This window comes from Triturus cristatus, chromosome 5_1 (assembly GCF_964204655.1).
Source record: "Triturus cristatus chromosome 5_1, aTriCri1.1, whole genome shotgun sequence".
Lineage (NCBI taxonomy): Eukaryota > Metazoa > Chordata > Amphibia > Caudata > Salamandridae > Triturus > Triturus cristatus.
Genome location: NC_140587.1, coordinates 828,892,574 through 829,036,752, shown reverse-complemented (window position 1 = coordinate 829,036,752; position 144,179 = coordinate 828,892,574).

Sequence of the window (144,179 nt, the reverse complement as noted above, 5' to 3'; positions counted from 1 at the left end):
ACTATGAAGTCATAAGTATGCACACGTAGAAAAGTTCTAAAAATACATTTTGATCATTCATTAATTGAAGCTTCACTTCATATTTTTTGTCGATACCCTCTTTCAGGAATGTAATAATTGTTATCAGCGGCCAACTTGCTCACATGAAAATGTCTTTATTCATGAACCAGCAAATGTAACAGAAGAGGGCAATTTTATATTCAGATGGGAGCGAACGTAATCAAATTATTGTAACATCCCTGTTTTTCCATATATACGGACTCCAAAGGCTACAAAATAAGTTGGGAATTTAATTAACATTCTGTAGGTTAAGTGCCATACATTGACCTGTATTTGACGAAAGGGCAAGGAACTCAGCAAATTAGGAACTTTCAAGACCAGCTCAGTGATTTCTAATTTAATTAATCCTTATGTCAGATACAATATTGATCATACTTGGGAGCAAATAAATAGATAGATCCTTACCTTTAAGAAAATGAATAACATCACGCAAATATTCTTGCTCACACTGAACATTTTACAAATGTGTTTCATCATATCCTTGTCAAATATGTTGGACCCAGGTCAAAATGGCGCAATTGTGTATTTATTGGCGCAAATGTATGTTTATATGGTTTTTGTATTGTATTATTGATATTTGTATGTAATCATTCTTTATATTGTACCATTGTCAGCTTTTGTATGTTTTTCGTGGATTGTATTGCTTCGTCTACCCTAGTTTGAATTATAGCTAGTGATGTATGAATATTTATTTACAAAAAAATGATTTATTCAAAAGAAAGAAATTGATCTACAAATATATATATTTTTATAAATAAAACAAAAGCAGATAATAATTGACTGTTCTTTTTCTGTGGTTTTTGAGGGGTTATCTTGTCACAGGGGTTGTTTTCTCTCTGTATTTTGAATCCCAGGTCAAAATGACACAGACAAAAATATCACTAACGGTTTATAAGCAACACTTTCAAAGACTATAAAAGTATGTTTAAGGACAATTAGCTTGATGGTAAAAAAAATACTAATTATCATGATATTACAGGCAAATAACACTTATTTACTTAGTTTATCAGCCTTTGAGCTACAGTGCTTTACTTGTAAAACAATATGTGCCAGAGTCCTTCTTAGAAAGCCACTACAGCCTCCATCAACCACACCCTGCCAGAGCTGCCAATGGCAGTACCAAGATAACACCCAACCATTGCACTCCTAACTGTGTGACAATTCAGGCTATGTCAAGCCACACAGAGCTATAATCATGGCATAAGAGGCTGGAATTATTCCTTTTCAGTGTATACTGACTTAGAAAACATGGTTGTTGTGCACATCTCAAAATTAAAAAGACAGTGACGCCGTGTGGTGGACTGTCATTAGAGCCGTTGCTGACAATTAAGTGCTGGTGCCGAGCACCAGAAACCACTGGCACAAATTAAGCATTGGCTACAGCAAATGAAATGAGTTAGCAGGAACACACTTCATTTACTCAGTTTAGAAAAAGCTTGCGAGGAACTCAATGATGAGCTGCCCAGAGTAGCATGACCAGTTTCTTTCATTGAATTAATATCTCAAGCCATAGACATAAACAACTGCATCCAGAGTGTCATTAAGAAGAACTGCCCACTGCCAGGTCAGTTTCTCAACAGGTGTTTAAAGCTCCTTCACAAAAACCGAAGAAGAGGCCATGTAATTCGGTAAAGCTAGAGATCGTTTCTTAAAAGGACAGAACAATTAAACAAGGTCTCTGCTTACAACATAACAAGAAAGGGAATCTAATTGGAAGTTGCCTCCGGTGTCTAAAAAAAATGGGAAAGAACATCACTCATCCATTAAAAAGAGGAAGAGACTAACCCTCTGCAAACTACCTGATTTTATACCACCTTTATTCTACTGAAGGTCTTATTTTATCAAAGAGACGAGTTCCTACAAGTAAAAGTCCTCATTCATTTAGGAGCTTCTGGTGCACACATGGATGACAACTGGTCACATCAACATCATGGACCTTTCCAAACAAAACTCTGTCACCACATACTGGAAGCTTTAGAGGAAAAACACTTTCATCTGGTCCTCTTGCAAATGAAACAGTATCTTTTCATCACCATAACTTTTGAACTCCTAGCCTTTGATATCAATGCGGTTTATCATTATCTCATATACATTGGAAGTTTATGGTTAGAGTTAATATGTCAAATATAAATGGGGTAGCTACAACTATGTTTCCTGGATCAGAGCACTAGTTTCAGCATTGTAGAAGCTTATTTGGCCGAGTATACTTTGCCCGAAGAAATGCTTGCTCATGTAGGCAACATTCTAACCAAGTATCATGATTTTTATCATCTTCTCTAAATACATTTGTGACTGTATCACTTCCACTCAGGAGATATGATTGCCATATTGATTTCATTGCAGATGTGGTTGTCCATTTTTGACCAATTTGCTGCTTAATTAAATTGGAAACGAAAACATCTGATTTTGACCCTGGCTTGATAGCACAGGTATCTTACTTTGATTTGTAAGAAAGAGCGAAATGTATAGACAGTATGTCAGTCAGTCAGTATAGAATTTATTAGAGTTTCCTAAAAAGAAATCATACAAGTAAACATACAGATAATCCAGAAACAAAAATCAAAAAATGTTACAATTAAAAATACAACCACAAAAATATAAAGCAACATGTGATATAAATGAACCTAATCAGTTCATTCTCATTACACCTGATAAAACCAAGATAAGAAGAAGGACACTTTAGGTGTTGATAAAAGGTGTAAAAACAGTAACGCCGGTCTCACCTGGCGAAAAATTCATAGTTAACAGAAGAGACCGTATATATTTGTGTCGTAAAGTGCTTAGCCTAGGACAAATCATAACATTATGCAAGCTGTAGGGGATAGAAACACTGTCACAGGCATATACTGGAATAACTGATTCTTTTCTGCAGGTGCTATTAGAGAGCATCAGGTGGTGTTTTCGGTTTAGCCTAAAGTGGGTCAACAGCTAACGATGGTGACTGGATATATCCAGGCTCAAGTATAGTTCCATCTCACTCACTGATTTGACCAGAATAAAATGATGCATTAAACACTTGGTCCAAGCGAGGGTCTCTTGCTCCCCTGCCACCCTGGAGGTAAAGGCCCGCTTGACCCAGGTAATGTCAGCTTTATTAATGCGGCTAGGATCCTAAAATAGCTCGAGTCTCCCTAATTTTCTCAAGTTACTCAGGATGTATCAGGGTCAAGGGATATGTAGCATATTGTCCAGGCCTATATAGTCATGCAAAATTAGTTTATTGACAATCAGCTCGTCCTTCAACCAGACTGAGAACCTTAATAAGAGGGTGTGAAGACGAATAAGGTTTGATATGTGACCCATGCCCAACTTTTCATGTGCAATCTTGGATGGTGCACTTTATGGGATGTTTATAAGGCATCTAAAGAACTGGTTTTCCACCACCTGCATGGATGAAATGGGCGCTTATCCCCAAATTTTACTGCCAAAACAGGCTCTGGGAATTTTATTTGGCTTTAAAAATATCTAACATCTCCTTTATATGATGCACTCAAAGATTGGGAAGAGGCTGTTGATCTTTAAGAATGAATCAGTAAGAAGAAACTTTTTCATTTGATGCCTCATTGAGCAACAGTAGCGGTCCGTGGAGGGAGTTCGGTGAGGCAGTGAGGTGGGGCAGGGTGGGGAAATGTAAACACCGGAATATGGATGAACGGAGGTAAGTACACAGTTAAAAAAATAAAACGAATTTCGTTGCGCGCGCTGCATCGCATGAGCAATAACTATTTGCATGGACTTGATTACGTCAAAAGTGGTGCAGCTCTGATCTAGCTTTTTTATCTCCTTTATAGGTTTATGCCCCAACTGTCATGAGAAGTCACCAGTGCTGTAAATGACCCTTTCAAAGGTCATTATATTATTATTTACTAGTGTTTGCCAATCAGGATGAGAATCAAGTAGAACGCCCAAGTAAGACAAATTGTCTACCTTACTAATGTGTTTGCCCTCTACCACAAAATTACATGGTTTGGCGCTTTTGGGTCCCAACACCATTACATGATATTTCCTATAATTAGTCGTAAGATCAAGACTGTCAATAAAACTAATTAAAAGGTCTAAAAGTCCCTGCAAACCCCTCGCTGTACACGTAACTAAGACAGCATCTTCAGCATAAAAAAAGGGCGGGCGTCAGTTGTACACAAACACTAGCGCCTGTTCAATTAATACAGATTCTACACAATTGGAATAAAGAATGAAGAGAAAGGTGGCCAGGATATCATCCTGACAAACCTTCCTCTTCAAACTAAAGTTCTGTGTTCACTCCCCATTAGAACTATACCTCACCAAGGCCATAAGGCAGTCATGCAAATCTTACAAGAAAGTGACAAGTGCAGGTTCAACCCCCAAGGACCCCAGCATGGCCCAGGGCTTAGCTCTGTTCACCCTATCAAATGCAGAGCTGATTTCCATGAAGGCCAAAGTAATTGAGCCCTCCTTTTGCCTTGATACATTTTGTAATTAGCAGATGTAAATTAAGGTTTTGCTCAATAGTACCCCGGCCTAGTATAAACCCATATTGTATATCATACAGAATGTTGTGGTCATTTTTTTCCCATGTAGTGAGGTGATCCAAGAGCACTCAGATTATGATTTTTACCTCTGAGTCCACCAGTGAAATAGGTCTATTACAGGCTGGGTCCTTTCTCTTACCCTTTTTAAACAAATACTGGCACAATTACAGAGTGGCAACATGAAGGTGGAAGAGATCCACAGGCGGCAGTATTTAGGTGCTGAGTCCCTAGGGGTGGCCTTAGGTCAACATGAGACTTGTACTGTTCTCCAGGGACCCCATCAGGTCCAGGAGCCTTTCTTGAAGGGAGAGACAAGATAGTTTTTCTAATCTCCTCCCACTGAAAGGTGATCCTCAAAATCTCTTGAGTACAGTAATTAGTTGGATCCGTGCCCTCATAATCGTAAACAGCCACAAAATGATCAATCTGTGCCTGAGCCATGATAGTTAATGCCTGAGCTGGCAGCCTCTCAAAGCTAAACCTTGGATGGTTCACTACCCTTCAGAAGGCTGAAATATCCTTTGATTGACTAGCCTCTAATAGGTTCTCCCATGCCTCATTTTTAAAATTAAATTTTCGTTCTTTGTGTGCCACTTTGCATGTGACCCTTGACATCCTCACCACTTCCTGATTATTGGGGTTTCATTTTCAGGATTGTAGCAATTTTAATGGGCCCAGGACCATTCTTAGCAAACCATTTGCAATGAGGTGGAGAAGGTCCTCATCAGGGAAGACTTAATGAACCAACAAATACTGGAAAAGGTTGCCAACATACTGGTATCAGTAGCTTTTTAAAAAAAAAAAGAAATTCCAAAAAAACGTTATTGACAAATTCAGCATAATCAAAATACACTGTTGCAGAATCGAAATACACTTTTTCATCAGATCAGAGCATCGTACACAGCAGGTTGTTTGCGGAAAATCATATACATAGTGAAAATACAATCAGACAAAAGCCTTATTCTGTACAAAGCGGCTATGGCACCATAAGCAACACATGGCTAAAGGAGGTGGTGACACCAATGTAGGAATAGGAGCAGGCTTGGTCAGAGGGGGAGACGGGGACATGGAGGGGGGCAGTTACTGACCAGCGCCGGTGGCCGCCGCGGGCGAAGTGCCGGCAGGGAGCGGGGGAGAGGCAGCACGGCTCAGATGCAGTCGGGAATTAATGTATGTCACTAGGGGGCCCCATATGTCAATTGGGCGGGATCTCGCTGGCAGTAGGTCCCAGAATTCCAATAACAAGGTCTGGCATCTCAAAGTATCTTCAAGCCAGTGAGCGAACTTGGGTGCCGGTCTACGACCCCAGCACATGGCCACCCTGCGCCTAGCAAGGACAAGCAGCATTGGTATCAGTCGGCGTGAGGAATCCGGGCAAAACTTGACAAAGCCCAGCAGGCACAACGGCGGGTCAGGTTGAACCTGTGCAGAGGTAATCTCAGAGATGGCGGCACAAACCGCCAGCCAGAAATCCGACACCTTAGGGCACAAGCACGCAAGATGAGTAAAATCGCATGCAACTATCGTTAGGTATGAGTCCCAGTTTATAGAGCTGAACAGGGTTACGGTATAGCCTACGCAGATATTTGAAATGTATGAGACGAAGCCGATAGTTGGGAGAAAGTTTCTTCATCTGGTTGCAGCAATAAAGCCAGTCAGCTTGAGCAATATCCATGCCCAAGTCTTCGCCCATGCTGCGCATGCGCGGTCAGTGGAGATGGAGGTGGACAACAGCATGAGGGCGTATAGTTTAGTAAGCAACTTGCGGGGAGTGGGGGATGTATATATAAAGTCAAGAGTGGGAATCGAAGGAGGAGGTTGGGGTAACGTTGAATGCAACTCCTTACAGATAGCTCACAGCTGATAAAAGAGCAATGTGTCCATCGGACCAGAAGAGGCAGGAAGGGAATAAAACGTTTTTCCGGGGTATAGATCCGTAAATGTCATCAGCCCCAAGCGGATGGCGTGTTTAGCCATGCCGGTTTGTTGAAGAGGAGGGAAAGCAGTATGACATACAATCGGCATGGCGTTAGCCGATAAAGCTGGAGCATTGGAGAGACAGCGAAGTCCAGGCCCAGCTCAGGGTGTCGACCGTGTCTACCTCAGCACATGGGCGGCTCGCCGGGGCAAACAGGGCAGTGGTCAACGGCTTCAACCGCTTCATGCGGCTGATGAGGAGAGGGATGAATCCAGAAATGTAAAAAACTGGCCTGGGTACTTGAGGCATAAAGCTTGAAATTAGGAGCGCTCATACCGCCAACCGACATGGGGAGAGTGAGGATGTCATATGCAATCCTGGGCTGTTTGTCAGACCAAACCAGAGACATGATCAAGGAACGAATTTTACTAATAGAAATGGGCAGTGAGAAGAATAGGGATATTCAAAAAGAGATAAAGGAATTTCGGGAGGACCACCATCTTGGCGATGGCAATGCGGCCAGCCAGGGACAATGGGAGTTGGTTCCAATCTTGAATTCTAGACTCTTGCCAATCCACAGCACGCCCAAAGTTGGCTCTCCAGAGGTCATCCAAGTCCCTGCTCAGCCAAATACCTAGGTAACGGGTGGGACCAGAGGCCAAAAAAAAGGGAAAATCCGGCGTGAAGGGCTTGGTGGCATCAGTAAGAGGGAACAGCAATGACTTTCTCCAGTTCACCTGTATGCCGGAATGTCCACCAAATCGTATTGTCTCTCGCACAAGAGGGCTGAGGTTGTCTTGGGGGTGGCATACATACAATGTAATGTCGTCGGCATACATAGAGACCAGGAGGGAGCGGCCCGAAAAGCCGATACCCTTCTGAGTGTGGTGTTGCCGGAGTCTGGCCGCGAGAGGCTCCATCGCAATGGCGAAGAGCATAGGGGATAGCGGACAACCTTGCCGAGTGCCGTGCTCAATCAAAATGGGATCTGTTACCTGACCATTGATTCGAAGACGTCCGGAGGGGCGAGGGTAGAGGAGAGATATCTTATGGGTGAAAATGTTACTAAAACCAAGGCGCGGTAGAAGAAAAAATAAAAAAGGCCACTCCAGAGTATCGAATGCCTTGGTGGCATCGAGTAAGACGGCCACAGCGGGGAGTCTAGGGTTAACTTAATGAAGGACCGAGAAAATAGTCCGAAGGTTATGCGAGGTGGCCCGGCCAGGAATGAAACCAGACTGATCGGGGAGGGCGATGAGGGGCATAAGGAGGAGAAGACGGGAGGCCAGTAACTTTGCAAAGATCTTATCGATATTAAGAAGAAGAAGGGGGCGGTATGAATAGTGGCAGTCAGCTGGCCTGTCCGGCTTGAGTAATAGCGTAATCATCGCCTTGCAGAGAGACTGCGGGAAGAGGCTGCTATCAAAGGAATCGTTATACATGGCGGCCAAATGTGGCACCAGGAGTGGGGAGAAAGTCTTATAAAACGAGGGGGGCAGGCCATCCAGACCTGTGGCCTTGTCACTAGGTAAACTATTAATGGCAGCAAGTGTCTCTTCCTCGGTGAAGGACTCATCTAAAAATGTACGATGGTAGTCCTCTAGCCAAACCAACGCAATGGTGTCAAAATATTGTTCATAGGCCTCACGGGAGGGAGGGGAGCCGGCGGTGTAAAGTTGTGAGTAGTAGTCCATAAAACAAGCCATGACTTCGTCGGGGGAGGTGGTTCTAGTGGGGCCACCATCTCAGAGAGCCGCAACATACGACGCAGCACGGGGGAATGCAGGAGGTTGGCCAAGGTCTTACCTGGCCAATCGCCCTCTCCGGAACGACGGGCTCGGGCCTACCTGCCAAGAAAGGCGAGTTCCCTGACAGCCGCCTCAGCTAATTCAGTATGCTTTGCACGCAAGCGTGCGAGGGTCTCAGACCTGGGGTGGGTCGCATGGGTGGCATCCAAAGCCTTGATCTCCGGTTCTAGCTTGTCCAAGGTGGCGCGGATGGAACGAAGGATACCAGCTTGCTTGGAAATACATTCGCCACGTATTACTGTTTTAAAGCCTTCCCACAGGATGAACACAGAGTCTACAGAGCCGACTTTTAAATCAAAATAATTGGTAATTGCTGTTTGGATCTCGTCGCAAAAGACGGAATCACGGAGAGCGTTCGGGAGGAACCGCCATGTGAAAGTGTGCCGTGGGGAGTGAGGAAGACGAAGACAGATCTGGACTGGCGCATGATCCAAAAAAGTGCATGCCATATGATTAGCGGAGGTAAGCCAAATGAGGACATCCGGTGAGGTAATCGATAAATCAATACGGGACCAGCAGCCCCAAGCACCAGTGACGCAAGTGCCCTCATGGGCCTTGGGCCACATGTGACGCCAGGCATCATATAACGAGTTGTCGGTGAGTATGAACTGAAGTAGAGCAGTGGAGCGAGGGTGGGAAGAGTGGGGCCCAGAGCGGTCCAAGGCTGCAGAAAGGGTGACGTTAAAATCCCCTCCCCAGAGAAGGGCTGCCGGGCCCAGGGAAGAAATGAGGTGCCATATGTGAGTGAAAAGATCAGGGTCGTCCGAGTTAGGGCCGTACTCAGCAGCAATCTTCATGGGTTGAGACAGCAGGGAACCATGTAGAATCACATACTGTGTGTCAGGGTCCGTAAGCACCTGAGTAGTGTGCCAGGGGAGCCCCCTTTGTATCAGAATAGACACTCCCCTAGAGTAGGAGGAATAAAAAGAAGAGTGCGATTCACCCCAGTGGCGTGACTGGAGTCTGGAGGAGGTCGCAGGCAACAGATGGGTCTCCTGCAAGAGGCAAATGTTGACCTTATGCCGGTGCAAGTGAGAGTGAATGAGCCTGGCCTTACTGTGATCATTAAGGCCATGGATATTCCAGGTCCAACATATGGTGTCAGTATTGTTATTCTATAATTTAAGCAAAATGGGACGCAGAGCAGGAGGCCAGACATCGGAGAATGCCAGTGAGTGTGCTGTGGCAGGCAGGACCTAACCAGAGGGAGAGCAGGGCAATCGCCTAAAGCAAATAATGGAACTATCTGGTAGCCTACAACGCTAAAAGGCCCAATCATGGGGGGATCCTTCAGTACGCTAAGGACAAAAAGGGGAGGAGGAACAGTGCAGTCGGGAAGAGGAGGATGTTGTGTACAGTCCTGCTGCATTTAGTATGTCTAGTGGTGAAGTGATGCAGTCTGATTAAAATCGGAAGATAAGGACAAAAGAACAAAATAATCCCCCCAGAATGAAGGGCAAATCCGCAAAACCCCCACCCCAATCCGCCGAACAAAATGCAATCTGGAAACCAGATTTTGGCAGGTAAGTATCAGACAGAGTGCAGGCAACAGCATTCCCAAAAAACACCCACCATTGCAAACCAAAAAACATTTCCAGAAGACCCGCCACCCCCACCCCCACTCAACCCCCCAATCAAGCTGAGATACACCCCTACCCACCCAAGGAACCCACAACTTGGAAGAAGGAAAACAACGGTAAGAAAGGGACTTATCCCGTGATGGCATGGCAGGGCTAAGCATACACTCCCGCAGTGAAGCAGGGTGGCCAAGCTACAGGGACAACAGACAGTGTTCAGGTAAGAAATCTCCAAAAGTCACAGCACATCAGACATTGTCACTTAGGTGGTTGGATGCAGCGAGCTGAGAGCCAGACGGTGACAGGCGGGATGATTTATCAAGTTTCTTGGCAAATGCGAGGGCGTCTTTGGGATCAGGAAACAGGAGCGTTTTTGCGCCCTGTCGGACTCTCAGCTTTGCTGGGTAGGCCAATGAATAAGTGGCGAAGAGGAGAGGTATGAAGCAGGGTTTGAGGTTCACAGAGGATACTGCGGAGGATTTAGGATGGGACACGTACTCTTAGAGTTCGTGGTTTGGAGGCGAGAGGTCCTGGACTTTTCTTTAGGATATAGCCTACTTGGAGAGGTCAGATGCTCCTCCCCCCCTTGAGGTTGATGATGGTGGAGCTTGGTTGGCGTTCTGCGGCTCCCATTGCAGCTTTTACCTTGCGGATTTCTCGGATTTCTATCTGCCGAATCTAAAAACGGCTGATAGCGGAGGCGATAGAGGGACAAAGAGCGTGAATTCCCCCACTGGGATGCTGTCTGTCTGTATCTGGAGGCACCTCTGAGGCCAAAATATCGTTGCTACACTTGAAATTGAGGCGAGGCGAGGTGAGCCTGAGGAGTGTTTACACTGCAGCTGCTGGAACTTATTCCAGGACTTACCTTGAGCTGGAGGCGCCAGACTGGTCCCTGGTGTGTTCGTTCTACGAAGCGTGAGTTGAGACGCCGGGGAGACGACGGCTGTGACAGGGAGAGAGATACCTTACCCATAGAGTGAGTCGGTGCATGTTTTATTTTGGCAAAAGCTGAGAAGTGCTTTACCTGCTGTGACTCCTCTCTTCAGATACGCACTTGTTTAAGCCTGTAGTATCCTGCGAGACACGCTCTAGTGTCCCGCAGGAAGTTAGCCTTGCTAAAACTTTGGGGGCATAGCGCTGTAAAGTACAGCTGACCTGCTGGTGTGCGGTGTCCCTTGAAGCTTGTCTGGGTCCCCCTCGCCGCCGCAGCATCCTCGAGTGCGGTCGCAGTGGAGGGGTAGAAACTACACTACCCAGGATCCACGGCTTGAGGAAAGCCGCCCGGGGGCGCGTCCACAACGCGATTGGTGGCGCTCATAAGGCCGCAAACATCCCGGTGGAGCGGGGAGCCTTGCTAAAACTTTGAGGGCATAGCGCTGTAAAGTACAGCTGACCTGTTGGTGCCTGGTGTTCTATGAAGCTTACCTGGGTCCCCCTCGCTGCCGCAGCATCCTCGAGTGCGGCCGCAGTGGAGGGGCAGAAACTACATTACCCAGGATCCTCGGCTTGAGGGAGTACGCGGGAGCACCGGGAGAAGCCGGGGACAAGGGCGGGTCCATCCGTGCCCATCAGTGACTGAAGAGGCTGGGCTGGATCACCCCCCTTGCGTCTACGATAAAGGTATTCGAGAAAAGAGACACAAACTGTGAACTGTATGGACATTCTTCCCCCAGGGAGTGGATTGCTCCTTCCAAACACCAATAATAGCCTGTTGGTAAGGACTACTGAATACACTGAGTTTGGGGGAAGCCACCCACTCACACACACGGTAGGGATAAAACGTAGGCCATCTGACCAATTGCTGGAACAACCAGGGCAGTAGGGAGCTCATGGTGCTATAGTTCCTTTTAAACTGACTTTGTTGAAACTTTGGGTATGTCTAACAAAACTAAAACACGATCTGCCACAAGTAAAACCCAGTCAACTCGGTCTGATAATCCCCCAGGTGCGGCACTAAATGGGGTGTTACAACCCACTGCAATTGATTTGATGCTGCAAAAAGTAAACAGGGAGATAGAACGAACCGAGAGAAGCTTGTCCACCCCAAACACACCGATACAACCCATTGCACCGGAAATTTTAGAAATTTCGGGAAATGAGTCATTGGAAAATTCTACAGACATAATCCCTTGCGCCCAAGTGGTAAACGAAATAGTGATGGAAAATAACAGGAAACCCAAACCAGGGGCTAGCAGGAATAGCAGAGTTAACAAAAAGAAGCAAAGCAGGGGAATAGGGGGGACAAAAAGCAGGGGGGAGACAGTGATTGAAGAGTTTAGAGGTACAATAGCAGGGCAGCAACTCCCACCAGGTTGGTTGGAAGAAGTGATGGGCGATTTCCAAAAACGTATGGAAACATTTATAGTGAACCAACTAAAACCAATTATAAGCAGGCTAGACAAAGCAATAAACGAAATAGCAAAGCAGGGGAAAAGTAAGGGAACATCTGACACCAATCAAATAGTAAATCACCCCGCAGTAGGAATCAGGACAGGGGAACATGCACGAGGTAGAAATAACTGTGTGAGTAACGTGGCATAGTGCTACTACATGACACACCCTCGGCAATGGCTCAAGCAGACAGGGGTAACCCTAACCTAGGGGGGGTAACCGTACGTGAAAATACCCCACAGAGCACAATTCCTACACTCCCACAAGAAGGGACTGTAAAACGTCAGTGCTGTGTAGAGAAACCTCAAACTGGGTGCAGTCCACCAGATATCCCCACTGACTATGTACCAACATGTATCAATTTACCACCTGAAGCTGCCGCTTATGTGGTGGTTTTTACGGGAGTACCTGGTCTTAGGGCAGGGGAGAGAGTCACATGCAGAGTTAAAAATGAAAATAATTAAGTGGTTAAATATACACAGGCCCCTGAGAGGAGGAGAATGTGGGGAGATCCTGTTAGTAAGAAGAACAAACTGGGTAGGCAGCAGGAGGAAAGATGCTGCAGGAGACTGCATCGTGGCAAACTTTAGGGACACGGAGTTAGTAAAATATGTACTAGGAGGCTACAATAGAAATTACACCAGTACAATATGCCCCCTACCACTAAGACACTTTTACCCCAGGAGATGTGCCCCAAATCCCCTACACCATGTCCAGGATAGACCAAGAAACATAGCGGCCAGAAATTGGCCAAGAGAGGAGGGACAGAGAGGGCAGGATTACACACAGTGGGATTACACACAGTGGGCAAACAGATTCAGTCCTTTGCAATCCTTAGAAGAACTAGACTGACTATCCCAGTCACCCCACGAAAGGGCATCTAAATGGGTGGTAAAGGAGTATGGGGAAGGGAGGGATCTAGATAGCATCCCAGAGAAGGGGACAGTTATCACCCAAACACATACAGGCAAAGGGGGTCAGGGAGGGACCAAGAGTAGGGCAGCAGATCCCATAACATCAACACAGGGTGAAGAAGGGGAGAGTGAACAACCAAGGGAAGGCCTAAAAATACTGTCCTGGAATATTGCTGGTTTGGCGGGGAAATTTGACAATGTGGACTGGATAAGTAATCTCCAGGGGTACCATGTCATAGCCTTGCTGGAGACATGGGCTCTAGACCCATCTGCCTACCAACTAGAAGGCTTTAAATGTTTTTCTGTCCCTGCAAGGGGCGGAAGATCGGGCAGAGCGAAGGGTGGGCTAGCCCTGTATGTTAATCTAGAGCTGGAAGGCACATGGTCAGAACCCTCATGGTCGTCACACCTAATCCAGGCAGTCGAATTTCAGGGGCAGGGACTAAGGTTACTGATATTTAACATTTACAACTCAGTCTCAGGGGAAGGAAATGAATCAGTAACTCAGGAACTAGAAAATAGGTTAAAGCATGAGATCAAACAACAGAGAAGGGGCGGGGAACCAGCAGTTTTGATCATGGGTGACTTTAACTGCCACCTTTGCCCCAAACTGATTCCCGCAAATGCAGACTGGTCATCCTGTCCGGTAGAAAGTGGGCCTCACTTCGAGCATAACAGGGAGGGAAACAGCCTCATGAAAACTCTGGACACCTTTGCCATGACCCACACTATAGATCTGATAACCCCAGGGAGGGATGGCTTCCTCACTCCAACATTTAAGGGCAGAGGTTGTTATTCAATTATAGATTTTATGATGATATCCTCTGCCATAAAGGACAGGGTGAAGGAAGTGAGAATAGACTGGAACCCCTTTAGCGACCATAACCCGCTGATAATGGTCCTAGAATACAGCGACGGACGCAGTAGAATTCAACAGGCCGCCTCTACACTGATCCCAACAGACCAGGAGAGGCGACTAAGATGGGCTAAGATCAATGCAGAGGAGTTCTATAAATCCCTGGTGATAAAAGGCAAACACCAAATTGAAGACTGTCTTGATCCCCTAGTAGAAGGTGGGTGTTTGGTTTCTGCCTTTGAGGCACTAACCACCATGATAGGGGAACTCCTGAAAGCAAAAGGCCCAGTAAAAATTGTAACACAGCCACGCTGGATTAATCCCGAATGCGCGAGAGCACTTAGGGAATTGAAACTATGTCTCAAAATCTACCCTAGGGACAAACAGGCAGTAGCCCTATGTAGAAAGGCATATAAGACAAAGGTCAAGCAGAGGAAGATTACGCTCCAAGCAGAAGTGTGGGCGGACCTGAGGGAAGCGGGGGAACATAGAGACTTCAGCAAATTTTGGAGGATTAACAATAGGCCCTGCTTCCAAGAGAAAAACTCCCCGGGGATCAGTAACACCATTCTTCCTGACCAGTGGGTGGCACATTTTAAGAGTCTGTATAATCATGAAAGTGATACTGTGACTACAGAGGGATGGGAGGAATGCCGATCGGGCAAGGTGGAATTCTCACTCCAAGAAATTACCTAAGCAATCAGAGGGCTAACTCGCAACAAAGCACCCGGGCCTGATGGGACGCCACCCGATCTTTACCTGAGTAACCCTGATCTCTGGGCTCCCATTATGACGAGGGTCCTAAATGCAGCAACTGCCACGGGTCTGCCACGGTCTTGGTCTACGGCACTGATTGTCCCTATTTTTAAGAAGGGGTGTAGGGACAATCCACAGTGCTACAGACCAATATCGTTGATAGACGTATCGGCCAAACTACTGGGCAGGGCAATTTTGAGTCGCTTGATGTCATGGACAGAAGAACACAACATTATAGCAGACACTCAATACGGCTTTAGGCCAGGCAAGTCTACCAGTGACCAATTCTTGAATTTGTACCTATTAATAACTAAATACACAAAGGCCGGTAAAGGCACACTAATAATGGGCTTCACGGACCTGGCGGCAGCCTTCGATAATGTGAACAGGAGCAAACTTTGGGATCTGATGACCAACCTGGGAATTGACCCTGGACTCATTGACATCTTAAAAGAATTGCACTGGAACACCACTGCCAGGGTCCGCTGCACAACGGGGGGGTGCACTGATCCCTTCCCCTGCACGAGCGGAGTGAGGCAGGGGTATATCCTTGCCCCATTTTTGTTCTCTCTCTACATTAACGATTTGGAGTGAAGGTTGGTTGCCTTAAACGTGGATTGTCCCAAAGCTGGAAATCGTCACATACCGGTTCTACTGTATGCTGACGATGCCGTCCTGCTTGCCAGGACGGCCATGAGCCTACAACAATTGGTCAATGGATTTGTGGAGTTTATGGACGAATTAGATTTGTCCATAAATTTGAGAAAATCGTATGTCATGATAGCTGGCAAGAAACCAAGCAGGAAATTTGCTTTTAAAATAGGGTCACACAAATTGGAAACAGTGAGCTCTTTTTCTTATCTGGGTCTACTGTTTGACGGGGATACAAAGTTCGATCTGTTAATGGAGGATAGATGCAGAAAGCTGGTATCGGCAAATGGGGCTATTCATAACTTTGCTCGTAGACTGGGGAGGTGGTCGCCGGAACAGGTGATGAATCTGTATGTGGCGGTCAGCACTGCAAAAGCCATTTACGGAGCGGAGGTCTGGGGATTTAGAGATGTAAGGCCCCTGCAACTGGAGTAAGATACATTTTTTAGGAGGATATTGATGCTACCACAGGGTACCCCAGCAGGAATAACACACACAGAACTGGGGTTACCTTATATCACCGACTTGGTAAAGGTGAGACCCATTATGTTATGGCTCAGGTTATGGGTGAATCCCGCAGCGGAACTAAGCAGGCAAATAGCCCGGGACTGCTTGCAAATGGACAACCACCTACGTATCCCATGGCTGAGGTACATAAAAGAGACATTGGATTCAACCGACCATCTATCTATTTTCAGTGATCCTACCTCCATTACCCGCACATGCAGACACCAGATTAAAAGAGAGCTACTGGATAAATTTGAAGCACAAAGAGCAAGCACTGACTCCTTAAAGAAATCAGTTATAGCACATCACCGAGTGAGTAATGGAGCAGGAATGGAGCCCTATTTATATCTAATGCATAATCACCAGGACAGATTTTTAATGTGCCATTTTAGGCTCAACCTGTTACACCCCATTTTAGCTTATCCTCCAGGTTTCACAGTAACGGTTGAGCAGAAGGGTGCCTGCGGCTGCGACAATAGGTCTCCGCTGGACACCCTTCATTTTGTACTTCTGTGTTCTTTTTATCAAATCCCCCGTCGCAAATTTCTTGTTCATATCCTAAAGGAGGCTAAAATACGTGAAGCCAAGAGTGCCTTGAATTTCTTACAAATGGCCGTGGACACCCGCACTTTGTGCTCGATTGTAAATTTCTTGAGAGTGTCGGTAAGATTGAGGAATACCCGTGATTGAATAATGATGAATTAATAATGCAATGTGCCCTTTGTAAAGTGCCTTTTTAAAGTTTAGTTTTTAACCTGTTTTTAATATCCGTCGGTTCAGATCTAATGTAAATATACTGTACACTGTATATTGTATTTGTATTTTGTAATTTGTATGTTGATTTTTAATCAGCGAAATAAAGATTTACTGAACTGAACTGAAGTGGCATCATGTTTTTGGAGGATCCGCTTAGCCGGGAGGAATTCGCGGCGTGCGGCTTGGACTGCCAGAGTATAATCTGGGTAGAATGAGAGTGAGTTTTCTTGATGATTGAGTTTGCTCTTGTCGCGTGCTGCACGGAGGATAGCGTCTCGATCCCTGAAATTGAATATTTTTGCAATAATAGGGTGAGGGGGTAGACCGGGACCAGGGCGTGGACCGAGAGAACGGTGGGCATGTTCAACAATGAAGACTAAAGAGAGAATGTCACCGAAAAGTTCACAGACAAGCTGTTCCACAAAATCCTCCATGTGGGAAATATTGGTTGATTCTGGTGCACCCGTAATGCGGAGGTCGCTCCGACGAGAGCACGCCTCCAAATCCTCATTTTTATTTCTGATAACGTCCAGTATTTTGTCCATCTGCAGTAATTTCTGATGATCCTGAGTGGCGGCATCCTCAACAGCCGAGAGCCTGGACTCAGTGTGAAGGAGACGATTGTCGTGGGAGTCCACCCAGGCCTTGACCGAGTCCAGGCGTGCAGAGAGTTTGACGAGTTGGGCCGCGATACTGGTGATCGTGGACTTGATGTCGAGCATAATCGCCTTCAGATCACCATCACGAGCTGGAGGGGCCTCCATGTTAGCCGCAGAGTCACCCACATCCGGTCCCGCACCGTCCTGGCGAGTCGATCAGCCCTGGTCGAAGGCAATTTTGGGCTGCTTAGGGTCAGTCCTCCCCATGGCGATCGGACACAGGAGGCAAGCCGCACCAAGTAGCAGAGGAGCTGTATAGCTGTCAAGAGGAGCAGCGGCGCAGGGCACAACGGGAGGACAACCACTCCACAGCCGGCACATACAGTTGTAGAAGAACTGGCAGAGACCCCAGCACCAGGAAACAGCTGAGGCCGACCTCCACAGGCAGTGGGTGCAGAGGTACACCAAAGGAAAGTGGCTGGAGGCGCAGGCACAAGGGATACACAGAAAAACGCAGAAGCATGGCACTGCAGGGGCGCACTCACCACATGCACGAAGGCTGTCCAAGGGTCATGCTGGGGCACCAGTCCATTAGCAGAAGGCAGGCCCCGGAGCTAGAGCAATACCGGACTGTGGTGTAGAATCAGCACAGAAGCAGGGAATAGCATCCGCTATGGCCTAGAGCCAGGCAAGTCCAGGCCACAAGGATAGTACCGGTCACCAGAGGCAAAAATGATGAGGTAGGAGAATGTCTAATCACGGAGTGAAGCATCAGGGGGTGCGTGTGGGCACCGGACCTCATGCCCGGCTCAGTTGCCGCATGCAAATCACCTAGGGCAAAGCCGAGTCTGTCAGAGGCAGTGAACGGTCAGCCCAATGTCTGCAGCAGTCATCACTGGGGCCCGGGTCCCGGCACTCCAGGGGAGCAAGGTGGGCAGCCGATGTCAGGGCCGGGGAGTGGCAAGGCCAAGGCACATTGGGCCGGCAGGAGAGGCGGCCGGGGCGCGGGCACTCTCAGGGCGCCACGCACAGGTCTGCAGGGTGGTAGCCAGGAGTGCGCGCTGAACTAAGGCAGCTACGGCGGGGAGGAACGGGGGGTACACCGCTCCCGTCACCAGGCAAGGGCTCCAATGGCCGTCAGGAAAGGCGCCAGATGGGAAGCAGTATGGCGCCGGAATCATGGGGAGCCCGGGCTGGGCGGTGAAGCTCACGGACCCCCAGCCCCGCCGCTGCTGCACTCACCCGGTCAAGCAGCGTGGGAGCCTCTGGTGTCCTCCAGGCGATGCGGCTCCCCCAGGCATCCGACCAGATCACGGGAAACAGAGAGCCAGGCCGGGCCTACCTCGAGGAGCGGGCCCAGCGCAGCGATCGGGAAGCAGATTGCGGCCTTCGCAAGTCACCAGGAGGCAAAAGCGGTACCAAACGACACCTCAGGTAACGATGATTCGGGAAACGCTAATTGTTGGCAGAAACAGTGCTGTCTCATGCAGGATGATGCCGGATTATTAGCTTGACCAGCAGAGCCCACTCACAGTGCGGCCATCTTGCAGCCGGCCAAGCCACGCCCCCCTGGCATCAGTAGCTTTCACATTTAAACAGGTTAAAATATTAGATTGACAAGTAGTGACCAGATTAAAGGGGAATTCGTGGGGATAATCTTGGACCATTATACCCACCAACAGTGGCCTCTTGATATGACTGATTCCTTAAATAGGCACCCAGTATTGACGGGCATCAGAGTTCACAAAAAGGAGGCCAAGAAAGGATTATGGTCACTGTGTCCCATTCTACCTTGAAATTTACTTGAGAAAAAAAATAAACACATTGACATAAAAAATAATATTCAATTATAGACTTGATACCCCTGTCCTTGAATGTGGGTATCTTCGAGGCTAGATTCCCCCTTGTTAAACAGATTACTAAATTCTAATCTGAGATCAATTTGTTTATCATATCTCTCTGCTGGGTATGTTTGAGGTGCACCTGGTCAATATTTTATGACGATGGGTGCAGGTTAAAAGCCCCCATCAACATCATCACTGTAAAATTAAATGAACAATGAGAAACATTTTCTGAAAACTTTCTAAGATCCCTAACATCATTTTTTTTTTTTAAGAGAGAGTTTTATATAGCGTGAACAAGACCCAAAGATACTGGGTATCAGAGAGCTTTACATAGCACCAGTTTCGTTACACAAGGACACATTCATTTTTTGTTAGGCACAGGGAGATTAAGTAATTTGCCCAGAATCACAGGTTGTTGAGCGTCGTTGCCAAGACTCGAACCTGGTTCCCCAGCTTCAAAGTCGACCGCTCTAGCCAGTATGCTGCATTCTCTCCCCTCAGTTTGCTCATCTCGCTCATCTCTAACTGAGATTGAATCATAGACATTCATAGTTAGTGCACTATGCATGTTAGGAAAAGTCATATGAACACCTAAAATATTAGGTGAATTAGAGGCAATCATCTCCAATTTACAGTTCAAGCGTAAATTAATACATTTCACTAGCCATCCCCAGCTCTACCATGGGTGGAAGAAATGGCAGTGGAAGTAAACGTAAGGTATCAATCTAGGTGCAGAAACACGTCTGTGTCCCAGGTCTCCTGCAGGCTAATAATATCATAAGCTTGAAGCAGCTTAATCAATTCCTCATCAAATAGTTTACCATGAACCCCTGCAATGTTCCAGCTTAACACTTTAAGATCACTGAGTGAGCATGGTGCCTTGGACACCCAAGCGTTTCCTGCCCCAGGAGTAAAGTTAATCAGTCTGGGTCATGTAACCCGGCCAGTGTCTCAAAGCGATTACTAAGGTGCAAACTAGAATGCTGTCTCTGATCTGACGGTCTAACAGTGGCACCACACTCTCACGGCCCAGTATACTCCTGCACCACTGCAGTTGCCTTTTCATTAGGGGTTGATAAAAGAAGCTCAGTGGAAGTACTGTAATTCTACTTCTTGGGGCAGTGCTAATCTTAAGATTGTGTAATATATAGCCCTTCCTCCTGGCTTTACACAAGTTTATGACTATACAATTCTCTGAACATGTCTTATTAGATTTTCCAATCCAGCCCTCTTTCTGAACCATAATAATCTATTTGAATAGGGCTGATCAAGGTTTACCCTAGAGGTCTGCCAATGTGTGACTTATTTGATTTTGAGTTGCTGATGACTTTCCAATCCCCTGCCCTTAAGGGGTGGGGGCTTTGGTTCTCACCAGTTCATAGGGGGTAGGTTCAGGTGGTTACTGAATGAACAAATCACAGGGTTTATCCCCTGAAAAAGCCTATACAGGATGGTGGTGATCCCTCCCTGATCGCCCAGGGACTACACTCTGAGTGTCATTATGAAAAGAATTCCTACCAGTGGGATCACTGGGTTGGGTTGCATGGAAAACAAACTGATCATTCTGTAGTAGTAGAGTAGCGTTGGCTAAGTTTCTGGCTATACTGACAGTAGTCCCTGCCCCTGTACTGGTCACTAATGAACAGGATGGATAGTGCTTGGTTAATTTCCCATGCAATGGGTCATTAAAGACATTATGGGTAGTGCTCAGTAAAAGAGCTGAATTGCTCAAGAAATAGGACATTTGCATAGGGATGAACCTTATAGTTTCTCCCAATTTACCCACTGCCTGCTCCATTTTAAGGGTGGGCGTAGTTCGCGAAGTAGCACTTCGCGAAGCTACGCAAAGTGAAGTTCGCACTACGCGAGCTACGCGTAGCACTTCGCGAACTGCGTAGTAACATGTTCGCACTGTGCAAGATGTTGTTTTCAGTGATTGCACAGTGCGGACAAGCAACCGGCACTGTGCAATCATTGAATATGGCATCTTGCACAGTGCGAGCTGTAGTTTTCTGCTGCTCGAGTAGATTTTTACTCGAGCGGCAGCTTTCTCAACGCGAACTGGTAGTTTCTCATCGCGAGCGGTCGCGAGCATACGCGACCCCTCGCAATGAGAAACCTGACCTCCTCGCGTTGGGAATCTCGCCGGGAGGTTTATTTTCCATGCTCGCGATCGCGAACCAGGAAAAAGTCTCGCCAGGATGTCATTTTGCTTGCTCGCGGTCGCCAACTTGACGTTGAGGACCGCGAGCAAGCAAAAAATGACCGCAGCACTACGCAACACTACGCTACGCGTGTTCGCACTGTGCTACGTTCAGTTCGCGTAGTGCGAAGTAGCGCGAACTTCGCAAACTACGCGAGCGTAGCGTAGTGCTTCGCCCAGGCCTACTCCATTTTAGCAATTTGCAAATTAATTGCATCAAAGACAGTTGAAATTAGAGTTTCCAACATAGGTGGTACATAATTCCCCTTTACCTCACCTTTTCTGAATTTATTTCCAGTCTTGGCCTTACTAGATGACAAAATGTTTTTGCTTTTCGCCCTGGCATCTTCCCTTCAGAATCTGAGAGCTTGTTATGCGCTTGAGATCCAAAGAGGAGTTCACAGCCACATTGTTTGGGCTGTGCAGTGACTGACATGTTATGTTAATAAGTTTATAAAGCTCACAAATACCAAAAAAGGCATTTTGATGCTGTATCAGAAACAGTATCAGGGAGGGAAAATGAAGACATTTGACCCTAATGTATTAGTGGTCAGAGGGAAACAACCAAGTCTTTAATTGTTTTCTAAAACGCAGCAAATTGTGCTGTGCTCTGAGATAATCCGGGCGTGCATTCCACCATTTACAGATAGTGTGGGAGAAACTACTTCTTACCCAGTGGACCTTCTTAATCCTAGGGACCACTACCTTATTGGCAATGGAAGATCGCTAGGTATGGATGGGCGTATACCACTTAAAGATCTTTTGGAAGGAAAGAGGGCCAACCATGTGAAGGGTCTGATGGGCCCAGTACAGTGTCTTGAAATGTTACCCGCTCCCTAAGAGGCAGCAAATGCTGGCCATAAATATTCTGTGAGATGGAGCAGAATTTGGGGAGATTCAGCAACACTTGGACTGCAGTGTTTCATAGCATTTGCAATTTACTAAGTATGCGCTCCTGAGAGCCTGTGTACAAGGCGTTGCAGTAATCAAGCCTTGAAATTACCAAGGCTGAGATAACAGTTTCCTTTAACATCCGGGGGAAGAAAAGGGAGGACTTTCTTTAACACTTTCAGGGTACATAAATATGCAGCACTAACCGAATTAAAATGTTCAGCAAACACTCTCCTGGTATTACATGTGACCGCTAAATTCTTTAGCTTCTGAACTGGCGATGGAAGGAGGCCTAAAGTAGAAGGCCACCCTACTGTACTCCAAAAGAAGGTGTTATTGTCAAAAAGCATCAACTCTGTTTTCTCCAAATTGGTTTTCAGGCACTTTTTCTTCATTCATTCAGCAATGTTTCTCAGACAGATATGACCTTTTTTTGGCTACTATTTTGGAATTTGAGGAGACCAAAACTACTATATGAGTGTCATCTGGGAATGAGAGAACTGAGAAACCAAATGATCTGATGAGCTTAATGATGGGGTTAATATATATGCTAAAACGGGTATGACTCAGCTAGGATCTTTGAGGTACCCAGCAAAAAAATATAAAAGGGTCAGAAATAAAATTTCTAAGAGTAGCTACTATCTCACGATTAGAAAGAATGGAGCTATACCAGTCCAGTGCTCGATCCCTTATGTCTATGGGCCAGATGTACGACCAGTGTAAATTGTGAGTCGCTATTTGCGCTCGATTGCGAGTCGCAAATTGCGAGTAGCAATTAAAATGTACAAGGAAAACAGGATGCATTAAAAAAAATGAAACGTTTTTGTTTCATTTTTTAAGGGCAGGTAGTGGTCCCTGGGACCACTGCCTGCCCCTAAAAAATATGTTCCCCTCAATTCGCAAAGCAGAAGGGGTCCCCTGGGGACCCCTTCCCATATGCGGCTGCATTACCACCCTCTTGAAGAGGGCAGTAAATTGCAAGTGTTTTGCGACTGCAATTGCGGTCGCAAAACATTCCTACATGGCATGTGAGTCGCTGTTAGGAAAGGAACGCTCCTACCTAATAGCGAGTTGCAAAACACTATTTTGTGATTTGCAAATTATTTGCGAGTTGCAAAATAGGGTTTCTACATGGCCCTATCAGATTTTGCATGCGCAATCAGCTCACAAACTTGCTTGCCTATGCTAAATCTCATCGTACATCTGGCCAAGTAAGATCAAAGCTGCTTTCCCTCCATTGTCAGCGATGGCCCTAATTTCTTCAGTAGCATTTATGAGGGCTTATTCTGTAGAATGATTGAGTCTAAATCCATGTTGAACTGAATGCAGGATGGCCATGTATTCCAGAAAGAGCATGCAATCCATGTTCAGGCTTTTTTCTAGAATCTTTGCTCGAAGTGGAAGTGGAACCTGAGAGATAGGCCTGTAGTTCTTGATTTCTAAGGGATTTAGTGTCTGTTGGAAAATGAGGCATTATTTGTGAGGCCTGCACAAACAATATGTCTACATTTGTCCCTCGCTGGGAACCAAACACCCCAATGTAGCGCTTGACTCTCAGAGGGTAGCATTGCAGAGCAGTCTAAGGCTTACTCAAGGAAGGTGGTGTGGGCTAGTGATTGCCATTTACAGGTACGTAGAAATAACACTCAATAATTGATTGTCCAGTCTGTACTTTGCTTTATAAAAAGAAAGAGTACATTTATTATACACATACTACTCAATACTATGCAACAATTTACAAATATACATAAGCTGTTGGAAATACTTCTTGACATTGCATAACATTCCCACCCTTCTCGCAAGGGGGGTCTAGTACCACCACTCACATGTCTGCACATTATCTTGCCCCTAAATGTAGTGGGTTAACCACAACCTGGAGCGAGGACCTTTCCCACTGGCACCATCCCAGTGGTGGCCCACCCCAATATCTCCACAGTCATTTATAAGCATCTCATACTGACCATTATGTATACCCACTTAAATCACAGTGGCTGACAATTGGGTTGTTCAACTAGCGCAGTAGCAGGAATACATGTCTAGGCATTACTTAGAATGACAGTACTTATCATATTTGATAGCAGGTATATTGCAAGTCAATCACAGCCCTTAAAAAGCATCACATTTTTTTTTTAAAACTCTTTTTATTAGGAAAACACCGACATCAAGGCATAGTATCACAGCAGTACAGCATATGCAAGCACAAGGGTTCATCAATACAGAGTGTAGCGATATAGTTGAAATCACGGAGAGGAGGAGACATCTACATCGTGGAGTCTGGGGGGGGTACATATTTCGCCTCTATATAAGTTCCAGGGGGAAAAAGCATCACATTTATAATCACAGAATTCTGCAATTACAACCAGACACCCTGGCAGGAATGCCTAGCAACCAAGTTCCAATTCACGTATTAAATGTTACTTCCAGTCCCCATTAGGAACAACCTCATGTAAATGCACCACTTCTTCAATTGCACCTCTTCACCTCTTGGGGATATCGCACCATAAACGTCCCACTTGGGCCCCCCACCTTCAGGTAAGTGGGAGAGCAGCTTGGGGAGCCCAACCCCAGCTGCTCCCGCCCGCTCCCCGACTGACCAGCACCCTCGCCACAGGAGGCGGCTCTCCATTCTGGTCGCCCACTCCTGCAGGCAGACACGGATAGTGTGGACAATCGGGCGGGGCTTCCTCTCCCTACCTCTCCTTGCCGCTGGGGAGTGCGGCGGCACTGACCTCTCCTCTCCGCTCACATGGGGACCTGGAGTTGTGGATCCCCGGCCCCTTGGAATTCTTTAATGGGGTGCGACGGCACTCCCTGGCTTCTCTTTTGGAGGCCTGGGCCCCAGGAGTGTCTTCGTGGGGAGTGCAATGGTGCTCCTCAACCTCCTTCTTCACGGGGGGCACGACAGTGCTCCCCGATGTCTTTGGGGCCCACAGTTGGGGGTCCCTAACCCCTCGCACAACTTCACAGGGCGTGACGGTGCTCCCCGACTTCGGTTTTCATCAGGGCCAGGGTAGGCTCCTAGCACCCCCTGGGGGCAATTTCACGGGGAGCGTGATGGAGCTCCCTGACTTTGCTTCTCAGGGTGCAGGATGGAGAGCCCTCTGCCCCGTAGGCACCTTTATGGATGGTGCTAAGTACTCCCCTGCATCTCCTTCTTCTGGTGGCAGCCCCCAGGACCTGACCCAACCCGGGGGCACATCTAAGACCGGCGGCAGAGCCCCACGCACTTCGTTGTCAGTCTGCTCCAAGGTCAAAGGTCGCTTACCTTCTGGGGGCATACCTCGGCCCCCATGCGGCCGATTTCCACAATCTTGGCATCTTCTTGCTCCTGGTGGCCAGCCCTAGCTAACTGGAGCACTTTTAACCACCCTCCTTGCCACCAAGATGGTGACTCTGCAAGGAACTGTCTTCACTGGCTACCTGCGCCAGCCTTTTATCTGCCTTTCATTCTGGGCCTCTCTTCTCCTTGCGCAGAGGCCCAGGCTTCTCCTCACTGTCCCTGGACTCCCTCATAGGTGCATACCAGAGTCCTGGGACAGTCAAGGGGTTCCTCCTTCCAACTGCCCATGGCACCAGGCTCCAGCACCAGTCTTCCTCAGCAAGACCTCAGCAAGACCACACCCCAGAGAGAGCTCTTCTGTGCAAGACCTTTTCAAAGAAATTGGAAAGGGCTGGCAGGAAGGCACTTATACCCTATCCTGCAGCGATACATCACCTCTCTGCCCCTGCTCCCTCCTTCCTGCACAGGCCTCTGGGCTACTTTAAAATGGCGTCGTCCAGGGGTCTCATGCCACAAGGTCTCCGAAAAGCCCCCTTCCCCCCTTGCTGACTTCAACGCCCGGACCGGGTGACAGCTGCTGATGGATAACCTGCAGCTTCACCCCATCTCTCCCTCCTGGAGAAAATACCTTTACCATTGGGATTGCTTGCAGTGAAGGGCTAGGCCTACAGCTTGGGGTGGAAGGTAATTAATTTAGCCTGGCAGGGTCACACCTGGCCAGGCTCTGGTTATGAGCTGAGTCAGAGGAATACAACATTTCTGGATGACACATTACCAGTACAGATATGGCTTTGGACTCAGTAGAATACTTCTTTTTACACAACTTTCAGTGTACTTTGGTGCATGTCTGGAATTTGTAGGCCTTAGGGAACTGAAACTACCCCATGTGGTCTCGGTCTCCTTAGGAGAGTAATGGAGTGTTCTTACAGTGAAACAGTAAAGCACACTGACTTTCCCTTACATGTGTCTCCCCACATTATAAAGTCTATTCCATTTCACCACCCAACTCTGCATAATTCTTGCAACACCATTCTATCTGTACCTGCTCCTGGGCTGCAAACGACAGGAATCTACCCCGAGCAGCCCTCACGTGTGTGCATAAATGTCCAACAAAACCAGTCAGGTGCCCCTTTACACTGGCTGCAGCGCCGGGGCCTGATCTCACAAGGCAGACAACGGTGAAATCCACATGTAGTCCATTTCATCATGAGTTCACTGCGGGTGAGCCCCAGCTTGAAGCTCTCCCCAGTAAAAGTTCAAAAATCAGGTGTTCAAAATGCGAAAAATCATTCGGCTCAGATTGTCAGAACCACCTTCTCACAGTGTTGTTTTTTTAACAATGGTAATGTAGATGCTTTCTATAAAAGCCAATGGAAAACATCCATAGGACAATATTTTATTTAAAAGAGTTACCAGGTGTACTGATATGGTACTAGCTATCAGATGGAGAACCTGCGGTGGGTAGGAGTCCAATAGGGCATCAGATTTTGAACCTTAATTTAATTCATCACCTTATACTCGGTGAGATGGGTAAAGGTAGTAAACATTACAGGGATTTGTTCTTTAATGGCGGGAAGGATATTCTCTGATAGCCCCTTATTCACTAAAATCTCAGGATTGCCTGTCAGATTGGTTAACTCCTTAAATATGTTGTTAACTTTGGAAAGAAAGAAATCTGCTATTTTGTCACATAATGACTGATCTGGAGTCCTAGAGTTCTTACTACTGCACTTGGATAAAGATTTAACTGTACTTAACAGCTCTTTTGATTAGTTTTGATGCAAAATTGATTTTGTTCCGTCAAAAATTTTGGCTGCCTTTATTTTCTTTTCCAAATCTTTAATCATGGTTTTATATTTAATTTTCTCGTCAGCCATAGTTAGTTTTCCACAGCTGTTCCTGATGTCTATATTTCTATCTATATGTTCTGAGATCTTGAGAGTACTATGGTGCAGATGGCAAAGTGCTGTAATTGATCTTGATTTTTTTGAGGGACCAATTGTGTGACTGTTGTGTCGATCCAACAAGTAAATTTAGTTTCTGTGACATCACAATCAATATCGCTCTCGGACACAGGCTGAGATTTTAACAATACTTTTTTTAGTTCAGAAAATCTAGATTATTTCACTGGTGATATTTTAGTGTTATTGGGGCTTTGCAGGCTGGCAGTATTGTTGATGGAATTCAAAAATTAGAAAATGATAACCCTTTGATCACTCCAAACTAAAGGTTTCACCTTCTCAACCAGGAAATTCAGGTCATTGGTAAAAATACCACCAAGTATGTGACCTACTTTATGTGTCAGTAGCTTAACCAATTGTATCATATCAAAATTCCTCAACGTGTCAGTAAGCTGTTTTGTGCCCTTATCCTATGATTACTCTATATGTATGATTACTCTAAATGAAAATTAAAGTCTCCCAGAATTGTGAGATAAGTGAGCATTATACATGATTCAATAGTTTTTAATAGGGATTGAGTAAAAGATTCTCTTGAGCCAGGGGGATGGTAAATCAAAAGGCCATTCAAAGTGTAGGTGTTGTCGATGTTTAAATAAATGCGCCTCACAACTCAGAAGTGGTAGAGGCTTGAAAGTGGCCTTGAGGTGATTACAATAGACCACTATTATCCATCCACCTCTCCCATTAGCTCTGCCAACTCTAATTACCTCATAACCCTCCGGAATAGCAACAAAGAAATCAGAATCAGATGCCACATCAGCCCAGGTTTCTGTAAGAAACGAAATATCTGGTCTCACTAGGTATAAAAGATCTGCCAATTCCTGGCTATGTTTCATGAGAGACATTGTGTTTAAAAGCAAGCATAAGAGTGAATTATTAGAAAGCCCGAGAGCGCCGAGTATGGGACAGGGTATACAGGGAAAAAAGAGCCCTCACTCAGACCATGAGATTACAAACAGGGATTAAGAGCGAAAACACAATTGGGGCATGCAGACCTACCATCTAGTAGCTGGAGGTTGAGGACGGCACACGGACCAGGCTTATCTATGTTTCCAAAAGAAAGTAATTCAGATCTAAAATAGACTTGGAGGGTGCAGGGACCAGAGTTCCTGGCACATGGCACAGTCTGGTCACGGACAGGCACCAACGAGCTTGCCTTTGGCAAGCCGCCTGATGCATGGCTGTGACAGCTTCCTACTTTTTTAGCCTTTCCTGTGCCCTATGAAAAAGCAACTAGACCGCTCACCCCTAAAGCAGCACTTGTCAGGTGGCCTTTTAGTCTGAAAGGTAACAAAGACCACAACACTGGATACCCTTCAAAAAACAGGTATTGTTGTATAAGAATACATAATTTTAAAAACCAGATTAAAGATTAAGAACAATTTTGATTGAAAAAAGCAAATCCTTCCGCCATTTCCCTGTGCAAATGAGCAATTAGCAGACAGTAAGAAGGGCATTCACCAATAGTTTCTGTGCTGTCGCACCTGCTTCCTACTTTTGTAGCCCTTCCTGTGCCCTATGAAAAAACAACTGGAGCGCTTACCCCAAAAAACGCTGATGGTAGCCATCAAGTGGCCTTCCAGTCAGAAAGTAACAAAGGCCATAAAACACGATACCCTTCAAAAAACAGGTATTGCTTTGTAAGATATATATATATTTTTTTTAAACAGATTAAGAACAATTTTGTTTTAAAAAAAACATTTCCTTGCCCTGTTCCCCAGTGCAATTGAGCAATCAGCAGACAGTCAATAGGGCATTCTGCATGGTTATGCCAGCTTTCTACTTTTGTAGCCCTTCCTGTGCCCTATAAAAACATAAATAGACAAAAAGACAAAAATTGGAAGGACCCTCAGTTGATATGTTAATGGTTAAAACCTCAGCTTGGTCTCTTGAGGGTACTACCTCACAACAATCTAGGGCTAGCTGGTGTTCCGCACTATTAATTTCCTCAGTAAGGATCCCACTGCATATTCAGAAAATACCGAATGCTCTTGTTTGTCATTGGCCGTTTTTTTTTTTTTTTTAAATGAATGTTTAATGCACATTCAATGGAGTGTCGTAGCTGGAGCAGTACAGGGCCATGCAAACCCCACTTTACATTGATAGCCCGTGGAGGGCCAGTTAGAATCCTTCAGGGAAGGACAGGTACATCAGAAGAGGAGGAGTTCAGTCCGCAGTCTGATAGCTGTGTCATTGGTGAGCAAACAGAAACTGGCAGTCCATGTCGAGGTCCAAGGTGAGTGTTGCATAGTGCATTGAGGGACAGTGAAAGGTGATGATACAGAGGGCAGAACCAAGCAGAAACAGGCCATATGGCAGGGATGAATGCTACCGCTTTCCTCTCACCACCATGGCAGATTCATCCGCATCTTCATCCCCCGCTGCCTCAGGTGCCTCACATGTGGGTGGTGGTGTTCTGTCTCCACCACTTTGTGTGGTAGTGGCACCTCGGGGGCCGGAGGTGGATTGTCTGCCGCACTGTGTGGCACTGACACATCAGGGGCCGGAGATGTGGATGGAGTGGTAGCAGCAGCATGCATCAGCACCTGGCCTTGTGGCCATAACCTATTGCTGTTTTCCAGCTTTCACTCTCCCTCATTGTTACAAAATTTACCATTCTCACAAATGTTGAGGATTAAGAGAATAGTGTCTAATGAGGAGGAGTTGGACCCCATCTTAGATGAACAATGCAACAAGTTTGAACAGCGAGGTTATCCTCAAACGACACTGGCGAAAGCATTGGTCAAAACACAGCAATTTAAACGTGAAGAGTTGCTAGTATCCAGACCTAAGAATACTCAAAACCGACACGTCTTTGTTTCCAAATTTTCAACCAAAGCACACACCATAAAAAGGATTATAAAATCTAGTTAGGAACTACTTAAGCATGAACCGGACTTTAATGGTTTATTTGCCCAAGAACCATTGTTTGCCAACACGCGCAGCAAAAACATTAAAGATATGCTATCTCAAAAATTTGAATCTAAGCAAGAAGAATTCATTGGCATGCGCAAATGCTACAACTGCGTGAACTGCAACAATGTAATCATTGGGAACACCATCAACCACCCACATTCAACATTGAGTCACAATGGAGACTGTAATTCCAATCATGTTATCTATAGTATCAAATGTCCATGTGGACTACTTTATGTGGGCAAAACAGCACGCAAAATAAAGGTGCGCATATCTGAGCATAAGAGCACAATACGTACACAGAGTATTAAATCTCATTTCGTGTCACATTGGCTAGAACATAAACAGACAAATGCACAATTGAGATTCACCATCCTTGAAAAACTACTTCGTAAATTAGGTTATGACAATGCCAGGCTTCTTTCACAAAGGGAAGTGGGGTGGACTAAATTTCTTCAAACATTGAAGCCAGGGGGTCTCAATGATAAATTGGAAATGTCATGCTTTCTTTAAAGTGTTGTGATGTTCCTACGTATTTTCTACCATTTATGTCATCTCCATTACAGATTGTACACATATGTTTTACGCACGGCAATTGTCTTCATCTATTTTTTTACTTCGCGACTTCCAATTTTTAATAGGATGTGGTGGAGGACACTTTCTTCTTTACGTGTGTTGCATTTAAGCAGCACCCTTCTTGGTGTTATTATGTTTCTTCCTATTATATACACATTATGCTTCACTTCACTTTACAGCGGTGTCGATAGTTTAGACGTCTGAGTGATGATCTTTTTCACAGTTTTGGTCCATTCCGTGCACTGCCACACGTTTATGTGGTTGTTGCACTGGACATTAGTTGTTAAGTACTAACTTTATGGTATTGGTGTGCCTCACATGATGCTTGGGCTAAGTTGTTACAGTCAGAACAGGAGCTATTATCATTACCACGGTTAACTTGGTATCTTTGGTACCAGCTCAAATATGGTGTCCACAGTAGTATTGGGTTTGTCCTTGTTTCAATTTTTATCATCGTGGCGCGTTTTTACACGTCACGGTGATTGTCGGTCTATTTATCCAGTTCGCATGCGATGAGTCGCTTCCGGAATCCAGTTACCAGTGATTTCCTTGGAGGAATATTACTAGACTTCTAGAGGTAAGATGCAGTGACTTATTAGCGTCTCATATTGCGATCACAGTGTTAGACATGGACGCAAATCATCGAGAGATTCTGAGCAAGATTTTCCCGTTCTTATTACCACATATGTTGAGTTCACTCTCCCCTACCCTATGACTGTATTGCTCATGATGATTATGAGTTTCTACACCAGTACCAGTGCCAATAACCGCACAAAATTGAATTGCCTCAACAGATAAAATAACAAGTACAACCGAAAGCACTTCTTACATGACTCATGTGTAAATCGAGCAGGAAAAAGTCAGATGTCAGGGGGTGGCCCAGCCTCTTCCAGGCTATGATGGGCGAGGATGGACCCGCCCTTGACATAGGTTTTGCCCTGGCACAGCCTGTGCACATTTCATATAACAGCGCTGATGCTAAAAAGCACTAAAGGAGGGTCTTGCTCTCCTCCTCCCCATTCTGCAGTAATGTTGACTGGGAAAGGTAGTCCCCAGCTAGATTCATTGGCCCCCAAAACAGCCGGGCAGTGCTGATGCTAAATAGCACTAAGGGAGGGTCTTCCTCTGCTCCTCCCCCTCCTGCAGCAATGTTGACTGGGACAGGTAGTCCCCTTCAGACTCTGTTTGCCATGTTATGTCATTAGTATCATCCCATTAAAGAGTAAAGATCCCTTGGAAGGCGTTTGAGTCAGAGATGAGCAGATGATTTGTATGGTGTTCCCTTGATTTGCTCTATAACAGCTGTGTGTTGCCAGGAAGCTTACAGATGATCTTTATTGTGGTGGTGGGTGCTTTTGAACATTTCTGTGCTCAGCCACACAATCCATTGAGGAGGAGGTGTTGATTTGTAGTTTTCTGCACCAATTAGATTTCTTTTTGTTTACTGTAAAGTCTCAAACTGACCTGCGATCAAGATCACAGCAAATAACTGAGCTCTCAAAGGGAAGCTGAATTGATGTCACTGGACAAGGAGATTAGGATTAAAATTGATAATAGTGCCACTGACCTCCAGTCTATGGTTTATGACTGGTTTACAGTTATGTAGAAGCCCTCAAAGTGAGTAGTTGACAGTTTCAGTCAACAATGTGAAAATAAGAACTTAAATATTGTTATATTTTTCAAATTTCATAAAACGATTTTTATGATGCAATTGGAATGTGTGAGGTGAGAGTGAGGTGGGTGGGGCAGAACAGATATAATTTTGGGAGTCATGACATCAAATACTTCACATATGTCCTCAATAGAAAGGTAAACGTAATCACAAGGGTTTCAGTTACTGCTCAAACAAATCACCTATGTCAAAAACTTGATTATTAAGTGGGGTGTATGGCAGATAGCATTAATGTCACTATTATTGTTTGGTCCAGTAAGGGTTTCAGTAACTTTAACCTGATCTCAACTCTTGGCAGTTATGGCACTGAGAAGATAGACTCAACTTAAGCAAATGTGTAAATCATTTAGAAGTACGAAAACAGTTAAAAAGGGAAAAATGCAACACAGTAAAAATCCCACTCCCATTTATAAAGTAGAGAATAATTTAATGACCAAAATGACAAAGATTCAATGAGGGGAACCGGAAATATGAATTTGTGCATTTTTTTTTTTTAAAGCATTGAGCGACATCAGCGGTCAAGTGGTTATGCTTGACTGGTACCTATACCCGATTTAAGGACAGTAACGATAAAGCACAGGTTGGATACAGAAACCAGGTTGGACCCAGTCTGAAGTTTTAACATCTGATTTAGCCTCTAAAATGAAAGTCAAAAATCCCCAGTGGGGCAAGGCAACAGGCAGCAGAGGGAAATGGCCAAACAGCTGTCAGATGAGGCTCCAGTAAAGCTGTTGACTTTTAGCAGGAACGCTAAGAATAGGAGAAATCCAAAATTCACACCCAAGGAAGGCCCATCACCAGGCAGACACTTTTGATGCATTTGCCCAGTGATGATTTCTACATTTGGTCTCAGTCACTTTTTTGGTGCTCAGATTTTCCAAGCGGGACAAGTCTGGAAACAGTAGCCAAAAATGGCTCCACAAGATTATATACCTCCTCTGCGATGTCCTGCTGAAATGGATTTGCTGCTGCTGAAAAACTCTGAGTTGGAGCAACCTGAATTTTTGGCCGAGCAGTAACTCACCTCTCTTGGTATGACTAGGCAGGTCCTCCTGTGGTCTTTGGAACCAAAATGTTTCTAAAGCCTAGATTTTTGGGGATGCTTGGAGAAGTGCACTTGGACACAGCCAAAGGTCCCACAACCTCAGGAAAGCAATTGGGGGTCGAGACTCATTCCAGCAGAAGCCACCAGCAGGGTCGAGAACAGGTCCAGTTTGGAATCGTCAGTTGGGCTCTTCATGAAAATGTCATTGGGTAACTTGTTGTATTCTTTGTAGCTCAACAAGAGGCCATCCAACTGACCCCTGGTGCCACTTCTTTCTCCTGGGTACAAGTGCAAGCAAGTCCAGACTTTTAGTTCTCCTGACAGATCTCAACAGCAGGTGCAGTTCTTTTACCATATTCCAAATGCCCCCACAGTACTCTGAAGAGTGTGCCAAGGGGTGCCACATCTATGCCTGGCACAAGAGTGTGGATGGGGGGGACTCCTGGCCCCTCTCTAACCAAAAGATAAAGAGTACCCCAAAATAACAATACCCACTTTTGTAACAGTTGACGTGTGTCCTACTGCAAACAATCCTAAAGTGTCCATGTCAACCTAAAACAAAGATGGTGGAAACTTTCTTTCTTTGCGCAGAGCTCCTGCACCCATCTTCGCAGTGTGTCTCAGGAATCGAGCAACTCTTCCGCTATGGTCACTCACAACTGATTTTGGTGGAAGCTCCTTTGCCTCAGCTCTGATAGAAAGTTCATACCTCATTAAGTGGGTTATTTAGCACCTGACTGACAATTGGAAGCTCATGCAAATGGGCTTTTAAGGCTTTAGTCAGGGAAAGTCAACTTATAAGAGTACCTTTTCCAAAGCATTTATTAAAAATCCAACTTTACTAGTGGGTTGGGCTTGTAATAATTATTTTAAAAAGTCCAAGAATGAACTTTAAAGCTGCTTCCTATCCCGAGATAACATTAGCTAGAAATTGGGTTGTTGGTTGACTGGGATGTGAGCCATAGTCCAACAGCAACCACAATCCTTGTTAGTGTAGGATCCAAGCAAACCCCAAATTAACCTGTGCTCATCCCCTTTGGTAGCTTGGCACAGAGCAGTCAGGCTTAACCTAAATTCAATGTTTAAAGTATTTGTGCAACACTTCAAACAGTAAAACAATATAAACACCACACAAACAGATAAGACACCAGGTTAGAAAAGTAGAGATTAATTTAATAAATAGAACAAGTCCAAAATGACAAAAATCCAATCAGTGGAACTGCAGTTATGACTTGTAAACAACTAAACTGCAGCACAGCACCCCAAAAAGCATAAAGCACCAACTGGAGCTATCATGTCGCACTGGACCAGGTGAAAGTCAAATGTTCAGGTGACCACGCTGGAGCGCGGGTCAGACACAGTCACAGATTACTCCTGTTGAAATTTTACCTTCTCAAGTTTTGTGCCAAGAGTCCCATTGTGTTGGAGATGTACCGCAGGGAGCAGAAGACCATTGCAGGTGGCAGGCATTGTTTATGGGTGAACTGGAGCTTCTCATTGGCGCCCCTCCACAGCAGTCGATACTTGCTATGTGAATAGACAGCCTGGTAGCAGCTTGCACAGATTTTCAGTGTGAGTGGCTCAGTTATAGTGTGATTGGGCCTATTCAGTGTCAATAAGAGCTCACAAGCTTGAACTATGAACCTACTGAGTCACACCAAGGGTCCTGGACTTGAGGGGCATCACTTAGGGGTCAGGAACTAGCTGAAGACTGGTCCATTGACTGTTAGGGAGCCTTTTTTGTCCACAAGTCTCAGATCTGGAGGCCAACAGATTAGCCCGTTGAGTCATCTTGGGGTCCTATGTTCAAGATGGAGGTTGCAAGTCAAGTTTATCTTTGCCAGGCAAGAGGGCAGCTGACAGACGGTCAGCACAACACAGCAGCAGCTCCTTCAGAGTAGCGGTCCAGCACAGTGGCAGTCCTTGCAGAAGCACAGCAGTCCTTCTTCCTGGCAGAGTCTCCACAGGTCCAGAAGTATACTTAAGAGGTGGTGTATGTGGTCCCTCTTTTATACCTTGGTGCCCTGGTTCTGGAAGGTGGGAGAAGCTTCTAGACAGTGGCTTTGAAGTGCATTGAATTCCCTGCCTCCTCTGTCCTGGATCCAAGCTGGCTGAAGTGACAAGGCAGGGCTACTAGGCCCTTTGTGTGGAGACTGGAAACAGCCTATTCAGGTGTAATTGAGGCTGGGCATAGGTCCTCCCTCCCATCCTGCCAGTGATGGTCCATCCAGTCACACCTGAGCTCCCATTGTGCGTGACTTCCTAGGGAAAATAAAAAAACTCAACTGCCAACTACACCGAGTCATGTGACCCAAGACAGGCTACAGTCCCAAAAGGGCTAAGGGCAGAAAAAATTGCAACTTTCTAAAAGAGAAAAGCAACAATAGGGGGTTGGGTCCCTATCTGCAACCACCATGGACCTCTATATACAAACAAAAACCAAAACAGTTGGTGGTTGTGTTTCTTCCTGTTTTTTTTACACAAGATCACTCCATTTAATAAACATGACCTGTAAATCAATTATAACATTTTATCATCCTGACATAACCTCGCTCAATATTTAAGAACAGGGAGTGATAGCAAAAAGAAATACAACCAACTGTTTTGGTTTTTGAACTTTCTAAAAGTGGCATTTTCAAAATTGTAACTTAAATCAGACTTCACCATAAATTTGGATTCTGAATTCCTATTCCAAAGACACCAAGAATTAACTGGCCATCTCTTTATATTTTGGAATGACACCCCTAAATTGTAAAAAGACAACTTTGAAGTTATCCAATGGGAGAGATAGGCCTCACAGTAGTGAAAAATGAATTTGGGAGTTCTTCCCTGCCAGGGCATGTAAGACTTAAAAGTACATGTCCAATCTTTTGATTACACAGCACCCTGCCTATGGGCTACCTAGGACCTAACTTAGGGGTGACTTGTATGTAAGAAAAGGGCAGTTTAAGACCTGGCAATGGGATTTTAGTGCTTAGTCGACATGGCAGTTTAAAATTGCATGCTCAGGCCCTGGAATAGCAGGTGTAAGACATGTTTTAAAGGCTACTTAAGGAGGTGACACAATCAGTGAGGCAGGCCCTCTTGTAGCATTCAATTTACAGTCCTTGATCACATGTAGCACACATTACTAGTGATTTATAGTTAAATTAAATATGCCAATCGGATATAAGCCAATATTACCATGTTTTAGGGGAGTGGGCACAATTACTATTATTAGAAATATCTATATTTGAGAGAAATTTGGCAAGATATATTAGCATCCATATGATAAGCTATGATTAATTGGCACAATCAACATATACAGAAAAATTACTCTGATCTGACTCTTCCTTAATTGACCCCTGTGTGTAAAGGAACAAATAAGTGCAATAAGGAGGTAGTAGTCTTTGATAAAAAATGAGAGAGATTAAAATTTTAAAAAATCACAATTAAATGTAATACTTCAATAGAAAACTACAAAGCATCAAATGAGCAGCAATGACTAAAAAGATCAATTTTAGAAGTGACACAGAATACTTGTAATTTAAACTACCAGGTCCTTCTTCAAGTTTATTAGACCAGGCGTTGCAGTTTTTCAGTAAACTTAAATGTCACATTTGCAAGATGGCAGGAACTCTGCTGCCGAAGACAAGGGCTTGATTTAGAGTTTGGCGGACAGGTTAGTCTGTCACAACTGTTGTGACAGGTATTCTGTCGGCTTTATTATTAAAATTGCATTATGTGCTATTGCCCTTGTGCTAACGTGTCACACATTTCACGGAGTAATTTAGTCAACCTCTAAATCACGCCCTAAGTAACTAAAGAGGCAGTAGCACAATGGAAGTCATCAATTAGCATAGAGGACAATGTTGCAGAAGATTAGATAAGGAGAGAAGGCTTAATAAAAGCAAGCACAGAAAATCTATGAAGGATAGAACTGTTAATGTATGACCCAGATAAATAATATTGCAACAATGAATGCAGTGATAACTTTAATTGTCAATGATTATTCACAACAGCATTCAAAAACATTGATAGATTTCAGGCTCCTACCCACCTCTACTCACAGAGAGCGAATCACATGACACTATAACATGCCCTACCTTTAAGCCTTTGGAAATACCACAGCAGTGGCATGTGGCTCTCAAGGGTTATTTTTGTTCAAAATATTGATTATATCAAATATCTTTGATTATTTAGATAATATTTAACTTCAAAATAAGGGCTTGATTTACAGCTTTGTTGGTATTCTGCCGTTCATTAGGGTAGGTTATCTGTGCCCCCTTGCCACAGTACAGGCCACCACATTTAAAGATCCCCACAAACATTGCGGGGATCTGTATGCCTTTAGAAGAGCCACCAAAGTGGCTTCTCTGAAGGTACTGAAAGTTTGCTGAGGGGCCACCATGTTTCATGTGGCCGCTCCACAAAATATTTTGTTTTTAAAACAAACTTTCCAAGCGGACATATGTTTTTGAAAAACAAAATATCAATGATCCGGCCACCGTGGGAGTTTTCTTACACGTACTGGGGGTCATTATTTGTATTTTATCTTCAGGACAGTCAAGTTTTTCAGGAGGTCTCAACCAGAAATAAATGCATCAACCCATTTGCCCTACATAGGTCGAGTGGTCTAATATAATTAGACTCATGCCCCAGATTCCAGCAGGCCTCCAATCTAGTGTTTTGGCCAGTGATGCCACCTCCCTTGGAATTATGACAGTGTACTCATTTATAAATGGAGTAGCAAGACTATAAGTTTGGGAGACACACATGTGGTGGAGTACCGTGTTCATCAAACTCTAAATCAGGCCTTACAATTTTCACATTAAACCTCAGCCACAAGAAATGCATTGGATTCTGTACATGTTCCACAAACCTACACTTCCTGTCTACTCCTAGGAACCACATAGAACCATGAACCACAAGAGTAGTCATAATCACTATAAAACTACATTGAGAGGCTGACAGAAGAACATTTCTTTCAAGCTACACAAGCAGACCAAAAATGGTGGGCATCAGCAAGCATAATTCAAATATTCCAATGCACGGACCTAACCATAAAAAATCTCCATGACATTCCAATCTCGTTACCCCAAACTAAAATCCCTGTAAAATATACCTAAAGATCTCTTTGTAGATGTTGACCAAAACTTTGTATTGAGTACCCTTGCATGATCCAAGCAAATAGCTTAGACTGATTACTGATGACTGAAACATGGCTTAACAGAGCTCCAAAACCAATTATGAACGTCCCTTTCCTCCATGGTACTTAATAATTCTATGTGACTGAGAATGGAGAATGGGTGAAGACTTATAGTTAGTCGTTTACAGAGCTTCCATCCCTCTAAGATGTTTGAAAACTGAAATTACCCTATGTCCCAATGCTGTGAGTAAAATTTCAAGAAAATAATGAGCCTCACCAAAATTCACATTATCTATGATCCCCTTGGGAGAGTTCTGTTTCCATTGGACAATTTAAGGAGCTAGAAATTGAAAAAAAACATCACTTACTTTTAGTGGATCCTGGCCCTCACCGTGGCTGTATACCACCACTTATTGCATGATACAATGTATAGTATGACAATAAATTGCATAGACTACGTCAACCTAGCCACCACATTGCAATGTAAGTAAATGTAAATAGATTTTCACCTACAAATGGTAAATATATGCTCACCTTGATGATGTAGTGATAGACAATAGGGGAATGCAATTTTACTGTAGAGGATAATATCAACCATGATACATTGTCTTATACTCACTGAACTAACCCAAAAGACTCTTCCATCTATCAACTGAAGGCCTTTCTCATTAATAATTATTTAACTAAATTCTATTCAATGTCAACTTTACTGAAGGGTTCCATCTTATACTGTTATAGCTCAGGGAGGACTTCAATTGAAAAAACACAGGGGCCAGTTATTTGGTCAAATCATTAAGCCATTACATTCTCCTTCTCTTTCTCAGACAAATACTAAATTACAAAGATCCCAGGGATGACTCACAAACTCCAAATATATACCGTAATTAAAGAGTATTATCAAACTTATAACCTCCTTCCGAAGTTCTAAATATGAACTTCACAATACATTCCAAGAGTTATCAAAAAGAGAATAAAGAATGAATTCACCCAGTAAAAATGTAAAAAGGCAAAATATTTTGTGCAAACTATCAAGAAAATGTGGGCAATCAAACTTGGTTACACCTGAGAGAGGGCTTTATAAAATGTTTAAAATGTAAAGCATGCCAATATGGAGAGAACCTCACTGAATTGAAAACTGTTTTTAATAAAACTATGAAGATAAGAGGTTGCCTAAACTGCAAGTTGAGCTTTGTTGTATACATTTTGAAATGCCCTTGTGAGAAAATATATATAGGGACCACAACATTATCAGCCCATAAAAGAATTTTGCTGCATAGAAGGGGAATAGTTACCAAAGACAGAAGTTATCCTGTAGCCTGGCACTTTGAAAAAAAACAACAGAGTGACCCGAACTTGATGTGCTATAGCTGCATAGCAGAGATTCCAAGAAAAAGGAGCGGCGGTAACAGAGATAAAGAACTGGGAAAACTGGAAACTTATTTTATCATTGAGTTTGATAGCAAAGAGGCTATTGGATTGAATATTGATGAAGATCTATTTACATGCCTGTATTAACAACTGCTGTAGAGTCTGCATATTCAGGAGAGCCATTTTTTATGAGAAGCTTAGGAGAAGGAGAATGGACACTAGCACTTTAATACTAAGCACTTTAAATATTTTATATACGCACTAGTATCAGCACTGGCACTGCTCCTCCCACCAGCCAAGATGTAAATTAGCATAACTTGTGGTGAAGCAGGTGCCCATGGCCGTTACTTGCTCTTGCTGAATCATTTCATTCCCAAACATAAAAATGTTTTTAGTAAGGCACCACTCCATCTTTTCAATCAGCATCTTATTATAGTTAACCAATCTCATTGGTCTTGTTCTTAAAAAATGTTCTGTTGCCCTTAGTCCATCAACATTTCGTATACTGGTATATAATGTGGCAATATCGCGACTCAATAATATCATTTTTTGGTCCCATCTCACATCATATATATGCTTTAGAAAGTCCGATGAATCTCTTATGCGGGACGGAAATATTTATATATTGTGAAGTAGTGATTTTGTTTCTTAGGATGTTAATGGGTTTCAATACGCTTGCTACAACATCTTTCTACACCTGATGAACCTCTCAAAACAAGGCAGTGCCACCTTGGCCAATGAAGCAAAATGTTGTCTTCTAAGAGAGCAGGGACAAAGTCCAGTACCCATTGCCATGTAAATCAGCACAGTCTACTGAAGCTCGAATAGCAGCAGGTTACTTTGTGAGTCAGAAGTTGGTCCGGTGCTTGTACACCAGAATAACCACTGAATATGGCACAGAAAATGAAGGGCACATATTGGGAGAGCCACCTGTCACTGTTGAGAAAGTTGGATGCCAGAGGTGCCCAAATGTTTGGGGTAGAGGTAGTGTAATCTCACAATATCTCTGGCAACCCTGGAGGCAGTGTGCTTTCTGTAGCAAAGACAGTGGATTCAACTGAGTCTTTGGTTCAATTTGAATGAAACCAGTGTAAATCAGATAATGTTGGGTATTTCATGATACGCTTGATATGTGAAATTCCCCAAGTTACACCATTATGCCATGAATTGTAATTACGTTGCCATGCATGGCAAAATTATAGCGCAGGAACAAGGATAACAGGCATGTTGTGAGTGACTGTTGTTTACAGCAATTGTGTTTCTCACACTATTTTTATAGTCCAAAATGCTTTCTTGTGTCAAAAATTATTGCAAGTAAGCATTTCATGCTAAAATATAGTGCTAAATGACAGATTTGCATTTTGCGAAATTGCACAATTATTTCAATTAATTTCAATTACTATGGCCCCCAACAGTTAGTATAGTTATCTCTAATTTCACACACCCTCTACATGAGTACTCCTCTGGAACTACTTTGTCTGAAATAATGAAGTCAGTGTTTCTGGACTTGCTTCAATCTCATCCAGCTACTTCACCTACTTGAAGTAAAGATAATCCTCTAGCTCTCTTGAGAAAACAGGAAAGCTTCCCCAAGCTTCCTTGCAGTATGAACATTGTTAAAGATAAAGAAGTTCAGCCTCAACAACAGTAGAGGGCAATAGTTCTTCAGTGAACCCCAGGCCATGCATTAGATTGTGCTAGATTCTATAAGATCTGGCTGGTGAAACCTCATGTTATAGAGTTAGTATAGTTCGACAACAAGCCCACACTCAAGGTGGTCACAGCAGTTCTTCCTCTCAAGTCTTTGCCCCTGAATTTGTTCCAGTCTTCTAGGGAAAACAGTGACTACCCCAGTTCTAGCCCTACACCATATGGCTTTCCATGTGACACTGGTGGTTCTCCTATTATGGCGGTATAAGGTGGAAAACATGCTGCTGAAGGGACCGAGTACATATTATTAGTTTTGACTAACAGAAACATTGGAAACCTTTGAGTCTTGGATACCCTCCAATTGCAGAGAGACATGGCCACTGCATGATTGATGCAGAATCCATTTTCAGTAGAATGTGTTTCTGGCCCACAAATGGGGCACTGTTCCGCAGTGATGCAGATCCTGGAAGGAAGAAGCGGGTTATGAAAACAATCCGCTTTACTCAAAATCAGGAACCATTTTGAAGACACACAAACTCTGAGGGCCCAGATTTATGAACAAGTCACACAATGCAACGCAGCCCAGCAAGACACCTTGCAGTGCTGCATGACTTGGAGAGGGTAGTTATTATGCATATCTACTAAGATATGGCACATTCCTGCTCTCTCCTCCTGGTGCCTACGTTACAGGCAGGATTGTTTTTGTGCAGGAAGGGAAACTTTACTGCACAAAAACAGTCCTCTGACTTTTTCTCTCTTTTCTACGTGAGAAGACAAATGCAGCATATGTAGAAATAAAAATATTCAGCCTTGTAATACTTAACCTGGGAAGGTGTTGAATTTTGACACATCCTCAGGTTTACTTGTGAAGGTAAATTTGGGAATGTACCCAAAAACATTGGTGGATGCATGGGAACTCCTTCCCAGAGCAGAGTAACGCAAGGCAGCGATGTGTGCTGCCTTGTGTTCCTCGAGATTTGCTATGCCGCGCAGGGTAGCTCTGCGTTTCATAGTAAATCTCATTGAAGCGGTTGTATTGCCTTGCGCTCCCTTGCATGATGCAAGGGCAATGCAAGACCTTGAGAAATATGCACTTAGTCTGAGTCATTCACACCCCTACATAAACATAGGTAGTTGTTACCCTCAATGCTTGTGCTAGACTTGATGGACATTAAGGATACTAGTTCTGGAAGACTGAATAGACATTGTACACAATGGATTAAACCCAGATCTGTGACTAGGGGTGAACGTTTTGCCAATGTGCAACATTCCGTCCATCATCTTGTGTGTTTTGCTGTTCACCCTATGTGGGAAGGGTATGCCCAGACATGGGTCCCGTGCTCAATACACCACTGGAGTCAAACTATCCTGGCTGAAGAGGGGTGAAACCCTGAAACCGGTCCTAGGATGCTTGATTCCGGTCCAGGGAAGACATGGCTTGGCAGTTCGGGCTGGACTTTTACCATGAGGCACTGGGTCAAGACTGATTTGAATATGGCCATGTCTAAACTGGGGTGGCGTGGAGAGCAAAATAACAATGGTTTAAACCCAGATCTGTGACTGGGGGTGAATGTTTTGCCAATGTGCAACATTCCGTCCATCATCTTGTGTGTTATGCTGTTCGCCCTATGTGGGAAGGGTATGCCCAGACGTGGGTCCCGTGCTCACTACACCACTGGAGTCAAGCTATCCTGGCTGATGAGGGGTGAAACCCCGAAACCGGTCATAGGTTGCTTGATTCCGGTCCAGGGAAGACATGGCTTGGAAGTTCAGGCTGGACTGTTCCCATGAGGCACAGGGTCAAGACTGATTTGCACATGGCCATGTCTGAACTGGGGTGGCGTGGTGAGCAAAATAACGATGGATTCAACCCAGATCTGTGACTGGGGGTGAATATTTGACCAATGTGCAACATTCCGTCCATCATCTTGTGTGTTTTGCTGTTCGCCCTATGTGAGAAGGGTATGCCCAGATGTGGGTCCCATGCTCACTACGCCACTGGAGTCAAGCTATCCTGGCTGGAGAGGGGTGAAACCCCGAAACCGGTCTTAGGATGCTTGATTCCGGTCCAGGGAAGATATGGTTTGGCAGTTCGGGCTGGACTGTTCCCATGAGGCACAGGGTCAAGACTGATTTGCATATGGCCATGTCTGAACTGGGGTGGTGTGGTGAGCAAAATAACGATGGATTAAACCCAGATCTGTGACTGGGGGTGAATGTTTTGCCAATGTGCAACATTCCGTCCATCATCTTGTGTGTTTTGCTGTTCGCCGTATGTGGGAAGGGTATGCCCAGACGTGGGTCCCGTGCTCACTACGCCACTGGAGTCAAGCTATCCTGGCTGAAGAGGGGTGAAACCCCGAAACCAGTCCTAGGATGCTTGATTCCGGTCCAGGGAAGACATGTCTTGGCAGTTTGGGCTGGACTGTTCCCATGAGGCACAGGGTCAAGACTGATTTGCATATGGCCATGTCTAAACTGGGGTGGTGTGGTGAGCAAAATAACGATGGATTAAACCCAGATCTGTGACTGGGGGTGAATGTTTTGCCAATGTGCAACATTCCGTCCATCATCTTGTGTGTTTTGCTGTTTGCCCTATGTGGGAAGGGTATGCCCAGACGTGGGTCCCGTGCTCACTACGCCACTGGAGTCAAGCTATCCTGGCTGAAGAGGGGTGAAACCCTGAAACCGGTCCTAGGATGCTTGATTCTGGTCCAGGGAAGGCATGGCTTGTCAGTTCGGGCTGGACTGTTCCCATGAGGCACAGGGTCAAGACTGATTTTCATATGGCCATGTCTGAACTGGGGTGTTGAGGTGAGCAAAATAACGATGGATTAAACCCAGATCTGTGACTGGGGGTGAATGTTTTGCCAATGTGAAACATTCTGTCCATCATCTTGTGTGTTTCATTGTACATGATGGACATCCATAGGTGTTCCTTCTAGAAAAAAAGAGATAAAAAGCCATTTTCCCATCACTAACACCACGCTACCAGTATTGTAAAGGGTTTCAAAGTCCAGTCCAAGAGAGCCGTAGCCATTCTCCAAGAGAGGAGGGGTGGTGCACTTTGCATGTCCTTTCAACCACAGAACCTGTCTCTGGGATCTCATTATTGGTCTTCAGCAAGCCCTCCGATGGGTACACATTGTCCTCAATGTTTCACTGAGGGAAAAACAATAGAGGCAAGAGAAAAAGGGCACAAAGAAAGGAGGTAAGCTCTTCAGATACATGCAGAGGATGTTCTGTCCCCAAAATAGTTCATGCACCAAGACTCTGTTGTGTCCATCAAGGTGTACACTCACACCTCTCTGTTTCCTCAGTAGTGGGAATAGCATTATCTAAGAAATTAAATCTCCATAAAGTACTGAATTAACAACAATTCCATACAAACATGTGTGACCGAATTCCTGATTGTTGCAATGATCAATGATATCTATGTAATCTAGGCCTGGGCAAACATTTTATTAGGCTGGTGTAAATGACACAATTTTGCATAACAAAATCTGTGCAAAATTACAGAGATTATGCCATTACTCCACATCACGTAATTTTAGGGAGAAGTTTTGACACAAGATGTTTGGTTCGGTTAATTTTTGAATGCTAGGTGCATTTCATGTAAATATTTTGCCCAAGGGGACCATTTGTTTAACCTTTGGTTACAAACCTTCAAATTTGAATGCAAACAGCAGTGTTTTGAACATGAGTGGCATTACCTTGGGAAATCAACAAACATTTCAGGTAGATTTTTTACCTAAGCAGACAAAATGGGATACTTTTTTTTTTTATTTTTTATTTCCATGACAGTTCCAATAATATATACATACATAACTGTAGCCCACACAAATTTCCCACAGATATTTTGTAATTGCTGTATATGCTTAAATGAAAATTCCAAAGGTATACTTCGAAATAAATATAAGATCTTGGCTAAAATATTCATCTTAATTATATTCCCCCTTCCTATTATTGATAATTGAAGTCTGCTCCATCTATCTAGTGAGTGCTTAATTTGAGCTATAGTCTTCTTCCAATTACTATCAACAATCTCTTGCATTTGGGTTTTAATTTTAATGCCTAAGTAAGTGACCTCGTTTATAACCCGAGAATCATTAAATTGTATGTTCTTTGTGCAGAGAACTTGGGTTTTTGCAGAATTTAGCTTATACCCAGACATAACTCCAAAGATTTTAGCTAGTAATTCGATCTCCCCTATTGCCTCCCTAGGATCAGTAGTCACTATAGCTATATCATCTGCGTATGCAAATACTGTATATGATATACCTGTAACAAAAAAAGGTTTGATACGAGGAGAATTCTGTAAACTGATAAAAAAAGGGTGAATATATAATGCAAAAAGTAAGGGAGAACAGGGACACCCTTGTCGTGTTCCTCTAGTGATATTAATCTTTTCAGATTTTAGACCCATAGCCGCAATTCTGGCATTTGGAGCATTATATAATACCTGGATCGCCGTTAAGAAAGCTTTCCCAAAACCCATCCTTCTCATCACTTCCCATAGATAAACCCACTCTACACGATCAAAAGCTTTTTCTGCGTCAAGCAATATCAAAGCTAAGTCCCTTTTTTCCGCATCTGCAAAATCAAATAAAGTGATAACTTTATTAATATGAGAGACCGTACCTCTTTTTGGTATAAAACCATGCTGATTTGTGGTTACTAATGAGGATATAACTTTAGATAAACGGTTCGCTATCATTTTGGAGTATAGCTTACTGTCGCAATTAAGCAAAGATATTGGCCGGTAGGATCCAGGTAGTTCCGGAGGTTTCCCTTTTTTACTGAAAACAACTATAGAAGCGTCGTTCCATGTAGCTGGAGCTGTTCCAGTTTGTGCCATCCTGAACATTGCTAACAACACATTCTTCAATGACTCAAAGAAACATTTATAAACTTCCCCGGGAATAAAATCAGGGCCAGCTGCTTTTCCATTTGGTATTTGCCTAACAGCCTCCTCTAATTCCTCCATAGTAAAGGGACTGTCTAAAACGTCTGCCTCAACATCAGTTAATTGATTTAGTATGGCCACATCCGGAATCTGAACTGTGGAAAAGTTTGATTGCCGAGTGTAAAGCTCTGAGTAAAATTGATGGAATACTTCTAGAATTTCTGACGGGGCTTCCCGAACCACCCCAGATTGGTCCTGTAATTTCGGAATCAATCGAGAAGTCGCCTTCATTCTTAGTCTTAATGCTAGAGACCGGCCCATGGATTCGCCATATTCGTAAATATGTCTTCTATTTACCAGATATTTACGAGCAGTCTCTTCAGCCCACACTCCTGTTATAGTCGCCTTACATTGTGCAATTTTTGCTTCCATAAGCGATATCTGGATTGAATTATCTTTTTTTGTTAATACTTTGGCGAGTCCTACTTCCGCTACCTTTAGTTGCTCATAGAGCACCCTCATTTGAGACCGTAATTTATTTTGATGGTATAATCCAAATTTTATCGCTTCTCCTCTAAAGCAGGCCTTAAATGTGTCCCACACTGTTGCAATATTAACCGAACCTAAATTGATACTAAAGAATTCTGTCATCCATTCCGTCATGTAAATTCTATATTGTTCATTAAGACAGAGCTTCCTATCGAATGAGAAGCTTCTTAAAGTGTTTATCTCAGTCAAAATTGAACAATCAATCATAATGGGGGAGTGATCCGATGTGACTCTGGGAAAAGTCTGTATCCTAGTCTGAGTATGAATAGTTAAAGATGTAAAAAAGTAATCTAGCCGGACAAGTTTCTTGTGTGGTGCAGAATAATAGGTATATCCTGGAAGGGTAGGGTAATTTTTACTCCAAATATCCACCAAGCCATGATCATTAACTAGATTGTATAAGGCTTTAAAAACTCGTGGTTTCCGTCCCTGATAATATTCTAAACCTCTCATTAGTTCCGTAGTACTCAAGTTAATATTCAAGTCTCCGCATAAAATTAACGGAACTCTCCAATTAGCAAGCTCTATATTTAATGATTCCAAGACTTCAGCCTCATCCAGGTTAGATCCATATATTGAGCAGATTGTAAAAACCCTACCTCGTACTGTAAACTCTGATATAACCCATCTGCCCCATTTATCAGCTAATTTACGGCCCGCTATACAGTATCCGGGTCTAGAAAGGATCATAACCCCTCTAATGTTGTTAATTTGTTGGGAAGCTACATTCAACGTATAGCCCAAATCTGCTACAAGTAACCTATTATCCCAAGACAGATGTGTTTCTTGCAGACAGAGAATATCTGGTTGGATAAAGCGGATTTCTGCACCTATTCTCCGTCTTTTAATGCTAGAATTAAGCCCGGATACATTAAAAGAACAAATTTTTATACTTCGAGACATTGAAAATTAATCTCAAAATCAATATCCTCAAAACAATGTTTGCCCTACCAAACTGATAATTGTACAAAGTTAAATTCTTGACATACGTACACCATACGAAAATATCCGTTTCATGACTGTCATTTGGAACCACCATGGAGTTTTTTCCTTTATTCCCATCCCAACCCCATACCCACCACCTTCCCCGACCCCTCTTACCCTTCCCCAACCCCGAAGACCCCTTCCCCCCTCCCTTAATCAAGGCTTTAGGACACAGTCCTATGGATGGAGATGAGCGTCAACCCCCTCTGTTGACTCCCATAGCTCTATCAACTCTATCACAAAAAAGAAGAAAAAAAATAAGAAATATGGAGGAAATCCCTCCCTGCTATGTGTCACCTGAATTTATCTTAATCAATAATCTTTGAACCTCAATCCTGATCGGAGGATGAACAAAGGACATGAATAACCATATAATATGAATAAACTATCTTGTCCACAGATTAATATAAAGATATTTTGTATGAACGATAAAGAAAAAAAAAATCCATTTAAGAATCCTTCAAAAAGTGTAAGTACTCTTTAGCAAGGGCAACGTTAGTGAAAAATCTCGCTTTTTCTTTATAAATCACTTTGAGTTTTGCAGGATTCCTGATATACGCATGCGTGCCCTTTTTTTGGAATAAATCCACCAGTTGTCGCAATTGCCAACGAATATCCATTGTGTGTTTAGAGTAATCAGGTACCGTAAAAACAGTGAATCCTTCCGCCATGGATTGGCTATTTGAACGAGTTTGCAGATAAACATCTTCTCTAGCACGAAAACTGTTGAAAGCTACAAGAATCGGTCTGGGTCTTGATCTAGTTATATTCTGCCCAGAACAAGACTGAATATTAAAAGGGAATCTATGAGCCCTTTCAATTTCTCGATCCCAATCCCATTTACTCAGGCTTGGAAACGCTTTCTGAAAAAGATCCACTACAAATTTTCGTGGATCTTGTCCTTCGTTGCCTTCAGGAATCTGCATTATTCTTAAGTGGTTGCGCCGAGAACGATTTTCCATGTCAGCCATTCGCCAAAGTACATCTTCTCTATTACTGCTCAAAATCTCAGTAGCCGTTTTTTGTTTAGTCAGTTCATCCTCAATGTTGGAAATTCGCGTTTCAACTTCCGTAAATCGTTCTCCAAAATCTGACTGTGCTTTGACCAACCTTCTGATCGACCCCTGTAGCTTCCGACAGGAGTTTTGAATTTTCTGACTTTCTAATGCAGTTTTGTCCATATGACTCAAGATAGTTTGATATATTGTAGTAAGAGTGATATCCCCCCCTTGACCATCTTGAGATCCGGCAGCGCCCTCAGCCAGAGATACATCTCGGCCTCTTACAGTGGCCGGGGTGTCCTCCTCCCCAAGCTCGCCGCTAGCGTTCACCTCGTCTTCAAATGAATCAGCTTCACCCTCAATAAGCATTTGTTTCGAATATTGCGCAGCCAGTTCTTCACACGAAGAGGCAGAGTTCTCCGAGACTGAATAAAAATCCCCGGATTCGAACTCTGACGGCATAACCATAGCAGGCTTTTCAGGGATCTGGCTTTCATTCACCGTTACTGCCTCAGAAGGTATTGAACAGCTGGGTTCTTTTTCTTTTAATTCGTTATGAGCCACCGTTTTTAATACATTATCGTCTGCTGCATCCTTTAATACATCATCTGCTGCCAAGACATCAGATCGTGGTGTAGAGAGAGTGTTATCTGATTGAGACTCATTAGTCGACACCGCTTGGCGTTTTTGCTCTGCAGTCGAGAACAAAGTCATTATAGTTTTTTTAACTTTCCCAGCAGACGGGTGTGCAACAGTATCCCTCTCACCTTCTTTAGTTGCGAGGAGAGAGGTCTTTGCTTCCTGACCGCGGACCTTCCGTACATGCTTTGGGGCCATTGCAGCTTTCTTCGGCCGGTCAAACTCTGTACTGGCAGAATATTCGCCGCGAAGCCGAGTCGGAACACCTGTGAAGGTCACCGCCCACCACGCTCTTCGCAGCCTCCACAGCGCGGCTACAACCTCCAGCATCAGCGCTGAAGTCAATATCGGCGTTTTCAAACTATTAACGTGTCAGTGTGTAAGGATTCGAAGGTGAGGCAAAGCGGCTGCTTTTCTCAGAAGAAAACGCATTCAGAAAGACGGTCCATTCTCGAAGCGTCAGGTAGCACACAGCAGCATATTGTAGAGCTGTGGGACAGAGGAGGATCCGCTCAAACAGCCGACGCGAAAGCTCGCGCAGGCGCCATCTTGCCTTGTAGTAGTAGTATAGTTAGGACTCCTAACTTTAGGACTCCTAAATGCCTTCTGTGAATACCGAAAGTCTTAAAATTAGGATTTTTCTCAATTTAGTAGTCCTAAGTCTAAATTTAGGACTACTAAATTGAGAAAAATCCTAATTTTAAGACTTTCGGTATTCACAGAAGGCATTTAGGAGTCCTAAAGTTAGGAGTCCTAACTATACTACTACTAAACTGAGACAAATCCCAATTTTAAGGCTTTCGGTATTCACAGAAGGCATTTAGGAGTCCTAAAGTTAGGAGTCCTAAACTTAGGACTACTAAATTGAGAAAAATCCTAATTTTAAGACTTACGGTATTCACAGAAGGCATTTAGGAGTCCTAAAGTTAGGAGTCCTAACTATACTACTACTAAACTGAGAAAAATCCTAATTTTAAGACTTTCGGTATTCACAGAAGGCATTTAGGAGTCCTAAAGTTAGGACTCCTAACTTCTGTGAATACCGAAATGAGTAAGTGCCTTCTGTGAATACCAAAATGAGTAAGTGCCTTCTGTGAATACCAAAATGGTAGTAAGTTTAGGATTTTGTCTTAAGTTAGTGCTGTGAATCGGGCCCATAGACAGAAACTCTGGGTGACTGTACCCCCAGCTGGCTGAACTGAAAGGTTTGGCTCTGACTTTGCATTGCATTGATTCATAATTCCCCACACCTATAGTGTGTGAGTACTTTTACTGCATCCAGACCTTTAACAATAATTTAACTTATTGGTGCTTAAATGGATTCTAAGGTTCTAAAGACAATACTATTAGGCGTATGATTCTTTGGGGAAAACTTGTGCCTCTGAAAGATGCCTTGCCACGGGTTCATGTGATCAATTATTTAGTCATCAGCGTGTTGGTGTACACGTTGCAGGGAATTCATTGGCTGATCAAGCTGTAAAAGTGACTGTCCAGATTGCATTTGTGGCTGTGATTACTCTATCACAAATAAGAATAGATGATGACATCATGGCTGCAGTCACTGCCTCGGCTATTCTGTTAGGCGCTCCTATCTTCTTAGTACTCAACATGTTTCCTTTGCTCACATTCCTGGGCTGGGTGATTGAGTGATACCCAACTGAGACCACACGTTAGAGGTAACAAAAGCAGATCATTAGGGTTTGGCATCTGCCCATGCAGGTGTGGTGACTGCTCTTTCTCTGTTACAGAAACAATACCGATGGCAGGATCTATATCAACAGACCAAGAAATTTGTACTCTGCAGTGACATTTCTCAAAAAAAGGTTCCACTGTTGCACACTCACTGCAGTTTCAAATAAGCCATTACAATGTGTCAATTTAGATCATTGCAGACCAGTCCATATGGATGGTGCCTACAGATATTTCTAAGTGGCAGTTGATTCTTTTATTTTATTTCTATGGCTATGGCCACAACAACCGGCTGATGCTCAAACTGTTATTAAAGATTTGCTAGTCTTTATCAGTGCATATGCAGTGGCAACAATCCATTCTGACCAGGGTCTGGCTTTTGCCTCTAAGGCATACCGGACACTATAGCCACCTTGGGTGTTGCTGTGCATTATCCCACCCCCTATCATATTGAGGGAAATTCGAACAGATGAACTGTGACGTAAAGCAGCCCTTATCAGCTAGAGTATTAGGTTCAGCTCATACTTGGGTTCATCTCCTATATGGTGTACAGAGAGGTTTAATAATCTGCTTAGACGAACACTAGGTGGTCGTACAACATATGAAGGTTTGTTTTGGGATCCAATATTTGTACCAGATTTTGATAACTGGCACAGTGCCCTTTAACATCAATGAACGTTCCACTGTCTTACAAGAATTACAAGATGTCTGAGATGAACACTCAAATTTACATTCTAAACAATCTGCCACTGATGGTGAAGTAAAGGTGACACCAGTGGTTTCAGGCTGGATCCCTAAAGCTGGGGATCTAGTATGAGAGAAGATTGCAGATAAAAAAGAGTTTGACCTGTCCTATCCTGCAACAATGCCTGTCCTTGCTATTCAAGGTAATTGAACTGTGATTTTGCCACAGGTTGCTGGTTGCAAACAAAAAAAGCACATTTTGATTGATTTGATTAAGTTACACTATGTGACCACTTCTTCATAGTAAGCTGTGAAGATTGCTGGGCAGTTCCTTGTCACATCTCCATACCTTGCAGGAAATCCCCCAATAAGTAATAAGTAGTCCTAATCTTACTATTCCCTGACTGTGGTCTTCAGATGCTGACCTTTCAAGCATATAGGTTCATGACGAAAACACAGGATGTGTATTTGATGTGGCTTTGCTGTTTTCTACTGCTGCTCCTTGCAATGATGTTTTGTATTATCCACCACCTTTGATGGTGTCTACCTGTTCTCCTTCACATAATGAGGCCCCTTTTTTTTACTCAAACTGCCTCTGGGTATTTTGTCAACATTGATGATTTTTCTTCAGATCTATGTATACCTCCGTGCATGGTCTGCATGGACTATTCCTTTGGCTGACAAATAAATACTTCATTCCTTCTTGGTCCTAATGTTGGAATTTTCTTTCACTAATTCTTCTCATCCTTTGGATTGAAACAATATCTCCCAAATCGTATGACTCCAGAATTGGTAGATGAGGTGCTTACTTCCTATTCCTTTACACATAAGGTCTGAACAGAATTGTCCTTTTTGAACAGTGCTGCATTTCCTGTCCATGATGGTATTGTAAGGGATAAAGTTCCCTTTGAAATTTTTGGTCCCACAGAAATACTGCAAATAACGTATGTAGTTAAAGTTGCTATGGATGATATTGTAACTCCATGTTCCATTTTGGATGAATGGGATGTTGTGACTGTTACTAATATGCTATCTGAATTGAAATGATGCACAGTATTTGAAAATGAGGATTTGCATTTGAATACTGCAAATTATGGTGAAATATTTTGTAATCATCATCATGCCCATCATTTCTTGCACAGGGTTAGTACTTCATTTGCTGTTTTCAAATGATACACAGTGAGAACACTGTTTGACACCACCTAAGGGTAGTTCTAGTACATATTTGAAAAAGTTTCCTAATTTATCCAGTCATGTTATTACAGATGCGGTTTTATATTTTTATCAGCTTACGTCTTCCACACCAAGAAAAACACACTCACAAAACAAAGTTAATTTATCCTGATGCATTTATTTCACAACTATCAATCAGGGTTATAAGTACTGGAAAGAAAATATTGAACTTAAGTCTGTTTGGGGAATATGCTATTGGCAGGTCCTGGGAACTGATGCTTTATTTAGAGTGTGTCCAATCCCTCAGCAAATTATCTTTTTAAATGAAACAGTGCAACTAACTACATGCCTTGGGTTTGGCAAGGTTGAACATTTGAATATTCCCTGCATTCCCTCTATTTCATGATTTCATGACTGGCAACATTTTGCTAATTTTACTGAAGAAGAGCTTAATGAAATGGTGCAGAATGGAACATACAAGTCTTCACCTTCTGGTCCAGATGGGTGTTGGTTATGACCTGTTTATAAAAATGGGTGTGATGCTAATTTATTTTTAACTCTTCCAAAGGATTTCAGGCAAATATGCTCTACCCGGTATGCTCAAACTCTACACTCTGGGGTAGTCACTACATATAGCATTGGAAACTATGCCAGCAATGGTTAGAACACTTAACATTGCCAGCAGTTAAATGTCACTTACCCCACCTTTCCGATTACATGGATTTTCAGGATTTTCTGTTGGGTCCTAGATCTCATTGGTCTAAACATTTTATATATGCCAGTTATAAGCAGCTGGATGTTTAAGACAACTTGATTAGGAACATTTAAAAAAAAGCTTTAGCTATTGTCAATAATGGGAGGACCACATTGTCAACTTGTATTTATTTATTGAATAATATTGTTTCATCTGCATTCAATATCATTTAAAATGACATGTCTATGCTTCAAAATGTCCAGAGTAAGTTAAGATTGATTTTGCAATTGAGCGGGACTTTGCAGGTTCTGAAATCAAATAGAGTGCCATGGAAATATTTAAATGCAACTGATTTGTTTATGCCTTATAATTTGACAAGCAGGAAGAAAATAATGGCTAAAAAGAAGCCATGCTTAATATCAAACATTTTGAAAAGGTGCCCTTTTCAGTTGCTGAAACACCATCTACAATTTGGCTTATTCATGGTTTTATTTCCCTTCCAATGTCCATTTTTCAAATTGGCAGATATGAGGAGATGGGAGTACATGTTATGCACAAAGCCTAGTGTCTCCCTTTTCAGCACCGATGCATACATGAGAACAAAGAGGCTTTTGTTTACTTTTTGAGATTGTGGGGCTTCTTTGGGCCACTCACTAGTTTGCAGCGAGATTACACTTCATGGAGATTATAATGCCTCCATGGCTAATGTAACATACTTTTTAAAGGTATTCCCATAGCCTATGATTTAACCTGATTTTGTGTTGCTTTCTAATGGGAGCTATCTAGTTTTATATATTCAAAGTTGTTGCAGGATTAAGCCAGGAGTCCCTTATGTGATCACTGTTTCCAGAGTATTAACTTAGTTTATGCATATTTTATATCCTTCTATACATGCTATCAGAGAATCAACTTTGTGGCACTAGGTCCCTGTAGATAATGTATACTTTGATAGATTGAGCAGACTGGAAGCCTTACTGTTTCAAAAAGATGTGACTCTTATATCTGCATGTGACATTTTTTAACTTCAAGTGCGTGTTCCTCGTCAGAGATGCAATCTCTTTTACAAACTCAATTGCCACAGCATTTCGGTGAGCTTGTGCACAGTATTTTTAATGCATCTAACACAGCTGAAGTGCCACACTTTTTTAAGTGATTGGGTCTGGTCTGCTTTCTATGTACCAGACTTCACTTGTGTCCTTTTCAGTGGTATCAACTGTATTGTGAAATTATGTTGCTTTCTATGCTGCAAGATGCCTACTATGAGCTGCCTTCTCCAATGCTGGATGCTCTGTCTACTTCAGGTTTCCTGGCATCTGGCCACTCATATAATGACACACTCCTGGCACTTCGCCTTCAGCATCTGCTCAATTGGCAGGTAATGACTCACTTTGTCACTTTGATCGTGCTCTTCAGGCCCCTTTCGATGTGATATCTGTGGTGCGGGCTCCTTCCAAGGCCTTAACAGCACTCGTAACATGGATGTTTTGGACACTTTGGAGATGACATCCTACACTTCGTATTCCTCTTAGACTCATGAATTGACATTTTTAAATGAGAATTGTTTTTTTTGTAGTATATGTGATTTCTAAATGGCATTTTGCATGGGTTTTGAGTCTTCTTAATCTGCTAAAGTGTTCATATGAAATGCAGGCTTTTTACACAAAGTTCATGCTATTGTTATTTTTTTATATATAGTGGTATCCTTCCGACTGCAGGGGAAGTGTTATAGGGATTACATTTTGTCTCACTTTTAGTTTTCTTTTCGAACTTCACATCTTTCCAAGATGGTGGGGTGCACATAGTTTTCACAAGCACAAGAAAATGCCACGTAGAAATTTATTATGGTTAGACACTGTTGTTCTGTAGTCCACACTGTTAGTTTCAGACACAGATACTAGAATACAATGTCCTTGCTTTGTTTTGTACTCCTAGGAGACTACGCTTTTCTCCAAACTAAGTAAATCTGCTTTTCTGCATCTCATGCAGAATGAAATGCGCTCTGTGCTTTCTTATTTAAATAATGCCAATTTTGAATTCCGGCAATAAGCACTGCACACCGGAGTTATCATGGATGTTGCAGAGAGCTGTGAATGAGATGCAGCTCTGCAGACCCAGACACACATTCTAAGAAGGAAGATAGCTGAGCTGGCGGAGGTGTGTAGGCTTGCACATTAAGATGGAGTTAATGCACTGATGCCAGCTTCCTGAGACATTACTGTAAATTATGGGGTTAGATCATTCCAACTGAATCTGCCAGTAGGGTACTCCCACCATGCTCCCCCAGTGTAGGGGTATTAGCGATGGACAGGAGTAATATTAGGAATTATCAAAATTGTTGAATGATTTATATTTGTTACCATACTAATGATGCGTATACCAATGATGTGTCCCATCTGTCCAATAATCGCAGTTCATAATTTATCTACAAGGATTAGCTCTTTTCAATAAACATTTGGAAATGTATTATAGTATCTTCTCTTTGTGAGACCTTGGGCATGCAAAAATGACAAATAAAAGAGTTAGAATTGTTTCTGTAAATTCCTTAGGAGTAAGGATGGCCATGTTCAAAGTTACCTACAGCATCTATACCCCTGGAGGTTTAGGAGTTTAGATGTGGTACTGTGAGCTAGCCAGTTCAACATTTACTGTTGATATAAGAATACTCAGTTCTTTTCTCATGAGGTTTTGTTGTAACACCTGACCTCTTCTGCCCAGTCCAATTTCAGCACAAAAAGATAAATTCTGTACGCTCTGGGGCCTGACCAGAAGAGTCTTGGGTATGATTCATTTGCTTCAGCATGAAACAAGTCTCCTTAGTTCTTAACTTTATGTGCCACCTGTAGGTTAAGCCCAAGTTGTTAAGTAGCATTATGGATAGATATGAAGATAGCCTACCTTTGGTTTAAAAAATATTAATCTTCAATTTGACAGAATTTATTTGGGTATTAATAACCTTTATCCAAGGTTGAATGTTCAAGAAGAGTTGTCCTAAGTCATGGTACGTTGTTATGTTCGTGGATTTTTACGGTGTCATATTATCCATGGATGTATCCTGGCACTTTGGAGGTCTGGGGTACTTGCCTAGCAGGCCCTAATTTAAGATCCAGATCTTCAGCTTCTTGCAGAATTCAGGAAGTATAGAGGGTATCCTAATGGGAAGTTAGAGGACGTTCCATACTTTAGGGAGGATGTGTGAGAAGGCACAACCTTATGACCAGCTTTTGCATATTCTTGGTTTGTGAGCCAATGAGAGTTTGTATGAGCTCAGGTGCCTAGAGGGTTGGTATAACAGCATGCAGATGTTCAGGTAGGCTGGGCCTATATTATGTGCTGCTTTGCATGCTAAGGTGAGGATCTTGAATTGTGTATGCAGATTTAGAGGGCAAAAGTAGTTTCCTACGGTGAGGTGTGATGTGAGATCAGCGAGGGAGGTTGAAGACCAGTCTGGCTGCTTCCTTTTGGACAGTTTGAAGTCTTTTTCTAAGTTGGTTGGTGATTACTACATAGGAGGAGTTCCCATACTCCAGTTTGCTTGGATGAGGTCCTGGGCGATAGTTTTCCTGGTGTTGTAAGGTAGCGACGTGAATATATTCTTTAGCATCCACAAGATGATGGCATTCACCTGGCCGGAATTGTCTAGTAAGCTGTCAAAGATGATCCTTGGGTTTCTTTCTTATGTGTTGGGGTGTGTCCTAGGTCCTTGGGCTACAAAGTGAAGTTCCATTGCAAGGGACACTTTCCAAAATGGACTGCTTCCATCTTCTCTGAGAGGAGTTTGTGGCAGCTGGACTTCATCCAGGGGTCCTCTTTGCCCATGCACGAGTTAATGTTGTTCCTGGTGTTGTGTGCTTTGTCTGAGAGGGACAAAATCAGCTGTGTGCTGTTGGTGCAGGTGAGTATGTCAATGTGGTGTGCACAGATAACATCTGCCAGTGGCTTTATATAGATGTTGAAAAGGGTTAGGCTGAGCAAGGAACCTTGCAAGACTCAGCAAATGAGCTTTCATGCTTCTAAGGAATATGTTGGTAAGTTGACTGTTTGCCTTCTTCTGGTAAAAAATGGAATATCTACAGGAGTGTGGGTTGTCTGAAGGCCGACCCTGTGAAGTCATCTGATCATGATGGGGTGGTAGACGGTGTTGAATGCCGCAGAGAGGTTGAGTAGGATCTTATTATTCCTTATTGGGATATTATTTATTTTAGTGTTTATGAGGTACATTGTGGGGTACTTTGTATGTTATTAAAATTGTGTTCATGTATTATGAAAATCAGAATAAAGAAATCCTCTCTTGCAGATTATCCAAATGTTTTCTGTTACTGAAATGAGGGTTGTCTCTTTATATTGGTTAGGTTTGAAGCCTTACTGCATGATGTTCAGTAGCTGATGGTTGGTGAGGTGGTTGGTGATGTGTCTGCTAATTGCTTTCTCTTGGGCCTTAGCCAGATAAGGAAGGAGGAAGATTAGTTGGTAGTTCACAAGTTTGGATTAGTCTGAAGAGTGCTTCTTCAGGAGACGTTGACGGCTGCATGCTTCCAGTCCTCCAGAAATATGTGTGTGTGAATGGTATTCATGATTTTTGTCGTTTCCTCTATGGCGAAAGGGCTCTATGTTTTAGAGTGCTGATGTTGTCTGATGCTGGAAGACTTGTTGCAAGATTGATGGGGTCCACTTGTGGGCCGAAATTGGTTTAGATGGCTGCAATTTTGTTGCAGAAAAAGTCTGAGAGGTTAAGGCACAGTTCTAGGGTTGATGCAATGTAGCTGGTGGTTGCTGCTGGTGTGGTGAAGTCCTTCCTGATACCAGAGATTTATTTTGCTGTTGTTAGAGATGTTGTCATTGATTATAGCTAGGGCCTTCGTTTTGGCTTCCCAGATTTGCTGGTGGTAGCAATTTTGGACAGATTTGGAAACTTCTTTGTCCTATTCTTTCTGGTTTGCTCTCCATCTCCATTACAGTTGTTAGCACTGCAGTTTGGTTGTTCGCAGTAATTGTGTGTATCAGCTAGCCTTCTTTCAATTCCTTGTGGCCTGGCATTTTGGACTGGACTGTTCCCGTGGGGAAAAGGGTCAAGAATGATTTGAAATATGCTGGGTCTAAACAGGGGTGACATGGTGAGCAACATAACGATGGACTAAAGCTAGATCTGTGACTGGGGTTGAGTGTTTGAAAAGGTTCAACAAGCCATACATCATTTTAATTTGTGATTTTGCTCTGTGCCCCCTAAGTGGCTAAGGGTATGATCAGACATGGGCCCCTTGCTCGCTGCACCACTGGATTCAAGCTAGCCTGGCTGATGAGAGGTGATACCCCGAAACTGATTCCAAGATTCTTGCTTCCGGTCCAGGAAGAACCTAACCCAGCAGTTCAGGTTGTACAGTTCCCTTAGGGGTCAGGGTCAAGTATGATTTGTATATGGCTTGGTCCAAACTGGGGCGACATGGAGAGCAAAATAACAATGGTGTAAACCCAGATCTGTGACTGGAGGTGAGTGTTTAAAACTCTGCCCATTATTTGATTTTATTTTTTGACGTTGCCTAATCCCATGAGGCAGAAGTGGGATGTCCTCTTACAATGTTTGCTTTTCCACCTACAGGGCAGTACTAAATAAGGGAGTTGGGTTCAGCCCATTTGAGCATCAGTACGGTCACTTTGTTAGGAGACCTCTCGGTCTGGTCAAGGAGAGGAGGGAGAAAGCTCCCAAGAAATCCCACCCAGGATGTGGTTAGCTATATTCTGGCCCTCAGGAACCAGATGGCCAGGTTCTAGAAGAAAGCTTCTGAGAATTCGAAGGCCTGCCAGGAATTTATGAAGCAAAGGTATGATCAGACAGCTACAATGGTATAATTTCAACCTGGATACAAAGTGTGGGTGATGGAGCCATGGATCCCGGGACCCCCTAAGATTGATGGACTGGGCCCTATGAAGTTTTTGAGAGGAAGGGGGAGGCCACCTACTTGGTGGATTTAAAGACACCCAGATACCATTTAAGGGTACTGCATATGAATTGCCTCAAACCCCACTAAAAATAGTCTGAGTGACCAATGATGATAATGAGGAGGAGAGTGAATCTCTCCCTGACCTCCTGTCATCTAAAGAAAAAGATGGGTCAGTGAAGAGTGGCAACCTCTCCCCTACCCTGTCCCCAGAACAGCAAAGGGGCTGTCGGCAGTCGTTGAGTTAGGTTGCTTCTCTGTTTTCCCTTGCTCCTGGGCTTACACCTCTGTGTGTCTATGATATTGATTATGTAGACAGCCCCCATCAAAAATAAAATATACAGGCTCTTTGACAAAGTGAGGGCCAGCATCAAAGAGGAAGTCTCTAACAGTTTGAAACTAGGGGCGATTGAGCACTCCAGTAGTCCTTGGTCCAACCCAGTGGTGTTGGTATCAAAGGGTACACACGGGCACCACCCTAAAACTCAGTTTATGCAAAGACTACAGAGGGCTAAACTCAGTCACTGAGGCTGATTCTCACCCAATTGACTGCACTGATTACCTCATTCAGAGGTTGGGGGCTGCCATGGTCCTAGATACTTTTGATTTGACTTCAGAGTACTGACAGATTGCCCGAACTGAGGAGATTTAAGAGAAGTCTGCCTTTTCCACCCCAGCGAGATGCTATCAATTTAAGGTGATGCCCTTTGGGCTGAAAAATGCCCCTGCAACCTTCCAGAGGCTGGTGAACCAGGTCTTGACTGGTATGGAGGCCTTCAGTGCTGCTTACTGGGATGATATAACTGTCTCAGGTCTTCTGAAAGTTGCTGTGAGTCCTGCCATGCCTTTGGACTATCTCTTAGGGAATCGTCTCTAGTGCACTGCCTGGAAGAAAGTGGAACTCAGATCACACCGGGAAGTGTTGGTCTTGTCTGAGTGGATCTGTGTGACCACCAGGTCCATGGCTGCTCAGGAGCCAAGGAGGTATGCCAATGAGGTCTGGAGCCTGGCAAAAATGGCCCAGATAGCTGCCCAGAGAGGGAAGGGCAAGGGATGTGGGAAACCAGCCCCTGAATGTCCCACAGTACAGATGTCAGGAGTGCCAGAGGAGGCCACCCCGGAGCCCTCCAGAGAGGACATTGACTCCCTTGATGACCTGTTTGAACTTGCTGGATGGCAAGCAGAAGGAGGACTCACCAGGGAGGAGTTCTGTAGGGCACAGAAGGAGCATCCAACCCTGAAGAGCATGAGGCAGCAAGCTGAAGCACATGCAGCTAAAAACTGCTCTGAGAACCAAGAGAAGACCGGGACCAGCCTGCTCGTCTATCCGCCCAAGGTGCATTGCGGGTCAGCCTGACATCATGACTGCTCCCTCTACATTGTTCTCCAAAGCAGTAAATCATGTTCAGTGATCCTTCACCAAAGGGGAATCCAATGCCCTGGAACTGTCTTTGGCTACAACCTCCTGCTGCTGAAGATTGTCAACTTTGAAAAAGAAAACTAAAGCCCTCCTTATGATATTGGGTGGAGTGACGCTGACGGGCTGCAGGTGGTGGTCCGTCCGATATGCAGGGCAGTGGGGAATATAGACATCTACCACCAGCAGGATCCAAGATTCCATAGAGCAGTGGACGGTCCTCTATTCCTACAATGGAGGTGATGCCTGCGCAGGCACCCGCATAGGAATTAGGATGTCCCTTTCTGACTGCCTTTTCATGTTGGGCACACTGCAATGAAAAGGCAGCCAGAAACGGACTTTGGGGGCCCCAAGCAGGGCTATAATCCCCCGTGGGCTACTGCTATGTGGTCTGGGGGGGCACATGTCCTGGGCTTACTGTGCCACTGGAAACAAGCTATCATGGCTGAAGAGGGGTGAAACCCCGAAACCGGTCCTAGGATGCTTGTTTCCGGTCCAGGGAGGACCTGGCTTGGCAGTTCGGGCTGGACTGTTCCCATGAGGCACAGGGTCAAGACTGATTTGCATATGGCCAGGTCTAAACTGGGGTGGCAGGGTGAGCAAAAGAATGATGGATTTAACCCAGATCTCTTGACTGGGGGTGAATGTTTTGATTTGTTCTGCATTCCGTCCATCAATTGTGTGTCTTTTGCTCCCCTAAACATCCATACACAGTACATGGATGTTTACAAAGAGGCTTTTTCTACTGAGACTTGTGCTGTAGCCCTTTTCCTGGCCGCAGCCAGAGTCAAAGTACAAAAAGTTTACTTTTTGCCCTACAGCACAGCAGTCCCATCCTAACTTGGCACATGGAACTGCCGAATCAATATCGGGCAGTCTCCCGCCCAAAGCGGTGGGGTCAAACACAAGGAGATGATGGACGGAGCGCTGAAACTTTTCAGACACTCACCCCCAGTCACAGATCTTTAGCTCACTTTGCCACCTCAGTTTAGACTCAGCTATAAGCAAATCAGTCTTGACCCTGTGCATCATGGGAACAGTCCAGCCCAAACTGCCAAGCCAGGTCTTCCCTGAACCGGAAACATGTATCCTGGGACCGGTTTCTGGGTAACACCCTTCATCAGCCAGGCTAGCTTGAATCCAGTGGCAAAGTGAGCAAGGGACTCATGTCTGGGCATACCCTGCCAACTCAGGGCACACAAGGGGTCAGCGGTCCAGCCAATCGAACAGTGTAATAAGAGCCTAAGTCTGATCATAGAAATCTTCACTGCAACTTTGATCCAAGGTTCCCAAACGACAACAATTCCACCTCAGACACCGTCTGCAGCCTTGCTCCGCTGAAATTTACTCTTGCAGAACATTTTTCTCATGATTTCTTAGTCTGAAGGTAAATGCTGACACGGCCATCATTTCTTGTATCCGACCCATGCTCCATCATTGTGGGCCATATTTTTTTCTGACTATGACCCTGTCTCGAGTGAGTTTGCTAAACAGTTTAAAAAATCATATCTCCGGTTCTATTGATTGAATATTTGTAATTTAGGTGTCAAATAATTTATTAAAATTCACTAAATTTTTCTAACTTGGTGTGAGATATTTCTTATGTTATGTTTTCACTTAATTCCTGTTTATGTGCTGCAAAAAAACTTTACACATTGCCTCTGAGTTAAGCCTGACTGCTTTGTGTGCCAAGCCACCCAGAGTACGCACAGGCTGATTTAGTAACTTTTTGTGGTTCAACCTGCCAGGGATTGTGACTGTGGCTTGACTAGGGCTCACACCCCAATCAACCAACAACCTAATTTCTCACTGAGACAACGATGGAATGCAATCACAAAGAAATGCTGGCAATAAACAAGAGAAAGGCTACAACACCAGCACAAAAGATACAAAAGGCAAGAAAGAAATGGGTGAAATGCAATCAGAAAAATGCTGGCACAATAGAGAGTAATATAAAACACTGCCACGAAGAGACAAAAGGCAAGAAATAAATTGGCGAAATGATGTAAGAAAAACACTGGCATGAACCAAGGGAAGGTTAAAAGACTAAAAACGGGTACAATAAGAGACACAAATGCAAGAATTTGAGTGGTAAAGTGCTGCCAGAAACACTGGCAAGAGTAAAAGGCAGCACATCCACAAAAAAGGAAGAAAAAGAGCATTTCAAAGCAGTGAAGAGCAACTGGAAGAGCGAGAGCATGAGATGGAAAGGCAGGGGAGTGATGCCGAGGCCTTAGGCGCTGGAGAGGGGTCCAAAAGTGCCTTGACTGGTTGGAGAACTGGTCGTAGGTAAGTGCTAGAGGGCTAGGGCTACCACCTTTGCGTATAATGTGATGGTTGTCTCCTTGCCTGAAAACTTGTTCTCCATCGATAGTGTGGCACTCAACTTCTCCAGCTGCTGGACTTTCATCAGAAGTTGCTTCTTTGTACAAACCTGCCTTGCAGTTCTGTGATGATGCATGCTTCACAACCTATCTAGAATTATTTGTGTTTAGCAAAGGAGTTGAGGCGCTGCTTTCTTTCAGGGGCAAAGTGAGCCTTTCACCGGAGGTCCGAGGAGGAGAGGATTTCAGTTGTCAATTCCAGGCTGGCGGGCAGGAGAGAACCTAATGTAAATAGAGACATATGCAGAGTAGGATTAAAGAATCACTGTATGTCTCCTAAACAGATAGAAGTGTGGAGGTATATATCTTAAAGGGTGGGTAAGAATAGGAAGTCTTGTACAACCTCACAGTCTGAAGTCACCCCTGCCAGTCTCAAATAGGATAGAAATAAACTTGACTTGATGGGATTTATTTTCTAGAAAAGATTGAATCTATTCTGCTCTCTTCTACATGGCTCCTATCTTGGTGCACAGCTGCTCCAGAAGGATGGAGCTGCTCACAGTATCATATGTAACAATTATGGCGTAATCACCAACAACAAAGGTGTATTGTGGTCAATGAAGAGCAAAATATCTCACACATAGGCAAGCCAGGAGGTTCCTTCCTATGCCTTGCTTTAAGATTGATTGTATTCGGAGCGGAATGAAACGTGAGTCCATAAATAGCGGCAATTTTTGACCATTTGCTTTTTCCAATATTTGTCAAGATCTGGCTCAGTGGCAACAAGCTAGAAATGCGTAGCTTCCCGATGGGGGGCAGGTTAGGGTTCTTAATAAGTGTCAGTATTACTGTTTTCTTTATGAAGGAACAATCTTTGATTCTTGATTGATCAGATGGGGAACTGTGGAGAAAAGAGAAATCAGTGTTATTTTAGTCATTTTAGCTATTGTGGGTCAAGGGGAAATTTCCAGTGTATCTCTAAGGTCCTCTTCGCTCAAACTTGTGCTATATTTCACAATGTGCCTTGTTTGCTTTTCTTCTATCCTAGGAAGATTTAGACAATAGCCAGCGGGGTGCCCTACCCTCCAGTCCTGAACCTTTACGTTGTTTTTTGCAAAACAAACCTTTATCTCTGAACAATCTCGCATTATTCCTATGTGGTACATTCTGCCATATGTGCATCTTGTTTCTCTTTCCTATATTTCTGCACACATTTTCTGTAGCACTTGCGCTGTCAAATAAATCCTGTATCGGTAGTTGCACTTAATTTAAATCTAGTCTTCACCATACTTTGAAAATATAATTGATCAGCTCCTGTAACTCTAGCCTTCTCTTTTCGTTTTTGTTCAAAGTCTTTTTGGTTTTTTCATTTAAAGCATTGTTTGGAATTCAGAGTCATAAAACATGAAAAAATAACTACAATTTAATTTTACACCCTCATCTCGGTTTAACATATTCTGGATGGGAATTTATAAACATTGCTGATGTTAGAATTGTAGACGAAGAAGGCAAACAGTTTGAGCACAGAGAAAATAGCAAGTTGACATCACTGTGGCAATGCATTTCAGATGTCTCCTTGTGTTGCCTGTGGAATTACTAAAGTTACAGTAAATATTTTGCAACCTTGCATTCCTGCAAGGGTCATCACTTTTAATTCTTAACAAAACCAGCACTGTCTACATTTTCTTCCCCTGAAGCAGTCTGGGTCACATTATGTCAGCCTTCATCTCTGCGCCTGCAAACAGATGAAATGAGGGAATAGATAACATACATTTTATGAAGTCCATTTACATATTTATGCCACAGACAATGTCTTTGTTCTCAATAACCTTTACTATTACGTGAATGTCCTCGTTTACCCAGTGTTTAAACCCCTAAGGCTACCCAATAACATTTGGTAATGTTTCTCACTTCAGTCAATGAACTTTAACAGAAACCAATGCATTTTAAAAGAATTTGTTTATCTCAGGCAGCACATTTTAATGAAATCAATACATTGCTTCTGAAAGGCGTACCAATCTGCTGAAAAGAATGAATTGTTACTGGCACCCGTTTTTCAGTTCCTAACATTTGTATGCTTCAGTCAATGCATGGCATGCCTCTTTAACGGAATCCACTTTCTTTCTGCAGGGCTGAAGAAAATTGTATTGGATGATTAAAACATTATATTTTCGCTGAAATTGTGCTCTACTTTTCCTGAAGCTGAAGTACCGGAATAGATGAAAAGTGATTTTTGAACACTATGAGGCAAGACATAAAGGGATGTTTCCATGCGGTAGACTTCACTGATTTCGAAAGTTACACAAATAGGATGACACTGACACTGAAGGAAGCCAACATAATACCCATATGCAAGTACATGATGTGCTCCCTCTGACTCCAAAGGAAATCACACCTATGTATTGCAGATTAAGTAATTCCTTAGGTGGCTAATGATTTGCATGGACCCCTTAATTTAAATCTTTCAGTGACACACTGTCAAGGCATTTGCTATGAATAGCAAACTGCTATGTCTTTCCTCTAACTAGGTAACCTGGAAGGTTCTCAAACAGTATCACCAGTTTTGGATGCATCAGGTAAATTTTAGAAATTCCTGAATGTACAAGCTATTTGCCATTTGCGCACATTCGTATTTTCGAAAGTACTGATGTTAGATGTTTGTATAATGATTTGTCTGTTATGTCTCTAAATAAATGTGTGGAATGTTCACAACAGATGTTTTCAGCAGGGATCTAGTTTAGCGATAATTAGTGAATCAAAGGGAGGGAGGTACAGGTGATTTTTTATCCAGGTCTAGCATACATGCCCGTTAGTTAAACTCTACAATAGTGGTATGCAGTTCCTAAATTCTAAAGCAGGAGTTTGTGTGTATTCATGGGCTCCACATGGTAGTGTAGAGTCAAAGAAGTACGTAGAAGAATCTTCTCCTTTCGGAAAAAGACCCTCACACACCCAGCCAGCTAGGTGTCTTGCTTCATCATCGGGTCTGCTCCTTATCGGGTCGGCGCTGCAATACCCGATCGGCACCCGAGATGGGGCCTTCTTGGCGGAGATCTTTATTCCTTATGCCGATGGGTGAAGTGCGTGTGAGGGCCCTAGATCAGTGTAGATGATAGTGATGTGTGGGGATGTGGGTTAAAATAGGGGAGGTGGTCCACTCAAAATAATTTTAATGAAACGTGGCCCCTACCCTAATTAAAAGTAAAAGGGTGCGTATTTTCACTCTAAAGATGTGAAATTTATGCGCTTGTCAATAAGGTCAACATGTTTCTTGCCCATTAATCTATTAGATGGCAAGTCGTCAGGACCAATTAGGATTTACCTACACTTTTTGGTAGTGGTCAACAATAGGGTGAAGTGAGAAATTGACCACCTTTACAGCACCCAAAAAAGTGGTACCGGTAGATCTAAAAACACAACTTGTAAAATAAAGCAGAATAACAACATTAATGTATCATGTCACGATATTCTGATTAAAATGGATGGTAGTGATAATTAGGCCTGATTCACAAACTGCTCTCACTTTTGAGTGAGTTTACTACTTTTCGGTATTCACTTTTGTAGTAGCTTACACTTTTGTAGTAAGTCTACCGCTACACATAGCCAATCACTGGTACTGCAACACACTCCAACAGCAAAAATTGGAGGTGGGGACTTGAAAAGGAATCTCCATTGCTGAGGGGGGCCATCAACCGTGACTAGAAAGGCCCCAAAATGCAATGAGGCATTGGAATTTCAATATTTCTCAGGGTGTGAGAAATTGCAGTATTTTGGCACAAGATTGGCTGTAACCAAGTGAAACACACCATACCCAGATACTTGTGAAACTAAACACACAGGGGAGTCCACGGTGGTGTGACTTGGTTGGATCCCACTGCATTTTCTTACCTAGAATGTCCTTCCAAAATGAAATTGTGGCTACAATCATGCTTTTCCCTCACATTTCTATTAGGTGAAGCTCCTCAATCTGTAGATCAAAAAACATCCTACAACACAGCATTCCCACACTTCTGATAAAAAATAGCTTCTTACTTGTGTTTGAGGGCTTATAAAGAAGCTTCAAGTATATGAAGTCAATGTTATGTCAATATCACATGGCTCACAGTTTTGTTCTGTTCCTATGATGTTTGTTAAGGCTGCCTGCCCATGGGGTACTGTTTTATTGAGAGCCATTTGGGAACACTGTTTGGTAAGACTTAGACTATTTGCTGGAAGTGCTAGAGATTCCTGTCACATAATTATAATAAAAACTGCAGCCCCTTTTTACAAAATGCATTTTGTAGCATAAGGTATTATTACAGAAGTGCTAGTCATGTACTACAATATGCTATTTACAGACCTACAGCCAGGTACGTTTGCCTCCACTTCTCCTACATTTTCTGTGCATAGATTTCCTCCACAGGGGCTGAAGTCTCTGCACACACAGGTGCCTGTTTTATTATTAAATGTGTAAGGATCTAAAGGGAGTGGTCGGGAAATCAGGAATGTCTACAATAAAATGTGAGGGACTTAGCGAAATTTAAGGCAGGATTTAGGGAGGACCTGTTAACGAAAAACCCATAAAAGACAAAGGATCAGATCTAGAGTATGGCAGACAGGCATTTCTTCGTCGGTCATGTCGGGACGTATCCATCCATCAGGCCAGCAGTTATCTGTCTGCCCTATTTAGAATTTGGGGCTGATGGAAAGTCATCCATCATGATGGGGGAAGAGCCATTGTCTGTACTTCAATCCTCCATCATTAGTTCCTATTTCCTACATCAATAGACAGTCCTCATTGAATTTAGATTTCTCCACAGACACAGTGGGATAATGGGACCCTCACAACTAAAGATGGCAGTAGTGCATGGGATTTCAAATGACAGAAACATCTGTCAATATTAACAGATGTGTCCATAATGCACACCTGCTCAAAAAGAACGCAATGACACCCGGAGATCCCACTACAAAAGACACCCCTCAAACCATTTTACACTTATAGAATGCAGCAGCAGTGCTTCTGGGTGTAAATGTATAAACAATCCTGGTAGAAGACAACCCAGAGTGACAGAAAGTGAGCTAACTGGGATGGCATATTTGATTATTAGAGATGAACCCCAGCTGTTTGGAGCACAGATCTAGACAACTTCCATGAGCCAAAGAAGGGATATCTGGCCAGAATTGTAGATAAGGCGAATGATGTCTCCTACACCAGATGCCTAATAGGAGAGATTCTCAATAGGTGGAATGCCCTGTTGGGGAGCATTCACTCCCTTGCTTCCAGGGCATACCAAGAGACCCTGGCAGCTGGTGGTGGGTATCCCAGGGTACTCAACTTCATACCCTAGGAAAAGAAGGAGTAGTATTCTACACTGGAGCCATTGGGGGAATTCAAGTTGGAGTGGAGACAGGTATGTACACACACTTACTCTCTCACTAATAAATTCATCTTTGCCACACTCTGGCACCCCTATTGCCTAATTCAGATATTTGCATTAATACCAGCGTATTCACTAAAACATGCTACCTAATGTCCCTCACTAGTTATTATATTCTCAATGTAATCACAATTTGCCATTGTCACTGTGTGTCATAACTTTCTCCTTAACACAACTCACTTTATAAACCCATTCAAGCTGGTGCAACATCATATTCTGACCACAACTCATGCCCTCCCTTATGTAACAGTGATCTCTATCAATTTATATAAGGGGCACCCCCTAATATTATATTTAGATATTACATACTAACTCTTGGGGGCCACTACAACACCATATCAAAAATACCCTGTAGCATAAGGTTGACCAGATGAATCCATGTCACTGGGACTAAACTGTTTTAGTTCAGGTTTTTCTTGGCTTTGCTTTCAACTTTAGTCAACTTGTTTACACACATGATTCCAATGATACCTTAAATCAAAATCATGGAATGGTTACATGGTGTCACAGTGACATAGATCCATCTTGTAAACTAAATAACATGCCTCTGTGTCATTTATGATTCTCACCTGTAATAGTGCATAAGTTGGGGCTTGAAAAGTTTAAGGGCCCCTCAGCTTTTTTTGTTTTCAATAAAAAAGAAATCCATATCTATAGCCACATCTACTTTGAAATGGAAATAGAGTGATACATACATAAGTTCTTGAAGGTAAGTGGCCTGTGCTCGACGACCAGGGTGGTATTTCTTTGACAGTCAACTTGGAATTCACATTAATTATGAATTATTGGCTGTATGTTGGGATCTAAGTGTTCAATAGACCCACATTAACATCCCTGACAGGCCTATGATTGCTCACCATGACTACCACTGATAATCAACTTCTTGAGGGGTTGAACTTAGCACATTTTGCTGAGACATAGCAGGATGGAACCTAGAAAAGAAAATCCAAGCAACCTTGGTTCCTAGGATGTGGCCAAGTAGCCCAGGTCAACCCTCTGGATAATGGATCTCTCAATGGCATTTCACAATGAGTGATGCAACAAGCTGCACTATCTATGGAATGCTAACAATCAACATACACTTGCTTCATTATGACATGATTTAATTAGCAGGTCCAAATAATTCATAATACTACATCAACAACAGAATACACGCAACAACAAAAATACATCAGAGAAAAGTCACATTTTGAAAAACAGTATGTGTCTAAGATGTTGGCTCCATAAATTCATATGTGGAAGAATCTGAGGAACGCTTGTAGCAGCAATACATGCACAAGTAGGTCAGCAAATATAAGGAGCACTATAGGACACTGCCACTGTGCAACCAAACCTCTTTTCCAGTACATAGACATGTTCCATAGCATTATTCTAGGAACTAATATCAGAATTTTTCTAATATATATGTATATATATATATTTCTCATTCAAAAGCGAAAAGACCACAAGGCTCAAAAGGCGTTGCTGCTTTGGGATGTGCCCTAAACAAAGGGCAATGAAATTCCAGCCAACGGAGTACAGTAATTTAGTTTGGATTAAAAGAAATATATTCGGAGAGCTCGGCCTGCTCTCCACACTTACGCTGACTGTAAAAGAGCACCAATGTCTGAGACCATATTGAAACAAATAAATATTGTTGAACTTGGCCCTCTCTGCAGGATCACCCACAAAATATTTTGCCTTCTCCCCTTCTGTGTTTGTTTTTGTCGGCGTTAGGACTGTGTGCACCTTACCCTGCCAGTGCTAAAGTGCTTGTGCTCACTCCCTGCAATATGGTAAAATTAGCTTAGACCCAATTGGAATATTTCAATTAAATCAGTCCCTAGTAAAGTGGTATTACATGTACGTAGTGGCTGTCAATTATATGCTACTAGTGAGCCCACCACTCTTTATGTGCCTCCCACATAACTGCCTTTTTAAAGGTATCTCAGGTCTGCCATTGAAGACTGTATGCAGTTTAAACAGCCAATTCGACTTGGAAAAGAATCCCCTTTCCTTCCTAAAACTTCCTTTTTATTTATATATGTCACCCCTAATTTAGGCCCTATGCAGCTTATAAGGCACAGTGGATTATCTTAAACATTTGGACATGCACTTTTAAATATAATTGTCATGAAAGTGAAAAACTCATAAATTCATTTTTTACCACTGTGAGCACTATTTCTCCTATAGAATGACATTGAGTTGCCTAACTTATTACATTTAATAGGTGATAATGTTTGTTTGAGAGCAGGTAGGAAAGCTGTTTGATGTGTAAGGAAGTAAAGTTTAACATTTCTTTCAAAGGTAAAGTCATATTTTAAGTCATAATTTTAAAAATGCAACTCTTAGAATGTTGGCATTTTCTAGTCCTAGCAATTTGGGGCATGTAGCTTGTTTCCTGGGTCACATGGCCAGGTATAGTTGGGCTTTGTCTACTCCTCCCAGACAACCACATAAATGAGAGACTGGGTGTTGGCAGCATGAGCCATCCAAGACAGGATAGGGGGGGTGCAAAGCTGTGGCAGCCCTCCTTGCACAGTTGTATGTCTCCACAACGCATGCTATTACATTGCATGCCTTTACAAATCAATAGTAACAACACAACAACAAGGAACTAGGGAAGGGGGCAGAAAATTCCAGAAAATTATGTGGGGAAAAAACCCCATAAGTTTCTTCCCCTCCAAAGTGGGCACCGGGTTACCAGGAGGCTTTCAGGCCCACACTTCAATTCACCTCTGGACCTGAGGAAAGATTCTCAGAGGACTGCCCTGCTATTTGTGGCCTGCTCTATGCCCTCAGATGACTGCCCTGCTGCTTGAGACAAGCTTTCCTGCTTGAACCCAAGACTTTCATAGTGACTTCAAGGGCTTGTTGGCTGGCTTTTGATCAGATCCTCAGGGACAGAAAATGAACCAATCATCTTGAACCTGCACCTGGACCAAGCCTGAGTGAGTCATGTCCCTCCAAGTGGTGTTCCTCTCTTCCTTGGCCTTGGAAGTAGGGCTAAAGTTGGCCAGAAAGCCCAAATCCATAACTTTGGATTTTCTGCCAAAACGTGCTCTGTGAACTGAAAGGAGACCATGACCTAACTGCTGTGCTGGCAATGATACAGGACACGTAAGTGAGTTAGATTAGAAACTAAGATGAAGGACTTATTTTCCATCTAAGGGCTTAATTACAATGCAGGGTGGAGTTTCCTCTACCCGACATCGTCTCGGTCAAAGGACCGATCAACTCCCGGTCGGCGGTCCTAATTGACTAATTAGGATGCAACCACACACTGTTCGGTTGCACTCCTATACTTTGAAATGGGAGCATGCATTCTAGCCCAAATGCATGATTCCATTGTAAAATGCGAGGTGCAATTCATCCCTGCAGCCTATGGTGGGCACCTCAAGGTGCCTGCTACATGGTGCAGGTTCAACACGGGGCATCATAGGTGCCCCCTTGGACTCCAATCGGAGGCTGCGCACCACAGGGGGCTCTGCTGGGGGCCCCCAAAGTCGAGTTCCGAAAGCCTTTCTGTGTCGGACTGGCCGGCACAGAAAGGTAGTGTCAACCCAACATTGTAATCCCTCGGGCGGAAAGAGCCGCTCTTGGGATTACTGGCCGCTTTCCGTCTGGCAGATGGGCTCTCCGAGCCCGTCGGAAGCCAATCCGAAAACCCGTTTGGATTCCTAACCGACTGACTACATCATAATAGGTCAGTCAGAAAGGAATCCGACAGTCATGTTACGATACGGTCAGAGCTGTTTCCAACTGCATCGTAATTAGGCCCTTAATGTCTATGTTCCTGAATACGCATTTTGTTTACTCTATAATTTCTAGGAGGCAAAAGTGGAAGTATATATACATATATATATAGAGTCACGTTCACGTCACTTAGATTTTAAATAGTAATTTAAAATAGTAATTTAAATGTAATTTGTTATTATTAGGAAAAGTAATTTAATTTGAAGTAATTGAATCTATTTTTATCTGTAATAAGTAATTCAAAAATAATGTACTGGTAAATAATCCAGATAAAAAACTAATCAATTATAAAACATTATTATTAAAATATTGATTTTTAGTTAGATTTTTTTAAGTTTATACATGAATAGTAATGTGTTTCTAAGGTTCAAAGATGAATAAAGCATAGGGCTAGAATTGTATTTTTAGGGTTCAGGGATCAGCAATGATCATAGAGGTAGAGGTAGAGGTAGAGGGAAGATTTAGAGCATCAGAATGAGGGGTGTTTAGTAAGAGACTTTTTTTAGGGCTCAGCAATGGGTAGTGTACAGGGACAGTAGGATATATTTAGAGGTCAGGGAAAGGTAGTGTTTAGGGGTAGCATTGCTTTTCTAAGGCTCAGAGACGGGTAGTGTATAGAGATAGCAAATAATTATTATGACTAAGGGGTGGGCAGTGTACAAGAATTTTTTATAGCTCAGAGAGGGTAGTATTTGGGGGTAGTGAGGCACTTTTAGGGCTCAGAGATGAATATTGTATAGGGCAGAATGGCTTTATATTTAAGAATTAAGGGAATGGTAGCTCAAAATATTAAATTAGAATGCAACTAAATTCAATTGAAATAAGTTATTTTCAAACATGCGCACCCAAAAAAACAGCAACAGAAAATAAGCGGACCATAACAAACTCCATATATATGTACCTTTGTGATATATGCATGCATTCTACATGTGGAGCTAGGAATAAATCAATGCTATATGCTCTCAATTTTCTAATTTTTGACTTTCGATATTCTGTCATCAGCATTCTTGTACCACAATTTTCTGGGAGGCTGATAAAAAGATAAGACAGGCCTATCTTTGTATGTTTTGGATTACCACCACAAGTGTGGTGTTTATTTACAGTCCAAAATTGTCATTCCTAAAATTAAGCTCATAGTTTTTTAACACAAAACAATAGTAGACTTCAACAAAAGTGTAAATTTACCTTGGTGAATCAAGCTCGCTAAATGCCCGATCCATCATCAAAACCATACTTTGCTGTAGTGTTAGTATATTTATGTTAATCCTGATGAATAGTGTTGTTTTAGAAGTGATTTCCTTGTCATATAGTAGACGATTTTGCTTGTATGAGTTAATTCGAGGAGGTCAGGAATTTGAGTATCTGTGAAAAACTGTTGTTGTGCATGGCCATTTCTTATAGGTGATGTATTTTTCTATGTATTGTTTTGTTGAAATTGTGAATTGACTGACATTTACCTGCCACTTTACCAGCAATATTAATACTTTGGCCCTTTAGAACAGCACATAAGGGCTCAATGGAGGTTGTTGCCTTTTCCTTTAGTGTGTCCACAGTTTATCTAAATTCACTTTCAACTGCTGATTCAGTATGAATATGATCTGTTGCTTTTGGCACTGCATACACTAAGGTAACTACCCTTACCATGCATTTATGTATTTGTAATAAATGATTACTGTTGAAAGGTGCTTTATTGGTAGGGGTGGTTGACTCGGAGCAAAAAGGCTTAACTTAGGAGACAGACATGTAAAGCATTTAAAAACTCCAATACAATAATCAAGTAAGACACAGCACACAAAAAAAATCCTACACCAATAAATAAGAAAAGGACATATTTTTATTTTCAAAATGACAGAAGAACAATCAAAATCCTATGTAGGATACCGGAGATATGAATTTTGAAAAAATAAACACTTTTAATTGCTTAGAAACTAATAGCACCACTTCTGGACATTTGGTCACGTTGACCAGGACAAAATCAAAGTTTGAGGCCTACTATGATAGAGTGCTGCTCAGATACCCCATGCAGGAGGCCTCGGTCAGATGGTTACCTTTGCACTTAAAAACGTTTCTAGAGCTTTTTCTGTCCCACCAATCCGGATTCAGTGAGGGTTTGCTGGGTTGACTTTCAGGGAGTCCCCAGTCAAACTCTGAAAGTCGGACCTCCGGAGCTCTTCAGCAGATGAACCTGCAATGCGTGTCACGGCTGAAGGTGGCTGGCTTGGCTCTCGTAGTCAGGTATGTCACCACATGGAACTTTTTTGCCAAACGTCTGGGGAAGGTCTCCTGGTAGGTTTTAAGTTTCCAAAACACAAATCCAAGTGTCTGGAATTTCCTAGATGGTCCTTGACAGGCCCAAGTTGCATTACTTCCCACAATGCACTTGGTTAACCCATTAAAAATCCACTGGACACAATACAGGTGGAGGACTCTGGTTGGAGATGTATCAGTTAAGCTCTGTCAAGCTGTAGCTGCAGGGAGTCCACTCCTTGCTCCTTCTTGAAGCAAGGCAAATTCCTAAGATATTTTGTCACAGATAGTGCAGCCTGGCATAGTCTCGTTCAGGCAGGCCCTTGGGTGCAGATCAGGATTCTAACAGGACAATCCTCCTTCGTCTTGTAGTTTCAGGCAGCAGAACTGAGGGGCTAATAACCTCTCACATATTCAAGCTTAGCTTCTGGGCATCAAGAGGGAGGCACCCCTGACCAATGGGATGCAGGGTGCAACCCAGGTGCATGGCCACTCCCTCCAGTGTGGCATCTTCTAGTCCCAAAAAGCACTATTCCACCAAAATCCATCATGCCTGACATCTCAGCAGGGCAGTAAGAGCTAACTCAACCAACTCTCAGTGTGGCTCATTTCCATAGATTTCCTCTCCCTAACATCTGCAAATTATTTCCTTAAGCCTGCTAACTGGCTGGGGCGCAAGAGACTGGGGGTAGGTAGGCCTGGCATTCCCTGCCTATCCTATCTTCCTTTGAAGCCTCATAATTGATGACCCCTCTCCCCTGCCCTGGAATTGCTGTATAGTGGCAGAGCTTCTATCCAGCAAATGGCCTCTCTGCTTGATAGCCACTTATCACCTAAACAAGCAGCCTTGCTAAGCCTGCTAGCACTGACCAGTCAGAGAAGACTGCAGGTAATCTGGATTTGGGTTTACAGACAAGTCAGTGTTATAACTTCTATTTTGTATAAGTTAGGATTAATTCAACTAGAGCAATCTGCTAGATTTAGCAATACCATCCTGTTAAGTCTTTGAATTATATTTTTATAAGTTCCTCACAATTATTTTGTATCCATAAAATATTGCCATGTTAGCCTATGAGGCCATGTATCTACAATGGGAAAAAGGAAATATGCAACACCTCTCTCACCAGGGTTTATAAAACATATTTTATAAGGACCTGCTCATAATTACAGGATCCCACAACCAGGGGAGACCTGTGGTTGTCTAATATGTAAATATGTAAAAAATATGTAGATTAATAGTTCAGTGCCCACAGCACCAAAGTCAACTTTGCAGGACCCCCCCCCCTCCCCTGAAACACCAAGGGTAGACATTTGGGGTATCTGATTTGTAACAATAATGTAGATTATCACTTTTATAGTGACCCTGACACAAAAGTCAAGTGTGTAGTGAATTGACCTTTTAAAAGCAGTGCTGCAACTCAGGGTTGCTTTTAAAATGACCTCCCACTCTCAGCAGTGCACACATGCAAGTACATAAGAGGCTGCTGGCCTCTAAACTGCCAGGCCCTATTATATACTAGGAATTTCTAGGTCGTCTTTCATTCCTTTGCCCTATTATCTACAAGGGACATAAAGGTTAGGCATGCCAATTTTAAGTTTACCTCAATGCACGTGTGTGATTACCATAGCACTGTCCCTGGGCCTCACTAGCAGTGCTCAGGGCCCAGTCAGTGTCACCTACCATCAGTACCAGCCAGCACACACAAAGTAGGGGTGAACAGGCCAAAAGGTTGACTTCCTAACAACTGTTCTTTTCTTTACAATTAATGTAGCCTTTGCATGCAAGTAATCTATTTATTTTTCTTGACTTTTTGTACTTTGCATCTTTGAAATATTCAATGGCTTCATAATTTAAAAAAATGTATTAATACTTTCATTTTTGTTTCAATAATATTTTTTTAAGAATATATTGGAAAAATATTACATTTTGCTTGATATATATTATGTTATGTGAATTTGTAGAGGGCGGCTAGTCACCCTTGAGGGTATGGCAGGCCTTAGGGGGTGGGGGGAGTAGATCAGGCCCGTTCATCTGGACAAGCCATGTCTTGAAATTCCTTTGGAAATCCATGAGGGAGGGGGAGGTTCTGAGGTGTTCCAGGTCTTGGCTGCGAGGTATGGGAAGAAACATCCTCTGATTCTGGTCTTCTTGATGTGAAGGAAATGTGCTCTTGCCTGGGACACAGATCAAACGTGTCTGGTGGGTTGTTGGAAGTTGAAGCAGTGGTTGAGGTAAGCTGAACCAGTGTTGTGGAAATCTTTGTAGGTGTGGGTGAGTAGCTTCAACTTGCATTTCTCCTGGACTGGGAGCCAGAAGAGATTGTTGAGGGGTGGAGGCTTCTGGGAGGTTTGAAGTCAGCGTAGGACATGGGCTGCGATTATGACATAGAGGGCATTTCCATAATCCAGTCTACTTGTGATAAGAGCCTGGGTGACTACTCATCTGGTGTTCAATGGGATCTACTTGAAAATCTTGCATAGTATTCACAGGATGTGGAAGCATGATGAGAAGAATGCATTGATCTGTTTGCTCTTGGAGAGGCTGGTGTCCAGAATGATTCTGAGATTCTAGGCATGATCCACAGGGGTGGGCGGGGGGCAACTTCAGAGGGCCACCAAGAGCCATCACAGGGAGATTGGTTGTTGCCATAGTTTAGGACTTAGGTTTTGTCTGTCTTTGTTGAGCCAGAGGAACTTATTTTTCAACTTAGCAATATCATTGCTCATGCAGTGGACAAAGTTTTCTTTGGCAGTGCTGGTTGAGTTGATAAGGGAGAGGATGAGCTGTGTGTCATCGGCATAGGATGCAAGTTTGAGGCTGTGGGCTCTGACGTGGTCCGCGAGGGGGGCTATGATTCCTGAGGGACTCCACAGGTGAGTTTCCTGTGTTCTGAGGTGTAAGGAGGAAGTCTAACTTGTTAAGATCTGTCCATGAAGAAGGAAGGTATCTACTTAAGGGCTGGTTCACAGAAACCCACATGCTGGAGTGACTTTTGGGAGAGCATATCGAAAGTTGTGGAGTTGTCCAGGAGGATGAGTGCAGTAGCTTCTCCTTGGTCGAGGAAGCTTCTGATGTAATCTGTGGCCGCAATGAGGGCTATCTCTGTGCTGTGGTTGGTGTCAAAAACTGATTGAGAGATGTCTAGGAGTTTATAGAGATCTAGGTGGTTTCCAAGTTGGGTATTTATGACTTTCTCAATGACTTTAACCCCTTCGATGCTCATGACGGAGCGGTTCCGTCATGAGCATCGGTTGGGCTGTGCTCATGATGGAACCGCTCCGTCATGAGGACAGCCCCTGGGGGAAGCGCTGGCGCTCCCCCCCTGGGGCATCGATCGTGCCCCCACAGACGGGGATGGCAGCGGAAGAGTTTCCGCTGCCACCCCCGAGCCCCCCCACGCTTCCTGGTGACGTCAGCGCGCACAGCGCACGCCGGCGTCATCAGGAAGCGCTCGGACGCCTGGAAGCCATTTGCTTCCAGGCATCCACAGAGGGAGGGTGAGTGTTGTTTGCTCCGGTGGGGCGGCGGGGGCCTTTTGGAGTGTATTGAGGCATCGGGGGAGAGGAAAGAGTATTTCCTCTCCCCTGATGTCTCAATACAGGGCATTCCTGCTCCATGATCGCGCACAGCGTCGCGATCGTGGAGCAGGGATGCCCCACTAGACACCAGGGATGTGTGTTTTTTTTTATTTTGGAAGCGACCCCTTGGGTAAGGGTCGCTTCCTGGGCCCATAAATTATTTGAAGACTTTTCTGCCCCCTCTGGGGGCAGATCGGTGTTTTTTTTTCGCCGTTTCTGCTCCCAGGGGGGGCAGAAAAGCCCACTAGACACCAGGTATATAAATATTATTGTAGGAAGCGACCCCTTGGGCAAGGGTCGCTTCCTTTGGCCCATAAATTATTTGAAGACTTTTCTGCCCCCTCTGGGGGCAGATCGGTGTTATTTTTTCGCCATTTCTGCTCCCAGGGGGGGCAGAAAAGCCCACTAGACACAAGGGATATAAATATTATTGTAGGAAGCGACCCCTTGGGCAAGGGTCGCTTCCTTGGGCCCCTAAATTTTTTGAAGACTTTTCTGCCCCCTCCGGGGGCAGATCGGTGTTATTTTTTTGCCGTTTCTGCTCCTGGGGGGGGCAGAAAAGCCCACTAGACACCAGGGATCTAATTATTATTGTAGGAAGCGACCCCTTGGCAAGGGTCGCTTCCTTGGGCCCCTAATTTATTTGTAGACGTTTCTGCCCCCTCTGGGGGCAGATCGGTTTTATTTTTTCGCTGTTTCTGCTCCCAGGGGGGGCAGAAAAGCCCACTAGACACCAGGGATCTGATTATCATTGTAGGAAGAGACCCCTTGGGCAAGGGTCGCTTCCTGGGCCCCCTAATTCTTTTGAAGACTTTTCTGCCCCCTCTGGGGGCAGATCGGTTTTATTTTTTCGCCGTTTCTGCTCCCAGGGGGGGCAGAAAAGCCCACTAGACACCAGGGAATTAGTTCAATTAAAAATAGAAGTGACCCCTCGTTTCCAGGGTGCAATTTGTTATATGTATTTGGCTCACCCGCCCCGGGACTGAGTAGCCTTTTTTTTCCTGCTGTTTTCTGCCCCACCTGGCACACAACCCGATTGACCATTTGGGTAGTGACGTAGCATGTTATAATGTTTATTGTTATATTTTTTGTGAATTGCAATTGTAATGTTTTTTTTTTTAACTTTTTTGTTCTAGGTGAAGGCTTTTCCTCTTTTCAGTTTGCCGTTTTGTTACTGGTGGTTCTGCTGTTTGTGTAGTTTGGTAAGAGACTTTTTTTTGTACAATGTAAATGTGTTTGATTTCTCTGCCTGTTTTTTTTTTCCAAATGGTGTAATAATAGCAGTATGTTTGGTTTTTGAGTGTCAAAAACTTTTGGCATTGGTGCTCGATGTGTATTTTGTTGTCTTGTGAGTAATTTTTTTTTTTTTCTTCTTTCTAGTTTGATATCGTTGGTTTTTGCTGTGTCACTGCAGAGTTGGTTTCTGGTGAGTGCAGCTGTCTCTTGTAATTGGATTGTATAGTTTTTGAGTACATTGATCTTTGTGATAAAGGTACACATTTCTTTACTTACTTGGTTTGCACATTGTTGGTTGTTGTTGACTTGTTTGTGCAGTCTTCTATCTTAGTAAGTATAATGGCTAGCCGCAGGATTACTGCTCAGCAGGTTGTTGGTTTGCTGTTTGAGTCTTCCTCTGACCATGGTTCAGAGACTGACTCTGCATCTGAGGGAGAGGAGGCAGGGGACGATTCTGGCAGTGAGTTTTCTCTCCGTATGGGGTCATCGGATGATGAAGATACTCTTAGTGCGGATGAAGTGCCTGTGTTAGAGGAGGAGACTGATGTGCCGATAGTGCGGCAAGAGGCATCTGGGCTGCAGCCTGGGGCTGCAAGGCTTCCAGTTGGTGTAGTGCGGCAAGAGGCTTCTGGGCTGCAGCCTGCGGCTGCAAGGCTTCCCGTTGGTGTAGTGCGGCAAGAGGCATCTGGGCTGCAGGCTGGGGCTGCAAGGCTTCCCGTTGGTGTAGTGTGGCAAGAGGCATCTGGGCTGCAGGCTGGGGCTGCAAGGCTTCCCTTTGAAAGTGATGACCTCTGGGTTGCCCCTGGCATGGTGCAGCCGGCATTGCCAGAGTTTACTGGTGTTCCAGGGTCTAGAGTGAATACTGAAAACTTTTTGCCGGTAAATTTTTTTCAGTTGTTTATGGACGATGTGTTTTTGGCAGAGATTGTTGAGCAGACTAATTTGTATGCCGAACAGTTTTTGAGGGACAACAGTGCCAGTCTTAAACCACACTCTAGAGCTACCCGGTGGACTCCCACAAATGTTGAAGAGATGAAGAAGTTCTTGGGTTTAACTTTTTTGATGGGCTTGCTAAGGAAGCCATCAATGTCTTCATATTGGTCTAGCAGTCCCTTGATGGCAACGTCTATTTTTCTGGCAGTCATGACTCGTGACAGGTATTTGCTTCTGCTTCGGATGATGCATTTTGTTGATAATGGTTTAGCGTTGCCACGAGAACACCCTGACTGTGACCGTCTTTTTAAGATTAGGCCTGTCCTTGATCACTTTGTTGATCGATTTTCTGAGATTTATGCCCCTGGGAAAGAAATTGCAGTGGATGAGTCTTTGGTGTTGTTCAAGGGCCGCTTGGTTTTTAGGCAATACATTCCTAGTAAGAGGGCACGCTATGGAATAAAGCTGTATATGCTGTGTGACAGTAGGACTGGATATGTCTCTAATTTCAGGGTGTACACTGGTAAGGAATCTAGGATTAACCCCCCTGGTTGTCCGTCCACTTTTGGAGTGACTGAGAAAATTGTTTGGGAACTTGGTAGAGGATTTTTTAACAAAGGCCACCATTTATATGTAGATAACTTCTACACTGGTGTGCGGTTGTTCAGGGAATTGGCCAAAGTGGACACTCTTGCTTGTGGCACAATCCGCTCTAACCGTAAATGTTTCCCGAAAGAACTTGTTTGTCAAAATCTTGGGCAGGGACAGTGCAGTGCGTTGCGTTGCCAGGAGCTTCTTGCTGTGAAGTTTACAGACAGGAGAGATGTCTACATGCTGACTACCATCCATGATGAAAGCACTGCACCTGTGACTGTTTGGGGTCAGGTCGCTGAAGCGCGCAAACCTGTGTGCATTTTAGACTATAATAGGCACATGGGTGGTGTTGACAGAGTAGATCAGAGGTTGGAACCTTACACTGCTCTTCGTAAAGCTTACATTTGGTAAAAGAAGTTGGCTATCCATCTTTTCCACTTGGCAATGTTTAATGCTTTTGTTGTGTTCCAGGATTCTTGCCCTGAGTCAAAGATGACTTTTGCTAAGTTTCAGGAGTCTGTAATAGGCAGCCTTGTTGTAGTGGAACAGGCAAGTGTTCCTAGAGTTGGAGTGGTGGAGGATGTTGCTAGATTGAAAGAACGCCACTTTCCAGATCACATTCCTCCCACACCCGCAAAAGATTTTCCCAGTAGGAGATGTAGAGTCTGTTGGCGAAGAGGTTCGCGGAAGGAGAGTCGTATGTACTGCCCCGACTGTCCTTCTCATCCTGCACTGTGTCTCCCTGCTTGTTTTAGAGTGTACCACACGCGAAAGAATTTTTGGGAGCATTCATGAGTGGTAAAGTGAACTGCCTGGTCTGTATTCTTTGGATAATTTGATTCTGTTTCAAGGTTGGTGTTAGTGCAATGTATTTAGTTGCTGATTTTCTGTTAGAAGATTTGTATCTATTTGCGATTTGTTTTTGTTTTTATTTTTTTATAAAAAAATCCTAAATGTGATGGCGGTGTGTGTAGGCTTGCGCTTGGCTGTTGGTGTGTGTGGACTGGCACTTGGTTGGTGGTGTGCGTGGAATGGTGCTTGGCTGGCGGTGTGCGTGGTCTGGTGGTGTGCATGGACTGGTGGTCTGCGTGGACTGGTGCGTGGCTGGTGGTGTGCGTGGACTGGAGCTTGGCTGGCGGTGTGCGTGGAATGGTGCTTGGCTGGCGGTGTGCGTGGACTGGTACTTGGCTGGCGGTGTGCGTGGACTGGTGGTGTGTGTGGACTGGTGCTTGGCTGGTGGTGTCCGTGGACTGGAGCTTGGCTGGTGGTTTGCGTGGACTGGAGCTTGGCTGGCAGTGTGCGTGGAATGGTGCTTGGCTGGCAGTGTGCGTGGACTGGTACTTGGCTGGCGGTGTGCGTGGACTGGTGGTGTGTGCGGACTGGTGCTTGGCTGGTGGTGTCCGTGGACTGGAGCTTGGCTGGCGGTGTGCGTGGATTGGCGATTGGCTGCCGGTGTGCCTGGACTGGCGATTGGCTGGTGGTGTGCCTGGACTGGCGATTGGCTGGTGGTGTGCCTGGACTGGCGCTTGGCTAGCGGTGTGCGTGGACTGGTGTTTGCCTAGCGATGTGTGTGGACTGGTGCTCGGCTGGCTGTGTGTGAGTAGTGACTTTCTGCTGGTCACTACACACACTGCTAGCTGAGTGCCACTCCACACAATCCATCAGCCTGTGTAGTTGCTGTGTCTGGATTGTGGGCGTGTGAAAGTGATGGGCCCTTGAATGGCGCTGTGTGCTGGTGTGAGTTTTGTTATGTGATGGGCCCGCGGCTGGCGGTGTGAATGGTTTTGTATGTCTCACACGTATGAAAGGTGTATGAATGGCCTGTAAAGAGGTTGGTGCTTGTCGTGGCTTTACAGCTCACGAGCTGTGAGTCAATGGTTCAGTTTTTCGCCCTTTCAATTATTACCAGTGCATTTCATTGATGTGAAATCACTTGCTAATACAATTGTATCTACTGAACCATCACTCACCCTCGTGCCAAATCCAACCAGTATGTGTGTGTGCTTGCGGATTAGATGGCTGTGCAGTAATATTTGTCTTTCTGAAGCAGGGTGTACCTTGTCCCTTTTTGGTGAATTTTGTAATGTGTTGCTTTTGTGCCTGGTGGTGCGAATGGTCTTGTTTGTTTCACGTATGAAAGGTGTGTGAATGGCCTGTAAAGTGGTTGGTGCCTTGACGTGGCTTTACAGCTCACGAGCTGCGAGTCACTGGTTTGGTTTTTTGTGAATTTAATTATTGACAGTGCATTTCATTTTTGTGAAATCTCTTGTTAATAAAATTTAATACACTGAACCATGACTCGCCCTCGTGCCAAATCCAACCAGTATGTGTGTGTGTTTGAGGAATAGATGGTTGTGCAGGAATCTTTGTCTTTAGTTTCTCTGCCAAGGTACACTTTCCATGCAAGAATAACCCACCAACTGCAGATATTGTCGAAAACCCATGGGAGTTCATGGTGATGTCTCTCTTGTGAATTCCCAAATTTTTTTTATCCCCAATGTCCTGCAAACCTCAAAATGTCTGCCACATTTTCTTTGCAATATTATTCCAAAATTCTCACGCTGTAGGAACAATAGTTAATCTGGTTTTGCAAGGGGGTCACTTTGGTTTTTGGCCCGGTGCTCGGCGGCCATCTAGGGAAACCTACCAAACCCACACATTTCTGAAAACTAGACACCCGGCGGCTTCCAAGGAAGTATGGCTTGCGTGGATCCCCCAACATTTCCTTACCCAGAATCCCCTGAAAACCTCAATTTTAGCTGAAAAAATCACTTTTTTCACACATTTTGGGGTGGGAAAGTTGTGGCATCACCGGGCTCACACAAATTTACCACCACCCAGCGTTCCCCCAGGTCTCCCGGTAAAAATGGTGCCTCACTTGTGTGGGAGGCCCAAGTACCCGCGGCAGGCAAGGGCCCAAAACGCAGTGATGCGACATCAAAATGGCCTATCGCAAAACCACCTGGTTTTGCAAGGGGGGTCACTTAGGTTTTTGGCCCGGTGCTCGGCCGCCATCTAGGGAAACCTACCAAACCAACACATTTCTGAAAACTAGACACCCGGCGGCTTCCAGGGAGGTATGGCTTGCGTGGATCCCCCCACGTTTCCTTACCCAGAATCCCCTGCAAACCTCAATTTTAGCTGAAAAAATCACTTTTTTTCACACATTTTGGGGTGGGAAAGTTGTGGCATCACTGGGCTCACACAAATTTACCACCACCCAGCGTTCCCCCAGGTCTCCCGGTAAAAATGGTGCCTCACTTGTGTGGGAGGCCCAAGTACCCGCGGCAGGCAAGGGCCCAAAACGTAGTGAGGCGACATCAAAATGGCCTTTCGCAAAACCACCTGGTTTTGCAAGGGGGGTCACCTTGGTTTTTGGCCCGGTGCTCGGCGGCCATCTAGAGAAACCTACCAAACCCATGCATTTCTGAAAACTAGACACCCGTCGGCTTCCAGGGAGGTATGGCTTGCGTGGATCCCCCAACGTTTCCTTACCCAGAATCCCCTGCAAACCTCAATTTTAGCTGAAAAAATCACTTTTTTCACACATTTTGGGGTGGGAAAGTTGTGGCATCACCAGGCTCACACAAATTTACCACCACCCAGCGTTCCCCCAGGTCTCCCGGTAAAAATGGTGCCTCACTTGTGTGGGAGGCCCAAGTACCCGCGGCAGGCAAGGGCCCAAAACGTAGTGAGGCGACATCAAAATGGCCAATCGCAAAACCACCTGGTTTTGCAAGGGGGGTCACTTTGGTTTTTGGCTTGGTGCTCGGCGGCCATCTAGGGAAACCTACCAAACCCACACATTTCTGAAAACTAGACACCCAGGGGCTTCCAGGGAGGTATGGCTTGCGTGGATCCCCCAACGTTTCCTTACCCAGAATCCCCTGCAAACCTCAATTTTAGCTGAAAAAAATCACTTTTTTCACACATTTTGGGGTGGGAAAGTTGTGGCATCACCGGGCTCACACAAATTTACCACCACCCAGCGTTCCCCCAGGTCTCCCGGTAAAAATGGTGCCTCACTTGTGTGGGAGGCCCAAGTACCCGCGGCAGGCAAGGGCCCAAAACGTAGTGAGGCGACATCAAAATGGCCTATCGCAAAACCACCTGGTTTTGCAAGGGGGGTCACTTTGGTTTTTGGCCTGGTGCTCGGCGGCCATCTAGGGAAACCTACCAAACCCACGCATTTCTGAAAACTAGACACCCAGGGGCTTCCAGGGAGGTATGGCTTGCGTAGATCCCCCAACGTTTCCTTACCCAGAATCCCCTGCAAACCTCAATTTTAGCTGAAAAAATCACTTTTTTCACACATTTTGGGGTGGGAAAGTTGTGGCATCACTGGGCTCACACAAATTTACCACCACCCAGCGTTCCCCCAGGTCTCCCGGTAAAAATGGTGCCTCACTTGTGTGGGAGGCCAAAGTACCCGCGGCAGGCAAGGGCCCAAAACGTAGTGAGGCGACATCAACATTGCCTATCCCAAATGTCGCATCACTACGTTTTGGGCCCTTGCCTGCCGCGGGTACTTGGGCCTCCCACACAAGTTAGGCACCATTTTTACCGGGAGACCTGGGGGAATGCTGGGTGGTGGTAAATTTGTGTGAGCCCGGTGATGCCACAACTTTCCCACCCCAAAATGTGTGAAAAAAGTGATTTTTTCAGCTAAAATTGAGGTTTGCAGGGGATTCTGGGTAAGGAAACGTTGGGGGATCCATGCAAGCCATACCTCCCTGGAAGCCGCCGGGTGTCTAGTTTTCAGAAATGCATGGGTTTGGTAGGTTTCCCTCGATGGCCGCCGAGCACCGGGCAAAAAACCAAAGTGACCCCCCTTGCAAAACCAGGTGGTTTTGCGATAGGCCATTTTGATGTCGCCTCACTACGTTTTGGGCCCTTGCCTGCCGCGGGTACTTGGGCCTCCCACACAAGTGAGGCACCATTGTTACCGGGAGACCTGGGGGAACGCTGGGTGGTGGTAAATTTGTGTGAGCCCGGTGATGCCACAACTTTCCCACCCCAAAATGAGTGAAAAAAGTGATTTTTTGAGCTAAAATTGAGGTTTGCAGGGGATTCTGGGTAAGGAAACGTTGGGGCATCCACGCAAGCCATACCTCCCTGGAAGCCGCCGGGTGTCTAGTTTTCAGAAATGTGTGGGTTTGGTAGGTTTCCTTAGATGGCCGCCGAGCACCGGGCCAAAAACCAAAGAGACCCCCCTTGCAAAACCAGGTGGTTTTGCGATAGGCCATTTTGATGTCGCCTCACTACGTTTTGGGCCCTTGCATGCCGCGGGTACTTGGGCCTCCCACACAAGTGAGGCCCCATTTTTACCGGGAGACCCTTGGGGAATGCTGGGTGGTGGTAAATTTGTGTGAGCCCGGTGATGCCACAACTTTCCCACCCCAAAATGTGTGAAAAAAGGGATTTTTTCAGCTAAAATTGAGGTTTGCAGGGGATTCTGGGTAAGGAAACGTGGGGGGATCCACGCAAGCCATACCTCCCTGGAAGCCGCCGGGTGTCTAGTTTTCAGAAATGTCTGGGTTTGGTAGGTTTCCCTAGCTGCCGGCAGGGCTAGGGTTCAAAAACTACAGCTAGTCACTTTGCCAAAAAAGGGTCATTTTTCACTGCAAAATTGAGGTGTGACCACGTTGCGTTTTGCGCCGTTTCCTGTCGCAGGCACTAGGCCGACCCGCACAAGTGAGGTACCATTTTTCTCGTAGGACTTTGGGGAACGCGGGGTGCGTGGAAATTTGTGGATCCACGCAGATTCCAGAACTTTCCATCCCAGAAATGTGGGGAAAATTTGTTTTTTTTGTCATTTTTTTATGTTTGCAAGGGATTCTGGGTAACAGACCATGGTGGGAGGCAGTCAAGTCACCCCATCCTGGATTCCCCTGGGTGTCTAGTTTTAAAAAATGTATAGGTTTGCTAGGTTTCCCTAGGTGCCGGCAGGGCTAGGGTTCAAAAACTACAGCTAGTCACTTTGCCAAAAAAGGGTCATTTTTCACTGCAAAATTGAGGTGTGACCACGTTGCGTTTTGCGCCGTTTCCTGTCGCGGGCACTATGTCGACCCGCACAAGTGAGGTACCATTTTTCTCATAAGACTTTGGGGAATGTGGGGTGGGTGGAAATTTGTGGATCCACGCAGATTCCAGAACTTTCTATCACAAAAATGTTGGGAAAATGTGTTTTTTTTGTCATTTTTTTACGTTTGCAAGGGATTCTGGTAACAGACCATGGTGGGAGGCAGTCAAGTCACCCCATCCTGGATTCCCCTGGGTGTCTAATTTTCAAAAATGTATAGGTTTGCTAGGTTTCCCTAGGTGCCGGCAGGGCTAGGGTTCAAAAACTACAGCTAGTCACTTTGCCAAAAAAGGGTCATTTTTCACTGCAAAATTGAGGTGTGACCACATTGCGTTTTGCGCCGTTTCCTGTCGCGGGCACTAGGACGACCCCCACAAGTGAGGTACCATTTTTCTCGTAGGACTTTGGGGAACGCGGGGTGGGTGGAAATTTGTGGATCCACGCAGATTCCATAACTTTCCATCCCAGAAATGTGGGGAAAATGTGTTTTTTTGTCATTTTTTTACATTTGCAAGGGATTCTGGGTAACAGACCATGGTGGGAGGCAGTCAAGTCACCCCATCCTGGATTCCCCTGGGTGTCTAGTTTTACAAAATGTATAGGTTTTCTAGGTTTCCCTAGGTGCCGGCAGGGCTAGGGTTCAAAAACTACAGCTAGTCACTTTGCCAAAAAGGGGTCATTTTTCACTGCAAAATTGAGGTGTGACCACCTTGCGTTTTGCGCCGTTTCCTGTCACGGGCACTAGGCCGACCCACACAAGTGAGGTACCATTTTTCTCATAGGACTTTGGGGAACGCGGGGTGCGTGGAAATTTGTGGATCCACGCAGATTCCAGAACTTTCCATCCCAGAAATGTGGGGAAAATTTGTTTTTTTTGTCATTTTTTTATGTTTGCAAGGGATTCTGGGTAACAGACCATGGTGGGAGGCAGTCAAGTCACCCCATCCTGGATTCCCCTGGGTGTCTAGTTTTAAAAAATGTATAGGTTTGCTAGGTTTCCCTAGGTGCCGGCAGGGCTAGGGTTCAAAAACTACAGCTAGTCACTTTGCCAAAAAAGGGTCATTTTTCACTGCAAAATTGAGGTTTGACCACGTTGCGTTTTGCGCCGTTTCCTGTCGCGGGCACTATGTCGACCCGCACAAGTGAGGTACCATTTTTCTCATAAGACTTTGGGGAATGTGGGGTGGGTGGAAATTTGTGGATCCACTCAGATTCCAGAACTTTCCATCCCAGAAATGTGGTGAAAATGTGTTTTTTTTGTCATTTTTTTACGTTTGCAAGGGATTCTGGGTAACAGACCATGGTGGGAGGCAGTCAAGTCACCCCATCCTGGATTCCCCTGGGTGTCTAGTTTTAAAAAATGTATAGGTTTGCTAGGTTTCCCTAGGTGCCGGCAGGGCTAGGGTTCAAAAACTACAGCTAGTCACTTTGCCAAAAAAGGGTCATTTTTCACTGCAAAATTGAGGTGTGACCACGTTGCGTTTTGCGCCGTTTTCTGTCGCGGGCACTATGTCGACCCGCACAAGTGAGGTACCATTTTTCTCATAAGACTTTGGGGAACGTGGGGTGGGTGGAAATTTGTGGATTCACGCAGATTCCATAACTTTCCATCCCAGAAATGTGGGGAAAATGTGGTTTTTTTGTCATTTTTTTACATTTGCAAGGGATTCTGGGTAACAGACCATGGTGGGAGGCAGTCAAGTCACCCCATCCTGGATTCCCCTGGGTGTCTAGTTTTAAAAATTGTATAGGTTTGCTAGGTTTCCCTAGGTGCCGGCAGGGCTAGGGTTCAAAAACCACAGCTAGTCACTTTGCCAAAAAGGGGTCATTTTTCACTGCAAAATTGAGGTATGACCACCTTGCGTTTTGCGCCGTTTCCTGTCGCGGGCACTAGGCCGACCCACACAAGTGAGGTACCATTTTTCTCGTAGGACTTTGGGGAACGCGGGGTGCATGGAAATTTGTGGATCCACGCAGATTCCAGAACTTTCCATCCCAGAAATGTGGGGAAAATGTGTTTTTTTGTCATTTTTTTACGTTTGCAAGGGATTCTGGGTAACAGACCATGGTGGGAGGCAGTCAAGTCACCCCATCCTGGATTCCCCTGGGTGTCTAGTTTTCAAAAATGTATAGGTTTGCTAGGTTTCCCTAGGTGCCGGCAGGGCTAGGGTTCAAAAACTACAGCTAGTCACTTTGCCAAAAAGGGGTCATTTTTCACTGCAAAATTGAGGTGTGACCACTTTGTGTTTTGCGCCGTTTCCTGTCGCGGGCACTAGGCCGACCCGCACAAGTGAGGTACCATTTTTCTCGTAGGACTTTGGGGAAGGCGGGATGGGTGGAAATTTGTGGATCCACTCAGATTCCAGAACCTTCCATCCCAGAAATGTGGGGAAAATGTGTTTTTTTTGTCATTTTTTTACGTTTGCAAGGGATTCTGGGTAACAGACCATGGTGGGAGGCAGTCAAGTCACCCCATCCTGGATTCCCCTGGGTGTCTAGTTTTCAAAAATGTATAGGTTTGCTAGGTTTCCCTAGATGCCGGCAGGGCTAGGGTTCAAAAACTACAGCTAGACTCTTCGCAAAAAAAGTGTACATTTTCAGTGTGAAAATGTGGTGTGTTCAGCTTAGGTTTTGAGCCACTTCCTGTCGTGGGCACTATGCCTACCCACACAAGTGAGGTACCATTTTTATCGGGAGACTTAGGGTAGTTCAGATTTGTAAAGCAACTGTTATTACCTATTGATTTTGGATGCATTTCTCCCTTCCAAATGAAAGACATTGTGTAAAAAAAAAGTCATTTTGAAAAATGACCAATAATTGTCATGCAAGTATGAGTATTCCCAATTTCGAAAATGTGCAAATATGCACTGTTTCTAAACTCTGTGATTTGTTCCCATTTCAGAAATACATAGGTGTCTTTCATACCGATTTTTCCATGTATACATTTTCCCACAATAATTGCTATATACACGGAACAAAAAAAAAAAACATTACAAAATGCTGCTCAGTTTTTCACTCTGGGTTCGTTGGGCTCTTGGTGAACCTACAAGTCCTATATATCCCCACAACCAGGAAGGTCCAGTGGATGTAACAGTACATTGCTTTCTAAGAGATGTGATAATTAGAAGAAGTTACAGGTGAAAACGTTGACTCAAAAGGTTGCTTTTTTCAACTAATTTTTAATTTTTCCTATATTTAACTGGTAGTTTCTATAAAGAAACCTTGATGGATCTACACAAATGACCCCTTGCTGAATTCAGAATTGTGTCTACTTTTCAAAACTGTATAGCTTTCCAGGATCCATTATTGTTTTCGTACCCATTTCTACCATTAACTGGAAGGAGGTTGAAAGCACAAAAAAAATAGCAAAAATAGGGTATGTCCCAGAAAAATGCCAAAACTGTGTAAAAAATGTTGGTTTTCTAACAAAATTCTGTCATTCCCTAAAAGCTGGAGAAATGGTGATTTCAGCCCCACGAACCCTTTTTTGATACCATTTGCAGAGAAAAACTCAGAAGCTTTCATTTGCAGCCCGTTTTTCCCATTTTTCACAAAAAAACCAAAATGTGGCTGTATTTTGACTAATTTCTGGGAACCCTCTAGGAGAATCCACAAACCCTGGGTACCTTTAGAATCCCTAAGATGTTGGAAGAAAAGGACGCAAATTTGGCGTGGATACCTAATGTGGTCAAAAAGTTACAGGGGCCTAAGCGCGCACTACCCCAAATAGCCCAAAAAAGGCTTAGCACAGGAGGGGAAAAGGCCTAGCAGCGAAGGGGTTAACTGGAAAAGGCTGGAGTGAGATGGGCGTGTAGCAGCTGAGGGCATTGGGTTCCATTGCTGGTTTCTTGAAAAGGGTGTTGACTTCTGCATTTTTCCAGCAACACAGGAAGATGGGGGTGGCTACGGAGGTATTGATGATAGCGGTGTGCTTTGAGGAGATAATGGTTCTTTCAAGGTTGTATATGAAGTGGTGGCATGGGTCTGAGGGGACGCCAGAGTGGATGGTATTAATCAGGGGGTGGTTTCTTCGTTTCAGAGGGGGTTCCAGTTGCTTAGCTGCTGTTTGTTAAAGAGGGAGGTGTGCAGCTGGGTCAAATTTTATTTTTTAAAGAGAACTGTACTTTTTTTCCTTTCTAAATGTATTTTTTTAAGTCATAGTTGCTGCACAAAGAACTTCACAGTTGTTTCTTCTATATATTTAAATTGATAAAAGCAATTCATATAATGAAAATGAATTCAGTTAAGAAAATTCCTGCTTTCTTTAAAGGTTATTGATAATATTTCTCTGTAAAATTGTGGATTATTCTCTTGTCCTTTGTGAAAATAGTATTTTATATATGGCTTTTTCTTCACCATGATAAATAATTGCTGTGTCACAGAGTGCTGTTGTTATCTTTTTTGGAAAATGTTGGACATTATGGATGGGTCTCACAGCCCGCCATTGGCAATTGTATTGCCAGGGTGGATGCAGATCATTTTCAGTGAGCATGTTTGTTTCACAAATTTACCTTTGTAGTAGGTATTTCCTGATAATTTACAGTACAAAGCCAATTTTTAAAATCTTAAATCATCTCTATAGCTTCTGTGCGAAATATCTGTGCTTACTATATTAAAATACATCTGGAAATATTAGTGTAATTTTGTGTAAGTCTGTGGGAAAGACTATTCCTACATGGCAGGGTCACATTATATATGCTTTTTTAAAGTTGTTTTTTTCTTTGAATTATATTGGCTGGATTTGTTTGTACGTCAAACATGTGTTTATTATAATTTCTTTAAAACGATTGGTTTTATTTATATTTGATTCTGTCTCGAATTTTCAGAGTCCATGAGGATGTAGGCAGGTTTTTTTTTGTTTTTACTGTATTGTTTTGTATTTTAAAAGACATGCTGCAACATTAATATATCAATGCTTTGAAAGGGCAGGTACTGTCTGGTACTGACTACCTGTACTTCTTTCATTTGAAACTGAGAGTACTAGCACTTCTTGGCACTGCTGCAATACATTTAATGGGAGAGTTCTGACACTTCCCAGGAGCAAACAGGTTCTTTAAATAGTGAGGTACCAGCACGTCTATATTTCCATTTACAGCACTGTTCTATATGCTATATATAGAAGAGAAGTAAATCATTGTTTTGGTGTGCACGGTAGTGGTAATTTCCATTTTAAATTTAAAAGTGTGTTTTAGTGTGGTAGTCAACATTGTGCAAGCATTGTAAAGGCACAATTCTAGTGACATGCGTTATTGTAACCTACATTCGATGGACTTTAACATATAGAGTAACTTTTGCTAGTTCGTGAGAAATCCTGCAAATAATTGGTCGCATAAACATAGCCAAATCATTTTTCACGGGTCAGTTTTATTGTTTTGCTTCTTTTTCTGATGCTGAAAGGCCAACCAGAAACAGACTCTTGAAATACTCTACAGACAGCATCCACATGCGGTGACCCCATAATTTACAATACACTTTTGTAAGACTAGGCCGCAGCAGGCACAGGGATGTTTCATAGCTGCACCCTTTTGATCTTGCCTGCTGCTGTATCACATACACTTAGCCATTGTAGTTAAGTACAAAAGTGCCACAGTCGTGTTGTTGTCCTCATAAGGCCTGGGCTGACCGAGGATCAGAATCTCTTTGAATTAGTCAATCAGCCTTTTTCACGTTGTCAGCGTCAAATTCATTGTTGAGCTCGAACACTGTCAAACTCAAAAGCGCAATTTCAAACGCTGACCCCTTTCTATTACAGCTCTGGAAAACTTTTGTTAAAATGATCAGAGAGTAGTGAAGTAGACTTCAAATAAGTCAGAAAATGAGTTCCTAGTAAAAGGTCCTGTCATACACAAAGCACGCATCTTTGAACACTGTTGCCTAAAATGTAGCTCGAAGAACAGCTTTCACAATTTCTTTTATTATCAAACCTTTTTGTTGGCATACCTCATACACACAAGTATAAGAATTAACAAGTTAAGTTGAACAGCATCATTGCTTTAATTGGTTAAAGCTATGAAATACTTTACGCGGGCACAACAATGTATTTGTGTTTCACATTATCACTAGGAAAAACCAGACATATGCAGAGATCCAGTGGTAAAAACCTAGCAATGATTTGATGATGCAAGTCTGAGGTGCTTTGGTTTTATCACCTTGCAGCTAGAATAGATCTGTGTACATACCAATGGCACTTTAGGCACTTATTTCCTGCAGTAGAAGTATTGCGTCACTGGTACTATGGGCCTCAATTATGAGGCTCGATCGGCACTTTTGACCTCCAGACCATCACTTTTTTGACGTTCCTTGCCACGGCATATTTATAAGGCTACGTAAAGCCACTTTACTTGGGTTTTCATGGCCTTATAAATATGTGCCCCTTTCACGCATACAATTGTGTGAAAGGGGAGTTCCTTAGGTGGTGCTGTGGGTGTTATCACACAACATCCATGGAACTGGACGCATTCCCAGATTTATGAGAAATCAATAAACCAGGGAATGCGTCAGAACCTAACACCACCCTACGAGTGTCATAAGGGAGTTGCAACAAGGAGAAATGTTTTAATTTCTTCTTGTGCATTCCTTTTTAGGGCTTGCACCCTAGCATTGCAGTGCGCAGCAATGCTTGCACAGACAAGAGCCCTTTTGTATAAAGTTTGGAAAGCTGACTACATGCTTGTGCGTGTGATTAGCTTTCAAACGTCAGGCATTGGCTTTCGCGTGCTTTTTTTTACAAAAAAAGGCACTCGATTGGGCAAAGGCAAGACAATATCCCGCCTTTGAAACGCCCATTTCTGACGGTGGCCAGCACGTGCAGCAGCGCGTGTTCGCCTTGCTGACGCTGACGCGCTCCCTCCCCCTCTTCCTCTGTGGTGCGCGCACACCACTAGTTGTTTCACTGGTTTCCGGCTTCTCATTATTCAGTGGCTTTCATTCCTGGGTCCACCGAGGTTGGTGATCTCTCCGGTGATGTTCTCGATCCTTCTTCCTCGGTGGTCTTGAGGACAGCTGCATGCGCCAGGGGAGAGGGCGCTGCTGGGGGATTCCTAAGCCTTGGGCAGGGAATCTCATTTATGGGCTCTCTGGTTTTCGTACTGGTGGGACTTAATGGAGGTGTGACAGGCGCTGTCTTTGCTTCCTACTCACCTTCGGCACAGAGCTGTCTGTTTTCAGACGGATGGCTAGGTCGTAAATGCCTCTGGCAACCGGCAGGGTGTAATTCGCCGGTCTCTGTTTTCTCTTTTCCGCGGGGGTATGGGCGGTGGGCCTTGGGGTGTCTCCTCTCTCTCGGCTGTCTTTCTTCAGGGGGTGGTGAATGGGTATGCGCTTTCTTTGTGCTGGATGTGCTGTTTCCAGGTTCTGCCTTCCCTGGCTGTATGTTTGCCTCAGCAGGGTTGGCCATTCTCCTTCAGTTTGAGAACTGCTTCCCTCTAGTTTTGGCCAGGACGATATGTGCTTTCTCCCTCCCTTGGCCCTTGCTTTCCCGCTTCCTCAGGTGAACTTGGGTGGTGCCGATGGGGGTTCTTCTGGTTTTCAGTATTGGTCTTGATGCCATGTTTTCCCTTTCTCGAGGGTTTGACAGTTTTTCTGAATTGGTGGGTCCCCATACACCCATCTCCGCTGCTTGCTCCTCTTCTCTGCATGTCCTCTCTCATGTGCCTCCGGCTTGGAGTTTGGCCCTTGTGAGCTTGTCCCTGTTGGCTCTTCGCCCCTGACTTTTTGCGGTTGTCCTTAAAGGCTCTGACTCTTGACATAGGGGCAGGGGTCTGCCTACTGTTTCCTGTCCTTTGGTCAGGGTGCCATATTGTTTGGGGGAAGGTTTTGTATTGGGTCTACCGATATCCTCCCCTCTCCATTCCCAATGGACCTCCATTTTGGCCTTCACGGGCTCAGTTATGTCATCTTTCTCTCTATTGAGGGGTCACTTTTGCAGACTTTTTTTTCCTTAGGAGTCCTGTCTGCTGTTCTCCAGACCCCACCCGAGGTCTTCCATTGGTGCTCTGGCATATGTCTAGTCCTCCTTTGCACCCCTGGTTTCCTTTGGCCTTGGGGTTTTTAGTCCTTATAGTGTCTTCCCTGGCGTTGGAGGTTCTCCATTCTCTTGATATGTTGTGGACCCTTCACATCTCCCTGAGCCATTCCAGGCATTTGGGCTGGTGGCTGTCTTGTGTGTCGTCTGTGGTCTCACTAGGAGGGGCCTCAGACCTTCTTTGCCCCTTCTGCCCCAGGTGGTGGTGTGCTCTGTTGTCTTTTCTTGTATGGTTGTGTTTTTCCCTCTTTTTGTCAAGTGGCGGTAGCCGCAGAGTGCTTCCTCGTCCGTGGCAGTATTTCTGGGTGCGCCGCTGCGTGACGTTTGTAATGCTGCGCCATGGGCTTTTCCCCACACTTTTGTTTACTACTGCAGTCTTTTGTTGGGGTTGACTGGGTCCACAGAGTTTGGCTTTCATATATTGTCAGCGCTAGATGATTTGTGCTTTGTGTTATTTTTGCGTTTTTTATCATGTATTTTGAGTCTTCCTTGGTTTATGTGTAAATCAATTAGCATGTGTTTAGGTATGGGGTCATGCGTAAGGAATGAGACGGGAAGACGTACAAGGAGGTAAAGCCCGGTTACTCACCGGTAATCTTCATTTTTCCGAGCCCTGGTCTTCCTGTTCCATTCCTGAGCCTGTCTCCCCCGCCCCCGGTTTCTGTTTATGGTGATATATTTTTTTGTTTGTTTTTCTTTCCTATGAGTTTCTTTGGTATTCTCAGGATGTCCTGATGACATGCTTCCCCTTTTATGCATGCTGGGTAGGCAGCGCCATATTGGGGGAAGTATTTTGACCGCCGCTAGGCAATAGTTTCTGTGAGCAGGTAAACTGTTCATGTGTAAGGAATGGGACGGGAAGCGGCACAGCACCCAAAAGCACACCACCTAATTAAATTACACTACATAACACGCCACAACATAAAATACCATTCCACATAATGACGCTCCATAACACACAATTCCACTCCACACTCTTCCCATACACTGAAGACCACATAATTACTAGCCACATAATTCCACTGCACACCATACTGCATATTTCTACTACACAAATCCACTCCACATCACACGATTCCATGCCAGACAATTCCACAACTCATTCAAATCTAACCCACATAATTCCACTAAACAACAGATACATACACTCAATAATACATGGGTAAAACACTGCCATTTACAATGCCAATAGCTCTAACTCAAGCAAAGGCAAGACCTACTGCATTTCCAATGCTTGTTTTATGTGTGATTCTGCAGCACACACAGAAAAACAAAACCACCCGAATTTATTGATTTTGTGCAGGATGATGTCCCTTCCTGGACAAAATCAATCAGCCCCACAACGCAGGCATTCTTGCACCACGGTGCACAGGTGCCTGCTTTGGTGCACAGGTGCCCAATGTGTGCCGGTGTTTGGGAAAAGGACAGGAATGCGCCATATCACATAGATACAGCACTTTGTTGTCCTTTAGTTTTGACGTAGGGCAGCGCAGCAAGATTCCTTTCGGTGCTGCCCTACCTCATAAATGAGGCCCTACATAGCTACGCCACAGATACACTGTATTGGAAATTTCAAATTTTCTACAAAACGCTCAAAACACAACGGCAAAGGACATTTCCCATTATGTGTGATCCAGTATGGGCCAAACATCATCTCCCAACTCCATTCATATTTTCCAATGTTAATAATCCGCCGCAAAGGGCAGCTTCAGGAACTTTTTTCTACACCTTCCATCCCTGTTCTCTTCTCTTCTCAAGAGCTCACATCATTGGCACCATTGGTGTCAAATTTATGCTCAGCCTCGCCTCGAATCGATTCAATTCAATGACAGCCGAGGTGGAACATGAAGGCGATGGCAGGAATAGAGGGAAGACACAACAATCGGTGGACTCAGGGACGTTTTGACTGTGCAGATTCATCATAACTAAGTGATCGCAGCAATGATGTGTTGTGCTGCGCTAGACATGCAATGGCCAGTACCACCAGCAAAGTACACTAAAGCTTTCAATGTTTTCAAAGTCGAGAAAGGTGATTTGTGAGCAAAGGTCGTGAGGGGATAGTCAGGCGTGTCTGAAATATTCAGTTTATGAGTTTTCTGGCATCATGTGGTTGGGTTCAGCACTTACATTGGGGTAAAGAGCCTTTGACAAGCTCGTGAATGAACATCCGGGGATATACAACCCCGGATCAGAGAAGCTCATGAATGAACATTCGGGGATGTACAACCCCGGCTCATCCTCGTGAAGGGTCGCAGGTTGATTCGGTGGGCAGATATAGAGCATTTATTTCTGATGGTGCTACCGAGTTGTCATTTTTTGCAGGAATGATAGAATTATGGATTTGTTTTTGTTTATAGCTAGCTAAAGTTGGAGAGTTGCTAATGAATTTTCCCACAAAACGTTGATGGCCACATGGCATAACCCAGAAGTATCAAATATTTTTTTTGGGTGGCATTCCAACTTACATTTTGAGAAGGTCAGTTTGTAAGCAGAGCTACACCATTTCCTTTAGCGCGCTACAAAAATAAAAGATTGCAATCATTATTAAGTTTGTCATTATAAAAGTTAGGGGTGAGCCGGAAAAGCAGTGAAAACAACCGAAAAAGTTCACATACCTATCTAATATTGAGATAATAATACATGTTTATATGACCCCAGTGTGGGATATGAACTCATGTTCCCTCGGTACAAACCATCTCCAAGTCATCTTCCACTATCATGATGCCACCTTAAGCATGTTTACTTAAATCCTTCAAAATATCAATTGAATGTCTCAGATTACTGATCAAATGACTACTATCGTAAAAATCGGGATTGCTGCATTCACACTTATCTCACTGGTTACTCGGCGGCATATTTGCGAGATTCTGACACAGTACTGCTGTGCAACAAGTCACCAGAGGAAAAGACCAGGAAAGGGCTCTATTTAAGCAATATGGCACTGTCCAATCCTTTCCCCCTGTGCTGCTGCCTTTTCAGCAGACTAGCCCCAATACAGAGGGTGTCTGTGTTTCAGGCAGGATTGATTCTTATGCGGGGGAGGGGAACCTTCCTTCACAAAAACAATCCATAGAGGTGTTTTTCTCTTTCTGTGTGTGCTGCAGGATGAAGGTCACATAGAAAGAGGAAAAAAAATGCGGAGAAATAAAGAGATTGCTCCTTGTTATGCCTCACCAAGGTTGGGCTATCTTTTTGGGGTATTCCCAGGTTTACCAGATTTGGTAAATCTGGTAACATGTAAAAAAACATGAGATTTTTGTATGGGAACACCCACTGAAATGCTCATGGAATGCCTTCCTTGCACAAAGTAGAACAGTGCAGCGATTTGAGCTGCTTTGCCTTAGTTCAGATTTATGAAGCAATTCAAAGGCATGCAATATGGCTTTGTGCAGCTTCGGAAATCAGACTTAGAGGCTTGCATCACACATGTACCACTTTGCATGGTGCAAATGTAACGCAAGACTCTCATAAATACCCCCTCCATTATCTCAAATATTAATGTATGATTATATAATGAGATCCTAGGGAAATTACCACTATATCTGCAGCAGCTCATAGTGTCATATTAGCTTGTGGCAATCGCAGCAAGCAATCTGTTTTGAAATATTCTTGATCCAAAACCTATTTAGGTTACACATATATTTTCTTAGAAGTTTGAACTCTAGTATTCCCATACAACAAATGATACAATCACATGTCATTATTCCTCCGCAACAGCTAGTAGAATCACAATTGCATTATACCACCCACGAATATGATTATTGGAAGTAATAATCCGACTTGTATATTATGAATGGATGCCCTGGACTATGGCTGGCAAGCAACATGCCAAAACTAAGGCATTTATTTGACAATGTCTCATAATAATACTCACCCATTTATAGTTAGGAGTTTGAAATTGAGCTGTCAGTTACAACCTATAATAAGGAGTTTATTCCTCTATCTGAGTTAAGTCCTGATACTAGTGACTTTAATTTTGTTAATTCAAAACATCTGTCTGATTTGAACATTTGATTCCACATCTCCCCCTCTTGAATTCAATGTAACCTGTTTAATAACCTGCAATTGTAAATTGAAAATGCAATGTTGTGGTGAAATGGTGAAATGTGCCACCGCCATGAACAGTGTTGCAACAATAATTTCATTTCAGATGCTACAGTGATGTTATTGATGAGGTCACTGAACATGTCATTAGTGATATAATATGTGAGGCAATTAGAGGTGCATGGCAAGGGCACGAGTTTAGTTACTCTAAGGCACTCTCAATCCCATGCCACGCATAGAAATTAACATTTTACTTTGCTTTAAAAAAAAAACATAGAAATGAGTTGAAAAAAAACAAAGGTTTAGGTGCCATTGTAGTTAGGGATTATAATATATCCTACTTTAACTGAAAAAGGTTAAAGGGATATTACAGGTAGATTAAAATGTCAGTTAAACATACTGTTTAAATAAACAATACCACAGAAATTCACCAGTTATAGTTATCTCAAGTAACTATGAATCGTGCCAGAAAGTAACTGTAAATCAATGCACTGCTTCTATCCCTGCATATTCCATCACTCATGCAATGTTCAATGACTGGATTGATAACATCCCAATGGCATCCTGTTTGGGGCACAACCCTTTCATTTTTGAAGACAGCAGCTGAAGAAAGAGTCAAGTTAGTTTTGAAAAGAGTATGAAGATACGACAAACAACGCCAAAGTTAATGGCAAAACAAAACATGCTCTTCATGAAACTACATTCTAACTATAACTATCCACTAGCGATACACACACATATATATATATTTATTGTTGCGTGATTACTTTTATGGTTCTGTGAATGGGTATGTGAATGGTTTTGTGCATGTGTAGTGGGTGTTTTGAGACGTTGTACAGGTAATTTGAGATGTCATCAGTGATGTCACTGACCATGTTATGAGTGATGTCATATGTGAGGTTAATAGCATCAACATTTATGTAATCTTTGTTTCTTAGTGAATTTCTAAGGCTTTCAATATTTTTATTTCCTAACTATAGCAACTCTGTAACCTTTGTTTTTTACTGAATTTCTATGTTTATTTAATTCTATTTGCTAACTGTAACCTGTGAGCTTAGAGAACAGGTGTGTGAGAGGCTATATAGATCAATTAGTGTGTGTGTGTGAGTGTGGCTGTATTGCTCTGTGAGAGGGTATGTGAGTAGTTGTATGGGTCTGTAAGTGGCTTTGTGGGCATTTGAGTGGGTGTGTGATTGGTGTGTGGATCCATCAGTGGATGTTAGTGGCTGTATGGATTTGTGAGTGGAAGCAAGAGTGGCAGAATGGGTGTATGAGTGGGTGTTTAAGTGTATGTGTGGGAGTGCCAGTAGCTGTGTGAGTGACTGTGCCAGTACGGAACTTCAACTGCCAACTTTATCCTACAAGACAACACAGTTTTGAACATAAAATAATTTATTCTGGTTAATTACTAAGAGTTACCTTTTTGGTTAAATATCCAGTGCCTATTCTGCATTATGGCCAAGGAAAAAGAAGATGGCGGACTGACGCCGCCGCTGAGAGCTGCAATCTGACTGCTCACTGCTCCGCCACTCCTCGGCACTGCTGCACTGGTCCGCTTATCTGAGCGCACCAACTCTTCGAACCCGCATGGAAATGTACTAAGCGGGTGTATTCCTGAGTTGTTGTGGAAGAGGACTCTGACTTTTCTTAAAAAGGGAGACCCAAATGCCTAGAGTCCCGCTGTCACGACACGCCAAAGTTCAAATCAAGTCTGGCTCACCTGCCGCTGCTCATGCTGTTCCCGGCTGAACCACTGCTGATTTTACTGCCACACGGCTATGAGGCAGCAAGCCATCAGAAGTTTGTGTGTGGACTAAAATGGATTAAGCTGAGCTTTTCCTAGATGCTCCGTGGATACAGTGACGCTGACTGTTAATAGAGGGCAAGCCCTCCTGTTTGGATCTGCAATCACCTGATGCTGCTCTGGATTGATGGGAACCCGCCGCGGCTCTGGCGCCTCTTCTGGCGCTCTTTTCTCATTTTGTTACCCCTTGTGCCTTTCTCCTCCTGCTCTTACTCTTCATGGCCCAGAATGGCACCACCGAAAACAACAGGCCAGAAAGGGGCCAGAGCCAGCACTCATGCAGCTGCCTCAGAGCAAATCGCACTGATGAGCAGGGACGAACCACATCTACAGGCCACCAAAGGTAATGGGTATCGCTCTACCTCTAAGGTAGGGCACCCTATTCTTGAAATTTTACACTCAGACAATGTGATTTAGCGTGTCTGTCCTGGGGAAACCACAAATCCACCTCCAGTGGGAGTAATGGTGGAGGCACTAATTGAGGCATTTGTAAACGGGTCAAAGGAATCTATTGCCGCGTCATCGGTCCTCTCTTCTTTACCATAGGCAGAATGCCCGCTGGGGCAGGAACCTTCCCAATATAACCTTTTAAGCTCTTATGGAGAGCTTCTGAGCTCTGGCTTACCTGGCATAGTGTCGACCGGAGACGTGGTTACCTGTTTACTTTTGGAAGCTGCAGTAAAAGGGGATGCTATACCTGATAAATTAGATAATACTACAACAGGGGACACACAAATTGGAGACCCGTTACCATTGCTTACCCACCGAGCAGGCTCAGGACACTCCCCTAAAATAGACTGCGCTACCATACCTGCTGAACAAAGTAATGGCAAGAACCAGCAGCACGGTGAAGATTCCTTAAGAACTGTAGCTGATCCATAGACTGATGACATCCAGGCAGGTTTATTGATGAGGCACGAGCAAGATACTGCTTCTCCTACTTTCCCAACTAGTACCGGCGCTCTGTCAGACCATCATAAAGACGGAAATCTTCATGTTAACGACACAGCGTTAAGTATCCATGGCGACTTGATTCTTGGTGACACACAGACAACAGATCACTAGCTTTGTTCATTCAGTAGAAGAAAGGAAAAAAGAGGCAACTTTAATATTAAAAATACCAGAAACCATAAAAAAGGAAACAACAAAGAAAGTGATCCGCGTGGTCCTAACCCTACATCTACCAAAATTGGCATTACCAGTAGCCCACTTTGTAAATGGGTTAGAGCAAAAGGGGAAGTGAAAACCCTGATTTCAAGACTTTATGGCTTCAGTTTTGGTCCTGACCCCGGCCTCACCACTGGCCATACTCGGGGGTCAGGGCTAGCCTCTGGTTTCACCTCACTACATCAAGACTCAAGCTTGCCACGTGTATCTGCGTCAGCATCAGGTAGCGACCTCAAACACCCAGTAAGATCTTCTTCTCCTCTGTCTCTTCCAGCTCCCTCCCTGGCTGATGTTCAACCAAATGTCCTACCTGCTGGCTCACTTAACTCTTCTGCTTCTGCAATCTTACAGGCGCTACAAGCTCATAGAGAAGAAGCACAGGCATATTACTTGCAGGCCAAAGCAGACAGCGCGGTGATCAAGTAGGCTCTTGCTGAGGTAATCTACAAAGTAGCTGCACTAACAACAGATATTAAAGAGCTGCAACAACGAGTTGCAGATACAGAGGATCATACAATTAGGGCCGCTAAGGTATCCGACGCACACGGAAATCAGCTCATCTTCTTGCAATGTAAAGTCAAAGACTAAGAAAACAGGCAGCAACGTAATAACATTCGCCTGTTTGGTGTACCTGAAAACGAAGAAGGCGCTGACCCTACAGAATTTATTGTACAACTACTCAAGAGAGCATTTCCTGATCTGGATGACTGGGACAGTCAAGTACAACGAGCACATAGATTGTCATCTGCTGTCAACAATCCTGCAGGTCATTTATCTTGGCCTTTTCTTGTCTATTTTGGAAACACCCTCTTACGACAAGCCGTCTCCATCAAAGTTCGCCCTACTGCCCCTATCAGTGTGGGTTCTTATTCCATTTTCTGTTGGTCTGACATCACAAGAACATTATGGATACACGCTGGAAACTTCACCAGTTCATAGACCCCTTAAAATATGCAGGAACACAGGTCTTTCTACAAGAGCCGGCCCGTTTGAAAATCATCAAAAATGGCCAAGTTCAATTGGGTGTATACAGAGCAAGCCACACAACAGGCTTTGGCAAAGTTGCAACTAGAAACCAAATAATCTTGCCCTTCATTCTTTGCTAATGATATCATAAAGCATGGTTAAAGAGGGGAGCAAACGGATACTAGTGGGGTCATACCAACAGTAAACAATGTACTGATACTGACATTGTGAATTTTTTGGCAGGCCCCTTCTTGATCTATAATTGAATCAACTGTGCTTTTCCTTTTTTCCTCTTCATTTCCTGATCTGTTATTTACTTATTTAATGTTTTGTTGTTTTACAGACTCTTCTGAGTTTGAGTTTCATGTTGTGTGGTAGGGGAAGGGCGGTTCTCAGGAGCTGGCACTCTCATCAGCTGCCTTGCCAGCGACAGTAGGGAGGGGGTGATTCTTTTCCTAGGACATAGGGTGGGATCTGGGAGGGTCAGGCCTAAGGGGCTGGTTAAAACAAAGGGGGTACACGATCAGAATGGCACGGAGTAGCTATTAAGCTGCAACTATATTTGCATTACGGATACGGTCTGTATATATATGTATTACACAAAAAAATGTACTTATTTAAAAGGAAAATCTATATATTTTATGGCATTACTTAATTGTCTCAGGTGGAATGTTTCTGGTTTGAACACTGCTAGCAAACTTTGGCTTGTTCAGGAAGAGATAAACTTATATAAACCACATTTGGTATTTTTTATCAGAAACACATCTTGCTCACAAAGATAGGAAACTGCTTAATGAACTAAAATACCATACCATTGTTTGTACTTCACAAAGTCTTTTGATCAGAGGAACTGCAATTCCTGCTAGCAAAGCACTCACATACACAACATTCAGAGTTCTAGCAGACCTGAGAGGGAGGTGGGTGATCGCTCAGTTGGCTATCTTTAATGTTAAATAAGTTTTGGTTAATTTGTACGGGCCCCAATGCCGATGATCCCGAAATTTTCAATGAGCTAATGCTAATCTTATTAGAACTGCAAGGGGTGCTGATACTTATGGGGGATTTCAATTGCGTGGAATTGCCATGGATTCCACTAGCCCTCATACCACTGTAAGAATGTCTATAGTAAGGGCATCGATTCTGGAATTAGTGCGTCTACACAATCTTAGAGACATATGGAGGACGCTACATCCAAATCTTCCAGGTTACACTTATTATTCATGCCCACACAGGCTTTATTCCAGGATAGATATGGTGTGGGCTCACAATTAGATTCTTCAGACAGGGGAGATCGAGCTCTGTCCAAAAATCTCATCGGACCATAATCCCTTAATTCTTAGCTTTCAAACTCACCCGACAAGTAACACCAGACACTTTTTTTCTTTTCCTCAATATCTATTGTCAGATAGTCAGTATATTGCACACATGGAAGGGCTCCTAGTAGAATGAATCCATCATAACATTAACTCTACTAATTTTTGCATTTTTTGGGACTCAATGAAAGCTTATATCAGAGGCATTAATCAGCAGTTCATTTGGCGAGAGAATAAAGTCAGAGAGTGTGTAACTAAAGCCACCTGCACGGAACTTGTCAATTTGAAAAGATCTCACGCTACTGCTATTTAACATAATTAACCTAGACAATCCCAGATTTACTCTGATATGATTTCAGCAGGGGCTTTAGCTGGGTGGTCCTTAAAGGAGAATGTCGCTGCGAACTGGGTAATATATCTAATAAATACATAAGATAGATAGATAGATAGATAGATAGATAGATAGATAGATAGATAGATAGATAGATAGATAGATAGATAGGTAGGTAGATAGATAGATAGATAGATAGATAGATAGATAGATAGATAGATAGATAGATAGATAGATAGATAGATAGATAGATAGATAGATAGATAGATAGATAGATAGATAGATAGATAGATAGATAGATAGATAGATAGATAGATAGATAGATAGATAGATAGATAGATAGATAGATAGATAGATAGATAGATAGATAGATAGATTTGTTTTGTAAAGATATTTATATTGGCATTTATTATAAAATAATCATTACACTGTAAAATCTCAATAATTCCAAAATCAATAAACCCATTTCCTCCCCATCTCTTAAGGTCCAATCCCTATCACATCTCACATCATAAATCTATACAATAAACTCATAGTCTATACACCTCTTACAGTTTGTTACTACATACACTCTATCCTTTGTTTATAATTTTGTTGTTAGTATCTGCAATAACGGTACTACTAATTAACTTCCTCTCAGATACATCCTTCATGTCAGAATCTTTTAGACAATCCAGTAATAGATCCCATGCTTGAGTCATATCAGTTGATCCTCATTCTCTGTGCAGTACAATGCTTTTGTAGCCAGCCCAACAAATCAACTCCATCTTCCATTTTTCTACTCTTTGATCCCTGGTTGCCTTTCAATGAATAGTCATCTCTCATATATCGAAAACTAGTGCCAAATCAATAAACCCTGTAGTGTTTTTGCACTTGGCAGATCTTGGAAATCCCCCCAGAAGACAAGTCAAAGGAGCACAATCTATTGTTCTTTGCTTCACCTCATTTATACAGGACATAACAGCCCCCCAAATACCCACCAATGGCGGACATGACCACACCATACGTAGCAATTCCACTCCTAGCTCACTGCATCAAGGGCATGCTACATTTGCCACATAGAACATCTGATATATTTTTCCCAGAGTCAGATATGCCCTAAGTATATTAAAAAATTAATCAATTTAAATCTAGCATTCCTAGATACAGTATTCGAACATGCAAGTATTTTTGCCCAGTCTTCCTTATATAAGGGATGCACAAAATCTTCCGCCCAATCCTCTTTGAGACTTATCACTTCTTAGTGCGTGATAAAGACACATCACTGCTTTGAAGCAGCCCAATATTGTGGAAAGCACCTGACATTCACAATTTTGAATTGGTTCTTTTACACCCATACCCCAATAAAGAGGCGCCCTAACTACTACTGTCCAATGTAACAGGAAATGCCCTTTTGAAACTCAAAGGAGGCTAGAAAATCATCAAATGATAATAGATTCCCATCTCTATAAATATCTCCTAAGTTAAACTCTGCTAAGATTTATCCATTCTACAAAGCCTCTTAGTTTCCCACCTGTATTAATTTGTTGCAAACTTTTCAACAGGATGTCATGGGTATAGGGCAAATGGATATGAGCTCGCAGGAGATCACAATTCCAACAGTGTCGCACTTCGAGCTAAGCAGTGTGGGCCTCCCAAACAGGCCTCCCTGGATTCAAAAGGAAGCTGTACAGAACATATAAATCAGGCAGTAACTCAGGCCGTAACTCCATTCCAGCCTCCTCCGAGAACCTGCAATCATGGATCCACTGGTCAAACAACTGCAATTGACCCACCAAGTAATAAGCTTCCAAGTCTGGAGCCATTTAGCCTCCCATAGTAATTGGGCGTCGTAATTTAGCTAACGCCCCTCTGCAACTACCAGACCCCCATCATAGCCTAATCAATAATGAATCAAGTTCCCAGAAGATGACAGATAGATAGATAGATAGATAAATAGATAGATAGATAGATAGATAGATAGATAGATAGATAGATAGATAGATAGATAGATAGATAGATAGATAGATAGATAGATAGATAGATAGATAGATAGATAGATAGATAGATAGATAGATAGATAGATAGATAGATAGATAGATAGATAGATAGATAGATAGATAGATAGATAGATATTGGTGTGTTTGTGTGAGCAATGTTCTTTAAAGTCCCTGCCTCCATTATCGTCAATGAGAGGGTGCATGTTAGTGGCCATGTGTGGTGCTTGACTTACTCCAAGGTTGGGCTAGTGTACATTTACTACTGTTTTGACACCTTTAGGGAACTAGTAACTTTAGAAGTATAGTCTGTGAATAGAAAAGGGTTCACACTTTTGTGGGTGTATGTTTGTAGTAGCCTATTCCTCCAGAAGCCTATCCTTAAACTTCCTAAATTTCCTCAAATCTTGTAGTAAGAATTCCCCATTTTCCAGTCCTTCCCGCTTGGCCTTTCCACCAATACTACTAATATATAGGGAGAGCATGGATCTTCCCATAGAAAAGGTAAAGGAGATGGCTTGCCGGTAGATTAATGCATTTTTTTAATATATATGAGTAGTACTAACTTAGATACTACAAATGCAGTTTGTGAAAAGCCTCATAACTTCAATTTTAGATGCTTTACTCTTTGTACTGAAGGGGTTGAGACAAGTAAGTCTACACTTGGTTTTAAATCTACAAACACAAATTGTTAATAGAATAAATAGTGAATAGCACAAAGGTTGGGATATGCATATAGGTACAGGAGTAGACTTCCAAATGAATACATTTACACATATTAATTTTCCTTTTATAAACAGGCCTCATACTTTTTTAAGAATTCTGTGTCTATGCTCAAAGTTGTTACACATGTGCTTGCATGTTTTGCTTGGCTAAAAGGCATATTTTATTCATATCTTAATTTCCTCGGTGGCATCACATTCTATGTATATTATCCTTCAATTACTTTTCCGAAATAAAAGTAGATTCTATGAATAGGTATATGGCTGTCAAGGATATGGAAATTAGAGTAGCATAATTTTAACTCCATCCTTCAATGTTCGGCTAGGCCCCATATATATTTACTTTTGGCCTTATGTACTTGTGTGAGGCAATAATACGAATGCAATATAGTGCACTGGAGGTAAAGAAGTGTATCTATTTTGTGTTTATATATATATATATATATATATATATATATTACCTACTGTCAGTCGCCAGTAGGTAGTTATAGTTACAACCTAGTTTCCATAGGAAAAGCATTTTTTGATTTGCTATAACTTTGGCGTCGTTTGACGAATCGTTGCGAAATTCTTCAAAATAAAGTCTATCCAGGCCAGCTCCTATCCTGAAAGTTTGGGGGTGATTCGTCAACCGGGGGCTGAGAAAAAAGGGGGGTCCCAAAACACGTTTTCCCCATGTTAATTTCCATAGGAACTTTTGTGACGAGCTACAGCCCGAATTGCTGAACGGAATTACCCCAAATTTGGCAGAAAAGTAGAGCTTGGTTCAGAAAGCGCCTTTTTTTTTATAAATGGTGTAAATCCGTTCAGTAGTTTTTGAGAAATTCAAAGAATAAGAGTCAAAAAATCAATTTCCCATAGGAAACTTTGTGCAAGGCTAGAGCCGAAACTACTGAACGAATTACCCCAAATTTGGCAAAAAAGTTTTGATATCTGGGCGGAGCCTAAGTCCCGAGCATGAGCTTCACTGTGATTGGCTGTCAACACTCCAAACCAGGAAGTGTTGGCAGCCATCTTGTGACTGGGTAGAAGTGAGTCACCAGAAAACACAGAAACAAAGGTATAAAACCTTTTAAAAGAGAAGGGGCAGGGTAGAAACACCCTAACCCCCTAGGCCTGCTCAGGGGGTCCCAGAAGGACCCTCAGGGCCATAGAAAGCATTTTTAAAATAAAAAAAATATTGGCGCAATTCGCACTGGGGTCACGTTTCCCGCGTTTTATTTTAATGAGACCCCGGGGTGGGCTAGGTCCCGGGGCATTTCTTAAAGAATAATAGCAGGGGCTGCAGGGGCCTGTTGAGGTCCCCGCAGACCCAGGGCTTCACTCATGTTGGGAGGGGGGTTGAGCGGCCCCCCTCCTGGAGTCCTCCATGTGCTTATAACTTTGGCGTCGTTTGACGAATCTTTACTAAATTTTCCAAAAAGTTTCTCTTTTTTGATCAGCTCCTATCTTAAAATATTAGGGTTGTATTGAGGACGTACAAGGTTGTTTGTTGATTGAAAGTAAGTTTATTGCGAGATATTTGCATCCACGACCGGAGCCATCCAGCTGAGAAGACATATTACAGGGTGATTGGTCAAGGGGGGGCTGAGAGAAAAGGGGGTCCGAAAAAGTGTTTTCTGAATGCATTATCCATAGGAAACTTTAGACAAGGCTACAGGTCAAACTGCTGAACGGAAATACGCCAAATTTGGCAGGGGGGGAGGTCTTGGTCCTGAAAGCGCGCTTTTGTTAATATGGTGTAAATCCGTTCAGTCGTTTTTGAGATATTAAATGAAAAAAAGATATACATATATATATCTGGACGGTGCCTAACTCCCGAGCACAAGCTTGCCTCTAATTGGCTGTTAACACTTCAAACCAGGAAGTGTTCTCTGATTGGCTGCTAACACTTCAAACCAGGAAAATATAAAAGAAAGGTCCCGGGCGCTATTTAATATACCGGAGCTCTGTCTGTGTGAGATACCCCTTTCACACTGCGTCTCCCTACATCAGCAGTAAACGTACCCTTTTCCCCCATCAACAGCATACCTCCAACACCAATATTGGGCCCGCAAGTCTCCCTCTGCGAACCACTTGTCAGCTCACAGCTCTTCAGGTGCGAGTTCTCACACCCGCAGTTGAATCCGTGAAGCCAAGACTGGAAATATATCACAGGTCTCTCGCTGCAAGATACGCTCTTCACGGTCCCCCTCCCCACATCACTGTTCCGGAGCTATCCCTTTGGAAGCCGATGGCCAACACCTTTCCCTATACCAGTTGGCACGCAGGTGTTCCTCTGTGAGCTGGCCCGCAGATTTCCCTCTGCGAACTGACGGGCCACTGTTCTCCCTCTATGAGCCTGCCAGTCAGCTTGCAGCTCTTCATCTATGAGCCAGCCCGCCGGCTCATAGGTCTCTGAGAACAGATGCAATGGAGGCAACGATCATGCAGGTCGGACGCCCAACACTGCTCTGACATCCCCCAGTGGGAGCTCCTTGTCCGCCATCCCCCCTCACCCCCACCCCCCACAAACAAATGTGATAGTCACATTAGGGAATCTGGAACTTAAACAATTTTGCAATGTTGTAGAATTATTAATAAGAAGTGATTGTGAGGTTGGACAGATAAGAATCTTAGTTATGTATGTATTTACATATAAAACATTTCATTAAAACAAAACAACAACAAATAAATTGTGTGCAGCCATGTCGTGTCATCAATGGACCATTTGTGAATCACAGCCTGCAAGACAAAAAGAAAGATAAGATGGTGCGTCATGCTTCCAGCAAAGGAGAAAAAGAAAGAAAGAAAGAGTGAGAGAGAGAGAGAGAGAGAGAGAGAGAGAAACAAACAAATAGTGAGAGAGAGGAAGACAAAGAAAGAGAGAAAGATTAAGAGAGAGAAAGAGTGAGATACAAGGAAGAGAGAAAGAGAGAAACAGTGTGAAAGAGAAGAAGAGAGAAAGAGAAAGAGTGAGAGAGAGGAAGAGAGAGAGAAAGAGTGAGAGAGAGGAGGAGAGAAAGAGTGAGAGAGAGGAAGACCGAAAAAGTGAAAGAGTGAGAGAGAGAGAAAGAGTAAGATACAAGGAAAAAAGAGAGAGAGAGAGACAGTGTGAGAGAGAGGAAGCGAGAGAGAGAAAGACAGAGAGAGAAAGAAAGAGTGAGAGAGAGGAAGAGACAGAGAAAGAAAGAAAATGTGTGAGAGAGAAAGGAAGAGATGGAGAGGGAGAGGGAGTGTTGACACTGGATAAAAACTTTGCAGCTCACCTTTGTGCCACCGGTGTGTCTCCAACCACATGCAGGGACATAGTGCACCCTCAAGTTTAGTCATTTGAAAGATCGTATAGAATTAGTAATTGCAGAATACATACAACTGCACATGCGTGATTCTCTATTTCGCCGCTGCGCACTCAGGCTGCTGCACCCCTTCCACTCCCACTGGTCAAGAGTGTCTGTGTGCTGTTATGCACCCAGGCTGCTGTACACTATCCACTCCCACCACCCAGAGGTGACTGCCCGCTGCTGCGGAAAGAAGCATCTCTACTCACCTTCCGCCACTGGCGTGTGTGTAAGTGGGTCCACCACATGCCGAAGCAACCTTCTCAGGCGTTGCATACTCGCGGTAAAGCAGAGTGCACAATTCAAAGTGGGTGTTGATTGTCAGGATGGCCACGCATCATCGCAGGTTCCACACGAGTACAGCTCTGGTGGCACTGAGTGGGGGGCGTTCTGTGTTGGGGGCTCAATTTGTGAATCACATAAAAAGATTAATTAGATAAAAAGCAAGATAAGATTGTGCATCATGCATCCATCAAAGGAGATAGAAAGAGAGATAGAGAGAGAAAGAAAGAAAGAGCGGAAGACAGAGAGAAAAAGAAAGAAAGAAAGAAAGAGTGAGAGGAAGACAGAGAGAAAGAGAGAAAGAGAGAAACAGTGAGAAGAAGAGAGAGAGAAAAAGAAAGAAAGAGTGAGAGGAAGACAGAGAGAAAGAGTGAGAGAGACAAAGAGAGAGAGAAACAGTGAGAGAGAGGAAGAGAGAGAGAGAGAAAGAGTGTGAGAAAGAGGAAGAGAGTAGGAAAGAGAGAAACAGTGTGAGAGGAAGAGAGAGAGAAAGAGTGTGAAGAAGAGAAAGGAAGAGATGAAGAGGGACAGTGAGTGCTCATGCTCTGGACAAAATCCTCACAGTTCACCTTTACGCCACCGCTGTGTCTCCAAACATGTGCCGGGACCTAGTCGAGCCCTCAAGCTCCCACATCTGAAACACAGTACAGAATTAGTAATGGCAGAAAATATACGACTGCACATGCCTAAATCGCTGTTCCGCATTTGTGCACCCAGGCTGCTGCACATCATCCACTCCTGCCGCCCAGAGGTGTCTGCCTGCCCCTGCGCACCCAGGCTTCACTGCTCGACTTTTCACGGACAGGGCACCCTGCATATCATGCAGCCCCGCTCCGTAGGGCACCAGGTCTCACATTTGGTGCTGGGTCTTGACTTTGCCATGGCAGAGGACATACCAGTGCACCAGGCTTTGTATCGCAGGCTGCACACCTGCTCAGCACTTGCAGTGCCACTAACTCAGTGACCTGCGAGGTGACGCCACATGGCGGTACGCCTGCACTGTCTGATTGCTCAGGCCTACACTGCGGTCCAGCAGGGCACAAAAAACCTGTCCAGACCACCTGGACGGGCCATCACCACAGGCTGCACACCCGCTCAGCAGTTATGGTACTCGTACCTCAGTGGACCGAAAGTCACCGTCCCGTGCCGGTGTGCCTGTGCCAGCCGCAGTGCATCCAATGCGAGCAACTCTGAAATGGCGTCGAGCAAGTGCACCCGGTCTTTTTTATTGGGAGGGTCATGTGTCCTGTGATGCCTGTGCTGGATGGGTGTGGTGTGGGTGTATATTAGGCCTGGGCGACAATTTCGTTCCGTTCGCAGAAATTGCGATAATTTGACATTTTCGCGTTCCGCGGAGAGCGCGAAAATGTCAAAAATTCCGGTTTCCGCAGCTTGGCGATAATTTGTTTCTTGCTCGCGCTGTAGAATATTACAATCTTGCGCGCGCGCGATCGCCTTACCTGAATCCCTGCGTTCACCGACAAATTTTCTTGATCCGGTCGCGTTCTCCATGAGATGCTGTATTGTTTTTAGCCATTTGCGCTGTCTCGCGACAGTTCGCGCCCGCATTGACGTCATGCATCGCGCGATCACGTCTTTCTTCTCGTGATCATGCACCGCGAGACAACTCAAAACAAGATGGCCGCGCCCGCAAGCAACCACATGGGTAAGTTGGCGACCCGCAACCATGCAGAAAATCTCGCGAACATGCCAGAAAAAAACTTCCGCATCTTCGCGATATTTCCGCTTGTTTGCGATAATTTTAAACATTTTCGCGATAATTTGAGAAAGTTAATTTCGCAAATTCCGCCCACCCCTAGTGTATATTAGCCGTGAGGGAGTGGCTGTGGCGTACTAACAACTAGGGTGTGACCAGCAGATCACTGCAATGAAAATCTGGGCCATGTAGCATTGTTGTCCTTCCCTGTAAGCGTAAGTAGAGTGGGCTGGCCTGGCGTATGCCAGTCCTGCATGAGGCTGTGAAGAAAGACTCCGGCGCTATGGGCATGGCTCCATCGTGAGCTGTATGAGGAATCAACTGATGCGGCACTGTTGCCATATTGGGCTAGATCACGCAAAATTGGACTATATTTTTACCGGTTGTGCAGTAAAATTTTGGTTTGTGCTAGTTGCCAGATTATAAATATATATACAGCGCTCCAGCAAAGTAGAATATTAAAGCGCTTTATTAGACAAATATTTACTTGGCAGCCTGCTGCAACATCAATTCCAATGCATTTACCGCCTGCTTCACGATATCCCTGCCCCTCCTTCCTTAAAGTACCAATATTGGGCTACTTTGGGCTACTTTTTGTTTGGCTTTGGCTAGAGAATGCTTAAAAAATCTGGCAACACTGGCGTGCGGGTGTTCTTGTTGTAGTGCTGCCGTCACCCGTGTCGCAAGCGTCAATGTGTCCCTCTATGAGCCAAGTACCACAACATGGTCAACATGGAAGGTACGGGGAATCACTGACCCTACATTCATTCATAGTTCCTCACAAGAAAGATGGTGGACATGACACATCTGTGTGGATGTAAATGTTTATTGCACATTCAGTGGAGTATTGCAGCTGTAGCAATACAGGCCAATGCAAAGCCCAAATTTCAGTTTTTGGGACATGGAGGGCAGCCAATTAGAGACAAGCTTGTTGTCGGAGTTAGGCTGCACCAACATATGTACTTATACAATCACTCTGCCAATCCCCACGCATGTATAACTTCACTATACACTCTCCTTGCAGTACTCTAATCATTCAGTCTCTACGTACGTTCTTGTACAATGACCAAGACAAAGTTACAAAGCCAAAGTTTTCTCCCACTGTCAAAGGTAAGTTGGTTGCATACGCTGTCCAGCGCACAATGTAATATGGTAGAACCCAGGGGCAGCATGTTGCATACATAATGAACACACAGACACAGATAGATAGTGGAACTGGGTAACGGCACGTGCGCTCAACTCCTTTTTATTACCAGGGTCACATGTCCAGTGACGTCTGTGCTGGATGCCTGTGGGGTAATTGTAAGCCAGCCCTCCGGGAATGGTTGGTGCTGGCAACAAGTACAACAGTAATCATTGGATCAGACACAGAGATTCAATCATAAAGGGACAATGATTTGTGCTGCACTAAGGTAGGGGCACCAGATGTGAAATAATACACAAAAGATTCTATCGTAAAGGGTCCATGACTTGTGGTACACTGAGGTAGGGGTACCAGATGTGAAATTATACACAAAATATTGTATCATAAAGGGTCCATGAGCTGTGCTGCATTGAGATAGGGGCATTAGAAGCATTTAGCGTGTGCGCAGCCAGAGAGGATGCGTGGTCCGGGCGGGCAGCACTGGGAGCAGTGTCTCTTGCCTACTGGACTGCGTTATCTGCAATTGCGATTCAATCTGAATTGTGAGCCCTGCAGTCCACAATGTAGATGGAAGGCAGTAGTCAGCACAGACATCGAGGAATGCTTTTTGTCACTTCCTCTTGACAAAATCTGAGGACATAGAGTACAATTCTTTCTGCAATTAATAAATCATGTCTCAATGTAAATTGTGAGCTCTGCTGACCACAGTGTAGGCAACAAAAGATTAAATATGTAAGGAATACATTGTCGAAATGTGTAGGTTTCAGCGTCGTTATAGTTAGTTGCCTACTGGACTCTGAAATTAATTAATCAAGACTGAATTGGAACTGTGAGCTCTGCTGGTCGCAGTGTAGACTGCCATTCAGTGTTCCTTAGGACTTGCAAGATGAATTTGGTAATTGTACTAAAGCTATAATTGATATAAAAAAGTTCTTAAAGCAAGGATACTAAAAGGATATAGTGTAGGTTTCAGGGACGTTGTAGTTAGTTGCCTACTGGACTCTGGAATTAATTAATCAAGACTCAATTTTAATTGTGAGCGGTGCTGACCGCAGTGTAGGCCAGAGGCAGCAGTCAGCAAGGGCCCACAGCCACGTGGCGTTGAGTGAGCTGCACAGTTAGTGGCATCAGAAGTATTCAGCGTGTCCGCACCCTACGATGATGCATGGCCCGGGCAGGCCGCACTGGTAGCAATGTCTTTTGTCTAATGAATTCTGCCTCAGTAAGGCCAAGTGGCGGTGACTTGTGGTGCACTGAGTTAGTGGCACCTGAAGCACTCATCGTGTGCGCACCCTGCGATGATGCGTGGTCCAGGCAGGCTGCACTGGTAGCAATGGCTTGTGTCTAATGATTTCTGCCTTAATAAGGCCACGTGGTGTTGACTTGTGGTGCACTGAGTTTGTGGTACCTCTGGCGCTCAGCATGTATGCAGCGTTTGATGATGTGTGGTCCGTAAGGGCCACACTGGGAGCAATGTATCTTGCCTACTGGATTGCGTCATCTGCAATCACGACTCCATCTGAATTGTGAGTTCTGCTGTCCGCAGTGTAGATCGAAGGCAGTAGTGTGTACAGACGTAACTCTGCGGGGCTGTGCCGCTGTGTTCGCAGGGGGCCTGTGTCGAGGAGGCCCGCGGTCATGGCGGCAGCCACATGCAGGGTGAGGGCGGCCGCTCTGGCAGACACGTTGGCCTTCACACAAGTGAACCACACCCAGGTCCCGGCCTATTTAATCACACTTCTACGCTGGAGTGGCGTACGTTGGACCAGCCCACTGCGCTTCCGCTTACAGGGGACGACGACACAGGTACATGACTGAGATCTTCCACACTGCCTGAGGTAACATGGTTGCGTCCACTGTCCACAACACTACAAGCACCAGCTGTATATGTACACATGGAGAAGTTTGTGCTCTGCATAGTGAGGTCTGTCCAGCACATGACCGCTACACTTGGTATTGTGTGCATTAATATTGGTGGGTGACTTGCATCCTTCACACGTTTGGTTGTCACATCTCACAACTTTCAGCTATTGTGTGGCTGAGGGGCCATGCCGTTTTTGGAAGGTTTGCTGTCCTGTTGTGCACTGCCTCGGTGGTAAGAGGGGGTGGTGGTCCAGGGAGGAGGTCCTGAGGGTGGTGGCAGTGGGTTTTGTGGCCTTCTTGGGTGTGGGAGGTGCATGATCAGTAGCTCTATGACATGAGTTGGTCTTCAGATGTGATTCTGGGTTGGGCTCCCTTTCACACTGTAGGTAGGCGTCTTTACACCAGTAAAAGGCAGATGTTACATTCCTACTGCTAACGCAGCTTATCGCCTGTTTTATTATTATTATCAGCGTTAGTTGTTGCTCTTATTTGTGGCGATTTGTTTTTGCGAAAGCTATTGCTGGAAAACTGGCGATATCGGCTGTTTTCACCAGCTTGAGAATGGAATGATAATTTAAAATCACTGAAAAAACCTTAGGTTTAATGAACATTATAATTAGAAATTAGCATTACATTTTTTTTTCCAAATTCACTAAAAAAACATAGGTTTCATGGACGTTATAGTTACAAATTATCATTTTAAAAACCTTTGAAATTCATCAAAAAATCCATAGGTTTCAGGAACGTAATAGTTACAAATTAGCATTTACAAAACCTTTGAAATTCACTGTAAAACCATAGGTTTGATGGACGCTATAGTTAGTTGCACATTTCACTCGTACAAAACCATAGAAATTCGGCCATTATCTTTGTCATTTGAGGTGTCATCAGTGATGTAATCAGTGATGTCACTGACCATGTCATGAATGATGTAATATGTGATATCATCAGCAGTGCATTGTGGGGGCATGAGTTATAGTTAGCTCAACTAAGTATAACGGCCGAACTTCTATGGTTTTGTATGAGTGAAATGTGCAAAAAACTATAACGCCCCTGAAACCTATGGTTTTTTCAGTGAATATATATATATATATATATATATATATATATAAATTCACTGAAAAAACAATAGGTTTAAGACATGTTATAGTTAGGAATTAGCATTTAAAAAACCTTAGAAATTCACTGAAAAAAACCATAGGTTTCAGGGGCGTTATAGTTCACTCGTACAAAACCATTGAAATTCCCCCGTTATAGTTAGTTCAGCAAACTATAACTCGCGCGCCCGCAATGCACTGCTGATGACGTCACATATTACATCACTCATGACATGGTCAGTGACTTCACTCATGACATCACTGTTGACATCTCAAATGACATCACTGATCACAGTGAATGTGTATTTTTCTGAAAATGACATATGTTTTATATATTTATATCTCAAGGTCGATGGAAGAATAAATGGGTATATAAGTGTCTAAATGGATGATTTGTTTGTTTTTGAAAAATTGATTGTATAACTGACTGATTAAGTGTATCTTAGTGAATACATGGCTTAGTGAGTAATGTTTATATATGTAAATATCTGTATCAGTCTCTCACTTTGTGTATAAGTGGCTGCATGGGTTGGTGAGTAGCTACATGAGTGTCTATATAGGTTATTAGTTGGTTTTTTGAGTATCAGTATGAGTGTCTGAGTGTCTGTATGGTTCGGAGGGGGGTATTACGTAGTGCATAGGTGCATGAATGAGTGACTCACTGTTTGTATGTGTTGAAGACAGCATGTGTGCAGGACTGTATGGGTGGATGAGTGTGTGCATGGGTGTGTTAGTGAGTGAATGACTGTCTCAATAGTGTCTTTATGTGTAACTACATATGTTTTAAACTAGTATATGTGACTATTGGTGTATATAAGTGAGTATATGTGAGAGTGAGAGATTGAAAGAGTTCCTGTATGAATAAGTATGTGTTTCTATAAGTGATTGTTTAAAAGACTAAGTATGTGTAAGTTTCTTTAGAAGTAAGTGTGGTGGTGTGTTTATAACTGTATATGCAAGTAAATGGATGTTTGATTCTTTATTAGCATGAGGGACTATGTGTGTGAGTAACTCTATGGATGAGTGGCGTTGTGTAACAGGTTGTATAGGTGTATGAATACATATGATGAGTGAGTACATGTATGAGTGACTGTATAGGACTGTTGGTGAATGAGTGGATGTGTATGTGGATCTTAGAATTACTGAATAGGTTGTTGTAACTGGTATTGGTATGTCCATTGTTTTGAAAATGTTAGTTTCTATTTTTGAATGTGTGTATCAAAGGTTATATTAGGGGGAGAGGAGGTCTGCCACTTTATCACAAGGATGATGTCATCAGTGATGTCATCAGTGATGTCATTTGAGATGTCATGAGTGATGTCATGAGTGATGTCACTGACAATGTAATGAGTGATGTAATATGTGACGTCATCAGCAGTGCATTGCGGGCGCGCAAGTTAGAATTTGCTGAACTAACTATAACGGGGGAGTTTCAATGGTTTTGTACGAGTGAAAAGTCCACCTAACTATAACGCCCCTGAAACCTGTGGTTTTGTCAGTGAATTTCTAAGGTTTTTTAAATGCTAATTCCTAACTATAATTTGCCTGAAATCTATGGTTTTTTCAGTGAATTTTAAAGGTTTTTTAAATGCTAATTTCTAACTATGCCTACAGAGATAGGACATGTGAAGAAAGAAGAAAAAACGCACAGAAAGAAAAAAAAAGAAATGCAGAAAGAAGCAACAGAAGTCCTCAAAGGAGAAGAAAAGTGCAGGAAGAAGGATAACGTGCCGAAAGAACAAACAGAAGAGCAGAAAGAAGCCTTGTTGCAAAATCATCCTGTACCCTCAACTTTTTCAGATGGATACTGGTGGTAACTGAGTCTGACTAACCAGTCCTAGAGCCTGTGCTATGTTAAAAGACACTCAGAATACTGTGAAAACACCTACATACACTAGGGAACACTATGCATTGGGGTCCCCCTGTGATTATCATGACCTCCTCTGTAAGCCCCTAGTATATAATAGGGCAGGGGATTAAAACTACCTCTTAAAACGCGCCACAGGGAGTGTTTGCACACGTCACCTCAGGCCCCTTCCCCTCACTTCCCCACTGTGTAAACACGCCCTGTGGCCATTTTAAATTGGGAGATTAAGTCCCCTTGAATCCTGAGGGTCCCTAGGGTCCAACTAGACCACTAGGTACCTCCAGTAAGCGCCACAGAGCTGCGTTGCAGAGAGATGTAAAAAAGGGCACAGCCTAGACCACCTCTCTGCAACGCAGCACAGTGGCGCCTACTGGAAGCACCTGGTCGGCTAGTTGGCCCCCAGGGTCCCTCAGGTTTGAAGGGGAATTATTTCCCCAACTTAAAACACACCACAGGGCTTGTTTGCACATGTTAACTCTGGCCCTGTCCCCTCCCTTCACCACTGTGTAAACACGCTCTGTGGCCATTTTTAGTTGGAAGATTAAGTTAATTTGAATCCCGAGGGTCCCTAGGGTCCAACTAGCCCACTAGGTACCTCCAGTAAGCACCACAGAGCTGCGTTGCAGAGAGGTGTAAAAAGTGGCACGGCCTGGACCACCTCTCTGCAACGCAGCTCAGTGGTGCTTACTGGAATCACCTGGTGGGCTAGTTAGCCCCCAGGGGCCCTCAGGATTGAAGGGGAATTATTTCCCCAACTTAAAGCGCGCCATAGGGCGTGTTTGCACACGTCACCTCAGGCCCCGTCCCCTCCCTTCCCAACTGTGTAAACACGCCCTGTAGCCGTTTTTTAAGTTGGGAGATTAAGTCCCCTTGAATCCTGAGGGTCCATAGGGGTAAAATAGCCCACTAGGTATGTCCAGTAAGCATCATTGCAGAGAGTTGTTAAAAGGGGCACGGGGTCCCTCAGGATTGAAAGGGAATTATTTCCCCCAACTTAAAATGCACCACAGGGCATGTTTGCACACGTCACCTCAGGCCCCGTCCCCTCCCTTCACCACTGTGTAAACGCGCCCTGTGGCCGTTCTAAGTTGAGAGATTAAGTCCCCTTGAATCCTAAGGGTCCCTAGGGTCAAACTAGCCCACTAGGTACCTCCAGTAAGCGCCATTGCAGAGAGGTGTAAAAAGGGGCATGGCCTGAACCACCTCTCTGCAACGCAGAGCAGTGGCGCTTACTGGAAGCACCTGGTGGGCTAGTTGGCCCCCAGGGTCCCTCAGGATTGAAATGGAATTATTTCCCCAACTTAAAACGCGCCACAGGGCGTGTTTGCACACGTCACCTCAGGCCCCATCCCCTCCCTTTACCACTGTGTAAATGTGCACTGTGGCCATTCTAAGTTGAGAGATTAAGTCCCCTTGAATCCTAAAGGTCCCTAGGGTCAAACTAGCCCACTAGGTACCTCCTGTAAGCACCACAGAGCTGCGTTGCATAGAGGTGTAAAAAGGGGCGTGGCCTCAGAACACCTGTCTACAACGCCGCTCCCTGGCGCATACTGGAGATACGTGTTGGCCTAGTTGGCCCTCAGTGACCCTCAGTATTGAAGGGGAATTAATTCCCCAACTTACAACTGGCCAGGGGGCGCGTTTGCTAAGTGTTGCAAGGAGGGGGTGTGGCCTCCGGCGCGATGCCGGTCTTTTATTTATTTTATTTTTTTTAAGAAGGAGGGCTGTGTGGCCCCCCTTCTTTTCTAATTTATTGGCCCTGGGGACCCCATCCCCCAGGGCCTGCACCCTAATTTTTTTGTTGTTGAAAAAAATACATTTGGCCCTCCCAAGGCCTTAATCGGCTCCGGGGACCCCAACCCCGGGTCAAGGCCTTTTTTTTTTTAAATTCTTTAGGAGGGGGGCTGCGTTGCCCTCCTCCTCAGGCAACTTATGGCCCCGGGGACCCCATCCCCCGGGGCCGACAAAAATATATATTTATAGAAACACCTAGGACATGCTGGACAAACCGTATGTACCTATCACCAGGACGATTTGCGTGATATTCATTAAAAGGCGACTATGCATACAATGAATCCACGTGGAATGTATTTACACCGCTAGTGAAGCTCTGACGTGTCTGATGCCCTACCGTGCCTAATCCCGGCGCCCCCGCCGGTGGGTGCTCTCCAAGTAGACACCCTTGTTGTTTATTTATACAAATATGGGTAGCTATTGACAGGCACATTTAATACACGTGCACACCAAGCCATTCAAAGGGGATTCGACAAAAATTTGACCAAACTATGCAAGAAACCCTACTCACGGTTAATAAAACACACGTCCACCGCCGGATGTGTAATACTTTTTATTTTACTATCTGGAAAGAAGACGAACCTCACTTGAGAGTCACAGCGTGCTCCTGGCTGAGCCCAATGCTGTGTTACACCCACCAGTGCCCGCCGAGTGCCACACACCTCTGTGTTGTATTCCACCAGCTAGTGCGTATGCTATGACACTCTCAAGCCCATGTGCACTGTAACACCACCCCGTGAATATGTCATGCCACACTAGCCTTCGCACGGGTTATATTGCCCCATCTAACGTGCCTTCCTCGATGCCTATGTTATAACGCACAGCGCTATGCCATACATATTACAATCTGGGATCCATATCTTTGTCACAGTGCATATGCAACGCTACACTCCCCAGCACATATTTTATATTACAACTTTAGAGACTAGTTAGGTTACACAACACAGCCCTGTGGATATTACTCTCCAAGGCGCATATCGCATTGCACGCGCTAGTGCCTGTGCTATCTCGCGCTCTCCAATGAATCTGTCATTGCGCACAATGTATTGCATATTATATTTCACGCCCCGGTTCATCTTATATCACACTTTTTAGTGCATAGTTTATACCATATACTATATCTAGTTTTCATTTTCAATCGTGCTCTCAGGACTATGTTCTATATAACACTGCGTCCACCTACCCTTTTCACGGGCATTACATTTTGCGATGGGGGGTAGAGGGTCAGGGGTTGTTTCTACCAAGTGAGCCCGGAGTCACAGTCACAAACGTCCTCTTCTTCCTGAATAAAAGTGATATTATGCTGCATACTTCATATTTTAAGTAGTTCACACAGACACACATTTTAAAAACAATAAAGTTCCTAATACCCACCTTCTCTGAACAGTTAGCTTGCTGCCCCATCCACTTCCTCCCTATCCTCTGTTGTCTGAATCCATGGACTAGCCTCCTCCCTCCTGCCATGCATGGTCTGATGTGCTGCCACTGCCCTCCATTTAGCATGATGTACAAGTCCACTCCTCCTGCTCTCCATTGCCCAATTGTATGGCCCATCATTGACCTCCTGCCTAGCCTCTGTGCTTAGCTTGCTGCCCCTATTCTCCTTCCCCCTGCCCTCCGATGTCTTTGTGCATGTCCCTGCTCCATCCTTTTTGCCCACCATGTTCCATGGACCTGCCACTCCTATCTACTCTGAGTAGTGTTGAGCTGCCACTCCCCTCCCACCAGCCTAGCATTGTCAGATGACTGTAACCTGTAACCTGTCCCTGCCACCTCCACCCTGCTTGTCCACATGCCATGCCCCTATCCCCTTCCTCCTGTCCTCCAAGGTCCATTTTACTGCCACACCCTTCTGCCCTCCCTGGTCTGTTGTGCTGCAATTGCTCCTCCTGCCTGCCCCACGCGGTCTGTTGTGAGGCCCCTTCCCCTGAACTCTCTTGTCTGTGCCCAGGACCTGACCCTCCCTTCTATCCTTCATGGTCCTTTGTACATGCCCCTGCACCCTCCTTCTTGCCCATCATAGCCATTGTGCTGCCACTAACTCTCCCGCTTGCCATGCATGGTCTTCTGTGCTGCCATGGCCCCTCCCACCTTCCCTGTGTGGTCAGCTAGCTGCCCCTGACCCCCTCCCACCTTCCCTCCATGGTCTGTGTGTATGCCATCATAGTCTCACTGTTGCTCTCCATGGTGTGTCTTGTTTCTAGTGCCCATCCTGCCTGACCTCCATGGTCATCTTGCTGCTCCTGCCCTGCCCCTTTGCCCCCAGCCCTCTGTTTCCATGTGCAGACCCCTTTTCCCTCCCTTCTGGCTTATCTGTTCCATTGTAATGCCCCTGATCCGTCCCTCCTGCCCTTTATGGTCTGTTATGCTGCAGCTTTCTCTCCTGTCTGTCCATTATGGTCAGCTAGCTACCATTGCCTCTTTCCCCTCTGTTCTCTGTTGTCCATGTGCATGGTCCTGTCCCCTCCCAAATGCTTTCTATGGATTGTTGTGCTGCACTCCCGTCCCACATGCCCTGTGTGGTGTATTGTGCTGCTGCAAACCCTGATGCCTGCCCTGTAGGATCAGTTTGGTGCACCTCTCCATGTCCCTCCTGTCCTCTGTTATCCGAGTCCATTTCCCTACCCCAATTCCTCCTGTCTACCATGATCCAATGTACCATACTTGTGAACATTTTGAACTTGGTAAGAGGGAGATTTTGAAAAAAAACTGGGGTATTGATTTTCCCCTTTGAGTTACATTGAAAAAGAGGAGATTGTAGACAGGAGACAGATCAAATAAAGCCCATTTGAGCTTAAAAACATTGGACGTTTCCTGGCTGAAACGGGTCTGTTGGCATGTATGGTTGTACTACCACTGCCTCTTCCTTCTGCCCACAATGGTCTATTATATTGCCACTGCCTCTCTTGCCAGTCCTGTATTGTTGGTTTGTTGCCACTGCCCTCCGTAGTCTGTTGTGCTGCCACTGCCCTTCCTGATTGCTCAGTGTGGTCAAATTGTTGCCTCTGCACTCTCCTACCTGCCTTCAAATTTCAGAGTCCGTGCCCCTGGCCTCTGCCTCTCAATAGTTTCCCAATGACCAACTAGATTGCTAACATTCTATATTTATTACAAAAGTATGGAACGCCTGACGTCATCTTGATGTAATTAAAACTGTAATACATAGAGCATTTCCTTTAGAAATTGCATATATGAGAGGGTCTTATTTGCATCAAAATTATGGTTAGTGCTCTAAAAAACTAAAATGAGGACATACTTTCTGAGTTTTCAAATAGCGACAAAGAACTTTTAAATTATTTGTAATCTTTATGTTTTTTTTTATCCAGTTGACCACTTGATTAAATGTTGCACCTAGGGGAGAGGATGTGGTGTTACTTCCAGAGCTGCAGACTTTGGAACTGGGGAACCAGGTTGGAGTTTTGGCTTCAGCTCAACATTCTGTGATTCTGGTCAAATCACTTAATCTCCCCATGTCTACAACCAAAATGATTTTGATCTTGTGTGATGTAACCAATGTTCATGTAAAGCACTCCAATACCTGACAAGTCTGCACTAAATAAAACTGCAAGTATCCAAAAAATACGTGTTTTGCACACTTCTGTCATTGGCCTACATGTGGGCTACATCTGGGTGATATTTGGGCTGCATTTGGGCTCTTTTGTCTCTGGTGGCCATCTTGGGAGATTTATTTGTTATGAAGTTTACTAATTTCCTCATTTACTGCAGTCTCCTCAGTAGGAAATGCTTTCAGTTTTTTACTTTGATTCCATCAAGAAGGTATTCAAATATGTCACACATTTGCCATAAATTCTGAATGTTAGCACTCTAGTTGCTCATTAGATCACTGTAGTAAAGCTACTGCTCACCACGGAAGTCTGCTGCTGGTATTAAAAGTGCATGCTTCAGTCTGCATATCAGAATTTTTTAATGAAATAGAAGAGGATTTGAGAAGTCACTCAAAATGTGCCCTACATTTTCTTTCATCAGCACTAATCATAATTTCTGTGGCAAAATGAACCCCCTCATTGTGTTCCTTTTTAAATTAAATGTTTTAAGTGTTACCAGGTTATTCCAATCAAGATGGCTTCAGGTGTGCCATACTTTTGTCATAAGTAAGGGTGGGCGGAATTTGCGAAAGTGACTTTCGCAAATTATCACGAAAATATTACAAATCTCCGCAAACATGCGGAAATATTGCGAAGATGCGGAAGTTTTTTTCCCGCCCGTTCGCGGTATTTTCTGCATGGTCGCGGCTCGCCAACTTACCCATGCGGTTGCTTGCGGGTGCGGCCATCTTGTTTTCACTCTTCTCACGGTGCATGATCGAGAGAAGAAAGACGTGATCGCACGACCAATGACATTACTGCGGGCGCGAACTGTCGCTAGACAGCGCAAATGGCTACCAACAATCCAACATCTTGTGGAGAACGCGACCGGATCGGGAACGCGGGGATTCAGGTAAGGCGATTGCGCGCGCGCGAGAATGTATTATTTTACAGCGCGAGCAAGAAACAAATTATCGCTAAGCTGCGGAATGCGGAAATTTTGACATTTTCGCGCTCTCCGCGGAACGCGAAAATGTCAAATTATTGCAATTTCTGTGAGCGGAACGGAAATTTAGCCCAGGCCTAGTCATAAATAAGACATCAAGCGCTCTAGTTGTTCGTAAGAACATTACAGCCGACGCATTTCTTCCTAATATAGGACTTCTTCAGGGCAATGAACAGAGATGAGATCAAGTATTTCCTGCAAGAATCCCCTTTGGACCGACGTTTTTCAGCGCATAATCTCCTTACAATTATCATATTGTAACTTGTGATCGAAATATTTTAGGACGCTAATACGTTCACACCACCTATATGCGTTATAGATCTTTTACCTAAGGAATTAGCTCGTCAATTCAATATAACATAATTTGATGTTACTTTGATACTATATTGTGGGTCGTTCCATGCACTTCCCAGCCAGTCGTGGGCTCTATACTGCTAGCTCGCGGACTGTGGATATATTTATACAGCGCACCAGAGGAGAAATCACGAATAGTGAGCTTAATGCCCTTGCAGTTGAAGTAAATACTTGATCTTATCTCTGTTCATTGCACTGAAGAAGTCCTAAATTAGGACGAAACACGTCGGCTGTACTGTATGTGGAGTCATTAGAACTGGACTCTCCTTTGTTAATCTACGCAAAATGAAACTGGAATAAAAAGAAATAATCAAAGAACTATTTGCTTTGGAAATATTTGTCCTGTTGGATTATACTATGCAATGTGGTGCACCTTCGCTTATGTATGAAATTGTTAAATTCCTGCTGGAACAAGCACTGCGACAGTGGGTGCTATTCAGCGTGCACACAGACCCTTGGAAGTATAGAAAGGGATAATACTACTGGAGTGATATTAGGTTAGGTGCTGGCAGTCACAATGTTCCACTGTTGTTTCTTACTGTTTTTGTTCTTAAGAACACTCTGGAACATTCTGTCATTGGGCTATACTTGGGCTACATCTGGGTGATATTTGGGCTACATTTGGGCTCTTTTGTCTCTGGTGGCCATCTTGGGAGATTTATTTGTTATGAAGTTTCCTAATTTCCTCATTTACTGCAGTCTCCTCAGTAGGAAATACTTTCAGTGTTTTACTTTGGTTCCATCAAGAAGGCATTCAGATGTGTCACATATTTTCCATAAATTCTGAATGTTAGCACTCTAGTTGCTCATTAGATCACTGTAGTAAAGCTACTGCCCACCAGGGAAGTCTGCTGCTGTTATTCAAAGTGCATGTTTCAGTCTGCATGTCAGATTTTTTTTATGAAATGGAAGAGGATTTGAGAAGTCAAAATGTGCCCTAATTTTTCTTTCTGCACCACTAATCATAATTTCTATGGCAAAATGAACCCCTTCATTTTGTTCCTTTGTAAATTAAATGTTTTAAGTGTTACCACTTTATTCCAATCAAGATGGCTTCAGGGGTGCCATACTTTTGTCATAAGTAAGACTGTTAGCGCTCTAGTTGTTCGTTAGAACACTCTGGGAAGCTGCAGTAGAACACAAAGGAATCAACTGACATTCTCTGACTTTTTTGAATGTACATGTTTTACTGAGAATGTCAGACTTCATTCTCACATGACTGAGAAAGATAATGTGAATTTACAGAAAATATGCTCTCAGTTTAGCTTATAGATCACCTTCCAAACCTCTGTGCGAAAAGCATGAGAAAATAGTTTTCTCTCAAACATGATTCATGATATCACAGCAGAAGGCGTTTTCACATAGTAAAATCACCTTAGAACACACCACAATTCCTAAAATGAGTATGGTACCATCAACAAATGATTTATAATGTAACTAAAGTCTTAAAACCTTCTATTAACTGCAATGCTTTTTAATGTGGTGCTATCATGTATATTGATCCCAAGATGGCTGCCAACACTTCTTGGATGAAGTACTGACAGCCAATCAGATCTCACGATGAGATGTGTGGTTAGGCTCTGCCCAGATATATCTATCTTTTTAACTCTAATTTTCTCAGGAACTACTGAACGGATTTACACCATTTAAGCAAAAGGCACGAGTCTGAATTGAGGACTACCTCTTTGCCAAATTTGGTGTAATTCCGTTCAGCAGTTCAGGCTGTAGCTGCGTCAACAGGTCCCTATGGGAGAATGCATGGGGAAAACGCGTTTTGGGACCCCCCTTTTTTCTCGGCCCCCGCTTGACGAATCACCGTGAAATTTTCAGGATAGGAGCGGACCGGAGCTGGCCAAAAGTTTGGAACATTTCACGAAGATTCGTCAATCGTCACCAACGTTATTCCAAATAGAATGTTGCGGATTTCCTATGGAAAATAGGTCTTAACTATAACTACCTACTGGTGACTATATATATATATTTACATATATATTCTAAGTGGGATTTGAGACTCTAGCGGCAGGATGAGGCTCCTGGATAGCCGCTTTTATTCCACAGTAAGATCCTGGTAAAGAGGAGAGGAAGCAGTCACCGCCCACATGGGGAGTACCTACGTTGATTGACTGCTTCATAGAAACTCAGAGTGTCGGTGCTTCATCCAATCACAGTGAGGGAATTGTGGTTTAATGTTGACACCTGGGAACCTCAATTGTATGGCGGCATTTGAGAAAGTCATTCTGACGAAACGCGCCATGCCTACGCCTTGGTTTCTCAATAAAGCGAATTTCCTGATGTACCCACGTGGGCTCGTTCTTTTCAGGAGAAGAGGACATGGTTTTATGTTTTGTGTGCAGCCACAGCACACTGGGCACCCACCCCAAAAGCAGTTCGGCAGCTGAAGTGGCATCTTTGTGTTTTTTTTACTGGACTTGTGAACCGCCGGACCGCCACTTTCGCCAACTACAATTCCGCCATTTATTTGGACAGTGACTGCATGAGGAAATATCACTTACTGAGGTGATGTTTCTAAGTTGGATTTGGGACTCTAGGGGTGGGGTGAAGGTTCAGGATAGCTGCTTTTCTTCCACAGTAAGATCCTGGTAAAGAGGGGAGGAAGAAGTCACTGCCCACTTGGCGAGTACCTACGTTGATTGACTGCTTCACAGAAACTCGGAGTGCCGGGTTTCAGGACATACCCCTCTACCTATCACGGTGCCTCATTCAATCACAGTGAGGCAATTGAGGTTTAAAGTGGACACCTGGGAACCTCGCTTGAATGACGGCATTTGAGAAATTCATTCCGACGAAACGCGCCATGCCTACGCCTTGCTTTTCAATAAAGCGAGTTTCCTGATGTACCCGCGTGGGTTTGTTCTTTTCAGGAGAAGAGAACATAGTTTTATGTATGTATATATATATATATATATATATATATATATATATATATATATATATATATATATATATATATTTGCAAAAGGTACCCCTAAATGAAGGGCACACCCGGGACTACTCCATACAATGTTAGGTGATACAGGACAGCCTCCTCTCTCCAGCCAACGCGTTTCGGGCAACCATGCCCTTCGTCATGGGCCTGCGGGGAAATGACGACAACGGAAACACTTGCCAGTAAAATCCCTTATTTATTAAACAATCCGCATGTAAATATCCACCACTGCATTCTGGGACTGGTAGTGTCCTTTCACCAATCCACATGGGTGCCGTCATTTTCCACAAACAATCATGAAGGGGTTAATAGTCCATACACCTCACTATTCAATCTTCTGGCAAATCCCGTTCTGCTCAAGCTGCAACAATTATAGCAGCGAACTGATCCGCAGTGCTCCATGGGTGGGATTCTTTCAGCGACATAGCTGGCTTGGAATCACCTCTCCGTGTACCAAATTCATCCAAGAGATGCACGGATTCACGAGGTACAGGCGACGGTGCACCTCCGTGACCAAGGGCTGGTCACTAATTTATTTGCAAAAGGTACCCCTAAATGAAGGGCACACCCGGGACTACTCCATACAATGTTAGGTGATACAGGACAGCCTCCTCTCTCCAGCCAACGCGTTTCGGGCAACCATGCCCTTCGTCATGGGCCTGTGGGGAAATGACGACAACGGAAACACTTGCCAATAAATTAGTGACCAGCCCTTGGTCACGGAGGTGCACCGCCGCTTGTACCTCGTGGGTCCGTGCATCTCTTGGATGAATTTGGTACACGGAGAGGTGATTCCAAGCCGGCTATGTCGCTGAAAGAATCCCACCCATGGAGCACTGCGGATCAGTTCGCTGCTATAATTGTTGCAGCTTGAGCAGAACGGGATTTGCCCAGAAGATTGAATAGTGAGGTGTATGGACTATTAACCCCTTCATGATTGTTTGTGGAAAATGACGGCACCCATGTGGGTTGGTGAAAGGACACTACCAGTCCCAGAATGCAGTGGTGGATATTTACATGCGGATTGTTTAATAAATAAGGGATTTTACTGGCAAGTGTTTCCGTTGTCGTCATTTCCCCGCAGGCCCATGACGAAGGGCATGGTTGCCCGAAACGCGTTGGCTGGAGAGAGGAGGCTGTCCTGTATCACCTAACATTGTATGGAGTAGTCCCGGGTGTGCCCTTCATTTAGGGGTACCTTTTGCAAATATATAGTAAGTAAGTAAATCTTTATTCGGTTATAAAAAACATTAATAACCATTAAAGTACATAAGAAAACATATCGCACACAATATACACAGTATAAGAAGCTCTTTAGAATAACAGAGATTACTTCAACCAAGGTTTGTTCTATGTTTAAAAATACACTTTAAAAACGTACCAACACATTTCGTAATCAATGTGGTGTTCAAGAATTGCAGGTGCAGCATAGCGGGGCGACACCTTCTGAAGCCAAGAGTTCTCAACAGTGGAATTAGCCATAATTTACGATGTTCGGAATAGTAATTACAAAACAATACAGTGTGCATTGTTGTTTGTTCTGACATTTCATCGCAAGGGCACGCCATTAAGCCCTCTTTCCAGTTATGGCATTTAGGGAAGGCTACAAGCCTATGGAAGACATTCAGTCTAAATCGCGTCAACAAAAAACGCTCAAATTGTGACTCGACATAGGTCAAATATGGTTCCATTTCCAAGGTGGTCATGACTACCAGGGAGTGTTGAACAGATGTTTTGCTTATCTCCTTACTCAACCGTGATTCTTCCATGTAGGAGAGAGCCCTTATTTTTAGCTCTTTCTTTGAAATCTCAGCCATTAATTCGGGGTTAACATAGTATTTGTTCAGCCCCAAGTCTGTAAGGAGATTTTTCACGTACAGCAGCCACTCGATTTTCCCTGCATGTTCCAAGGACCTGCAGTCTGCCACAATCTCTTTTGTAAGTGAATTTTTTGTTGACGTCCAGATGCGGCGCCACAACAAAAGAGGTTGGATTTTGGCCAAATCTTCGATGCTCGCTTGGATGTCATCAGGAGAAATCTCATGAATGTATTCTCTGCTACCTGCAGAACATTCGTGCTTTTATGGCCCCACAACCCTGCCCCATAGAGTGCGATGGAGTAGCACTTTGCTTCATAGATGCGAAGAAGCTCTACGGGTGGCCTCTTTCCTAACTTCTGGGAAAATGTTATGAGGGCCATTATTGCTCGCAAAAGTTGGTGTTTGCGAGCTTCAATGGCCGCTTTCCAATTGAGTTTTTCATCAATCATAACCCCAAGGTACGGGTATTGAATAGTCAGATCCACTCTCTCTTTATCGAGGGAAATGGTCCTTCCCCGTTTCCTTCCTTTTCCTGCCACCATCACATAGGTTTTTAAAATAATTATTTTAAGGTCCAGGCTACCCATGAACTTTGAATATCTATCTAGGGCTTTCTGCAGCTCTCGCGGAGTACGCGCAAAGATTACTGCATCATCCGCATAAAGAAGCGCAGGTATGAGGCGATTTTTTACTCGTGGGAGGTCCTGGGCCCCTCTCAACATTTCTACCTCAAGACCATTAGTGTAGAGAGAGAAAAGAAAGGGGGCCAGGACACAACCCTGCCTCACGCCCCGTTCCACCCTAAAGGACTCAGATAGTTCGCCCTGTGTTCCAAAACGGACCCTAGATGAGGCGTTGGAATATAATGCACGGAGAAGGTTTGCAAGGGCTGGGTCTATGCCCATATCGGTGAGAACTGACCAGAGCTTTGAATGGGAAACGCAGTCAAATGCCGCGGAGAGGTCGACATAGACCATGTATAATCTTCCTTGTTTTGCTGTTACGTATTTTCCCATTAATAAGGCTAAGTTCAATGCCTGCTCAATTGTTCCAAAGCCCTCTCGAAAGCCAAACTGGATGTCAGATAGTATGTTGCGATCATCTACCCACTCCTGAAGGCGCTGGAGGACCACTCTGCCCAAAACTTTACCAAGCGAGTCCAATAATGAAATTGGCCTATAGCAGGTCACCTCTTCCCTGTTTCCCTTCTTGAAGATGGGGACCATAATCGATTCGGTCCAAGTTTTAATTAGCCCGTGGTTCATTGCTGCATCGAACACTCTCTTTAAAATTGGGGCCCACAGGTCTAGTTTAAACTTAAAAAAGTCGACTGGTACTCCATCTGGTCCAGGGGCTTTTCCACATTTGCTCGCTTTAACAGCATTTATGACTTCGTTCATTTCAAAATTTAAAGGAATCGGAAATAAAGTTTCTTGTGGACTCTGATTACTCTTCTCTGACAAATCTACTCCTTGTGTTTTGCCGAAGACTTTAGAGAAGTAGTTTAACCATGTTGGGCCATCGATCGCTACTTCTACTGTTGGCAGGTCACAAATGTCTGTCAGGAAGGGGGTCTTCACTACCTTCCAGAACTGCTCACCATTTCTAGTCTGGGAGCTCTCGTATAATTGGTCCCAAAGAGCTTTTTTTAATTCCTGTTTCCTTCTTTTGCAGGCTAATCGGTATGACCTTCTTAGTCTGCGAATCTCCTCTTGGTCTCTTACGGATTTTGTCAGAGCTTTTTTTAAAGATTTATGGGCTGAGGTACATTCATGGCTGAACCACCCTTTTTTCTCGCCCTTATTCCCTTTTTTGTTAAGTGTTAGAAGATCCTTTGCTTTCTCCAAAATTATACTAAAATTATGCAAAAGTTCTTCTTGGCTAGTGTCACTATCTAGACATTTCACAATGGCGGGATATGCCGCATGAACCACCTTATTTGTCATAACTACTGGATCTATCTTTCCCCAACGTATGGCATAGCCCTTTACTTTTGTAAGGTGGATGTTATTCTGGGCAAGTGCAGTCATCATCGGGTAAGGTTTGAATTGCCCCTGGTCGATAACCAAATTAAAAACCAGGGCAGCATGATTGCTTAAAGTGTTGACTATCAGTCTGAAACTCTGAGCATTACTTTCCAGTGTAGCTCTGACCAATATGTAGTCAATCGTCGACTCCCACCCCCTGCCCAGATAAGTAGCCTGTAGCTGCCCGAATGGGGTATTAGTTTTATTTAAGATCACTAGGCCTAGTTCTGACAACATTTCATTTAGAAGGTCTCCTACCTTAGTGTGACTAAAATGGGTCATGTAATTATCTATTTCTTCCCCCACCCCACAGATATTACTATTTTCCGCACCGCAGGGGTGATGATTGAAGTCACCACCCCAAACGATGCTTGGGACATCTGACCCTTGCATTTTTTTTGTCAAGATGGAGAGTTTATTACGGAGAGCCCCAAGTAGATTTGGTCTCTCACTTTCTAGAAGGTTGTCATAGGTATTTACTAAAATAATTGTCCCCTTCTTCATGAATTAAAGTTTCAGTATCTGATAATTGGGGTGTAGGCTAAGGGGTGTTACTTTTAACCCTGGTATGGTGTTTTTTATAAACACCGTCAGGCCCCCCTTCGCCCTACCGTGAAGACCTGCAACTGCCGCTGAGAAATATGTTTTATAACCCATCAGATGCTGTTCATTGGTGGACCATGTCTCTTGTAAACAGATTACATGGTAATCTTGAGCAAAGTCCATTAGGCTCCCGTCCATTATTTTGGTACGTAAGCCTGCGATGTTCCATGACATGATTTGTGCTGTGATGACATCTTTTCTGGGATCTGAACTTTTGTTTATACGGACTGCCTCTACCGCAGGTGGATTCTCCGGGGCTCTTTGCCCTTCATCCCCCGTCTGCTTAGGTGGTTGGCTACAAATATTCCCCAGGATAGTAGTATCAGCTCCTCCAAACAGTGTTGAATTAAGTACTGCGGAGGGGTTGGTACTTTCTATTTTTTTATATTTCTGCATTTTCACTTAAGAGAGCAATGTCATTTGGGGAGGATTGATGTACCACAGTAAGTTTTTGTGCTCGAACCTGTTTCACACTAAGTCAATCTACGTCTTCCAGGCCATACAAAGCTGTAAAATGGTTAGAGGTAGGTATGTTAAACCTCTGATGTGACTGGGGGTAGTTATTCCGACGTGCTGCATTTGGGCTCTGGAATGGGTGGTAATTGTTATTCAGAAGCCTCCCGTTTGACTGAGGGTAAGATAGATAATTACGAGCAGCATGATAGGGAAAATGATGATCTACTTCCCTCCAATCTGGAAAAAGATCTTTTGCAGCATGGGGTTTAAGATGGGAAGTCAATTCTCGTGGATAGAAGTAGTTGACAAAATGTATGGAAATAACATCCTCCCCTCTGGCTTCGTACCAATCCCCGATGCATCTGACAGCTCTATGGTCCCTGAAATTTATAATTATCACGTCCCCCTTCTTTTCTTTTGGTCTTGTTCCCACCCAGCTCGTGCGTCTCACCATAAGAATTTCCCCATTTATATGTGCGGGAAGAGGTCTGTTTTGATTCAACCAGTAGATAGTTTTATTTTTTAGCGCATAATAGTCCTCCCTTACACCCTCTGATAATTCAGGTACCCCTGTCATGATAATCGTATATGGGGCTGATTCAGGGGGTAAGTCCACTCTTCTGCTTGATGGAATGTATTGAGGCTGGGATAGCCATTCGCCATTCCCATTACCTATTATGTCTTTTCTCTTCGTATTATTTGTTACCGAAGAATTATTTTTATTTTTACTTTTTGGTTCTTTGGTTTCTCCTATCATTCCAGGTTTAGAGCTATTACCCACCTTTATCTCCCTGTCTGATTCTTTGCCGTTTAATATGGGATGAATTCTGCCTATATCTGCGTTTTTTTTAGATGATTTTCCCGCAGATTTTTTCCCCAAAGCGGTACACGATTTCATTAAGGTGTCGCTAGTTGAAGATTGTTCTGGCACGGGAGAAAAGGAGGGGGCTGGATCAATGGTACTGCTTTTAGTCTGGATATTTAAGAGTTCGGATATGGCTAAATTGTTCCCTTGCATTTGTTTGCTCAAATCATCCAGGTGTAGGCTTATTAGTCTAGACCTTTCAAGAAGAGGGAGTAAAAGGGACTTAACCATGGTCTCTATTTTAATAAGTAGTTCGGCCACAGGGTCTTGACCAGTAGATGAACCTATGGTAATGGTACTTAAAGGACGGTTATTTGTCGCTGAAAGGCCTGGGTGATTCGAAGTTTGTACTAAAAGTTTAACCTTCTTCTTTTTGGCCAGGGATGACATGTTGGGAGCGCCTCGTCTCTTTCTTACAGTTTGTCTATTCTCAAGAGGTTCTATGGTCAATGGAGGCGATATAGCTAGGTTCGGTGAATCTGATAACCCTGATAAGGTTAGGCTAATTGTGTGATCAGGAGGAGGAACCATGCCTAGGGAATTTGTCTGAGTCGCTGTTTCATCCTTTCCAGGAGTAGAGTAGGGTTTAGAGCTTCCTGCACCCTCGTTTATCGCCCCCGGGGAAGGTGCTTTCCCAATTGTGCCCAGTGAGGAGCGTTTACCAGTTAACAGATCTAGGGATAAGCGCTTTTCTGTGTCCGCTATTTCCTTCTCCAAAACAGTAGTTACGCGTTTGAAGAATTGATCTATTGTCCCAGAAACTGGGCCTTTAGAGTTGTTGACTGTTAGAGTGCGCGATTTCCCTGCGTCTAATGACATATTTATAGACTACAGAGGGATTGCAAAAAAAGTTACCACGGGAGCGAGTCCAGCTTAACAATTGAACAATGTCCACGACATGTAAGTAATTGAGGCAGTACAAGGATACTGTTCTCACCACAAAATAGGGGTTAGGGGGGTGGCCCGACCCATCCTCGATCGTCCTCGGACGGCCACAGACGGCCCACCCTTTGCCCGGGCTTCGCCCCGGTCTACGCCCCGCACGCGTCCCGCTCACGCGATCAGGGGCGTGAATTATATAGCAGGAAGAGGAGGGGCCGGGAAGAGGCACCAGGTGCGGAGGATAACAACGATGCAAGGCACCCTGGCCCTCGCAGTCCCAGCGACGGTAAAAAGCAGCCTTCAGAGGTGAGTTGCGCCAAATAGAAAGTTCCCACAGCTCCACCAAGGTTTAAAATGATTTAAAAGCTATGTCCTCCGTCTGCGCCTGCGAGCGGCTCCCGCGAAGCGGGGGCCGCGAGGCGTTATGTAGAGAAGATTGGTGAGAGGAGGGGCCGGGAAGAGGCACCAGGTGCGAAGGATAACAACGATGCAAGGCACCCTGGCCCTCGCAGTTCCGGCGACGGTAAAAAGCAGCCTTCAGAGGTGAGTTGCGCCAAATAGAAAGTTCCCACAGCTCCACCAAGGTTTAAAATGATTTAAAAGCTAGGTCCACAGTCCGCGCCTGCGAGCGGCTCCCGCGAAGCGGGGGCCGCGAGGCGTTATGTAGAGAAGATTGGTGAGAGGAGGGGCCGGGAAGAGGCACCAGGTGCGGAGGATAACAACGATGCAAGGCACCCTGGCCCTCGCAGTCCCAGCGACGGTAAAAAGCAGTCTTCAGAGGTGAGTTGCGCCAAATAGAAAGTTCCCACAGCTCCACCAAGGTTTAAAATGATTTAAAAGCTAGGTCCACAGTCCGCGCCTGCGAGCGGCTCCCGCGAAGCGGGGGCCGTGAGGCGTTATGTAGAGAAGATTGGTGAGAGGAGGGGCCGGGAAGAGGCACCAGGTGCGGAGGATAACAACGATGCAAGGCACCCTGGCCCTCGCAATCCCAGCGACGGTAAAAAGCAGCGTTCAGAGGTGAGTTGCGCCAAATAGAAAGTTCCCACAGCTCCACCAAGGTTTAAAATGATTTAAAAGCTAGGTCCACAGTCCGCGCCTGCGAGCGGCTCCTGCGAAGCGGGGGCCGTGAGGCGTTATGTAGAGAAGATTGGTGAGAGGAGGGGCCGGGAAGAGGCACCAGGTGCGGAGGATAACAACGATGCAAGGCACCCTGGCCCTCGCAGTCCCAGCGACGGTAAAAAGCAGCCTTCAGAGGTGAGTTGCGCCAAATAGAAAGTTCCCACAGCTCCACCAAGGTTTAAAATGATTTAAAAGCTAGGTCCACAGTCCGCGCCACCCCTGAAACCATAGGTTTCAGGGGTGTTATAGTTAGCTGGACTTTTCACTTGTACAAAACCATTGAAATTCCCCCGTTATAGTTAGTTCAGCTAACTATAACTAGCGCGCCCGCAATGCACTGCTGATGACGTCACATATTACATCACTCATGACATGGTCAGTGACATCACTGATGACATCACTGATGACATCACTGATGACATCTCAAATGACATCACTCATGACATCATCCAGTGAATGTGTGTTTTTCTGAAAATTAAATATGTTTTATATATGTATATCTCAAGGTCGATGGAAGAATAAATGGGTATATAAGTGTCTAAATGGATGATTTGTTTTTGAAAAATTGATTGTGTAACTGACTGATTAAGTGTATCATAGTGAATACATGGCTTAGTGAGTAATGTTTAAATATGTAAATATCTGTATCAGTCTCTCACTTTGTGTATAAGTGGCTTCATGGGTTGGTGAGTAGCTACATGGGTGTCTATATAGGTTATTAGTTGGTTTTTTGAGTATCAGTCTGAGTGTCTGCATGGTTCGGTGGGGGTATTACGTAGTGCATAGGTGCATGAATGAGTGACTCACTGTTTGTATGTGTTGAAGACAGCATGTGTGCAAGACTGTATGGGTGGATGAGTGTGTGCATGGGTTTGTTAGTGAGTGAATCACTGTCTCAATAGTGTCTCTATGAGTAACTACATATGTTTAAACTAGTATATGTGACTATTGGTGTATATAAGTGAGTATATGTGAGAGTGAGAGATTGAAAGAGTTCCTGTATGAATAAGTATGTGTTTCTATAAGTGATTGTTTACAAGACTAAGTATGTGTAAGTTTCCCTAGAAGTAAGTGTGGTGGTGTGTGTATAACTGTATATGCAAGTAAATGTATGTTTGATTCTTTATCAGCATGAGTGACTATGTGTGTGAGTAACTCTATGGATGAGTGGCATTGTGTAACAGGATGTATAGGTGTATGAGTACATATGACGAGTGAGTACATGTATGAGTGACTGTATAGGACTGTTGGTGAATGAGTGGATGTGTATGTGGATCTTAGAATTACTGAAGAGGTTGTTATAACTGGTATTGGTATGTCCATTGTTTTGAAAATGTTAGCCTCTATTTTTGAATGTGTGCATCAAAGGTTATATTAGGGTGAGAGGAGGTCTGCCACTCTATCACAAGGATGATGTCATCAGTGATGTCATTTGAGATGTCATCAGTGATGTCATGAGTGATGCCACTGACCATGTCATGAGTGATGTAATATGTGACATGTGACGTCATCAGCAGTGCATTGCGGGCGTGCGAGTTATAGTTAGCTGAACTAACTATAACGGGGGAATTTCAATGGTTTTGTACAAGTGAAAAGTCCAGCTAACTATAACACCCCTGAAACCTATGGTTTTTTTCAGTGAATTTCTGAGGTTTTTTAAATGCTAGTTCCTAACTATAACGTGCCTGAAACCTATGGTTTTTTCTGTGAATTTCAAAGGTTTTTTAAATGCTAATTTCTAACTATGCCTACAGAGATAGGACATGTGAAGAAAGAAGAAAAAATGCACAGAAAGAATAAAACAGAAGTGCAGAAAGAAGCAACAGAAGTCCTCAAAGACGAAGAAAAGTGCAGGAAGAAGGATAACGTGCAGAAAGAACAAAAAGAAGAGCAGAAAGAATCCTTGTTGCAAAATCATCCTGTACCCTCAACTTTTCTCAGACGGATACTGGTGGTAACTGAGTCTGACTAACCAGTCCTAGAGCCAGTGCTATGTTAAAAGACACTTAGAATACAGTGAAAACACCTACATGCACTAGGGAACATTATGCGTTGGGGTCCCCCTGAGATTAGCATGACCTCCTCTGTAAGCCCCTAGTTTATAATAGGGCAGGGGGATTAAAACTACCTCTTAAAACAGGCCACAGGGCGTTTTTGCACACGTTAACTCAGGCCCCGTCCCCTCCCTTCACCACTGTGTAAACACGCCCTGTGTCCGTTTTTAGTTGGGAGATTAAGTTCATTTGAATCCTCAGGGTCCCTAGGGTCCAACTAGCCCACTAGGTACCTCCAACTCGACTGGACGGAGCAGCAAGCAGCCTTTTCTTTGATCTACCAGACTACGAGCCCTTATCAAGGAGGCCCGGACTGGCAAGCAACACGCTACAGTGCACACAAGATAACACTCGCACATGCCCTGAAGAAGTTCATCTATGAACGAAACGCGTTGGCTGACAATCGTCTTAAAAATGACAAACATTTTCCAATAAAAGACATTATTGGTTTACTAACTATAAAGACTTTGCGACTCATTGTGAATAACAACTTTGTGTATACATTGGTAGTGCGCCACTCCAAAAACCCGAATTCAGTATTTCTCTGCTCTGCAGCTAGCACCCAACAACGGCAGGTGCTGGAAGTGGCTAACGCACACCTTCCCCATACATATTACGGACGTTAATACTAAGGGTACACTTTGGGATAGTGCGGTCATTGTGTCCGCCGTTGCCTGCGACCATACACCATTGTACCTCCAGTAAGTGCCACAGAGCTGCATTGCAGAGAGGTGTAAAAAGTGGCACGGCCTGGACAACCTCTCTGCAATGCAGCTCAGTGGCGCTTACTGGAAGCACTTGGTGGGCTAGTTAGCCCACAGGGGCCCTCAGTATTGAAGGGAAATTATATCCCCAATTCAAAACGTGCCATAGTGCGTGTTTGCACACGTCACCTCAGGCCCCGTCCCCTCCCTTCACCACTGTGTAAACGCGCCCTGTGGCTGTTCTAAGTTGAGAGATTAAGTCCCCTTGAATCCTAAGGGTCCCTAGGGTCAAACTAGACCACTAGGTACCTCCAGTAAGCGCCACAGAGCTGCGTTGCAGAGAGGTGTAAAAAGGGGCTTGGCCTCAGAACACCTGTCTGCAGCGCAGCTCCCTGGCGCATACTGGAGATGCCTGTTGGGCTAGTTGGCCCTCAGGGACCCTCAGTATTGAAGAGGAATTTATTCCCCAAATTACAACTCGCCGGGGGCGCGTTTGCTAAGTGCTGCAAGGAGGGGGCGTGGCCTCCAGCACGATGCCAGTCTTTTATTTATTTTAATTTTTTAAGAAGGGGGGCTGTGTGGTTCCCCTTCTTATTCTAATTTATTGGCCCTGATGACCCATCCCCCAGGGCCTGTCTCCTAATTATATTTTTCTGACCCCAATCACCAGGGCCGGCCACTGTTTTTTATTATTTTTAAAAAATATATATTTATAGACACACCTAGGACATGCTGGACAAACCGTACGTACCTATCACCATGACGATTTGCGTGATATTCATTAAAAGGCGACTATGCATACAATAAATCCACGTGGAATGTATTTACACCACTAGTGAAGCTCTGACATGTCTGATGCCCTACCGTGCATAATCCCGGTAGACACCCTTGTCGTTTATTTATACAAACATTAGTAGCTATTGATGGGCACATTTAATACACATGCACACCAAACCATTCAAAGGGGATTCGACAAAAATTCGACCAAAACCATGCAAGAAACCCCCCTCACGGTTAATAAAACACACATCCACTGCCGGATGTGTAATACTTTTTATTTTACTCTCTGGAAAGGGGACGAACATCACTTGAAAGTCACAGCGCGCTCCTGGCAGAGCCCAATGCTGTGTTACACCCACCATTGCCTGCCGAGTGCCACACACCTCTGTGTTGTATTCCACCAGCTAGTGCATATGCTATGACACTCTCTAGCCCATGTGCACTGTAACACCACCCCGTGAATATGTCATGCCACACTTGTCTTCGCACGGGTTATATTGCCCCATCTAACGTGCCTTCCTCGATGCCTATGTTATAACGCACAGTGCTATGCCATACATATTACAATCTGGGATCCATATCTTTGTCACAGTGCATATGCAACGTTACACTCCCCAGCACATATTTTATATTACAACTTTAGAGACTAGTTAGGTTACACAACACTGCCCTGTGCATATTACACTCCAAGGCGCATATCGCATAGCACGCGCTAGTGCCTGTGCTATCTCGCGCTCTCCAATGAATCTGTCATTGCGCACAATGTATTGCATATTATATTTCATGCCCGGTTCATCTTATATCACACTTTTTGGTGCATAGTTTATACCATACACTATATCTAGTTTTCATTTTCAATCGTGCTCTCAGGACTATGTTCTATATAACACTGTGTTCACCTACCCTTTTCACGGGCATTACATTTTGCGATAGGGGGTGGAGGGTCAGGGGGTGTTTCTGCCAAGTGAGCCCGGAGTCACAGTCACAAATGTCCTCTTCTTCCTAAATAAAAGTGAGATTATGCTGCATACTTGTTCATATTTTGAGTAGTTCGCACAGACACACGTTTTAAAAACAATAAAGTTCCTAATACCCGCCTTCTCTGAACAGTTAGCTTGCTGCCCCATCCCCCTCCTCCCTATCCTCTGTTGTGTGAATCCATGGACTAGCCTCCTCCCTCCTGCCATGCATGGTCTGATGTGCTGCCACTGCCCTCAATTTAGTATGATGTACCAGTCCACTCCTCCTGCCCTCCATTGCCCAATTCTATGCCCCATCATTGACCTCCTGCTTAAACTCTGTGCTTAGCTTGCTGCCCCTATTCTCCTTCCCCCTGCCCTCCGATGTCTTTGTGCATGCCCCTGCTCCATCCTTTTTGCCCACCATGTTCCATGGACCTGCCACTCCTATCTACTCTGAGTGTTCTGTTGAGCTGCAACTCCCCTCCCACCTGCCTAGCATTGTCAGATGACTGTAACCTGTCCCTGCCACCTCCACCCTGCCTGTCCACATGCCATGCCCCTATCCTCTTCCTCCTGTCCTACATGGTCCATTGTACTGCCACACCCTTCTGCCCTCCCTGGTCTGTTGTGCTGCAACTGCTCCTCCTGCCTGCCCCGTGCAGTCTGTTGTGAGGCAACTTCCCCTGAACTTTCTTGTCTGTGCACAGGTCCTGACCCTCCCTTCTATCCTCCATCGTCCGTTGTGCATGCCCCTGCACCCTCCTTCTTGCCCATCATAGCCATTGTGCTGCCACTGACCCTCCCACTTTCCATGCATGGACTTCTGTGCTGCCATGGCCCCTCCCACCTTCCCTGTGTGGTCAGTTAGCTGCCCCTGACCCCCTCCCACCTTCCCTCCATGGTCTGTGTGTATGCCATCACAGTCTCACTGTTGCTCTTCACGGTGTGTCTTGCTTCTAGTGCCCATCCTGCCTGACCTCCATGGCTATCTTGCTGCTCCTGCCCTGCCCCCTTGCCCCCAGCCCTCTGTTTACATGTGCAGACCCCTACTCCCTCCCTCCTGGCTTGTCTGTTCCATTGTAATGCCCCTGATCCGTCCCTCCTGCCCTTTATGGTCTGTTATGCTGCAGCTTTCTCTCCTGTCTGTCCATTATGGTCAGCTAGCTACCATTGCCTCTTGCCCCTCTGTTGTCTGTTGTCCATGTGCATGGTCCTGTCCCCTCCCTCTTGCTTTTTATGGATTGTTGTGCTGCACTCCCGTCCTGCATGCCCTGTGTGGTGTATTGTGCTGCTGCAAACCCTGATGCCTGCCCTGCAGGATCAGTTTGGTGCACCTCTCCATGTCCCTCCTGTCCTCTGTTATCCATGTCCCTACCCCATTTCCTTCCATGATCCAATGTAGCATACTTGCGAACATTTTGAACTTGGTAAGAGGGAGATTTTGAAAAAAACTGGGGTATTGATTTTCCCCTTTGAGTTACATTGAAAAAGAGGAGATTGTAGACAGGAGACAGATCAAATAAAGCCCATTTGAGCTTAAAAACATTGGACGTTTCCTGGCTCAATCGGGTCTGTTAGCATGTATGGTGGTACTACCATTGCCTCTTCCTTCTGCCCACAATGGTCTATTACATTGCCACCGCCTCTCTTGCAAGTCCTGTATTGTTGGTTTGTTGCCCCTGCCCCCCCTTTCCACTGCCCTCCATAGTCTGTTGTGCTGCCACGGCCCTTCCTGCCTGCTCAGTGTGGTTAAATTGTTGCCTTTGCACCCTCCTACCTGCCTTCAATTTTCAGAGTCCGTGCCCCTGGCCTCTGCCTCTCAACAGTATCCTAATGAACAACTAGATTGCTAACATTCTATATTTATTACAAAAGTGTGGAACGCCTGACGTCATCTTGATGTAATCAAAACTGTAATACCTAGAGCATTTCATTTAGAAATTACATATATGAGAGGGTCTTATTGGCATCAAAATTATTGTTAGTGCTCTAAAAGACAAAAATAAGGACATATTTTCTGAGTCTTCAAATAGCGACAAAGCACTTTTAAATTATTTGTTATCTTTATGTTTTTTTATCCAGTTGACCACTTGATTAAATGTTGCACTTAGGGGAGAGGATGTGGTGTTACTTCCAGAACTGCAGACTTTGCAACTAGGGAACCAGGTTGGAGTTTTTGCTTCAGCTCGACATTCTGTGATTCTGGTCAAATCACTTAGTCTCCCCATGTCTACAACCAAAATGAATTTGTTCTTGTGTGATGTAACCAATGCTCATGTAAAGCACTGCAATACCTGACAAGTCTGCACTATATAACACTGCAAAAACACAAAATAATAAGTGTTTTGCACACTTCTGTCATTGGGCTATATTTGGGCTACATCTGGGTGATTTTGGACTACATTTGGGCTCTTTTGTCTCCAGTGGCCATCTTGGGAGATTTATTTGTTATGAAGTTTCCTAATTTCCTCATGTACTGCAGTCTCCTCAGTAGGAAATGCTTTCAGCTTTTTACTTTGATTCCATCATATAGGTATTCAGATATGTCACACATTTGCCATAAATTCTGAAAGTTAGCACTCTAGTCGCTCATTAGATCACTGTAGTAAAACTACTGCTCACCACGGAAGTCTGCTGCTGGTATTAAAAGTGCATGTTTCTGTCTGCATGTCAGAATTTTTTTAATGAAATAGAAGAGTATTTGAGAAGTCACTCCAAATGTGCCCTCATTTTCTTTCTTCAGCATTAATCATAATTTCTATGGCAAAATGAACCCCCTCATTGTGTTCCTTTTTAAATTAAATGTTTTAAGTGTTACCAGTTTATTCCAATCAAGATGGCTTCAGGTGTGCCATACTTTTGTCATAATGAAGACAGTAAGCGCTCTAGTTGTTTTTAAGAACACTCTGGGACATTTTGTCATTGGGCTATAGTTGGGCTACATCTGGGTGATATTTGGGCTACATTT